At 38.4% G+C, this 135,200-nt stretch overlaps 7 protein-coding genes and 1 long non-coding RNA gene across 15 annotated transcripts; 1 reads left to right on the top strand and 7 right to left on the bottom strand.

The window, feature by feature from the left end:
- The first annotated feature begins 4,371 nt into the window (after positions 1-4,371).
- Positions 4,372-13,712, top strand: LOC131976273 (myeloid cell surface antigen CD33-like). 2 transcript variants are annotated; one of them, XM_059339224.1, is made up of 5 exons: positions 4,372-4,458; positions 5,240-5,653; positions 8,852-9,172; positions 12,728-12,830; positions 12,924-13,712. In XM_059339224.1, exons 1-5 carry the CDS (start codon positions 4,398-4,400, stop codon positions 13,030-13,032), a joined length of 1,008 nt encoding a protein of 335 aa, XP_059195207.1. In that variant the 5' UTR covers positions 4,372-4,397; the 3' UTR covers positions 13,033-13,712. The 2 variants fall into 2 exon arrangements, with proteins under 2 accessions (XP_059195207.1, XP_059195206.1); XM_059339223.1 differs by having other exon boundaries at positions 12,725-12,830.
- Positions 13,713-16,192: 2,480 nt separating this feature from the next.
- LOC131976157 (sialic acid-binding Ig-like lectin 10) lies at positions 16,193-24,067 on the bottom strand. Its single transcript, XM_059339078.1, has 10 exons — positions 23,732-24,067; positions 22,482-22,886; positions 21,650-21,970; positions 20,719-21,021; positions 19,861-20,142; positions 17,892-18,173; positions 17,624-17,744; positions 17,464-17,533; positions 16,545-16,803; positions 16,193-16,209 (listed from the first exon to the last, which is right to left on the bottom strand). The coding sequence occupies exons 1-10, from the start codon at positions 23,952-23,954 to the stop codon at positions 16,193-16,195; spliced, it is 2,283 nt and encodes a 760-aa protein (XP_059195061.1). The 5' UTR covers positions 23,955-24,067.
- A 3,488-nt stretch (positions 24,068-27,555) lies between these two features.
- Positions 27,556-34,395, bottom strand: LOC131976274 (sialic acid-binding Ig-like lectin 14). 2 transcript variants are annotated; one of them, XM_059339226.1, is made up of 6 exons: positions 33,491-34,395; positions 32,955-33,080; positions 31,856-32,263; positions 30,421-30,741; positions 29,110-29,212; positions 27,556-29,016 (listed from the first exon to the last, which is right to left on the bottom strand). In XM_059339226.1, exons 2-6 carry the CDS (start codon positions 33,013-33,015, stop codon positions 28,908-28,910), a joined length of 1,002 nt encoding a protein of 333 aa, XP_059195209.1. In that variant the 5' UTR covers positions 33,016-33,080; positions 33,491-34,395; the 3' UTR covers positions 27,556-28,907. The 2 variants fall into 2 exon arrangements, with proteins under 2 accessions (XP_059195209.1, XP_059195208.1); XM_059339225.1 differs by lacking the exon at positions 33,491-34,395 and having other exon boundaries at positions 32,955-33,243.
- An 806-nt stretch (positions 34,396-35,201) lies between these two features.
- LOC131976269 (myeloid cell surface antigen CD33-like) lies at positions 35,202-43,360 on the bottom strand. Of its 2 annotated transcripts, none has more exons than XM_059339216.1 (6): positions 43,172-43,360; positions 41,317-41,442; positions 40,528-40,917; positions 39,692-40,012; positions 37,919-38,012; positions 35,202-37,822 (listed from the first exon to the last, which is right to left on the bottom strand). In XM_059339216.1, the coding sequence occupies exons 1-6, from the start codon at positions 43,179-43,181 to the stop codon at positions 37,714-37,716; spliced, it is 1,050 nt and encodes a 349-aa protein (XP_059195199.1). In that variant the 5' UTR covers positions 43,182-43,360; the 3' UTR covers positions 35,202-37,713. The 2 variants fall into 2 exon arrangements, with proteins under 2 accessions (XP_059195199.1, XP_059195198.1); XM_059339215.1 differs by lacking the exon at positions 43,172-43,360 and adding an exon at positions 41,592-42,702.
- A 2,267-nt stretch (positions 43,361-45,627) lies between these two features.
- LOC131976156 (sialoadhesin-like) lies at positions 45,628-91,371 on the bottom strand. The gene is made up of 11 exons (XM_059339077.1): positions 91,213-91,371; positions 88,997-89,401; positions 87,996-88,316; positions 85,941-86,222; positions 77,529-77,870; positions 76,325-76,621; positions 74,502-74,759; positions 74,158-74,421; positions 71,520-71,801; positions 47,737-47,836; positions 45,628-47,644 (listed from the first exon to the last, which is right to left on the bottom strand). Exons 1-11 carry the CDS (start codon positions 91,271-91,273, stop codon positions 47,521-47,523), a joined length of 2,736 nt encoding a protein of 911 aa, XP_059195060.1. The 5' UTR covers positions 91,274-91,371; the 3' UTR covers positions 45,628-47,520.
- LOC131976270 (sialic acid-binding Ig-like lectin 12) lies at positions 49,764-56,190 on the bottom strand. The gene is made up of 5 exons (XM_059339217.1): positions 56,132-56,190; positions 53,046-53,120; positions 52,545-52,946; positions 50,576-50,866; positions 49,764-50,124 (listed from the first exon to the last, which is right to left on the bottom strand). Exons 2-5 carry the CDS (start codon positions 53,092-53,094, stop codon positions 49,820-49,822), a joined length of 1,047 nt encoding a protein of 348 aa, XP_059195200.1. The 5' UTR covers positions 53,095-53,120; positions 56,132-56,190; the 3' UTR covers positions 49,764-49,819.
- Positions 69,328-69,865, bottom strand: LOC131976284 (uncharacterized). Its single transcript, XR_009394785.1, has 3 exons — positions 69,770-69,865; positions 69,445-69,544; positions 69,328-69,351 (listed from the first exon to the last, which is right to left on the bottom strand). It is a non-coding gene; the product is annotated as an uncharacterized LOC131976284 (long non-coding RNA).
- A 5,136-nt stretch (positions 91,372-96,507) lies between the features above and the next one.
- On the bottom strand, positions 96,508-115,584 carry mag (myelin associated glycoprotein). Of its 5 annotated transcripts, XM_059339200.1 has the most exons (11): positions 115,362-115,583; positions 112,937-113,012; positions 112,491-112,859; positions 110,873-111,169; positions 109,149-109,406; positions 104,570-104,830; positions 103,386-103,694; positions 102,096-102,195; positions 101,373-101,469; positions 101,060-101,113; positions 96,508-99,220 (listed from the first exon to the last, which is right to left on the bottom strand). In XM_059339200.1, exons 2-11 carry the CDS (start codon positions 112,980-112,982, stop codon positions 99,062-99,064), a joined length of 1,950 nt encoding a protein of 649 aa, XP_059195183.1. In that variant the 5' UTR covers positions 112,983-113,012; positions 115,362-115,583; the 3' UTR covers positions 96,508-99,061. The 5 variants fall into 5 exon arrangements, with proteins under 5 accessions (XP_059195183.1, XP_059195184.1, XP_059195185.1 ...); XM_059339201.1 differs by lacking the exon at positions 101,060-101,113; XM_059339203.1 differs by lacking the exon at positions 101,373-101,469 and having other exon boundaries at positions 99,088-99,220; positions 115,362-115,579.
- Positions 115,585-135,200: the final 19,616 nt, after the last annotated feature.

Here is a 135,200-nt window from a genome sequence, read left to right as displayed (position 1 = left end):
TGAGACTATAACGGGGGGACTCAAACAAGGGGGTCCGGGGGCATGGTCCCCCGTAGAACATTTTTGCCCTAACAGCTTAAATTTGGTGCCTCTCACACATTCTAATGCCACTATTTCATCTGAATCATAACATATTTTAGAGAATTATTGTAAAGGAGAATAAGGGTTCTTCTATGTTTTATTTAATGCGTTATATTTTGACAGTCTTCTTGTAAATTCTGTTTATGTTTACGCCTCATGGTGTGTTTAATTTACACTCAGAGTCAGAACTTGAAAGTCAGAACTTCATCGAAAATTCTGACATTTGTGTAGACCTTGAACGCACCATTAGCCGATGGACTCTCTGTGTGCTGCAATGTAAATAGTCTAACTAACGGAACGTTAATCCTCTGTTTTACCAACGATGTTTGTCGATGAAAGTAGGGGGGACATATCCCCCCGTCCCTAGTGCCATCTGCACTCATGGCTGATTCAATCAGCTAAGAGTTGACTGGAAGTTGGGAAGAATTTTTTTTTTATTTAGGTGTTACTGTGCTTCAGTGTGTTGACAAAATTAAAAGTAAAAAAAATTCTAATTCACAATTACTTCATTTATCCCCGAGGGAAAATTCAGTTAGTCTGGTAACTCTTGGAGAATGAGACTGATGTCTGATGGCTGTAGGAGCGAAGGATCTTTTGAATCCCTCCGTACTTCTTTGTATCTCCAACTGTTTTTACTAATTGTTTTGCCTTTATAATTCACAACAGCCTTCTTTAAGCTGGGGCATTTAAGCTCAAGCCTCTTTGTGGCCATTGATGCTGAATAATTGGTTTAATGCAATCTGAAGAAACAGTTTTATGACAGATAGAAATGCATTGGGAAGCGTATTCTATTCTCTTGAGTGAGAAAATGAATCAAAGAGCACGTCAATGTTTGTTTTCTTTATTATCAGACATCAGAACACACTGCCTATCTACAGTGGGAGAACAATTTGTCAGATCTTAAGGGCTGCTAAAAAAAAAGCATCCCGTCTCCCATAAAGCCCTAAGTTCTCTGAGTTTCTCTCTCTCTGTGTCGGGGCGTATTTAACCTTTCTGCAAACCAGAATTGTGACGGCCTACAGCTCAATGTATGGGGCACGTGTTCGTACCCATGCAAGCTGCTAGGTCTACTTTTAAACCTTGCAAGGATACAACTCATACTGTTTGTATTATGCTCCCAAACGTCTCTCATATCTGTCATAACATCATAGTTCTCTATAGCAAGTTATTACCTTACAAGGAGTCTCTGGCTTGATGCTGGCTTTTATGCACTCAGTCAGAATGGGCCTAAACTTCAGCAAAAGTCTACACATACATATGGACTTTTGACCAATCAAATATCCTGAAGGAGCTATTTAAGAAGTTTTTGGACATTGAAACCTCCATTTCTTTACCATTTAAAAAACAATTTAATTCCATCACAACCTCTCCTGCAACAGAGAGAGAGGAACCGTCCACTGTTGTTTTTTTTGGTCCATAAAGGTTTTGTACAACAGATGATCCGGGTATTTCAAGATGGCCTCCAACATCTTGACAGTGCATCTCTCCACCACCTCCTCCAGTGTGTCCAACCTGGCTCCAACCACAGAAGCAGCTCTTTAGACCAGTCTGTCCAACCGCCTTCATCTCTGTGTGTGATGCTGCCTCCCCAGCAGACTGCAGCATAAAACAACACACTACCACCACAGACTGATAAAACATCTGCAGCATCTTACTACAGATGTCCAGAGATCTGAGCTTCCTTAAGAAAAAGAGGCGGCTCTGCCCCTTTTAGTAGAGAGCGTCTGTGTTTAGGGACCAGTCCAACGTATTATCTAGGTAAACACCTAGATACTTAGAACTTGGCACCACCTCCATGTCCACCCCACAGGTATTCACTGGCTGAAGGGGGCTTGAACCTGTGGAAATCTCTGATCATTTCCTTAGTCTTTGAGGTGTTCAGTAGGAGATAGTTCTTGGGACTCCAGTCACTGAAGGCTTTTATCATATCCCTATATTCAGATTCCTGTCCATTCCTGATACACGCCACAATAGCAGTGTCGTCTGAGTACTTCTGGATGAGGCCGGACTCAGAGTTGTGTTTGAAGTCCACTGTGTACATTGTGAACAGCAGTGGAGCCAGAACAGACCCTTGTGGAGCCCCTTTGCTGCTCATTAATGTCCCAGAAACACAGTTCCCCATTTTAAGCCCTAAGTGTCTCTGTGGTCGGACCAAAGCTCTTCAGAATTGACCACATTTCTCTGCCTTGAGCAGAATAAACCCTCACTTTCACCCTGAGCAGAGAAGAGGAATTGTCCCTTTTTCAGCGTGACTCTAAGGATGGAAATATTAGTCTTGTCTGTTGGTAGGTCTGTCGGACCGCTTTGGTTTGGACTGAAATACAGTCATGGAAAAAATTATTAGACCACCCTTGTTTTCTTCACTTTGTTTTTAAACGTAATTTTACGCATGGTTTAATGCATGGTACAACTAAAGGTACATTTGTTTGAACATTTTTTTGATAACAACAACAATATCTCATAAGAGTTTGATTTAAGAGCTGATATCTAGACATTTTCCATGGTTTTCTTCGTAATGATTTTGGTGGTTATCAAAAAACCCCATAGAAAATGTCTAGATATCAGCTCTTAAATTAAATTCTTATGAGCTATTTTTGTTGTTATCATTATATTTGTCCAAACAAATGTACCTTTAGTTGTACGAGGCATTAAAATGAACAAGAAACTGAAGTTAAAGGGGTGGTCTAATACATTTTTCCATGACTGTACTCAACAATTAGCTATAAACCCAATCAATGTTGATAATGACTTTGCTCATCAGGGATTGCCATATTAATTGGTGCAAGCATTGGTGCTTTTTTCAGCTCAGGATACTCTGCAATGACCTTTGATCTTTTGCCATCAAAAGATCAAAATTTCACTTTCAATGCTTTGATTAAATACCTCCAAAACCAATGAGATTCCAGTCAATTGTATGTAATGTTCAGTGCCAATTATCAACTGTTAGTATAGTAAAGATTGTGCATGCTAATTTAACATTTAGATCAAACCATCGCTGCAGTTTCACAGCTGCTGGCCGGGTTGTCACCTCAAAGTCTTGTTTCATTTTTAGTTGGTGTCTACAGCAAAAAAAATAATGCAATGATGAGGTGAATGAGATTTAAGTTGACCTCTGTTTGACTCTGTTTAATACTCACATGGACGAGAGATGGAAACTGTGTCACCCATCTCTTACTGTGGAACTGTTTTATTGTAATGGCTCTTTTCATGCATCTCCTGTTTTTACATTTTTATATAAAGTATGAATTTGCAGAAACAGTAAATGTCTGTTTTTAATGTTTGGCTCCTTTGTTAAACTCTCTCTGTTTCACAAGTCAAAGATAACTTGAGTGACAGTCTGTGGTCACAGTACAGTAAAGAGCAAGCGCTGTCTGCCACATGTTCTTTCTTTCTTTCTAACATGTTCTTTAGTGAGTGTTCAACATGCAGGCATATTGTAACTAAGGAGGGAAAGAGTTAACGCCAGTTAATAGCTCAACATATTTATAATCTTGCATTTCATGTCAAGTGTCCACAGGATGTTGTTCTACAGAACACATTTATGTTTAGAGAAACACTACTTGGGGACTTTTTTTCAAATACAAATACAAATAAAAGAAGTTGCACAATTGACCATAAAAACCGCCGTTACAAATATAGAAGTGAAGAGGCTGCATGCGGCTGAATAATGACGAAGCTTTCAACAAGCGGTTAATAACCGACACTGCAGAAATCAACCAGTAATACAGAACAATCACCTGCATGCATATATACATTATATTTTAGCCCTAAGTAACAGACTAATGAGAACCAGCAGTGTGAAAATAAACTTCCTGTGAACTTGTTGAAGCTCAAAGAGGGAAGAGGTACATAAGGCAAGAAGAGACAAAGAGACGCTCAGAGCTGAGACACTCAGCAGAGATCACTGTGGAGAGAAGACAGCAGCAGACACAAAGAGGTAAGACACAATATTTACCTCGTATTTCAAATATTCAGTCAAATTATCAACTGTAGAAGTTATTCCTCCCTGGCTAATGTCATAAATTATTTAAAGAATTCTTAGCTTTACTTATGAACTAAGGTGTGCATTTAGTCCGGGGTTTGTGAGGTTGTAGATAAAGCTGCTGCAGACAATTTGAAATTATATTTATTAAGCTGCTCTTTTTAAGATATATATTTCAAAGTGCATTGAAATGAAACATTTCTAGGGACTTGCTACTTGTGTTGATGCTTCTGGTTCTGTTTCCTCATTTTAATGTTCAAAATGTATTTTTATCTCTGAAAGGCAAACTTGTCCAGTAGGGGGAGAGATCGACTGTTCAAACCATCGAGTCAGGATGTTTCTCCTCATGTGGGCGACTCTGCTCTTCTCTGTGAAAGGCACCACGACCGGGCAAAGTACGCTCTTTTGTTATAATCTTGTTACAGCCAAAGCAGCTGATAAGAACCTCAATGTTATTTTAACATTATTTAAAATTTAAATGGCTTTTAAATGTTTTCCTTTCAAGATCCACAAGTACTTTGTAGCTTAATTAATTAATAAAATCCTTAACCTTAATTGAAGATCTCACTTTACCACATGGCAAAAAATATTAGACCACCATTGTTTTCTTCAATTTTTGTTCATTTTAATGCCTGGTACAACTAAAGGTACATTTGGACAAATATAATGAAAACAACAAAAATAGCTGATAAGAGTTTAATTTAAGAGCTGATATCCAGCCATTTCCATGGCTTTCTAGATAATGATTTTGGTTATTATCAAGAAAACCATGGAAAATGTCTAGATATCTGCTCTTAAATTAAAGTCTTTCCAGTTATTTTTGTTGTGATAATTATATATTTCCATATTTTTTGTACCAGGCATTAAAATGAACAAGAGAGAAAAAAAGGGTGGTATAATAGATTTTTCCATGACTGTATATGGAAAAACAAAAACTAAGTAATCATTGAATTTTTATTTTGTTAGATGCAGTTTAGTTTTTGAAAATATAAGAAAATCGATAAAAAAATAACTGGCAATAGAAAGACAATATTTAATATCAGCCTCATACATTTGCAAATATGTAATGGTGTAATGATGCAGAAAAACACAATTTTTATGTAGATACCTCTCAGTAAAAGTAAAATCTCTTTGTCGGTCATGTATCAATATTATTTTTTCTCTTTTCTCTCTCAGTGACAGGTGGCGATGCAGATAGAGGACTACAAAGCCAAAGTTATGACCAGACCACCCTCAGTCAACCAGTAATAAGATCAGAGGCTGGACTCTGTGTTGCGATACCGTGTTCTTTCACTACCAGTTCTGGCTTTAAACCTGACACCATGGTTTGGTCCAAATGTGAACAATCCAGACAAAATTGTCATTATTCAGACATCATATTGCAAACCACCAACTACAACTGGGTTCAGTCTGGGTTGAAAGGACGATTTTCACTGTTGGAGCCTGACGTGAATCAGAAGAACTGCAGCATCATCATCAATGACGTCACTGAGTCAGACTCTGGATCATATCAAATCAGAGTTAGTGGTCTCAGTAACCATTGGAAAAGGGAATACATATACACTGCAACAGCAACTGTCTCTGTTAAAGGTATGAATATAAGCTGAATATTTTCATTGCTCTGCCTAACGGTGTGTTCAGACCGGACGCGTAGCGAATATTTTGCGCGACAAGATTACATACAAAGTCAATGCAAACACGCGAATAGACACGAATTTTTGCCGGCGGCGCGAATCGCGGGTTTCGCGCGACGCGAATGCCGCGATTGACGCGAATGTCGCGGCGCGAATGAAACAACGCAAATTCAACTTTGGTGAAATATTTGCGTGACGCTGTGTTGGGACAGCCTATCAGCGTTGAGATTCTGGACGACAGTGTCCGAGATACATACACCGCGTTCCAAATTATTACGCAAATTGTATTTAAGTGTCATAAAGATTACATTTTTTGATTTTCAATTAAACTCATGGATGGTATTGTGTCTCAGGGCTCTTTGGATCACTGAAATCAATTTCAGACACCTGTGATAATTAGTTTGCCAGGTAAGCCCAATTAAGGAAAAACTACTTAAGAAGGGTGTTCCACATTATTAAGCAGATGACCATTTCCAAGCAATATGAGAAAGAATAAGGATCTCTCTGCTGCCGAAAAGCGTGAAATAGTTCAATGCCTTGGACAAGGTATGAAAACTTTAGATATTTCGCGAAAACTTAATCGTGATCATCGTACTGTTAAGAGATTTGTGGCCGATTCAGAGCACACACGGGTTTGTGCAGATAAAGGCACAATGAGGAAGGTTTCTGCCAGACAAAAACATCGGATTAAGAGAACAGCTGCTAAAATGCCATTACAAAGTAGCAAACAGATATTTGAAGCTGCTGGTGCCTCTGGAGTCCCACGAACATCAAGGTGTAGGATCCTCCAGAGGCTTGCAGTTATGCGTTATTCTATCAGTTATTCTATTGGGCCACCCCTAACCAATGCTCACAAGCAGAAACGGCTGCAGTGGGCCCAGAAATACATGAAGACTAATTGTCAAACAGTCTTGTTCACTGATGAGTGCCGTGCAACCCTGGATGGTCCAGATGGATGGAGTGGTGGATGGTTGGTGGACGGCCACCATGTCCCAACAAGGCTGCGACGTCAGCAAGGAGGTGGCGAGGCATGTTTCGGGCTGGAATCATGGGGAGAGAGCTGGTCGGCCCCTTTAGGGTCCCTGAAGGTGTGAAAATGACCTCTGAAAAGTATTTGGAGTTTCTGACTGACCACTTTCTCCCATGGTACAAAAAGAAGAACAGTGCTTTCAGTAACAAAATCATCTTCATGCATGACAATACACCATCTCATGCTGCAAGGAATACCTCTGCATCATTGGCTGCTATGGGCATAAAAGGAGAGAAACTCATGGTGTGGCCCCCATCCTCCCCTGACCTCAACCCTATTGAGAACCTTTGGAGCATCCTCAAGCGAAAGATCTATGAGGGTGGGAGGCATTTCACATCCAAACAGCAGCTCTGGGAGGCTATTCTGACATCCTGCAAAGAAATTCAAGCACAAACTCTCCAAACACTCACAAGGTCAATGGATGCAAGAATTGTGAAGCTGCTATCAAATAAGGGGTCCTATGTTAAAATGTAACTTGACTTGTTAAGATGATTTTGATTGAAATAGCTTTTGATTTCAGTAAATATGACCTCCGAATGCTGGAAAATCCAAAAATGAGCATTTTCAGTTCTTAAAAACCTATAAAATGTTATAAAACTCACAGTGGAACAGTGCATTTTAAGTTTTTTATTTAAAAAAAAATGCTGTTATCATTGAGAGGTTTGTCCAATCACATTACAATTCATTAAACTAATGGTTGATGACTTAAATTATGCTGACTGTCATTTGCACCGACTATTTAGGAAAATCGGAGAAAAAACTCAGTTGCATAATAATTTGGAACACAGTGTACATGAGAGAGAGGAGAAAAGAGGCAGGAAGGAGGAGTGGGTCGGCAGGAGGGACAGGAAAAAGGTGGAAGTACTCTGCGGTCCTCTCTCCGTGCTGAGTGCGCCTCCGGATGATGTCACTCACCCAGACACGACGGCGTGTTTTCCGACGTATCTCGGACTTCCAGAGCAGGTACAGGGACGCTATGCTTGTCATGGTTGATGACAGAATGAAATGGAGGGAATTATTTGGCGCTAAATAGTCTCTTGGGCGAAAATTCGCGAGTTATTTACTCGCGCGAGTGACGCGAGTAAATTCAACTACTCGCGCGATCAACTCTCGCGAGTAACGCGACGCGAAAATTCGCTACGCGTCCGGTCTGAACACACGGTAAGAACTGCACTGATATATTTTGGTGGATCATATAAACTCACAGTTAGTGGTCACAAAAATTTGAAAAAAAAAAAAAAAACTGTTTGTGTTACAGCTATAAATACCCACAGCAAATATTGAATGTACAGTGTTATTTGTTATGTTTGTCTCTATAGATGTGTAAGGGTGCTTTCACAACCCAAGTCTGTTTGGTTCGTCTGAATCAGAGTGAAACTGATACTTTTGGTTTGTTTTGTGTTTATTTGTAAAATAACAAGATCCGGGAGGGGTGTGTATGAAGGCAAAGGGCAGGAAATATTCTCGCAGTTTTATTTCTTATTGGTTGGAACGTTGGCAGTGGAAAATGTAAACGCAGAGATAAACAAAGCAACATGAAGCTGAACGCACCAAAAGTACCTTTGGTTCTACCGGCTGTAACCCTGCTCTGGTGTTCCTACCAAACAACATCGGTCTTAAGCAGAAGTCCAAGTCAGTCCTCTTCAGGTCATATTGCATCTGTCGCTCTGTGTACAGCTCACAAAATGCCTATACAGGTAGCCCACAATATGCTGCGTTTCGGTTCACTTCCTTTATTTGGGTCGGATTAGGTTCACTCCACTAGGGTTCATTTGGAAATGGACCAAGACCCCAAGTGGTCTTGAACCGGTTGCTTTGGTCCACACTAGAGTACGTTTAGAGGGTTCATAAGCAACCAAACAAACTGTAACAAGGGTTGAACTGCACCAGAGTTCAATTGTAAGGGACTAAACTTTGGGTTGTGAATGCGCCCAAAGAGTTGGTCCAAACATTCCCTTTGGGAGGAAATTGTGATGGAGCTTTTCCCCTACGAACTTCCCTGTCATACCTATTTCTTAATGCTGGTTATTTTTGTCTAGTTTGAAACCAATAATGATCTACAAGCTGATTCTACTCATTGACTAATTCCTCCTAATGCCCTTTCTGTATTTGCTGTTCCATCAGGTCTGACCCAGAAGCCCACAGTGATGGTTCCTCCTCTGACAGAGGGACAGCAGACCACACTGACCTGCACTGCTCCTGGTCTCTGCTCTGGATCTGTTCCTACAATCACCTGGACATGGAGAGGAGCAGGAGAGGACGACTCTCACATCTCAGGAAACATCACAGCCTTCAAGACTGAGAATCTGACTGCTGTCACTCAGAGACACAGCTCAACTTTGACCTTTAACTCTTCAGCTGAACACCACGGCAGCAATATCACCTGTAAGGTCGGCTTCACAAACGGCATCACCACAGAGGAGACGGTGACTCTGAATTTGACCTGTGAGTATAACAAATACTGCACTTTTTTCTTACCTTTGCTTTTTGTTCTCTAAAATGTTTGTGTTTAATTCTGTCTCATGAAGGATGTTAAAATCACTGGAAATACCTGTTTGTAGGAGAGCGTGACCTTTATTTGAGTGTGCTTGAAAGAGCACACTATATGTTATTCACCAGGCTTATTTTGTGTGCTTGTTTGCAAAAGCACACTCATTGTTATTCCGAGGACTTATTCTCATTCTTCTGTTTCTTCCATGTTTTTTTTCCGGTCGACTACTCCTCCTGGAGTTTTGGTCTCACATACACGAAAAAGGTATCAAATCGACCGGCTCGGCCATAACAAGTTTTTTATGACTTTTTCTATGGGATTCGGCAAACGTTTTTCAAATTATTTGGCAAAAACACGGCAAGAAATCCCCCCAATGTTACCCTATGGAGAGGCTAGAGTGGATGACATCATCGCTAGAGTGCAGAGGGAGAGAAACATTTGTGCTCCAGGCCGCAGATACCACTCTACAGAAATAATTTTTACATAGAAACGTAGGAAAATTTGTCTTCTCACTCACATTGGTGTGCTAAAGCTGTCAGAGTTATAGTTTGGGCGTAGGACGCACAGATGATCCACCAACACCATACACAGCCTCATAGACCGACATGGTAAAAAAGGAGGGAAAATTCCTGGAGTAAAGCAGAGGTACCCGTTTCTTCTGATCACTCTAAAAACACATTTTCTTCATTTTTCTTCACAAAACACATATGTAGACGTTCAGGAAGAACTCAGGATGCTTAAAGTGAAGTCGGTTCAATAATAAGAGCTACGGTTTGGACAAAAATTATTTCTGTTCGAGGGGAACTTTTCCAGACATGTTGAAAGCTTGATCTGTCACATACCTCAGCAACGGTAGAGATAATACACTGTAAACTACTTGGCAGTTTGAATAATGTATGGGTTAAAGTCACGGGCCAGAGTCAAGCACACTCAAAATTTTCTTTAGAAATGTTCTAGTTTTAGTAGGTACTAGGGTTGCACATCTCTCTCTGATAAACGATTCGATTCGCATCTAGATACACAGGTTACGATACGATGTGTAAGAACAGTTCGATTTGATTCCACGATTATAATAATGTAAAGAAAATCGTTCTAGAACCTTTTTTTCCTTTCATGATTTGTTATTTGCACCATTCAGATTTATTATGGATACTATTAAAATAAAATAAAATACATTAAAAAAAACAGTAGAGTCTGTCTGTCAGCAAGAAACATTCAGTCCCAAGTGAGGCTGATCATTCCTGAGTGTAGGTTTGATCTGAGTGACATCATTTACATTTTACCTTAATCATCTAACCTAATACTAAGAGACTAAGAGCGATTCAAAAGCTCCAGCAGCTAGCTCCAGCAGCTAGCTCTGGCAACGTGGAACATCACCTCGCTGGCGGGGAAGGAGCCCGAGCTTATGCGGGAGGTGGATCGTTACCAACTAGAAATAGTTGGGCTCACCTCCACACATAGCGTGGGCTCTGGAACCAAACTCCTGGAGAGAGGCTGGACTCTCTCCTTTTCCGGAGTTGCCCAGGGCGAGAGGCGCCGGGCGGGTGTGAGGATACTCACAAGCCCCTAGCTGAGCGCCGCTGTGTTGGAGTTCTCCCCGAGGAATGAGAGGGTCGCCTCCTTGCGGCTGCAAGTCGCGAGGGGAAGGTCTCTGATTGTTGTCTGTGCTTATGCACCGAATTGCAGTTCGGAGTACCCAGCCTTCTTGGAGTCCCTGCGTGGTGTCCTGGAAGGGGTACCGCCTGGAGACTCTATAGTTCTTCTGGGAGACTTCAACGCTCACGTGGGTATGAATGACGGTACCTGGAGGGGGGTGATAGGGAGGAACAGCCTGCCCGATCTGAACCCGAGCGGTGTTTTGTTATTGGACTTCTGTGCTAGTCACGGATTGTCCATAACAAACGCCATGTTCGAACATAGAGTTGGTCATAAGTGTACCTGGTACCAGAGCACTCTAGGCCAAAGATCGATGATCGATTTCATTATCATATCATCAGATCTGCGGCCGCATGTTCTGGACACTCGGGTGAAGAGAGGAGCAGAGCTGTCAACTGATCCATCTACGTTCCAACCCTCACCTATGGTCATGAGCTTTGGGTAATGACCGAAAGAGCAAGATCGCGGATGCAAGCGGCTGAAATGAGCTTTCTCCGTAGGGTGGCTGGGCTCAGCCTTAGAGATAGGGTGAGGAGCTCAGACATCCGGAGGGGGCTCGGAGTAGAGCCGCTGCTCCTTTGCGTTGAAAGGAGTCAGCTGAGGTGGTTTGGGCATCTGGTAAGGATCCTCCCGGGCGCCTCCCGTTAGAGGTGTTCCGGGCACGTCCAACCGGTAGGAGGCCCAAGGGAAGACCCAGAACACAGTGGAGGGGTTATATCTCTCTCCTGGCCTGGGAACGCCTCGGGGTCCCCCAGGAGGAGCTGGATGCTGTGGCTGGGGAGAGGAACGTCTGGAATGCCCTGCTTAGCCTGCTGCCCCTGCGACCCGGCCCCAGATAAGCGGAGGAAAATGGATGGATCTAACCTAATAAAACATTGGCCGGTGTTCAGCGGACACAATCATGTTCTGGGATATTAAATAATTAATTTATCACCACGGTAGTCTATATACAGATGCAAATAATGATTTTTTTTTTTAAAATGATATAAAGGCATTCCCGTGTCCCTGAGCAGGACACAGTTCACAGTATAAATACAGAATGCAGGTTGTTATTCATGTGCAGCTGTTTGTTAAACAGAGAAAACACTTTATTATTATGATTATTATTAGTGCATGTCTACAGCTGTTAAAGCCGACTGACAGCTGATCAGATCATGTGACACTTTGGAGGAAATAAACAATGTCTCTTAAAACATTTCCTCTCTCCTCGATTCGTTTCCTTGCGTCTCTCCATGCGTTCCCGGTGGGCGGGACTAAAACGCAAGTGAACGGCGCAAGTGAGGGAAGCAGGGATGCGAAATAGACAATACGGGACGCACCCCGTGTGAAGCCACCAACCAATTCCAAGTCTCGTGATACCCGATCCATGACTCTACAACAGATTAATCTAGGAATTCATGTTTGGTTTGTATCGATTGAGGTGGCTGCTACCGACGCAGCCGTATCTCTCACTTGTTAAACCGAATATCCGGTCCCATTGGTTTATCGTTCACAACCCTAGTAGATGAAAATGTTTAAAGTTTCATAATGAGGCACAACATTTGGGCCCTATCTTGGAAGTAGTTCACAACAATAGTTAGTCCTGAGATATTTACTTAGTCGTTTACAAAGTCAACAATTTTTTTGTTTTTATGCTCCCTGTTTAATATCTTGTGTCTTGATGTAGGTCACAATTTGTTTTCCCTCATTTTAATACATTAGATGTGTAAGTGCTGATTCCCTTTTCAAAGTTTCATGAAAAACGTCACTTTTAGTTACTAAAATAGTTAAACTGAGGTAGTATATTGTGGTTAACTGAGTGTAAAGCACTAATAAACACCTAATCTATAAATCTATGTTATTTCTAACAGCAGATCAACAGGCACCAGGTGCAGTGCTTCCCTGGGTCGTCGTCGTTGTCGCTGGTGTTTCTCTCATTGTGAATGTCATCTGCATCATCATCTTGATGTTCCTTTGGTATGTTTCTACTTCATCATTTTATTATTTGAAGGCTCTGTAAATGCAGTGGAGGCTCTTTGCATCATGTGTCACTCTTTCTTCTGTGCAAAGGAACACAAGAAATAAGGTGAAACCAAAGCAAGAGGACAGAACGTACATGTCACTGAAGAGAACCGACCCGTCACCAGAGTATGATGTCATCGCTCAACCTCTGCACTAACAAGCTGTTCAACATGTAGAAGGATGCCACTTTTCTTTTCTTTGCATTGTATTTCATTTAAATGCAAATTTTTCATTATCATTATTGAACTTTATTGATCCAGAGCAATATTTCCTGTTTACCTGCTTTGCATTCTGCATTTCTTCACCAGTCTGCACATCTGACAAAAAGCATTTTTAACTTAAACTGTTTTAAATTTGATTGTAATATGTTATTGCAACTTTATTATTTTTGAAAAGTAGACTGCTGCTGTGGACATACAGATGCATCTCAATGATTTAGAATACCATAGAAAAGTTTCTTTTTGTCAATAATTCAATTCAAAAAGTGGAAATCACGCATTATATAGATCCATTACACACAGAATGAAACATTGCATGTCTTAATTTATTTAATTTCTTCTAATTATAATTATTATGGCTTACATTTAACGAAGACCTAAAATTCAGTGTCAGTTTTTTTTATATATTACAAAAGACCAATTTAAAAAAAAGTATATTTAATATGGAAATGTTGGCCTCTGAAAAGTATGTCCATCTATGTGACTCAGTAGTTGGTTGGGGCTGTTTGACTTGAACTACTGGAAATTAACTTTTCATCATATTCTAATTTATTGAGATGCACCTGTAGTCATTAACGTAATGTGCAGAAGCAATAAAATCACTTTTAAAACAATAAAATCCATTTGAATCCAATATTTTTTTGTTAAATTATAGATTTCTTCAGTAAGCAGCAGTGTCATAAGCATGATAATGTACATTGAGCAGGTTATTATTGAGTAATAAAGTGCTTCAGTTGGCTGCATCACCCTGTCAGGGTTTATTTGTGATAATGACCCAGTCATGTACATTATTCCTTAGTAATGTATGTACTATGTAAAATCCTGCTGTAAAGTGTGGTGTATATCATTCTTTTTCAAAACTTTTTATTCGTAGATATAGAGATTTTCAAACAGATTCACAAGCAATCAAAAATCATTACATGATATGAATATTTGGCCCAAAATGAATGATGTAAGTGGTGTGGTGTTGTGCTACACCTGCAACATTGTTTCCATTCAGACTGATAATAATTCAGCACATTGTTTATAACTGTTGTCTTCTTTCATATATTACAAACGTTATGTCAATTTTACCATTATTACCCAACTGGCACTGGCAGTGGATAATAAACAGTGAGACTATTAGTCAGTATTTGCTTTGCGTTATTGAAGCAATATACAGTCATGGAAATAATTATTAGACCACCCTTTTTTTCTTAATTTTCTTGTTCATTTTAATGCCTGGTACAACTAAAGGTACATTTGTCTGGACAAATATAATGATGACAACAAAAATAGCTCATGAGAGTTTAATTTAAGAGCTGATATCTAGACATTTCCCATGATTTTCTTAATAATAACCAAAATAATTATCAAGAAAACCATGGAAAATGTCTAGATATCAGCTCTTAAATTAAACTCTCATGAGCTATTTTTGTTGTTATCATTATATTTGCCAAAAACAAATGTACCTTTAGTTGTACCAGGCATTACAATGAACAATAAAGTGAAGAAAACAAGGGTGGTCTAATAATTTTTTCTATGATTGTATTTCAGTCCAAACCAAAGCGGTCTGACAGACCCACCAACAGACAAGACTAATATTTCCATCCTTAGAGTCACGCTGAAAAAGGGACACTTCCTCTTCTCTGCTCAGGGTGAAAGTGAGGGTTTATTTCTGTCCCATGCAGAGAAATGTGGTCAATTTTGAAGAGCTTTGGTCCGACCACAGAGACATTTAGGGTTTAAAATGGGCAACTGTGTTTCTGGGACATTAATGAGCAGCACAGGGGCTCCACAAGGGACTGTTCTGGCTCCATTCCTGTTCACACTGTACACAACAGACTTCAAATACAACTCTGAGTCCTGCCTCATCCAGAAGTACTCTGACGACACTGCTATTGTGGACCACCAGTTACCAGAGGTCTAATTAGTCTAGTTACCAGACTAACTGAATTTTCCCTCGGGGATAAATAAAGTAATTGTGAATTTGAATTTTTTAATTTTGTCAACATACTAAAGCACAGTAGCACCTGAATAAAAAATAAAAATTCTGCCCAACTTCCAGTCAACTCTTAGCTGATTGAATCAGCCATGAGTGCAGATGGCACTAGGGACGGGGGGATATGTCCCCTACAGATTCATAGTGATCCTGATCCGTCCCCCCCACTTTCATCGACAAACATCTTCGGTAAGACAGAGGATTAATGTTCCATTAGTTAGAATATTTACATTGCAGCACATAGAGAGTCCGGTGGCTTATGGTGCGTTCAAGGTCTACAAGAATGTCAGAATTTTTGATGAAGTTCCGACTCTCAAGTTCTGACTTTGAGAGTAAATTATACACACCATAAGGCGTTACAGTAAGAACGTGTTAGACCCGCCTTCAAAATAAAAGCAAAAACATGTAGCTTTCAAAATAAGAGCACATGGATGTGTTAGCAGAGTTCACCACAGAATTTACAAGAAAACTGTCAAAATATGACGCCTTAAATAAAACATAGAAGAACCCTTATTCTCCTTTACAATAATTCATTAAAATATGCAATAATTAAGATGGAATAGTGGCGTTAGAATGTGTGAAAGGCACCAAATTTAGGCTTTTAGGGCAAAAATGTTCTCCGGGGGAGCATGCTCCCAGAACCCCCTACTTTGTTTGGGTCCCCCCGTTATAGTCTCAGAAAATCCTCTGGGAAACACTGATTCTAAAGTCTTGACAGACTGGACAGACAAGAAGTTCCCCAGCAGTATGTTCAGGGTGATGAAAGGAGGAGAGATGTGTTTGGGTCCTTCATTGAGTCAGCTTCAAGTCAGTAAATTTGTTTGGCTGCACTTGGAATTTCATGCACAAACTTCCATTTATTTATGTTAATATGTTGATTGTTGTTTACACTACAGTTTATTTAAATTAAATAAAACATATCCATCCTCCATCCACATATGGAGTGGAAAAATAACTTATTGCGTTGAAATCATTTGCTGACATCTTCGTCCCCCCAGTTCAAAAATCCCATCTGCGCCCCTGGAATCAGCGTGCAGAGTCCCTAACATGTAGCGGTGTCAAGCGTCTCGTTCCCTTCAGATTAAAACAGGCTGAAAGTGGCATCTGAAGGTCACAGCTCAGAAACTCAGCAGCTCTGAAACGGTTCACAGGAACTCCACAGGAATACAAATCCATCACCGGCCGGTTACATCGAGCCATCACGACTCAGAGCAAAGAAACAATGCAGCAGTCCTCAAATATCACCCATAATATCCTTCACATTGGAGTACACCGCCATGTCCTCCCCTCCCTCCTCCTCCCCTCCCTCCTCCTCCTTCTCTTCCTCCTCCTCCTCAGGAATACTCTGTTTTGTCTCCTCCTCCTCCTCCTCCTCCTCCTCCTCCTCCTCCTCCTCCTCCTCCTCCTCCTCCTCCTCCTCCTCCCAGATCACGGCCTCCTCCTCCTCCTCCTCTTCTCCCTCCACTTCACCTCCCTCTCCGCCATCCTCATCTCTTTCCTCTTGTACTTCTTTCTTAATTTCAGCGTACTCCGTCTCGGTGGTCTCTCGCTCCTTCGCTGCCTCCCTGGGTCTCTTCTTCAACACGGAGAAGTCGATGCTGGCGTACTCGACATCGTTTGGTCCTCCATCAGGATCAGGAGCAGCTCGCTCTGCTGCCACAGCTCCTTCTTCCTCCACTGTGTCCTGGTAGTAGGTCTGATCATATTCCACTTCTCCATCAGCACTGATCTGTCAGGGCCAATGGGAATGATACGAGTCAGTCAGCAGCTAATACATGCATCAATATTAGTTTCATTTCTTTCAAAATATGTGTGAACTCTGTATCTGGTACACATGGTCGCCCATAAAGTACAAATTCAATTTTTTTTTTTTCATGAAATGATTGTAACAATGTGATTTATTCTTGACATATAAAGTGTATCTGTTCTCAAAACTTTATTAATCAATCCCTTCCAAACATATCACAATGAAAATTAAACCACAATCAACATATTATTATTATATGATTCAAACTTTATGGGCGACCATGTACAGTCATGGAAAAAATGGTTTTATTGATAATAAACAAAATCATTATCAAGAAAACCATGGAAAATGTCTAGATATCAGCTCATAAATTAAACTCTTATCAGCTATTTTGGTTGTTATCATTATATTTGTCCAAACAAATGTACCTTTAGTTGTACCAGGCATTAAAATGAACAAGAAATTGAAGAAAACAGTGGTGGTCTAATCATTTTTTCCATGACTGTATACCCAGTTTGTCTGAATGTTAACAATAAAAGCCACATTCATATAACTAAAATATTACAGTTAACATTGGGTATGATTCTAAAGCAAAACATTTTTTAACTTTTAATTCTACTTTAGTTGAATGAATATAAATACCAGAGGTTCATCTTGACTGGTCACCATCTCCAGAGTGTCATTCAGGTTTACAGAGCTGCTCTGTTTCTTTCTGGGGGGGAAAAACAACATATTTAAAATATATTTATTCTGAATATCCCCAAACAAAACGTGGAATTATTTATTTCAGTTCATTGCGTACCTTTTATGACATTTTATTGCCAAACAGCAAAGGACTGCTGAAATCAGAATCCCGATCAGAAAGGCAATGATGACCTCCAGCCGGGAAACTATCTTTAATACTTCTTTGGATGGATCTGCAACTAAGAGGAACAAAAAGAAAACATGTCATTCTAACTGCAAACACACATGAAGTAGTTTTACCTTTAGACAGCTTGACCCGGTACAAAAGTGAAAGAAAACAAGGCCCTAAAGATATCATGGAGCAGTGGTTTACAGTAGCTGCTTACCCTTTGGTTCTGACGGGTTCATTTGGATGGTGAGGGGTTTCTTTGCTTCCCCATTCTGATGGCTGCTGATGCACTCAACAGAAGTGTTGCTGTGGTGGTTTATATTTAAGGTTACAGTGCTGCTGACTGTGTGGTTTGTCACTGTGGTAGTGACTGAGTACTCAGCCTGGTTCTTCAGCAGTGGCCATCTAACGGTGGGTAAAGGAAACCCTTCAGTGACACACACACAGGTCAGGACGTCTGACTGGAGCTCACAGCCGGAGCTTAGGATGTTTGAAAACCCTACGAAGACACAAGGAGAAAAATAATAATGATGGTGAAAAATATGGAATCATCTCCCAGTCTCAGTACGGGACGCAGACACCCTCTTTATTTAACCTTCCTCTTGTGTTTTAGGTTTTATATGCAAAAAAGTACCAAACAACTTTTGTTTATTGCCTCAAGGCTTTTTGACTTTGTCCGGAACTTCTATTTTAACAAAAAAAAAAAAACAATTGCACTAAAATATAAAATACCCTGGTGACAATTATAATATTTGTGTTGTCCAGGTCCAGTTAAAATACAAGTTTATAAAACAATATTTAGTGCCAAAACTAAAATCATTAACATACTATCAGCTCAATAAGACAACAGCTCCTCTTCAACCCCCAGAGCTTCAGTTAGGGGCTGAACAAACAAACAAACAAAGACGGACATGTTCAGATATGGAAGCCAAATAAAACAATTTATTTGCGAGATGTCTTCTTATAGCCCTCAGTAAGAGTCAGGTAACATAACATGTTCATAGTTGCATCCTATTTTTAAATTTTCAAGTTCCAAAACAGTTCATTGAGCAAATTTTTGTTTTTTATTGTAGAAAATAGCATAATTTTTCAAATCAGATTTCATGATTTTTGGGCTCAATATGTTGATCAAGTAGGTTAAAGTGAGAAAATTAATTGTCAGGTGAAGAAAAATGGATGGATACCAAATATGGGTATAGTAAACATTTTTTTAGTGATACATGAAGGGTAAAATCAAAAGTATTCAAAAACTGCCAAAATAGGCTCAGACCCCAGAGGGTTAAGAGTAAACCTAAAACTTTCCTCTTTGACAAAGCCATGTCATGGAAAAAACGATTAGACCAGGTTTCCTCTAATATCTTGGTCAGAGGACCTGCAGCATCATCATCAATGACCTCACTGAGTCAGACTCTGGATCATATCAGTTCAGAGTTAATGGTCTCTTTAACTGGCAGGAAAGTGGATTTAATTTCCCCACAAAAGCAACTTTCTCTGTTAAAGGTATGAAGAGCTACAACTAATTTACACTGAATATTGTCATTGCTGTTCCTATGGACTCCACTGACATATTTGGTGTATTTATAGTCTTAAAGTGATGAAGTAAAGTTTGGTCATTTGTTGACCTCTGTCCAGAGGGAACTGCAGCAGCAACTTTACATTTTCGCCACATTGAAATGTTCTTAATGCAGTCATGGAAAATATTATTAGACCATTGTTTTCTTCAATTTCACATTAATCACATTTAATATATTAATATGATATTTGTTTGGAGAAATATAATGATAAGAACAAAAATAGCTGATAAGAGTTTAATTTAAGAGCTGATATCTACTTTTCTGATATCTATCTCTAGCTGACATACTTTTCAGAGGCCACCATTTCCATATGAAACATACTTTTTAAAATTGGTCTTTTGTAATATTCACATGTTTTGAGACACAAAATTTTAGGTCTTCATTAAATGTAAGCCATAATCATTATAATTAGAATAAATTAAATAAATGAAGACATGAAATGTCTCATTCTGTGTGTAATGGATATATAATGTGTTATTTCCACTTTTTGAATTGAATTACTTACATAAACTTTTCTATCATATCCTAATTTATTGAGATGCGCCTGTAAAAAATTTTTACTTGACTTAAATATAAACATCTGTTTCAAAAAGACAAGTTGAGTCTACTTACAGGTCACAGTTACTTCAGCAGATGCAGTCACAGTGCGGTCCAGATGTTTGGCTGTACAGATGTACCGTCCAGAGTGTTGAACAGTCACATTAGGGAGAAAGAGTGCAGCAGAGCCCGAGTTGTTCTGCAGGTCAGCATCAAGTCCATCGTACAGGTTTGTGTTGGAGCCGAGTACAGTCCATGTGATAGGAGCCGGAGGAAAACTTTCAACACTGCACGTCAGATTCAGAGAATCTCCTTCCTTTACAGATGTGTCCCCGCTGATTATAGGTTCCCTCACATCTGTAAAACAAATTTGAAAGAAAATATTCAAGTTAAGATACTATAAAAAGGTCAAAAGAGTCAATATCACCATAAGGTGCCTTTGAGACTTCCCCATTTCCAAAAAAAGCTGAGATTTTTCATTGAATTTCATATTTATTGCAATAAGTCGATGTTTTGCTGTTAGAAATGCATGTTGGTCAAGCTCCCACACTTTTTTTAATAAATAACTTTTATGAGCTATTTTTATTGTTATTATATTTGTGCAAACAAATGTACTTTTAGTCGTACCAGGTATCAAAATGAAAAGAAATTGAAGAAAACGATGGTCTAATAATTTTTTCCATGACTGTATAAACATAGTTCATTCATGTATTGTCTGTCAGTTTTGTTCTAAAATATTGCCACTGGAGGGCGCCACAATGTAACGATTATCAAACTCTACACACACACTGGCTCCAACAGACATCTACAGTGATTATTATTGTAAGCATTTGGCTCCAGTGTTGAGAACCACCAACCTTTCCTGTTATTACCTAAAGGTTCAGAGCTGTGGGAGTTTTTCAGGATGACTTTCTCTGCTTTTAACATACTTACACGTCACTGCTACGTCAACTTCTTTCACCAGGGTGTCAGTCACATATTTGGCCGTGCAGATATACACTCCAGAATCTTTTGTAGTAACATTAGAGATGGAGAAAGTGCTGATTCCACTCTCTTCCTTTGGGAAGGTCTCAGTGTTGTTGTGTAGATTCATTTCGGTTCCATTTTGCATGTTTTCGTCTGAAAGTTTAGTCCACGTGATGAGAGCTGGAGGGAAACTTTCAACACTGCAGGTCAGATTCAGCGTCTCTCCCTCCTTCACTCTGATGTTCCCAGTGACTTTAACTTCCTTCACATCTGTAAAATAAAAAAAAATGATGCACTGTATGATATGCAAAGTTAAAGCACCCTTAAAAAAACAGGGAGACATGACAGCATATCTAAGTAAACATTTACATCACACAAGATTAACATTTTATAATTCTACAATTCTATGTAATTTAGCAGAAGCTTTTATCCAAAGCGACGTACAAATGAGAGTAATACAACACAAGCAAGGATGAAGTCAAGAAACATAGCAAGAGTAAGAGCCGTGGGTTCAGTTTGAGTCCATTAGGACACAAGTGCTTTTAGGGTTCTGAGCGGTCAGTGAGGTACTTGTCGTAGTCATCAGTGTAGATCAAGAGTGAAGGTGTTCAGTAAAGAGTTGGTCTTCAGTCTCTTCTTAAAGATTGAAAAAGACTCAGCAGAACAGATGGAGTTCTGGAGCTCTAAAGAGGAGAAGAGTCTGGTTTGAGACGTAGAGGAGCCAGACAGGAGAGTTACAGGAGTCAGTCTCAGTAGAGTGACCCTGCGTGAAGCCAGACTGATTTGAATCGTACAGGTTGTTCTCGGAAAGGGACCTGGAGACTTGGTTCAAGACTGTGCGCTCCAGAATTTTTGAGAGGAGCAAAAATGAGAATAAAGTACATTATGTTATACTCACAGGTCACATTCAGAGTCACCGTCTCCTCTGTGGTGATGCCGTTTGTGAAGCCGACCTTACAGGTGATAATGCTGCCGTGGTGTTCAGCTGAAGAGTTAAAGGTCAAAGTTGAGCTGTGTCTCTGAGTGACAGCAGTCAGATTCTCAGTCTTGAAGGCTGTGATGTTTCCTGAGATGTGAGAGTCGTCCTCTCCTGCTCCTCTCCACGTCCAGGTGATTGTAGGAACAGATCCAGAGCAGAGACCAGGAGCAGTGCAGGTCAGTGTGGTCTGCTGTCCCTCTGTCAGAGGAGGAACCATCACTGTGGGCTTCTGGGTCAGACCTGATGAGAGAGAGTGGAATCAGATGAGTCTGAAGGTCAACAATCACTTACATTTGTGCCAAAACAATCAGATATTAAGAAAAGCCCACAGAGGGCAACAAGTTACCAAACTTTACTTCATTACTTCAAGACTAAATACACCAAATACAGTCATGGATAGAATTATTAGGCCACCCTTTGTCTTCAATTTCTTGTTCATTTTAATACCTGGTATAACTAAAGGTACATTTGTTTGGACAAATATAATGATAATTGATATTAACCAAAATCATTATCAAGAAAACCATGGAAAATGTCTAGATATCAGCTCTTAAATCAAACTCTTATGAGCTATTTTTGTTGTTATCATTATATTTATCCAAACAAATGCACCTTTAGTTGTACTAGGCATTAAAATGAACAAGAAATTGAAGAACAATGGTCTAATAATTTTTCCATGACTGTATGTCAGTGAAGTCCGTAGGAACAGCAATGAAAATATTCAGTGTAAATTAATTGTAGCTCTACATACCTTTAACAGAGAAAGTTGCTTTTGTGGGGAAATTAAATCCACTTGTCTGCCGGTTAACGAGACCATTAGATCTGAACTGATATGATCCAGAGTCTGACTCAGTGAGGTCATTGATGATGATGCTGCAGGTCCTCTGATTCACGTCAGGCTCCAACAGTGAAACTCGTCCTTTGAACCCAGACTGAACCCTGTTGTTGTTGTTGGAGTCCAGTATGATGTCTTGATCTCTACATCTTCCTTCACATTTAGACCAAACCATATGTTGGGGTGTAAAGCGAGTATAGTAGTAAACAGTGAATGAACACGGTATCACAACACAGAGTCCAGCCTCTGCTGTTATAGCTCCTTCACTCAGTGTGATACAGTATCCATTTCTACAGTCTTGTCTTCCCCACACTGGTGCACCTGTTAACACAAACAGTGAGAAAAAAAACACCTGAGAGATCCAAAAGATGTTTAAATTTTGACAACACATGGCTTAATTTCAATTCAGTCAATAGATGCTGTGAGGAACGTTACAAATAAATGGGAACATCATTCAAGGTGGAACGAATACTTTGTTATGCTTTTTCAAAATATCATTATTTACGTAGGACGTGTTGCGGCATTGCACTGTTTCCAATCGGACCCCTTTTAGTGGAGCTCCGCCCCATTGTGTGATAGGCCTACACCTGGTCAGTAACACAATTCACTCTGGATTTCCACCCTGACTCATCTCATCTGGAAGTCTATTTAGCCTTTCGGAGTTTTAAATTGCGTGACAAGGTTCGATTTTCCAATCATTTTCAAATAGTTTCCAGCGAATATCAATGTTCAATGTGTATGTGCTGGATGGTGTGGTACCTTATGAAAAGTAAGTGTTTTATGGAGTTGCAGACGTTGTAGTGGTCTGCATGTAATGTGCAAATTATGTTATTCACATCCATCTGTTTGTGCTGCTTATTCCCTCCTATATCTGTGTCTGTATATATGTCTAACCATGTTGAATGATTAAGTTTCTTTTTCTTAAAATAACTATGTCTGCGTCTCTTTATATCTCAATGTACATCCATGTATTACCCAATATACACTTTGTATATAAACACAACGCATTAAGAGTATTACACCTCATTTTACATCCCACTTTCACACACAACCTCATGTGGCCAGAATTGAAAAATCGACTTAATCTCCCACTATACGAATACATACTTCCTACGGGCACTGCACTAGTTACATAAGTGAACAAGATTAGACTGACAGATGCTTACCTGCATCAGCACTGCTTCCTCTCAGGGAGGAGACCAGAGTCGCCCAGATGAGAAGGAACATCCTGATGTGGTGGTTGACAGTCACTCTCTCCCTCCACTGGACACAAACTTTACACTGTAAGTGCAACAAACACAGAGGAACTGAACCAGAGGAAGCACCGCCGCTGACTCTGCAAATCTTGAGATTAACACACTTCACCCAGGGGTGTGACTGCCCTGACATTTGTTGTCATAAACCACTTTGTGACATCGGTTCACAAACGGTTCTACATACCATAAGTGAACTTTTCTACAGTTATATGTACAAATTCAATGTAATCATTTACTGAACACAGACAATTTAACCCTCCACAGTCCATCTTCCTCCACAGTGCAAGCGTAAGTGTCCGAAAGCAATTTTTTATCATTTAAGTTACGTAAGAATTAATCAGCTCAATTACTTCCATTCGTAGTTGCATATAAGTGGTTTTAAATATTGATATAAATGTCGTGTTTTACCTCTTTCTGTCCCACTCTCGTCTCTTCAGTGTTTCTGCTGTCGACTGATTCTTCCTCTGGCTTTTTTATTTTTATTTCTTCCCTCTTTGTGCAACAACAAGGTTTCAGGAAGTTACCTCACACTGCTGAGCACCATTTCTCTTCTCCTGAGAGTGACCCGGTTTTTATATACTAAAGAATATGTGTATTATAAATCTAATATCTAAATAAAACAGATTTGACATTAAAACAGTGAATAATTTTGTTTTTTATGACTATAAAATAATGTTAAAGGTTTTAAAAGGGAAGTACTGTAAGTGTTGTTTTTTTAATTAAAGAAATCCGACACACCAGTACTGTTTTATGTTGACAGTTTATTTTTGAAGTGTTAACTTTGAACGATTATGTTAGATATAGCCAGTAAGTATTCTGATCCCTTACTGAAGTAAAAGTACTAATACCACACTGTGAAATTACTCCACTACAGTAAAAGTCATGCATTCAAAACTTTGCCGAAGTAAAAATACAAAAGTATCAGCATCATCAAAATGTACTCGTTATGCAGAATATTCCAATAATATTATTGGGTTATTATTATTGATGCATTTATGTAAGCAGTGTTTTACTGTTGTTAAGATAGAGCTAATGTTAACTACTAAATATATTGTTATGAGGTTAAATTCTTAAAAATGCTTAAATACTTTAAATTGATCATGTTTTTTATGTTAAATCTCAGAGTAAAAAGTACAATATTTGCCTCAAAATGTGGTGGAGTGGAAGTATAAAGTCATATAAAATGGAAATACTCAAGTAAAGTACATCAAATTTGTACTTAAGTAGAGTACTTAAGTAAATGTACTTAGTTACTTTCCACCACTGGATATAGCTTCTTAAATCCCTTCATGCACAACACATACAGCTGTAAATAGTCTGTAACAAGCTAAATTCAGTTGAGAGATGATGGTCAAATGAACAAAAAAAATAATAATAAAATGAATATAAAAATAAAAATAAAAATTTGACAGATGAAAGTACTGAAAGACTCAAAAAGAAAGCAGCTTTCTTTCAGCGTTTCCCCATTTCAACTGCGTGCAGTCTCTCAGGAAACACTTCTGCATATTTGTTTGTTTGGTTTTTATTTTGCAATTCCTGTTGGTCAAAGTCACTGTGGCGTTGATACATTTAAACACTGTTCTCATCACTGACAACGTCCTGTTTCACATTACGTGATAAACCTCGACTTGAACTGTCTTTACGAAAGAACTTGCAACAATTTGGTTGATTTACTGTCAGCCGGCATGTTTACCAATCACAGAAAAAACCTTACGAGAGGTTAGAAAGCCCGGCAGCAAATCAATACTGACAAAAATCTGCTGATATTTGTTCTGGCTGGGACAGTAATGAACTATAAAGATAATTTGGTGTTGATTCGATAAATATTGCGATTTGATATTAAGATTGTTTGCAATTTTTGTTTACGTCTTCAAAATTAGACCATAAATATATTAGTAGGAGGTCATTCCTAAAACAATGGACATCATATGTTTGTGGAAACATCAAGAAAAATCGGGGAGTAATGGTTCACAAAATTCACAGCTTAATTCATATCATTTTCTGGTTACAGAGAGGGGGCATCGGAACATAAGTGACACTGTCAAATCGCTTCTATGAGATGCAAAAATAGTAAACATATAGTCATTCTGAGTTGTACACAGCTCAAGAAGTGCAAAGCAAGGATGGAGAAAAAATTCACCAACTATCAGAAATCACACTCATGGCTGAAGATTTGACTTTATAAGTGGTGAGTAGTTTACTCCAGTACTGTATTTAAACACAATTTTAAGGTACCTGGACTCTACAGTTCAACGGCTTCTTCACTACATTACAGTGTAAAAGATTGTACGGTAACACTTTATTTGAAGGGGTATGAATAAGACTGACATGATAATCTGTCATTAAGATGGATGCTTAATGCATGCTAATGAATGTTGTCGTACACCTCTTTTCCACTGCCTCCGGGTTCCCTGCCGGTGCCCGGCCAGTGCCCAATTGTGAACTGTTCTTTGGTTTTCCACCGCCAAAGAAACGGCTCTTGGCCAGGAAAACGGGTTCCACAGTGGCATCAACTCTTTGTTGGTCTTGAACTGCAATCGCTACTTCAGGAGCTATCAGACCAACAAGACCAACACGGTGCCGTTCAGAGAGACCAACATGTGTATCATTCATTTATTTGATTTGTTTAACTGCAATGTGATTGTTACGGGCTAGCACTAGCCCACTACCGTTAGCTTACAACAAAGTCCAACATTAACATCTTACATTCAGTGATAATAAGAATGTATTTGGCGTCCATAGTGATCAAGATGAGCAGCACAGATGTGTTGAAGAGACATGTAGTCTGCTGTTATTATACTTGCTGAGAGGGCGGAGACATATACAGATGTTAAGAGTGATGTAATGATGTGGTTCTAGGGCCTGTGGAAAAGCAAACAGGTTCGGAGCTGGTTCACAAGTTGAACTAACTGCGAACCACACAAGCACCGGCTCTGAACCGGCCGGGCACCGGACCCTGGTGGAAAACCAGCATAAGTGTCATTCGGTCATTATGTCACCTTTAATGCAAAGTCAACATTGTTTGTGATGTCTCTGACAAGAACACAGGATTACTTCCTCAAACAGAGGGCCCTGACATATTCACATACATGTACATTTTGTATTTTTGTGGGTTAAACAAACAAACACAAAAGGATCTTGTTCTTTAAATAAAAGTGTCTTTTAACATTTGTGATCATGTATGTTCAATCAGGGAGTAAGGAAGTAGTTAAAGAGATTTTTATACTGAATTATAAATACCTTAACAACAACCTAAATGTAATCATACATTACTGGGAGGGATTTTCTACTTTTTGTCTTTGCTGTGGTCGATTCAGCCATCTCAGACAATGTCAACTTTGCATTATTATTGGTGACATAATTGACCTAATGACAGTTAGGCCCAATGACAACATTCATAATCATGCATGAAGCCTCCTTCATCTTAATAACAGATGTCATGTCAGTCGTATGCATACCCCTTCAAATAAAGAGTGACCGACTGTACTTTTCTCTCCACTTTATATCGTTACTAACATTTACTTTGTGATAAAAAATGTACATTAGTTTGTTTACTTTTTTAATACTAGACCAGATAAGAAAAAAAAGCTAAATCTAGAGACTGAGACATATTTCCAGATACAATGGACATCATATTGCCATATATGCTGCTTCTTCAGCAGTAAAATACATAAACTGCACAGAAAAGTGGTACTAAAAATGCACACGTACAAAAGAATGACCAACACTTATTTATTATATATTATTTCTACTTTTTCGTGATAAAAGATTAGTGGTGGAAGAAGTATTCAAATCCTTAAATAAACATTTCTAATACCACACTGTGAAATTATTCCACTTCAAGTAAAAGTTCTGCATTCAAAACCTACTACATAAAAGCACAAAAGTATCAGTATCAAAATGTACTTAAAGTATCAAAAGTAAAAGTACTCATACTTGTTGTCAAGGTAGGGCTAATTTTGACTACTTAATATATTATGTAGTTAAATTTATAAACATGTGTATCCTTTTAAATTGATAATGTTTTCCATGTTAGAGAACCATTCACGCTCTTATTCACTCCTACGGGCAGTTTAGAGTAACTGAGCTGTAGATGGATGAGTTTAAGAGAAAAGCAAAGATACGAGAGTCATTTCAGCTGGGAAATGATCGTAACAGCACTGGAGTGACACTTTCTACCTACAATCATTGAAAAAATTATTAGACCATTGTTTTCTTCAATTTCTTGTTCATTTAATGCCCGGTACAACTAAATGCACATTTGTTTGGACAAATATAATGATAACAAAAATAGCTGATAAGAGATTAACTTAAGAGCTCATATCTAGACATTTTCCATGGTTTTCTTGATAATGATTTTGATTTTTATCAATAAAACACAGTTCACAATAAAGTTCACAACCTTACACAGGTCCCAACAGGTTGTTTAAACTTTCACTTTCACATATTTATAGAGCAACTAGACCTTCTTTGTAATCAAAAATAGGATGAGATCAGAACAAACATGCTGCTATCATGATTGAGAAAGTCAGCCTCTCGCTCCACAGCACAAACTTCACACACAGAAAGTGCAGAAAACACAAAGAGGAAGTTCAGTTGATGAAACTGAAACAAAGGAAACTCCAAAGTTGACATCACAGATCCTAATACAGGATGTCGCACATTCACTTATTCCAGAGTTACTTCATTCAATTTGGTAACCACAACAGAGCGTGTTGCTGTTTGTGAAATCTGTTCAGGGACGACGGTACAAAGATAAACATAGTCACACCAGCTCAAAATATCTCAAATAAAAGCAATATTCCAGGTCCTTGTCCAGCTCTGATAGCCCGACTGTTTGAACCACCAACAGCAAAAATATCTGAAATTCTCCCATCCTCAACCAAATTCAAAACAGTTTGTTTAAGTTGAAAATGACTTTTTGTCAAAAGTGCAGCCTGGTGGAGAAATGCAGAATACAAAGCAGGTAATCAGGAAATATTGCTCTTGATCAATAACATTCAATAATAATGCTGAAAAATATACAATTAAATTAAATACAATGCAAAGAAAAGTGGCATCCTTCTACGTGTTGAACGGCTTGTTGTTAGTGCAGAGGTTGAGCGATGACATCATACTCTGGTGACAGGTCGGTTCTCTTCAGTGACATGTACGTTCTGTCCTCTTGCTTTGGTTTCACCTTATTTCTTGTGTTCCTTTGCACAGAAGAAAGAGTGACACATGATGCAAAGAGCCTCCACTGCATTTACAGAGCCTTTAAATAATAAAATGATGAAGTAGAAACATACCAAAGGAACATCAAGAGGATGATGCAGATGACATTCACAATGAGAGAAACACCAGCGACGACGACCCAGGGAAGAACTGCACCTGGTGCCTGTGCCTGCACGGCTATTAGAAATGACACAGCATAGATTGTATGAATGTTCATGTGTTATATTAATGCTTTACACTCAGACACTACACTAACTCAGTTTAACCATTTCAGTAACTAATAGTGACATTTTTCATGAAACTGTGAAAAAAGAATCAGCACTTTCACGTCTAATGGATAAAAATAAGGGAAAACAAATTGTGACAGAAGTTATTTGCTTTTTGAAGTTAAGGGAGAATTTAGCTAATGAGAAGTTACAGTTGACTGACTGATTATCTGTTGCACATGGGATATACAGTCATGGAAAAAAGTATTAGACCACCCTTGTTTTCTTCAATTTCTTGTTCATTTTAATGCCTGGTACAACTAAAGGTACATTTGTAAAGACAAATATAATTTTCTCTCTGGCTCTCAACGTAGGCGGTCGCACTTTTCTCTCCTCTCCCTCTCCTTATATTCCCTGCTTCGCTCCTCTCGTCTTGTCTACTGTCGTATACTTTTTAGAGACTCTCTCTGCACTGCAGAGCGCAATTGACACCATCTTCTCGACGAGAAGCCTGGGTTCGGGGGAGCCCACCTGTCCTGTTGGGACAATCCCAGCTGGCTACACGGGGACAAGTGGGATAGGTGGCGTGTCGTGTGCCTGGCCGCTATTTCTGTGGAGGACGTTGAAGATCTTTACCTATAAGGGAACCATGATAACAGGTCTTTTGCTGATTGGATTAGGCATTGCCCTGGCTTATCGAGATATACAGAAAACGGTGACAGCTGTCCAAAGCCCCATAAGGCTGCCCGAGATGATTGAAGCGATGGGCAGAGCTGTCGGTACTCAGACTGTGGTCACAAAACCGCAATATAGAAAAAAATCAATTCTTCAGCAATTGGATCAATCTGGAAACCAGTATGGACAAGACGGGGAGCCATGTCATAAGTCTGTTCATGTTGTGAAGTGTATTGTGTGTATTATGTGCTTATTTTGCAGAGGTTTTTTTCATTGTTGTTTTTCCTCCTTTCCTCTCCTCACAATGTGCAGTATTTCTTTTCTTTCATCTCTGTCTCCCTGTTCTGTCCACCTCTTTGTCATATTGTATGTGTGTTAAGTATACGTTCGGACAGGTTGATGGCTGATTTCGCTGTCCTAGTACTTGTTACTCTGTGCAATCACAATAAAGGCTTCTGATTCTGATTAAAACCGAGGATAAAGTGAAGAGTTTGTTATACTCACAGGTCACATTCAGAGTCACCGTCTCCTCTGTGGTGATGCCGTTTGTGAAGCCGACCTTACAGGTGATAATGCTGCCGTGGTGTTCAGCTGAAGGATTAAAGGTCAAAGTTGAGCTGTGTCTCTGAGTGACAGCAGTCAGATTCTCAGTCTTGAAGGCTGTGATGTTTCCTGAGATGTGAGAGTCGTCCTCTCCTGCTCCTCTCCACGTCCAGGTGATTGTAGGAACAGATCCAGAGCAGAGACCAGGAGCAGTGCAGGTCAGTGTGGTCTGCTGTCCCTCTGTCAGAGGAGGAACCATCACTGTGGGCTTCTGGGTCAGACCTGATGGAACAGCAAATACAGAAAGGACATTAGGAGGAATTTGTCGATGAGTGGAATCAGCTTGTAGATCATTATTGGTTTCAAATTAGACAAAAATAACCAACATTAAGAAAGAAGTACGACAGAGAGGTTCATAGGAGAACTGTTTGTGAATTTCCTCCCAAAGGGAACGGTTGGACGCATTCACAACCCAAAGTTTAGTAAAGTTTTATTTGGTTGCTTGTGAGGCTAATCATACTCTATTGTGGACTAGAACAACAGGTCTGAGACCACTTAGGGTGTTGGTCTATTTCCAAATGAACCCTAGTGCGGTGAACTTAGGGGGCAGAGCTAGCTATCGTCACAGTGGGGGCAGAGCGTTCTTGCGGGAAGGTGCCACTTTAACTGCTGCTGCCACAAGTGCCTGTAGGGCATCTAAACTGCTTGGGAAAACATTGTGGAAGAGGAACCATCACTGTGGGCTTCTGGGTCAGATCTACTTAAAAAGAGTGGAATCAGGTGGGCAGCCTGAAGGTCGTCGATCACTTATATTGGTGCCAAAACAATCAGATAATAAGAACATTTCAAAGTGGCAAAAATTAAAAGTTGCTACTGCAGTTCCCTCTGGTTGCCCAGAGAGGGCAACAAGTTACCAAACATTACTTCATTACTTTAAGACTAAACACACCAAATACAGTCATGGATAGAATTATTAGACCACCCTTGGACCACCCTGTCTTCAATTTCTTGTTCATTTTAATGCCTGGTACAACTAAAGGTACATTTGTTTGGACAAATATGATGATAATTGATATTAACCAAAATCATTATCAAGAAACCATGGAAAATGTCTAGATATCAGCTCTTAAATCAAACTCTTATGAGCTATTTTTGTTATCATAATATTTGTCCAAACAAATGCACCCTTAGTTGTACCAGGCATTAAAATGAACAAGAAATTGAAGAACAATGGTTTAATAATTTTTCCATGACTGTATGTCAGTGAAGTCCAAATTAACACAAATTACCAAACTTTACTTCATTACTTTAAGACTAAATACACCAAATATTTCGGTTCAGTTCATAGACACAGCAATGAAAATATTCAGTGTATATGAGTTGTAGCTCTTCGTACCTTTAACAGAGACTATTGCTTTTGGAGAGAATGTAAATCCATTTGGCATCCCAAATATGAGACCACTAACTCTGAACTGATATGATCCAGAGTCTGACTCAGTGAGGTCATTGATGATGATGCTGCAGGTCCTCTGATTCACGTCAGGCTCCAACAGTGAAACTTGTCCTTTGAACCCAGACTGAACCCTGTTGTTCTTGTTTTGGGGCAATATGATGTCTGAATCAGCACATCTTTGTTTAGATGGTTCACATTTGTACCAAACCATGTTTTTAGTTGTAAAGCTATAACCAGTGGTGAATAAACAGGGAATCACAACACAGAGTCCAGCCTCTGCTGTTATAGCTCCTTCACTCAGTGTGATACAGTATCCATTTTGACAGTCTGGTCTCCCCAGCACTGGTGCACCTGTTAATGCAAACAGTGAGAGAAAAAAGGGGATTAAACATGTTTATATTATGAAAATACATCATTATATTAAAAAAATTATTCAAAAAAGTTCCCCCTTCCGACAGACACGGTACATTGAGCAGCGTTGAACAAACAACATGACAGAATATCACATTTCCCTATAATATATATTATTCTTTGGTAAACAAATTAAATACCATTATACAGTCATGAAAAAAAAAATATTAGACCATCAATTTCTTGATCATTTTAATGCCTGGTACAACTAAAGGTACATTTGTTTGGAAAAATATAATGAAAACAACAAAAATAGTTGTTAAGAGTTTAATTTAAGAGCTGATATCTAGATATTTTCCATGGTTTTATTGATAATGATTTTGGTTATTATAAAAAAAAAAACATGAAAAATGTCTAGATATCATTATATTTGTCCAAACAAATGTACCTTCAGTTGTACCAGAACAAATGCAATGTAGAAAACAAGGGTGATTTAATAATTTTTTCCATGACTGTATAATTGATTTTCCATGTTAAAATGTGTTTTGAGTCCTCCAGTTAAAGTACTGCTAAATTCAATAAGCATTTCAGTAAAACATTGAAAAATGTATGGTGGCTGATTATCTCAGATTTATAATTTAAAATACTGTTTGAAAAATAAGAAGTATAATGTCAGAATAAAGTTGCGTACCTGTGTCAGCAGTGCTGCATCCCAAAGAGAAAAGCAGAGTCGCACACATGAGAACAAACATCCTGATTTGATGGTTGAGACAGTCAGTCTCTCCGTCCGCAGGAAAAACTCTTCTTTGCACAAATTCTTTGTACAAAAAGGGTAAACGAGAAACAGGAAGTTCAGATCAGTGATGAAACTAGTTTAAAAACAGCTCCACAGCTGCCAGCACAAATATAAATCCATCTGTGATGAAATATTATAAACCTACCAGCTATAATACAGTACTAAGGTTCAGCTTTGTGTGTATATATATATATATATATATATATATATATATATATATATATATATATATATATACACACACACTCACGTTTCACAGAGCTTCTGCTACCTTGATATTTTTTAACTTATTCATTGCAAAACAACGATTGCAATAGGAATAAACTTTACTACAAATATCTAACAACAGCACTGACAAGTATTTGTATATTATTTAAGGAGAAATTAATCACTCAAAGATATTAAAATAATATAAAAGTGTCATATTTTACCTTTCTGCTTTGATTTCTTCTCCACAGCACGTGACTTAGACTGACTCTCATTTCCTTCTCCATTTCTATTTGTAATCTTGAGAAATCAGTCTTACATAACTTATATAACTGGGTTTTTTTCTAGTGACTGTTTTGTGATTAAGTTTGTGTCAGGGAATTTAATAAGTTTAGCTCAAATTGAAGCACAACACCTACTTTAGTTTGCACAGTATGGTGTGCTTATGATTATTATTACAAATGACAGTTTTGTTATAAATGAAGTGCATCAAATACCTGCAGAAGAGAGATTTAATTAGTATTCATTCTAGTTCTCCCTGTAGACGATGCAGCAGACATGTGAGTCAAATCATTTGGTCCAAGTAATTTTATCTGTCAAGTCAGGTCTAATCACAGGAAATTTCGTGTCATCACAACATAAGACATAATTGTTCCACTGATAATAGCCATTTAATGCAGCATGAAATGAGATATTTTTAAATATGACAAACATTGAAACTAAACTTAACTAAGAGATTACGATTGAATTGTAATGCCAATGTTTTCTTCTATTGATTGGGTTGATTAGGGACTATGCATTACTTGGAGCATGAAAACATGGATTTGGGAACCGGTGAACCCATGACTCTTGCATGGTCTTGTGAAAGTGCAAGAATCCAGCAGCTGTGCTAGGTAACTGATTTCTCAGCCACCTTAGCCATTGAATATCAGCAACAGGAGGTTGATAAAAAAGCAGAGTAAAGGTCTGTATGACCTTTCGGTCTTGGCTGGCCGAGGGGTCTCCGGAAGCAGCGGGTAGGTACCGCTCGGTCAGAAGGGCTGCAGCTACGGCAGTCGCTGAAGCAAAAGCTCGGGTATGGGAGGAATTCGGGGAGGCCATGGAGGAGGACTTTTGCTCGGCCTCAAAAAGGTTCTGGAAAACCGTAAGGCGACTCAGGAAGGTAAGGCAGGGCTTGGCCCAAGCTGTGTTCAGCGGGGGAGGAGACCTGCAGACCTGACCTGGGTATGTCGTCAGACGGTGGAAAGAACACTTTGAGGAACTCCTTAATCCAGCCAAAACGTCCTCCGCAGAGGAAGACTCATCAGTATCCCTGGCAGAAGTCGCCTAGGTAGTTAAAAAGCTGCCCGGCGGCAAGGCGCCAGGGTTAGATGAGATTCGCCCTGAGATGCTGAAGGCTCTGGACACTGTTGGGCTGTAATGGCTGGCACGCCTCTTCAGTGTTGCATGGAGGTCTGTGACAGTGGCAGTGGATTGGCAGACCGAGGCGGTGGTTCCCATTTTCAAAAAGGGGGACCGGAGAGTGTGTTCCAATTACCGTGGAATCACACTGCTCAGCCTCCCTGGGAAAGTCTACTTCAGGGTACTGGAAAGGAGGCTCCGGCCGATTGTCGAACTACAGATTCAGGAGGAACAATGCGGCTTCCTTCCTGGCTGTGGAACAACGGACCAGCTCTTTACCCTTGCAAGACTTTTGGAGGGGTCATGGGAGTTTGCTCATCCAGTCTACATGTGTTTTGTGGACTTGGAGAAGGCTTACGACCGTGTCCCTCGTGGAGTCTTGTGGGGGGTTCTGCGGGAATATGGGGTACCGGGCTCATTTCTACGAGCTATCTGGTCTCTATACAACCGAAATGAGAGCTGTATCCGCATACTCGGCACAATGTCAAACACGTTCCCAGTGGATGTTGGCCTCCGCCAGGGTTGCCCCTTGTCTCCGATTCTGTTCGTGGTTTTCATGGACAGGATCTCAAGGCGCAGCCGGGGGGAGGAAGGGATCCGGTTTGGTGACCTTAGAATTGCATCTCTGCTGTTTGCAGATGATGTGGTTCTTTTGGTTTCGTCAGACTGGGACCTCCAGCACTCACTGGGCCGCTTTGCAGCCGAGTGCGAAGCAGTTAGGATGAGAGTCAGTACCTCCAAGTCTGAGGCCATGGTTCTCTGCCGGAAAACGGTAGATTGCCCCCTCTGGGTGGGGAGAGAGGTACTGCCTCAAGCGAAGGAGTTCACGAGTAAGGGTAGAACAGAGTGTCAGGCGGTTTGGTGCGGCGTCAGCAGTGATGCGGGCGCTGTACCGGACTGTTGTGGTGAAGAAGGAGCTGAGCCTGAAGGCAAAGCTTTCAATTTACTGGTCCATCTACGTTCCAACCCTCACCTATGGTCATGAGCTTTGGGTAGTGACCGAAAGAACAAGATCGCGGATACAAGCGGCCGAAATGAGCTTCCTCCGTAGGGTGGCTGGGCTCAGCCTTAGAGATAGGCTGAGGAGCTCAGACATCCGGAGGGAGCTCGGAGTAGAGAAGCTGCTCCTTCACATCGAAAGGAGCCAGTTGAGGTGGTTTGGGCATCTGGTAAGGATGCCTCCCGGGCGCCTCCCGTTAAAAGAGTTCCAGGCACGTCCAACTGGTAGGAGGCCCCGGGGAAGACCCAGAACACGGTGGAGGGATTATATCTCTAACCTGGCCTGGGAACGCCTCGGGGTCCCCCAGGAGGAGCTGGACGTTGTGGCTGGGGAGAGGAACGTCTGGAATGCCCTGCTTAGCCTGCTGCCCATGCCTCAGATAAGCGGACGAGAATGGATGGATGGACAAATGTATTTTATTGATTTAAAGGTGATTTTATTGTTTCTGCACATTATGTTCATGACTATATCCACAGCAGCAGTCTGCTTTTCAAAATAATAAGTAATAATAATAATAATAAAAGTATTCATCAAAGTTGTGTAATAACTGCAGATAATCACAATAACATGTTGCTATCAATCTAAAACAGTTTGTTTAAGTTGAAAATGACTTTAGTCAGATGTAGAGACTGGTGGAGAAATGAAGAATGAAAATATTGTTCAATAAAGTTCAACTAGAAAATTTGCTCTGGGGAAATTTTGAAAGGGCCACGGGGGCTACTGCCGGTGTGTGTACACTATGATGAGATTCTTCAGAGATTTCAAACTATGCCCTTTAACCTCAAAATGTGTGTGTGTGTGTGTGTGTGTGTAATTAAAATCACATAAAGTTACTGTGTGTGTGTGTGTGCGCGTGTGCGTGCGTGCGTGCGTTTGAAGCATGTGTATGCATGTGTGAGGAGTGTGCGTGCTTACGCGCATGTGTGTGTGTGTGTATCTGTAACTGTAATCACATCAAAGATCAAAGGCAATCAGATCAAAGCAATCAACAAAATGAATTGACATCTGTTCTGGCTCAGTGACAGCAGAGGTGGACAGACTGAAATTTCTGGCCTCGAACAGAAAGCATTCTTGGCAAAACCATAATACCTATCATTGATCCGACTTCACTTTGAGCGTCCTGAGTTGTTCCTGAACGTCTACATATGTTTTTTTTTTAAGAAAAGTGAAAAAATAGCTTCGTTAGAGCGATCTAAAAAAACGTTTAAATCTCCCTTGTTAAGAAATCTTCCTGCGTTTTTAATATGGGAGCCAATGAGGCTGTTGATGCATGTTGTTGGTGCATCTGTACGTCTTACGCCCAAACTATAACTCTGACAGCTCTACCAGAGGATTGTGAGTGAGAAGACAAATTTTCCTACATTTCTATGTATAAATTATTTCTGTAGAGTGGAATTTGCGGCCTGGAGCGCAGTTTTCAAAAAAAAATTTGACAGATTTTTCTCTCCCTCTACACTCTGGCGATGATGTCACACACTGTGACACGAACATTCCGTGCAATACACACCCATTATAATCTCAGAATTTCTCCAAAAATGATCATGGTCATTGAACAGGGATTGATAAAAAACTATATGACTTATCGAAATGTGGATTAATACACCCATACACAAGACTTGTGTCTACTGTTTAAAGTTTAAATGGAGTCTCTAGGTGAAATTATGCCGGAGAAGTAGATGTTTAAAGATCTCCAATTATTGTTCTTTTTCGCTCATTTTTTTTCGGCCGTCCCATTCATTTCAATGCAAAATTTTTCGTGACTTACGTCGCGAAAAATTCATATTCTATAGAGAAAAGTAATAGCACACCGATCCCGATCGAACCGCACGTTTTGATATATAATATGTCCTGCAACTCTTCAAGTTGTAGGACTAGTAGCGGGACGAAATTGCGTCCGGAGCACTGGTCCCTACAGCTATTGCTGTATGGGACCAGTGCTCGGTGCGATTGCCCCGAGGCCCTAATAATACTACTAAAAAAATTGCATTTAAATGAAATACAATGCAAAGAAAAGTGGCATCCTTCTACGTGTTGAACGGCTTGTTGTTAGTGCAAAGGTTGAGCGATGACATCATACTCTGGTGACAGGTCGGTTCTCTTCAGTGACATGTACGTTCTGTCCTCTTGCTTTGGTTTCACCTTATTTCTTGTGTTGCTTTGCACAGAAGAAAGAGTGACACATGATGCAAAGAGCCTCCACTGCATTTACAGAGCCTTCAAATAATAAAATGATGAAGAAGAAGAAACATACCAAAGGTACATCAAGAGGATGATGCAGATGACATTCACAATGAGAGAAACACCAGCAACGACCCAGGGAAGAACTGCACATGGTGCCTGTTGATCTGCCATTAGAAATAACATAGATTTAAGATTAGGTGTTTTATTTGTGCTTTACACTCACTTGCTATTGTCTTAACTACATTCCCTCATTCACAAAGTGTCACCTGTAAATTATTGATATCAGACATTACATAAATATTTAAATTCAATCATTTTTAAATGACAGCTGAAAGTTTATACTGCAGAGAAACAAGTACAACTACATCTACTGTATTGGATCACATAGCATGCTAACGTTAGCCGGCAATCGATATCGTGCTAACGTTAGTGGGCTAGCAAGACCAAGACCAACTCGGTGCTGTTGAAAGAGACTAATTAAAACGTGTATCATTCATATATTTTATTTGTTTAATTGCAATGTGATTGATACGGGCTAGCGGGGTAACGCTTCACGTTATAACATGAAAATATCATTATCATGAAATAATGTGATGATAGCTGTGTTTCATTTAGGGGGAAGAGTGGCCGCTAGGAAAGTCTCAATCCACACCTTCTCAAATGTCCGCTCACTCAGCGTGTCTCCATCACAAAAAAAGGCCCCAGAGGGCTTTACTAGACTCCGGAGTTGACGTATTGTTTTCGATCATTGCGTAATCGCTTAGCGACAGTTGCGACCGTGATCCGTGATCACATTCGTGACGGATTAAACACGGGAGACGCAACTGTGACCGCCATCGCTATCTGTGCACAATGTCCGCTGCTGATAATGAACAAACCAGCATGGCTAACTATGCACAGCGTCTCTGTGCACAGAGTATCTGGTGCTTGTTGTAAACAAACAGAGATCGATAAGTAAACACCTCCTGCAGCAGCAGCACATACACACTGTACTGCTACAGAGCTAACTGTTAGCCTATTAGCACTGTACACCTCGTTATGTGAAGCCGGGCTGCACTATGAAAGGGCAGAAAATCACGCCTTTGCTGGATCACTATGAACGCTCTAAGGCGAAGAGCTGGCACAGATTTTTCCAGCAATATAGCTGGGATTTGCAGGACCGCACTATGAAAGGGGCTTGTGTTTCTTGTCACTTGTGACTACTCGCTACTTCGCCGGCTTTTAGAAATGGAGCGTGTTGTTGTGGCGTCGAGTACTACGTCACATCCTGCTTAGCGTTCTATCCAATCAGTAACCAGGCTTTTTTCAGGGGAGAAAAAAATATTAAAAGATCGCTCAGGAGGGCTCATATTCAAATTAGGGGCATTCCGACGAGGGAGACCCGCCTCATTCTGGGTATTGGACTGTAATGGAAACACCCCTAAAATCACAAGCATGTCCAGACTTGTGCATCGTTTTTAAGTGTCCTCTAGAAACACTTCTGTTGTGTTGTGGTATTTTTAGTGCATTTTCTAAATGCTGCACTTGTGTTGTCGAATTGGTGAAGAGGTTTCCTCAGTTTGCTTGTGTTTTGTGTATTTGCATGTGTTTTCTTAAGTTGCAGTGCTGTGAGCTCTCAGGGCCACTGTAATATACCCATGCGGGTTAGGTTTATGATGTTTTGACAGCCATTATTCAGGCTTCTGATCAAATCAAGATGTCAAGGGGGTGAAGGGCCTCAGATATTCTGAGATTGTAGAAAAAGGTGAAGATAATACTGTCCTGGAAGTTGCAAAACTTCCCACTTGTCTTACAAGGATTAAAAGTAAAACCAAGCATGAAGTGCAGTGTCTGTTATACTCACAGGTCACATTCAGAGTCATCGTCTCCTCTGTGGTGATGCCGTTTGTGAAGCCGACCTTACAGGTGATAATGCTGCCGTGGTGTTCAGCTGAAGAGTTAAAGGTCAAAGTTGAGCTGTGTCTCTGAGTGACAGCAGTCAGATTCTCAGTCTTGAAGGCTGTGATGTTTCCTGAGATGTGAGAGTCGTCCTCTCCTGCACCTCTCCACGTCCAGGTGATTGTAGGAACAGATCCAGAGCAGAGACCAGGAGCAGTGCAGGTCAGTGTGGTCTGCTGTCCCTCTGTCAGAGGAGGAACCATCACTGTGGGCTTCTGGGTCAGACCTGATGAGAGAGAGTGAAATTTGTGCCAAAACAATCAGATATTAACATTTCAATTTGGCAAAAAGTAGATGTTGCTGCTGCAATTCCCTCTGGTTGCCCACAGAGGGCGACAAATTCCCAAACATTACTTCATTACTTTAAGACTAAATACACCAAATACAGTCATGGAAAAAAAAACTTAAGACAACCCTTTTTCTTCAATTTCTTGTTCATTTTAATACCTGGTACAACTCAAGGTACATTTGTTTGGACAAGTATAATAACAACAGAAACATGATTTCTTGATAATGACTTTGGTTATTATCAAGAAAACATAGAAAATGTCTAGATATCAGCTCTTAAGTTAAACTCTTATCAGCTATTTTTGTTGTTATCATAATATTTGTCCAAACAAATGTACCTTGAGTTGTACCAGGCATTAGGGTTGGGGTTTTTAGGATTTTCCTGTATGTCAGTGAAGTCCATAGGAACAGCAATGAAAATATTCAGTGTAAATTAGTTGGAGCACTTCATACCTTTAACAGAGAAAGTTGCTTTTGTGGGGAAAATAAATCCACTTGCCGCCCCGTTAACGAGACCATTAACTCTGAACTGATATGATCCAGAGTCTGACTCAGTGAGGTCATTGATGATGATGCTGCATTTCTTCTGATTCATGTCAGGCTTCAACAGGAAAACTCGTCCTTTGAACCCAGACTGAACCCTGTTGTTGTTGTCAGAGTCCAGTATGATGTCTTGATCAACACATGTTCCTTCACATTTATACCAAACCATATGTTGGGGTGTCAAGCCAGTATAGTAGTGAACAGTGAATGAACACGGTATCACAACACAGAGTCCAGCCTGTGCTGTTATATCTCCTTCACTCAGTGTGATACAGAATCCATGTTCACACACTGGTGCATCTGTTAACACAAACAGTGAGAGAAAAAAGGGGATTAAACATGTTTACATTTTGAAAATACACCATTATATTTAGTAAACTATTCAGAAAAGTTCCCCCTTCTGACAGACACGGTACATTGAGCAGCACTGAGCAAACAACATGACATATTTCCTTAAAAATATATAAAAATACATATTTCCCCTAAAATATATATCATTCTTTGGTAAACAAGAGTTGTTTAAATACCATTAAATCTTTGATTTTACATGTTAAAATGTGTTCTGAGTCCTCCACTGAAATTCAAAGTAGAAAATACATCTCTAAGCATTTCAGTAAAAAAAAAATTAAAAGGACATTTATGGTCGCAGATTATCTGTTTGAAAAATACAAAGTATAATGTTAGAATAAAGCTTTGTACCTGTATCAGCAGTGCTGCATCCCAAAGAGAAAAGCAGAGTCGCACACATGAGAACAAACATCCTGATTTGATGGTTGAGACAGTCAGTCTCTCCGTCCGCAGGAAAAACTCTTCTTTGCACAAATTCTTTATACAAAAAGGGTTAACGAGAAACAGGAAGTTTAAACTTTTCTACAAATGTCTTACAACAGCACTGACAAGCATTTGTATATTATTTCAGGAGAAATGAATCATTCAAAGAGATATTACATCAATATAAAAGCGTCATATTTTACCTCTTTCTTTGCCTTGATCTCTTCTCCATAGCATGTGACTGAGACTGACTCTCTCGTTTCCTTCTCCATTTCTACTTGTAATCTTGAGAAATCAGTCTTATATAACTGTTTGTTTTTTTTAATCTAGTGACGGTTTTGTGATTTAGTTTGTGTCAGGGAATTAATAAGTTTAGCTCAAGTTAAAGCACAACACATACTGTAGTCTGCGCAGTGTGGTGTGCTTATTATTATTATTACAAATGACAGTTTTGTTGCTAATGAAGTGCATTAAATACCTGCAGAAGAGAGATTTAATTAGTATTCATTCTAGTTCTCCCTGTAAACGATGCAGCATACATGTGAGTCAAGTCATTTGGTCTAAGTCATTTTATCTGTCAAGTCAGGTCTAATCACAGGAAATTTCGTGTCAAGTCACAACAAAAAACATAATTGTTCCACTGATAATAGCCATTTACTGTAGCGTGAAATGAGACATTTTTAAATATGACAAACACTGAAACGTAACTTAACTAATGCTGGGCTTACACCAAACGATTTCCACAGTCCCAGAGAAAAACTGAAAGTCTTTAGTAAATCTAGGAGTTTTACTGGAGTCACGGCGCTCCCGTCATCTCCATCGTTAAGTTTAAGGTAGTAATCTGCACGGTTTCATGTCAGTCTTTTCCTAGTGTAGCGCCTTTACCCTCAATGGAAGAAAGCAACCCACATTTCCTCGAGGTTCAGAAAGCTGAACATTGACTGGAAGTTGAACAATGATTGTTTTATTGCCGAACAACAATTATTATTTTGATTAGATGGGGTTTAATCCTATGTTGCCTGAAATAGTCTGTTCATTCTACTACCCAGGTAGGTTTTGTGGTGAACGTTCTTATCTGTATCAACACTTAATGCGTTTAATGTCTAACATGTAATCTTGCGTCTGTTTATTTTATTATTCATTTGTTTTTGTTTCATTCTTTTCTATTTAATTATTCTTCTATTTGACATTTGGGGGCATTTGGTTGGACCGACATGTTTTTGTGTACATTTCCTTTTTATGTTAATGATTAAGTGGTGGCTGGCTGGCTGTTGCTTCTGTTTTATCTGTTTGTTTACTTATATATTTTTTTTTTCTGTGTCTGTATATATATATATATATATATATATATATATATATATATATATTTTTTTGTAAATTTAATTCATGCAAAGTTTTGGCATATATATGTATATATATATATATATATATATGCCAAAACTTTGCATGAATACATTTAAAAAAAAAAAAATCTTCTATTTCATTTTTTAAAATATTATTTACTTCTATTTGATTTTATGCATTGTTTATCCTTCTGTAACTCGTTTCTTCTTCTTTGTAACTGTGCATTGTATTGCTGTTTGATATAAATTAAGAAAAAAAAGGGTAGCTAGTGATCTTTCTAAAGTCATTTTTCCACATATCACAATGATACAATAGTACCACAGTGAGTTAAAACATTGGAATACATATCTGCAACTCCGATTGTTTTTCTGGAAAGTATCTCAGTTAGCAGCATGTTCACATGAGCTAACATCAACCAGCTAATAACGTGTAGCCTAGCCTGTTAGCATGTAGCACTGCTCTTATCGGAGTCCAACAGAGGGCTGATACTGTTGAAGCAGCTCCTCTCTTTCTCTCAGCAACTCCCAGGCTCTCTCCTAATAAACAACAGATTCATCAAAACACTATGAAATGATTAATCATTCATTTATGAGGTTTATATCACGTTTCATACCTACATTCGTCAGCTCACTCAACTAACGGCTCTCACGGTCAATATCTCTGGTGAGTCTCAGGACGAGCAGCACTGCGTGGTTGTAACCATGGATACAGGGCTGGTGCGCCACCTTGTGGTGGGGCATGGTAAGCTCTCTTAAATAACACAAATGGGTTTGTGGGTTACACTAGTCTTGGGTTTGGATCATATCAAACATGTTTTGTTTGTTTCCAAGATAAAACTCCCTTTAACCCTATAAAGCCAAGTGTATCATATTAGATACAGTTATTTTTGAGACCTCTACATCATCAAAAACCTGATGTATACATGTGTTGAAGATAAACAAACTGAGCAACAAATTGCACAAAAATACCAGATGTAGCAAAAATGATATGCAGGTTCCACGAGTGGATCAGTCATTGCTGCATTAAAAAACTTCATATCAGCAGATGTATGATGTTGTGTTATATGGAAAAAATATGTATTTTGCATGTTTGAGGAAAAAGGAAAAGTTAAAAATGTTGTTGTTTGATGTTTTTGTTAGTTCAAGAAAAACAAACTGTGAGCAACAAATTGCACAAAAAGACCTGATGTATCAAATATGATACAAATTAGAATTCATATATGCGATTAATTTATTTTTTAAAATTCGTCAGCAAGTTAATAAGCACTCAGTTTTAAAAAAAATTGAATTTTCTGGCAATTATTTCATGGTTCAGGCTTTATAGGGTTAATATGCAATAAATCATTTTCAAGTAACGTTTTTTTTCTAATGTCTGTTGGTAACAAAACAATACTGTACACAAACACAAAATTGCTACATTAATGCAGACAAGATATAAAAATGATCCTTATGGTAATAAAACAAGTATTTGGTACAGAATTCCCCCTTTTATGTGCATTTTTTTTCTTCTTAGACCAACCTCCACCAAGCTTCAAAAATATTCAAAAACAATATGGCAACGTGACATTCAAACACCAATTTTATTTTCTTTTTGCTGTTTTAGTCATAACACTCAGATGCTAAAGTTCAGTGGTTTTGATGTTTCAGTTTACTGGTGGAGTCTCATGTACACATCAGCCATGCATTTTTGATATTGCATTAATTTACTTAATACACCATTATATATTAATGTGTTCATATCAAACGTGTTTGATATTATCTCCAGTCTCAGTGACGTAACATAATCACCAACCAATAGATGAGCGGGGGAACGGTCCCCGGTTCCAGACCGGCCAGTAAAACCACTTCCACAGGAAAAAGTAAATGTCAAAATAATGCTAGTAAGCTCAGTCCTCAACAAAAATATAGTGATGTCATATATTTAGATGTTTCTTAGTAAAGAGAACAGTAAGGAGACCCAGTTAAAATGTATAAATAAATGTATACATAAATAAGTAATAAATAATGGATGATTAATGTATGATTAACTAAATGAAAATTGATAGAGCTGATGAATATAATTATTCAATTAAACACAATATAATTAAATAGGACATAAATGAATATCATGAATTCATTTATAAGTGTTCCTTTCCTTTATTCTTCCTTATATCTATTTTTACTGTAAAATAGTCAACTTTTCATGTGATAAAAACAGAAACCCCTTTCAGTTAGTGAGGAGACATTTTGTGGCGTCTTCTTCTCTTCTTTTTTGTTTTCTTTATTTCAACACAAACCACTAGAGCAGCTGGAGCCAAAAGCTGCTTCTCCTCCATTTGTAAGTTTTTACTAAGAGCATGATGGGGGAAAAAATGCATGGTAGGAAAACATGCTAAAAGAATCTAGTTGTAGTCTTGTAAATAGTGACCCTGCGAGATTGACAGTCCGTCTAAAATCTCAGTGTGAGACTAAAAACTCTTAACACTTGTCTTTAGATGTGAGCAGGTGTGAGCTGATAGTTTTCCGGCAGTCTTTTCCAAATCTTTTCAAAGTCTTCTGGTTTAAAGGTAGCATAAGAGATTAAGGTTGAATGTTACAATGCCAATGTTTTCTTTTATTGATTAGGTTGATTCCCTTTACAAACTCTTGTTTTCTTACCTGTCAACAAGCAGATGAATTTGCTTGAGGCGTGAAAGACTTGTTTAAAATGAAAGAGCTTCTACAGATAATATCTACAAATGAAAACGTTTTGAAAAAGAATGATATACACACTACACTACAGGATTTTACACAGTACATACATTACTCAAGGATAATGTACAGGACCAGGTCATTATCACAAATAAACCCTGGCAGGATGATGCAGCCAACTGAAGCACTTTATTAAGCAATAATAACCTGCTGACTGTACATTATCATGCTTGTTACACTGCTACTTACTGAAGAAATCTATAATTTAACAGAAAAATATTGGATTCAAATGTATTTTATTGATTAAAAAGAGATTTTATCTGCACATTATGTTCATGACTATGTCCACAGCAGCAGTCTGCTTTTAAAAAATAATAAGTGTTGGGAATTAAGGATGCCTCTTTTATGAATAAAAAATACTTTGCACAGGGCGTCAATTATGTTAATAAAAGGGCATTATCATGAATGCTATCCCTCCCATAAGGATACCAAATATGTAAGGATGAACCTGAGTAACACTTGTGTTGATCTCACAGATCAAAAGTGTGGTTAGATGGCTATCAGAATTATTAATAATTATCATAATTATTAATTATAACAAATGATATGACTTGATCTGCTCTAAGTCATAGCTCATTGAGGGCACCATCTGTAAAACAGAAAAGTATAGCCAATTCACCTAAATCAGTCTCATATAGTTACTAAACTATCAATTTGGAACACTGATTAATAATTATGAGTATAATTGTAATCAAATGACCATATTAATATTTAGTAGTGGTAACGGTATTTATTCTAAAAAACAAGTAAAGCAAATTAAAGCACACATCTATGGAGTATAGAGAACTACATTATAAAAGAGAGAAAAAGGTGTGTGTGTGTGTGTGTGTGTGTGTGTGTGTGTGTGAGGCTCGTCACACAAAGGGTCATAAACTCAAGCTGTGAAGCTATGCCTGCCCTTATGGCCAGTGTGAGTTGTTACAAAACTGTGTCTTTGTTACAGCTAATTTAAAGTATATTATGTGTAAATCAGTGTGTGAGCAGGTCAACGGATAGTAAGTTAGTTACATACAAGACTGACTGTCTGTATAAAACAAGATTAACATACAACTTTGAATGATATTGCTACACGAATATCACAACAAATATACTTAAACACATATAAACCAAAAGATTAATTACAGGTCAAGTCCTTTCTACTACAAGTCTTTGCTGATTGCTTATTTGAGCTCAGTTACATTACTCACAGTCCAGTTGGAAAAGGGGGGGGGGGGGGTCCTTTTCGATGGAGGGCGTGGAAAGAAATTGATTTCAGGTTGAGTTTCAATAATTGGCTTCCTTGCAAATTAAGTTGCTGGTTCGTCCTTGTTGTTGAGGTGAAGCTTTTTCTGGCAGTTGCAATGAACTTTGCTTTCATTAATGCAACTTTGGTGCACAGAGAAGGTCAGAGTTGCAGTTTTTCAGGATTCCTTGTGGAATCCCTCAGAAGGAAGAAGGCCTCACCTCAGGAATCCAGGCCTCTCCTGGATGGAGGTGTTGCTGCTTCAGCAAGCAGTAAAGAAAGAGAAAGATGAGGGGTCTCTGATCTTTTTTATCAGGGGCCCATCTGCGGTGTCAAAGGTCCCTTGACCAATGAGGTTGGCTTGTAGATGTCGTAAACGCCGAGCATTCTGGGAGAGAATTCACGATGGAAGGGAGATCTCTGGTTGTTCCTTATCAGAGAGCTCAAAATGGAGGTGAAATGCCATTTTGTGAGTTGACTCAGAATGCTTTTGCATTTTAGTCCACAAATGTTAAAGTCCACAAATGAACCCAAGATTCAACTGTGGTTTGATCACAAAATAAGTAATAATAATAATAATAAAAGTATTCGTCAAAGTTGTGTAATAATAAAAGATAAACTTGCAATCACAATAACATGTTGAAATCAAATTTAAAACAGTTCATGTTGAAAATGCCTTTTGTCAGATGTGCAGACTGGCGGAGAAATGCAGAATGCAAAGCAGGTAAATCTGACTGTGATTACATTGAAATATTGCTCTGAGTCAATAATGTTCAAAAATAATACTGAAAAATTTGCATTTAAATGAAATACAATGCAAAGAAAAGTGGCATCCTTCTACATGTTGAACGGCTTGTTGTTAGTGCAGAGGTTGAGCGATGACATCATACTCTGGTCGGTTCTCTTTAGTGACATGTACGTTCTGTCCTCTTGCTTTGGTTTCACCTTATTTCTTGTGTTCCTTTGCACAGAAGAAAGAGTGACACATGATGCAAAGAGCCTCCATGCATTTACAGAGCCTTCAAATAATAAAATGATGAAGTAGAAACATACCAAAGGAACACCAAGAGGATGATGCAGATGACATTCACAACGAGAGAAACACCAGCGACGACGACCCAGGGAAGCACTGCACATGGTGCCTGTTGATCTGCTATTAGAAATAATATAGATTTATAGATTAGGTGTTTTATTAGTGCTTTACACTCAGTTTCTACTGTCTTAACTACTCTCTTAACTACACTCAATGTTATAACGATCATAGTATGCTAACGTTAGCCGGCGATCATAGCGTGCTAGCGTTAGCCGGCTAGCAAGACCAAGACCAACTCGGTGCCGTTGAGAGAGACCAACTAAAACGTGTATCATTCATTTACTTGATTTGTTTAACTGCAATGTGATTGATATGAGCTAGCTGGCTAACGCTATATGTCACATTCTATCATGAAATAACATGATAATTTCATGTTAGAATGTGAAATTATCATTATCATAAAAAATAACATGATAATATCACAATTGTGTCCAGACATGTGCATCACTTTTAAGTGTCCTCTGGAAACACTTCTGTTGTGTTGTGGTCTTTGCAGCACTTTTTCTTATTGTGTTGTGTTAATATTAGACCACCCTTTGACTTCAATTTCTTGTTCATTTTAATGTCTGGTACAACTAAAGGTACATTTGTTTGGACAAATATAATGACAACAACAAAAATGGCTCCTAAGAGTTTAATTTAAGAGCTGATATCTAGACATTTTCCATGTCTTTCTTGATAATAACCAAAATCATTCTAAAGAAAACTCACCGTCAAACAGATGGACTGGGACAGATTATATATCAAATTATAACATGAAAATATCATCATGAAAATATCATCATGAAATATCGTGATAATTTCAGGTTATAACGTAATAACCTGAAATGATCATTATTTTGAAATAACGTGATAATATCACAAGCGTGTCCAGATGTGTGCATCACTTTTAAGTGTCCTCTGGAAACACTTCTGTTGTGTCGTGGTCTTTGCAGCGTTTTATAAATGCTGAGCTTGTGTTGTCAAATTGATGAAGATGTTTTCTCAATTTGCTTGTGTTTTGAGTATTTGCATGTGTTTTCTTAAGTTACAGTGCTGTGAGCTCTCAGGGCCAAAAAAATGTACAACATCTTTATTTATATTAGGTTAATTAATAACTGTAAAACAGCTGTTGGCTGCAGAATCATATTAGCCATTTATTGATATTTTCATCTAGTTAACTCTCCTCCAGAGAGCAAACAGATATTTTTCCCAATCAGGTTTAAATACTGACTTTCATGTAAAAGTTTAAAGAAAATTAAACAACCCAAGGAAACAACATAATTACTTACAGAGGACTTCTATGCACAGCGGCTCACTGTCTTCCCCTCCATTGATGTTGTTGGTTGCGTTGCATGTGTAACATGCTTCATCTCCTCTTTGTACTGATTCCAAATATTGATTATTTACAGTAGAAGTTGTGTTGAACTGCCACTGTGACGTCTGTTTACTGTTGTCCTTGTATTGGCGGGACCAGAAGTACGTATGTGGGGCAGGATTGGCATCAGTGTTGCAGGTGAATGTCAGAGAGGCACCAACTTTCACTTTATTATCATGTTGACTGATGGATATTTTCGTCGTCCTTGGGCCGTCTGGAAGGAAGAAATCACTTTTAGTATGCTTTCTATGCTGATGCAGTTAGTGGATTTGTCTCATTTTCTCTGTCAGTACAACTCTCTGACATATATGCAGAAGAAGGAGCTGCAGAACTTACATTTAACTTTAATTTGACATTCATATGATGTTCCAGTACCGGCATCATTAGTGGCTTGACATCTGTATCTGCCTCTTTGCTCAGGCTCGATTCTTTCGATGACATACAGGTACGTCCGCCCCTGAACAATAGTTGTACCATTCAGAAGCCAAGTAAAGCTGTAAGGAGCTGGGTTTGGGTTTGCTCTCCTCACTTCACATGTTAAAGTCACTTTATCTCCTTGTGTTACTTCAAAAGCAGAGGACGTCAACCTGACTTCAGGCTTATCTGAAACAAAAGATTGACTCACAATCATATCTCAAATCATGATGTTACTAGAAAATAAATCAAACTAAAAATATATATACTTCTCAAACCCACCACATGAAATTGATTAAAGAAAAAAAAAACAAGTACTCACATTTAACATCTATGGAGACTGGGTTGGACTTTTCTGTTTTATATTTGTTTGTAGCTTCACAATGATATTCTCCATTCTCTGACTCCGTAATTGATCTAATCGTCCATTCTGCCCCTTGTCCAAGTTTTGCATTTTTATTTTTAAACCAGGTAAAGGTGGGAGCAGGATTTCCTTTGGCAGAGCAAGTTAAAGTCACAGTTTGTCCTTCCACAACGTTTTCATTGCTTTTTTTAGCCGATGTGTCTTTGGGGGGATCTGTGTCAACAAATGTAATACCAATCAGAAGAAATCAGACAAATCAACACACAGCATATGTGGACTTTTACCAAAATGAAATATGCAGAATAGAGCCATACTGTAATAAACATGCAGTTTCTCTACTGTAGGTATCTAAAGTGGTCTAACATATAACCACAGTAGTATCTCAAAATTATGACTTTATATCTCATAATTATGACTTTTTACCATTAATTTAATGTGGGAAATATTTAGCAAATATTTAGCTGTGATATTATTGATCATATAAATTAGAGACATACAGATATAGTTTGTATTACATAAAAAAAAATAATATTAAGAAAAACTAGTTTCCCAGTATTAGTTACTGTATATATGTATAAAAAATAAATTTGAGAGGGTCCCAAACTTGTGTTGTATTTTTTAGATAAATAATAAGTATGGCCAAAAATAAACTTCATGAACTTACATTCCACAGTTGTACTGATTTTCCGGATCAAATGTTTGTCGGTGTTGTCTTGTGTTTGGCATGAAAACTCCTTCCCATCATCCTGCCAGTTTGCTCTAAAACTGACGGTAGTGGTTTTCCGATTTCTGCTGTCCTTTTGTTGAGGCCCTGAGATCAGAGATGGATCAAGTTGTTCCAAACCTCCAATTTGTAGGTTTGAAGAACATGAACTCAAAGTTGAGCATTTGAGTGTCACAGGGGCATTTTCAACTACGACGGGCAGTTTGTCAAAAGCGATGAGGCATGGATTTGCTGAAAATATGAAAAGGAGAATATATTAGGAGTTATTTAAAGGGCAAAATTAGTATAAACACAGTATCACAATTAATCTAATTTTAATAATACAATACAATATAATACAATACAATTTATACTGTTTCTGCATTAAAAACTCCACGTCTGTAGTTACATATTGACCTACAAGTTACTGAGGTGAATACTGAATTAATTCCTGACTGCTCTGGAGCATCGTGATGAGTTAAAATTCATGGAGCCAATGGACAAACGTTCAAGTTCAAGTCTAAAACACACTAAGTTATATTCTTATTCTTTCCTAATGTTTGTCTGAAAAACTAAATTTGCAGTATTGACTCTTAAAAACTGCATACTCAATTTAACAGATATAGCCCAGTGTTATTAGCATTCAGTTTTATATCTAATTTGTATTAACTAATTCTAGCATATTCCTATGATCTTTGATACTATGCTCTGGTTTTTAACTGTGGGTAAACACTGATATTGATATTGTCAGTAAAATGAATCAAAAGTAAGTTAGTAAGTTCAGGAGTATTTCAGGTTTAGTCCAGATGATATACAGTCATGGAAAACATATTAGACCACCCATTTTCTTCAATTCCTTGTTCATTTTAATGCCTGGCACAACTAAAAGTGCATTTTGGACAAATATAATGATAACAACAAAAATAGCTGATAAGAGTTTAATTTAAGAGCTGATATCTAGACATTTTCCATGGTTTTATTGATAATAACCAAAATCATTGTAAAGAAAACCATGTTAAATGTCTAGATATCAGCTCTTAAATTAAACTCTTATCAGCTATTTTTGTTGTTATCATTATATTTGTCCAAACAAATGTACCTTTAGTTGTACCAGGCATTAAAATGAACAAGAAATTGAAGAAAAAGGTGGTCGAATCATTTTCTCCATGACTGTAGGTGAACGGCCAACACGGACAGTCTGTTTTGGGATGTTTTTTGTCATTTTATTTTAAAAATGTCCACAAAAAAATATAATACAATCATGTACTGTATACTCCGGTGAAATGTCAGAAATGTAAAAAGTTAAGATTAATAATAATAATAATAATGCATCAGTTTTATATAGCGCTTTTCAAAATACACAAAGACGCAAAAAAAAAAAAAAAAAAAAAACTGGGTTCAGCTGCCTTTCATTTTTAATGTCAATTTGTGGGCTGTGACGGAGCTGTTAAACTCAACACCGCCACAATATTTCCATCCACTCCACTGATGCTGTTGGGTAATCTCAAAATCTCTAAAGGAACTAATAATCTTTGTCTCTTTATCAATACGGCATCAGAAGTGCATTGACTCACAAAGGAGGGAGAGCTGTCCCTGTTCGGTATAAAATTCATGCCTCATAATGTAACTGTTTTAATATACCATTAAAACCTCCACTTTCCAAAACACTGACTATCATAAATGTAGAACTTTACCCTTTAAAATACGTTTTTTCATCAACAACTGAATTCTGATAATCCTATTTCTTTTTCTGGAAATATAAAACAAAATATCCTGTAAATGTTATTATGTTATTATATTATTATATTCATGTTATTTAATGTCAACTCAACCAATCAGATCATTTCTGCCTCCAGACCAGCATATCTCTCAATATATTTTCTATGCATTTTCCTTAAATATATTTCAGCATTCAAATGTTTGAACTTACCTGTAACAGTGAGGGTCAACGTATGAGTCATGAATGTATAAGGTCTCAATTCATCTACAAATCTAAAAGCATAGTCTCCACTGTCACTTTTCTTCAGGTTGCAAATTGAGATACTGCAGGACTTTGGTGGGTCATAACTGTTCCAAGTTGAAGTTGAAGAGCCGGTATAATTCACTCTGTCTGCAAAGTCTTGACTGACAGGACGTTCTTCATCATTTGTGCTGTAAATGACAGTGCCACTTAGCACTCCTCCATTCCAAGTTGGATTCATTATCCAAAACCAGTATGCATTAGCAGTGTCAACTCTATCATTGATGCTGCATTTCATTTCGACGCAGGACCCCTCTGTAGCTCTCAAGCTAGTGTCTGCTAGTCTGAAGGGGTTTGGTTGGCCACAGATATCTGTGGAGGTGAAAACACAATTGGAAAAAGTCAAGTAATGTATGTGACTTGAGAGAAGCAAACATTATGGTCATAGTGGCGTAATAAAACTCCTCCTACTTGTTATTAGGGCCAGAAGTACCAGCCAGCCGGCAGTCGGGGGATTCATCTTAATGTGGCACTAAAGGTTGATACCTGAAACAACACAAATAAAAGATGAAAACCACAGGGAACAGCTTTTAAAAAAGACTTTACTGTATGAACTCACCATGTGACCAGATGGGTCTTTAGTCATTTATTCAATGCAAATCAGATTTTTCTACTTCCTCTTTTTTTCCCCTGACACTTTGAGAGGTCTGCCTTTTCCTCCACAGCTCAAGATCGCTGGGAATCCTCCAAAATTGCGTAAATGTGGGTTACTGGAAAGTCCTTACTCTAAAATTTAAGCAGTGTTGATAGTACAGTTTGTGTGCTGAGGTGAAGTTAGCTAGTAGCTGTAGCCTGTCACTGGTTGAGTAGGCTTAAATGCTGGAGTATTTTGTGGCCAGTTAACCAGGGAAAACGTCTTGGCAAGCTAACGTAATTAGCCACCGCTGCAGTTAGCATGTAGGCTAGCTTGGTTTATAAACTACACATAGCTACCTCATTTACTTTCGCTAGCTGACTACCAAACTAGCGCACAAATAGGTTGCGTGTTAGCGTTAAGTATTTGTTCTTATCTGAATCATAGTCTAATCATGTCTAGCTAACGTTGCTAACTGGTTCCGGTAATAGCCACTGCTTGCTGAGAGGCTAGGCCTCCATTTTGGCTTGTTAATTTGACGTGTTGCAAACCAGTCGGAGTTATGTAGGGGCCGTTTTATTTTTTCCTAAATTTCGGTTTTTTTTTTTTTTTCCAAATTCCGTTTTTTGAACCTCTTCAAACTCAAACATGAAGCACCAGTCCTGACATGAAGGACCAGTCCATACATGAAGCACCAATCCTAACATGAAGCACACCAAAATGTTGGGGAGAAACTCAGCTAAAAACCTCTACCAAGCATTGCCACCCAAACGAAACACAGTTCAATCAACAAACAATTATATGGGCATGTAACAAAAATTCGAAAACAGGGCATGTCTTAATGGGTTTGATGCTTCTTTCCCCGGTTTTAGGATTGGAACTATGATTGATTGTTTCCATGTTGACGGAATTATTCCTGCATCCCATATTAAACAAATTAAGCATTAAACAAAGTTAATATAATTTCTAGAGTGCAGTCTTTCATATGTCCTAACATGCTGTAGCAAACTCCATCTTTCCCTGGTGAGGTTTGCCGAGAATTTGAAAAGGCCCTCCTGAGTTAAAAAATAATGAAAGGAAAGTCTAGATCTTCCCCTGTTGTGGACTGTCTTTCAGTTTTTCCTAGATTTTGTGTGTTGTTTTGTGTTTTATCTCTGCATTTCTTAGCTGTTGATGATAAGTTTCCTGAGCTAGGAATGTTTACAAATGATTATGCTAGGAGTTCTGCTTTTTCTGCACTACTGGTTGCACTTTCATTATCATTGTGTAGCACTGGTATACTGAAGTTTCTCTTTAAACCACTCATTCTCCTGATCATTCCCCATACGTCAGACAGTTGGGTTTCTCTCCCAATTTTATTACAGTACTGTTTCCAGTATGTCCTCTTTGCTGACCTTATTGTTTTTCTAACTGATGCTTGTGTTCTTTTATATTGTATTAGTTTTTCTTGTGGGTGGTGGGCTTTAAGCTGTCTAAATGCTCTGTTTCTGTCTTTAATGGCTACACTGCATTTCTCATTCCACCATGGCATGCTTTGTGGTATGGTTTCTTGTACCGTTTGAATTATAGCCGCAACCACCTTTTTGTTAGCTTCCTCCACATTTGTTGTATTTCCCTGCAGTAGGTCTATCTCTGCACATTTTATTTCAGATATCCCTTGAAATGCATCCCATTTAGCTCTATCCAGCCTCCATCTTGTGGTTTTCGTTTCTATCTATTTGTAGATATATTCCAATCTTGGTTATTATCGGGTAGTGGTCACTGCCAACGGTTGACTTGTTCAAAACTTCCCAAGTGCTAAAGCTTTATATTTCAGTGGACGTGAGTGTAAGATCAAGTGTACTTTCTGTATTCTGCCTGCTATTATACCTTTTCCCCTTCCATTATTTAAACATACTAGTCCCTTATCCTCTAGGAACTCCTCTATAGTACTATAGTCCCATTTCCATCTGTGTTTTTACACCCCCACAACGTGCTATGTGCATTAAAATCTCCGCTCCATATCACCTTCCCTTGTACCCCTCCACTTGCACCACTCAATATTTCTAAACTTAATTTATTGCAGGGATTATAGCTATTTACGATAAGAATGCTGTCACTTTTGATGACAATTGAGTCGTGCTCCTTCGCCATACTGACTATGTTGTATCTCATTCCATTCATCACAAATGTTGCCACCCCTCCACCATTTCCTGTTTTCCTGTCATTCCTAATTGCAGTGTAACCATAAAGAACAAAATCCCATTGTGTTTTTAACCATGTTTCCTGTAGGCATATTACCTGGGGCTTATCTGCTAATTTTGAGATATATTTTTTGAATTCTTGCCCATTAGCAATTAGGCTTCTTGCGTTCCACTGCAAGATAGCTAGGACCATGAGGAGCCAGTATCCCATGCTTGACTCAACTTTTCTTCCACTGTCTCCCAGCTTAGTCCTTTCACACCAAGGTATTTTTCTGCTGACCTTACTATGATTTTAATCTTTTCAGTTTTCCTTTCAGTTTCACTATGAGCGTATCTTCATTTATTACCACCTTATCACTTCCCTCAGATTGTTCACTGCTTCTCTCTCTGTCCATTGATTTGAATGTCTCTGCCTGCTTAGACACTTTCTTAACTGCCTCGGAATATGTAACTCCTTGGCACACTTTAACTCGCTGCACCTCAGCCACAATAAGATTAACAGCGACCCAGCAGGATTTTGGCATTCACCTAGCAGCTTTTGTAGTATTCTGTTCAGGAAAATAGGATTACACTCACCAAACAAGGCACATTCCCAAGTAAGTTTAATGATCACTTTATATTTATTGTCCCTGTCTTTTGGTGATCCCACACTGCAAGTTTCACTTTCTGTTTCCTCTAAACTTTGCGTTTCTTATTCATTCTTTGGTTTACAATACTCCAGTCATCATCCTTCCCTCTACCTGGATCAATTCCTCTCATGTCACTTCCTTCTGCCATCTCCTGCCCATTCACAGTCCAGCCGTCTACCCGCTCCAAGCCAGAGACTCCCCTGATTACAAAGATTATCACTGTGGGCGAGCAACTCCACAAAGAGTAGCAAAAAAAAAAAAAAAAAAAAAAGATCCACAAAACGAAACAGTATGTCTTATCTTTGCTGTTTTGTGGTCAAAAGTTCTATTCCAGCGCGAAAAACCCGCTGCTAATGTCTATTCCTATGTCTCTGCTTTAGTTTGAGATCAATCACGAGGGAACTGGTTGTTTACATTAAGACAAAGAGGCTTTGAAAGTGAAGTGGAGTGTGAAGTCTTCGTGCAATAAACCACCTTTGGGTTTACTTATTCTGTATCGTCATTGGTGTGTAAAAGGTGAAAGTGGGTGGTACCAATCGATTCTCCTGACTCTGACTGGTCGATAGAAGTGTCAATCATCAAAATCCGCCAATCGGTTGCTAAGACACCGATCTGCGTAATCCCTTGAGTTTCTACCCTGTGCGCTCTCAAGGGGCTGAATGTGAGAATGTACAGAGGCCTCAAAAACAGTTTTATTTGGATGGAATGAATAATCATAGTGAAAAATAAGTGAAATGTTATTAGTTTTCCAGTCTGGTACCTGAAAAAGGTCAAATGGCACATATGGTGCCAAAATGTGCCCAAGCGGCACATGGTATCCACCTGGACATACCTGTTAAAACTTCTGTAAAACTGCTCTAGGATTTACTTTTTTAGCATCTACATGTGTGTGTTTTAAATGTGGCTTTCCCTCTAAGTAATGTGGGTTTTTTAGGCAAAAGCAAAAAAACACGATGCCTGTGTTTCCCAGGAGGCAACTTTGCTGAAAACTCTAACCTTGTCTGCTTTGTGGGCATGTTACTTAGAAATGTGTTTTATTGTGGCCAAAAAGTTTCTTCACCTTACTTCAAACATTGTGTTGGATCAACTTAAATACTTGCATTTATATCGACAATTATTAAGTTCATGTTGCTTAGAAAAGGTAATTCGCCATACTCAAAACATTGCTATGAATCAATGTAATAGCCAGCAGTTGGCTTAACTTAAAAATTAGAGTGCACTCTACATCGTGCATTTATTATACAGATTCAGATCTATCTCCTCAAAATGTAAACATTATTTTCTCAAGAGTTAATCATTTTAAGCTCCATACTGCATATACTTCACTTACAAATGCCAGTGATTATAATTATTTAAATAAATAAAAAATCAACTTTTTTTTGGACACTGTACCACCATATTGAATGAGCTAAATCTTTACAAACAAAGATGATGTTTCCTTTATATGAGGCAGTCAAATAGAGGAAACATTTCAGATTGAAAGAGGATCCACTTATAACAGTCACACATCATCCCTCCTTAACCAAGATTAAGGGTTTTTAAAAAAAGTTTTTCCACAGTTTATCTTAAATTTAAAGTCAAATTTGCATGCCCAAGCATGCAAGCCAGTGAACAAAATCTTTTATAGTTACATTACTGAAGGAGATATAGTATTCTCTGCATCAACTATGCATGCAGCCTCCTCCCTGACTCCAACAGTTCACACTTTTTGACATCTATGAGCAGAATGAATGCTTACAAAGTCTTTACAGCGTCATTTAGTACTTCAAGATCATTGCAAAGACTGAAAACGTATCAAAAACATGTAGTGTTTTATATGCAAAAACATAAAAGATGAACCACACATAAACAGGAAATCATACATAAACAAATAAAAAAACCTTCCCCTCCCCAAGTGCGGCAGAGCCTCTAGATAGATAGATGATAGATAGATAAATAGAGACCGATAGCTGCAATATGAAAAAAAATACATTATATTCACAACAGCACTGACACGCATTTGTAAACTATTTAGTGAAAAATGAATCACTTAAAAAGAAGTTCTAATATAAAAGTGTCGTGTTTTACCTCCGTCTGCCTTGTTCTCTTCTCCACAGAATGTGACTCAGACTGACTCTTTATTTGCTTGTCCTTTTCTACTTCTTATCTTGAGAAAGCAGCCTGACTTAACTTATCTGAACTTATATACAAATTCTTTTATTTTAATAAATTTGAAATATGTTATTTAAAAATATTTAAACATTGACTAATTCTATTAAAGATTAAAATTTGCAAAGCCTTGTTTGTAAGGGTTTGTGCTTTATATAAAACTCCATTTGAAGAAGTCCATTTCTTTTGGTTTGTCTTTTAAAGAAAGAAGAAGTAGAAGTAGCACATGGTTTCATTGGTGACACTGCTTTCCAAAAACAATCTATTAATATTCACCTAGTTCCAGTTATTTTATTGATGTTTGTGTGGAAGTGAAGACACATAAATTTGCTTGAGGTGTGAAAGATTTGTTTAAAATGAAAGAGCATCTACAAATTACATCTACAAATAGAAAAAGTTTTGAAAAGGAATTATATACACACTACACTGCAGGATTTTACACAGTACATACATTACTAAGGGATAATGTACAGGACCAGGTCATTATCACAAATAAACCCTGACAGGGTGATGCAGCCAACTGAAGCACTTTATTACTCAATAATAACCTGCTCACTGTACATTATCATGTAATGACACTGCTACTTACTGAAAAAATCTATAATTTACCAGAAAAATATTGGATTCAAATGTATTTTATTGATTTAAAGTGTTTTTATTGCTTTTGCACATTATGTTCATGACTATGTCCCCAGCAGCAGTCTACTTTTCAAAAGATAATAAGTAATAATAATAATGAAAGTATTTGTCAAAGTTCTGTCATAATTAAAGATAAAGTTCCAATAACAGTAACATGTTGCAATCAAATTTAAAAAAGTTTGTTTAAGTTGAAAATGCCTTTTGTCAGATGTGCAGACTGGTGGATTAATGAAGAATACAAAGCAGGTAAATCTGACTGTGATTACATCGAAATATTGCTCTGGGTCAATAAAGTTCAAAAATTTGCATTTAAATGAAATACAATGCAAAGAAAAGTGGCGTCTTCTACATGTTGAACAGCTTGTTAGTGCAGAGGTTAGGTGATGACATCATACTCTGGTGACGGGTCGGTTCTCTTCAGTGACATGTACGTTCTGTCCTGTTGCTTTGGTTTCATCTTATTTCTTGTGTTCCTTTGCACAGAAGAAAGAGTGACACATGATGCAAAGAGCCTCCACTGCATTTACAGATGATGCAAAATGATGAAGTAGAAACATACCAAAGGAACACCAAGAGGATGATGCAGATGACATTCACAACGAGAGAAACACCAGCGATGACCCAGGGAAGCACTGCACATGGTGCCTGTTGATCTGTCATTAGAAATAATATAGATTTATAGATTAGGTGTTTTATTAGTGCTTTACACTCAGTTGCTATTGTCTTAACTACACTCCCTCATTCACAAAGTGTCACCTGTAAATTATTGATATCAGAAATTACATAAATCTTTAAATTCAATCATTTTTAAATGATAGCTAAAAGTTTAAATACTTAAGAGAAACAAGTACAACTACATCTACTGTATTGGATCACATAGCATGCTAATGTTAGCTGGTGATCGATATTGTGCTAACGTTAGCGGCGATCAATAGCATGCTAACGATAGCTGGCGATCGATAGCGTGCTAGCGTTAGCCGGCGATCGATAGCGTGCCAGCGTTAGCCGGCGATCGATAGCGTGCTAGCGTTAGCCGGCGATCGATAGCGTGCTAGCGTTATCGGGCTAGCAAGACCAACTCGGTGCCGTTGAAAGAGACCAACTAAAACGTGTACTACGTCGCACCCTGCTTTATCCAATCAGCAACCAGGCTTTTTTCAGTGGAGAGAAACGGCCCTGCTCTTCCACAGGGCCAAAAAAAGTCCCGACAAAAGACCGGCTCAGGACGGCTCATATTCAAATTAGGAGCGTTTCGACGAGGGAGACCCGCCTCATTCTGGGTATTGGGCTGTAATGGAAACACCCCTAAAATCACAAGCGTGTCCAGACTTGTGCATCGCTTTTAAGTGTCCTCTGGAAACACTTCTGTTGTGTTGTGGTCTTTGCAGCGTTTTCTAAATGCTGCGCTTGTGTTGTCAAATTGATGAAGATGTTTTCTCAATTTCCTTGTGTTTTGTGTATTTGCATGTGTCTTCTTCAGTTGCAACGCTGTGAGCTCTCATGGCCACCACAGGAGTAGGCCATTTTAACCCCTTAATATAATGAAGTATAAAGTTACATAAAATAGAAGTACAAGCACCTCAAAATTTTACAGTGCAGTACTTGAGTGAATGTACTTAGTTACATTCCACCACTGGGTATATAAGTAGTTTCTGTGTGAAATAAACTTACACTGAACGTCCAGCTGAATCGATGCTGATGTTTCCTCCCCCAGCTCATTTGTTGCTGCACAGTGGTAGGCACCACTGTAGCTCGGGTCGACACGGTTTATAACCCAGCTCTCTCCAGACTCGTCCTCTTCGTCATCTTTGTACCAGGTGTAGTTGGACACAGGTGGGTTGGCACGGCTCCTGCAGAGCAGAGTAACAGAGCTGCCCTCCAGTATTGGACCTTCAGGCTGGATGACTACTGTGACTTCCTTGGGAGGAACTGGAAAAACAAAACAAAAGCATGGGTTCGGTCAGTGGTGGTCCTCACGTTTATTCATCCATGGTTCTGTTTTACTCTCACTTACATTGTACGTCCATATCAGTAACAGAGGAGTTCTGGGTTCCATATTTGTCAGCGACTTTGCAGTAAAATTGTTCGTCTGCTTCTGAGACCGTAGTTAAAACCTGGTTATTTGAACCCACTTCTGTCTCCTGATCTCCATCCACTTTGTACCAGGTGTAGTTGTTCACAGCTGGATTTGCGTTGGCGCTGCAGGTCAGGGTCACCGAGCTTCCCTCTCTTACAGGACTAGGGTAGCTGACTGATGTGTTTTTAGGAGGATCTGGAAAGGAAGTTTTGAAAATATAGTAAGCTTTAGAGATGATGGGAGGCAGATATTTCTTCTTTTAACCTTGAGATACAGAAGAAAATGTGTTAATGTACATTTATTAATGCCTGGTACAACTAAAGGTACATTTGTTTGGACAAATATAATGATAACAACAAGAATAGCTCATAAGAGTTTAATTTGAGAGCTGATATCTAGACGTTTTCCATGGTTTATGATGAGATGAGATTCAACTTGATTGTCATTGAACAGAGTAACAAGTACCAGGACAACGAAATGACCATCAACCCGTCCATACATATACATAAACATACATACAATATGACAAAGGGTGGACAGGACAGGAAGACAGAAATGGAAGAAATACAGCATAAAAATGAAGTATGAATGTATGCTATTAATAAAAAACATGGAAAATGTCTAGATATCAGCTCTTAAAATAAACTCTTATGAGCTATTTTTGTTGTTATCATTCTATTTGTCCAAACAAATGTACCTCTAGTTCTACCACGCATTAAAATGAACAATAAATTGAAGAATACAATGGTGGTCTAATGATTTTTTCCATGACTGTAGTCCTTGCAAAATGCGATGATGGAAGTTTTGAATAAGACACATGCCACAGTGCACAAGAAAGCCAAAAGTTGGCAGCAAGGGCTGATCAACATTACACAAACAGCATGTCTTATATAAGTATATTCTTTTTGCACTCATTAATAACTTTGCGATTAGAAACAGATCATTTGATTTTACTTTTATACTCTCAGTCGGCGTTAATATTTTGAAATTCTTATAAACAGCATCCACCTCTAAAAACTTGATAAAGTTAAGTCAATACATCTTTAAAATTGGATGACATATTTCTCTTAATGCCATTTAACATGTTGAGGCTTGAATAGACTGCATGGATTATGTTATAAATAAAGGCCTCAGTGTCATGTCACCCACAGAGGACATAAGGCATACTAAGAACAACTTTTGGTTTGCCAGTTTGGGAAAAAAGTCATTTGGTGCCAATATTTTCATCAACTGTGCAGCAGAATAGTATAATAATAAGCTTATTATGACAGTGCACTGATGGAGGATTTCCAAAATGTCACAAAATCACATTATACAGGTGCATCTCAATGAATTAGAATATCATAGAAAAGTTTATTTATGTCAGAATTTAATTAAAAAAGTGGAAATAACACATTATATAGATCCATTACACACAGAATGAAACATTTCATGTCTTAATTTATTTACTTTCTTCTAAATATAATGAGTATGGCTTGCATTTAATGAAGACTTAAAATTCAGTATCTCAAAAAATTTCAATATTACAAAGACCAATTTCAAAAAGTATGTTTAATATGTAAATGTTGGCCTCTGAAAAGTATGTTCATCTATATGATTCAATACTTGGTTGGGGCTTGACTTGAACTACTGGAAATTGACTTTTCCACCATATTGTAATGTATTGAGATGCACCTGTATGAAATGAGGTGACATGATATGATGAGATCTGAAACAAGACATAAAAAATGTACTCACAAAGAACTTGGAGGGTTAAATTTGTATCAGTCTCAAAGGGACTGCCGGCACTTTGTCGGCTGTAGAGAGCAGCACACACGAGTCTCTGTCCGTTGTGGAGTTCAGAAGCAGTCAAGCTGATAGCAGAGGTCATGAATTTAGTTTCCGGGTTCTCCTCAACTTCACCTATAGTTGGGGTCCAAGTCAGAGCCGGGGGAAGAATGGGACAGGGAGCTACAGCGGAGCAGTTTAACCTCACTGGAGTCCCTTCTTCCACCTCCAGACTGGAGGGAGTTATTGAAGGACTGGGCAAGGAATCTGAGGAGTAGAAACAACAAGGAAATGGTAAGAGAGACACCAAAAGATGAAGAAGTGTACAGTGTGAACAGCAGTGGAGCCAGAACAGTGCCTTGTGGAACCCCTGTGCTGCTCATTAATGTCCCAGAAACACAGTTCCCCATTTTAAACCCTAAATGTCTCTGTGGTCTGACCAAAGTTCTTCAGAATTGACCACATTTCTCTGCATGGGGCATTAATAAACCCTCACTTTCAACCTGAGCAGAGAAGAGGAAGTGTCCCTTTTTCAGCGTGACTCTAAGGATGGAAATATTAGTCTTGTCTGTTGGTGGGTCTGTCAGACCGCTTTGGTTTGGACTGAAATACAGTCATTGAAAAAATTATTAGACCATCCATGTTTTCTCCTTGCTTCATTTTATTGCCTGGTACAAATAAACTATTTGTTATCTTGACATTTTCCATGGTTTTATTGATCATAACCAAAATCATTATCAAGAAAATCATGGAAAATGTCTAGATATCAGCTCTTTAATTAAACTCTTATCAGCTATTTTTGTTGTTATCATTATATTTGTCCAAACAAATGTACATCTAGTTGTACCAGGCATTAAAATGAATAAGAAATTGAAGAAAACAAGGGTGGTCTAATCATTATTTCCATGACTGTAGGTACATTTTGCATATTTTGTAACACAACATATTAATAACATAAATCAGGTTTGATTTATGTCGAAAACCATCCATTATATCAGTTAAATCAGAAAATAAAGTCATGGAAAAAAATTATTAGACCACCCTTTTTCTTCATTTTCTTGTTCATTTTAATGCCTTGTACAACAAAAGGAACATTTGTTTGGACAACACAGGGTGGTCTAATAATTTTTTCCATGATTGTATATGTGTAAGAGTGACAGGAAATAACACAAACCTGTAATGGTGATTTGGGTCGTCGTATTCCAAAAGTTGAACCTCAGACCGTTGTTACAGTCCAGTCTGAAGTCATAGGTTCCAGAATCGGCCAATTTCAGGTTTTTTAAGGTGGTTGTGCAGTCCTTCTGAAGCAGGTCCCCCGTCAGTTCTGCTCTTCCTCCAGTGTTGCTAGTATCAAACATCTCTGTCCCGCCTCTCTTCCAAATGGCTCTACACGAAGGATTCAAGCTTGATTCCCATCCTGAGGGAATGGTGAACCTGCAGGGGACTCTCACACAAGATCCACTTAGTCCCTGGACTGACTGAGGCAGGAAGCTGGCCCATTGTTGGCAAAAGCTACCTGAGGTGAGACGTTAACACAAAAACACAAAATAGGTATTCCAACAAGTTATAAATGTCACAAACAAGGGAAACTACACCAGCCAAAGATAACACACACAGAAATTAATTTAGCAATATTTGTGAGTGATTTTTTAAACATTTGTAAGACATCAAATGTGAGAATGCATACCTTGAAGCAGACAGCATACGAGGAAAACCTTTACAGCAGCCGTCATGTTTTTCTGTCAGGTTGGAGATCCGACAGTGAGGTGCTGGACACACACAGAAGAATATATTCATTTTTATGTCCTGGTTAACTATTAACTGGGGTAATGTCTAATAAATTAGTTTTTAGAGTGAAAGTATGTTTCCTTTTGTTACATAACAGCTCCTCCCAAACATATAACGCAGGGGTCTCAAACTGAAATTACCTGGGGGCCGCTGGAGGCAGTATCAAAATGACCAAAAAGAGACACAAAATGACTAAAAAAAGACACAAATTGACAGAAAAAAACTTAAATTACCTAAAAAACCATGTTTACCATTTATAAATGAGGGTTATTGTAAAGTGTTATCAAATTATATTATGAAAAAATATAGTGTTAATGTAGCGGCCTTACATGGGGCTTTCTCAGTGAAATATGATCATAAATAAATAAATAATAATTAAACTTCTTGAGTGCTGGCACCAACTGATGCCAATTATCTTAAAAAAACATTTATCAGCTGATTTATCTGTCTGCCAGTAATATAAAGCATCCAGAAATATATTCAGAAAACTTGTTTTGCAGTAAAATTTAACTCAATGTGAAAAGTTGTCATTGCACAGAATTCACCTATGGCTAAGCCCCGCCCCCTCCACTCACTCGGACAAACTGTCAACATTCGGTGACGGGCGCTATGGCAGCTGTGACAGTCGGAGAAATTTCACAGGAGGCAATTAATCATTTTTGGAGACAGAAAAATGAAATATCATCTCGAAGTCACCAAAAGGGCCTTCATTAACAGGTTAGAGGTTTTCACTCGTCTTTTCACCCCACTGACACCGCTCACTCCGGTGCTTGTTGTAAACAAACAGAGATCGCTAAGTGAACACCTCCTGCAGCAGCAGCACATACACACTGTACTGCTACAGAGCTAACTGTTAGCCTGTTAGCACATACACACTGTACTGCTACAGAGCTAACTGTTAGCCTGTTAGCACATACACACTGTACTGCTACAGAGCTAACTGTTAGCCTGTTAGCACATACACACTGTACTGCTACAGAGCTAACTGTTAGCCTGTTAGCACATACACACTGTACTGCTACAGAGCTAACTGTTAGCCTGTTAGCACATCCACACTGTACTGCTACAGAGCTAACTGTAGCTAACTGCCGAGCCGGCCGACCTCGTTAGCGCTCGTTAAGACGGAGTCGCTGGATTTGTCTCCAGTCATTAATGAGGAGATATTGATTTTGATATTGATAGATACTGATTTCTTACGGCACACTTGTGTGCCACGGAACAGCGGTTGGGAATCACTGCCATAGGGAATCAGGTTACTGCTCCCATATTATTGGGTTATACCTTGTGTCAGAGTTGCATGTACCCCATGCACACCGTTTGACCATTTTAAACTTAAAATCTCAAGAAAAAACACATAAAAACGACTGAAAACGGACTAACTCCAATGCATTTCAATAGATGTGGAAGCAGAGAATGTCCGAGTGTATTGAGTTAGCTAAGCGCACTGTGATTGGCTCATCGCGTTTGGGGGTGTGGCTTAGCCATAGGTGAATTGCTCTTGTGACATTGCATGAACTTGTTCTGTATGAGGAAGCAAACATGAAGATGGTGGCAGTGATAACCACCCACCGAGCATGTTGAAATGTTTTGCATAAGTTTTGCAAAACTGTATTCTGGAAAGCAATATGCAGCTACTAATGTCAGGAGAGACACAAAAGGTGACATTTAAAAGTGCACAAGTCATACAAATGATGCAGACTTCACTAATGTACCGGAATTTTAAAACTGTTTATGTAAACTGCTAAAGTTCATCTACTTAAATCTGTGAAAAATACATTTATTTCTGCAAAAAAAACCTGCTGAAGTAATGACATACAGTCATGGATAATATTATTAGACCCTTGTTTTCTTCAGTTTCTTGTTTATTTTAATACCTGGTACAACTAAAGGTACATTTGTTTGGACAAATATAATGATAACAACAAAAATAGCTGATAAAAGTTTAATTTAAGAGCTGATATCTAGACATTTAACATGGTTTTATTCATACATTGTAAAAAAAAAAAATTGTTTAATTTATGGAAAAATACCAGCAGCTGTGGTTTTTGACAGAATTTCACTGTAAAAAATACAATGAGTGGGTTTTCTATTGTAACTTTTAATGTAAATATCAGCAAAAAACTATAATTTGGACTGAATAATCCTGATATTTTAAGGGTAAATGTGTCTTTGTGACATTATGGTATTTATCCATTAATTTTACATACATTTTTTTTTTACAGTTTTAGTTTTGTACTATTCCTTTATTTACAGTAAGTAAGTGTCTACTACGGTGATAAACATTTTTTTTAATTTTACGTCCTATTTCTGATGCTATTTGACAGTGTTTTATTGTTATTTCTACAAACATTTTTTCACAGTGTAATAACCACAATCATTATCAAGAAAATTATGGAAAATGTCTAGATATCAGCTCTTAAATTGAGTTGTTATCATTATATTTGTCCAAACAAATGCCCCATTAGTTGCACCAGGCATTAAAATGAACAAGAAATTAAAGCTCTAATGTTTTTTTTCCATGACTGTATTTCATTAAAGTATCAATTAGCTTTTGGAGCTTGCAATAATTCAAATTTTTTCAGAAAATTCAGTCTTACCTTACAGCCAACAACGAAGTTCAGCATGCAATATCTGTAAGTTCTGAAAAATAAATTAAAATAATTGAGATTTAAATACACAAATTCTGCCTCATGAAGTAAAAACTCTACTTGTAGCAGATTAAATGTTTCTGAAATTGTTTGAAAAGAAAAAAGGAGCAAATGAAGGTTTTACCAGCATTGACGGGTGAGTGGTAATAACCCAACTGACATGAAAAGGATTAAATATGGACAAAGTAGCCCTATAAGAGTCCATAGAGTTAACAGTGAGCTCTTGATTTGCATATTTTACACACACAATAAAAACCTTAATTACTTCTTGTTTTTCCTCACACAAGTACTCACTGTTTGATCGTAAAGTACAGAGGAAGTGAAGAGATTAAAAGTTAACATTCATACAATATGAGGAAATAAACTACCTACGTGTATTTACTTCTACATACAAGACAAGCCTGATACACAGAGTTTTTTTTTTTATCTGTTTCAGTAGAGAGCAGGGAGTTCTCCATGACAAAGACATGTATTTGGTGTCAGTTTTATCATATTAAAAACTCACAATCTTTCAAATGAACACCAAAAAGCCAACTGTTCACTGCAAAAAAGGTGTGTCTAAAAACAAGATAAAAACACTAAATCTGAGGGAAATGATCTTGCTGCATTGACAGATAATTTCACTTGACAAGATTTCTTAAATTAAGATTGTTAAATCTAGAAATAACTGTTCAAATTCCCTGGAGTTCAAAGTCTACTCCAGGGTGCTGGAAAGGAGGCTCCGGCCAATTGTCTAACCTCAGATTCAGGTACTGCGGGAATATGGGGTACCGGGCTCGTTGCTACGAGCTATCTGGTCCCTATATAACCAAAGTGAGAGCTGTGTCCGCATACTCTGCACAATGTCAAACACGTTCCCGGTGGGTGTTGGCCTCCGCCAGGGTTGCCCCTTGTCTCTGATTCTGTTCGTGGTCTTCATGGACAGGATCTCAAGGTGCAGCCGGGGGGAGGAAGGGATTCGGTTTGGTAACCTAAGAATTGCATCTCTGCTTTTTGCAGATGATGTTGTTCTTTTTGCTTCATCCGACCTGGACGTCCAGCACTCACTGGGGAAGTTTGCAGCCGAGTGCGAAGCGGTAGGGATGAGAGTCAGCACCTCCAAGTCTGAGGCCATGGTTCTCTGCCGGAAAACGGTGGACTGGCCCCTCTGGGTGGAGAGAGAGGTACTGCCTCAAGCGAAGGAGTTCAAGTATCTCGGGGTCTTGTTCACGAGTGAGGGTAGAACAGAGCGTGAGATGGACAGGCGGTTTGGTGCGGCGTCAGCAATGTTGCGGTCGTTGTACCGGACCGTTGTGGTGAAGAAGGAGCTGAGCCTCAAGGCAAAGCTCTCGATTTACTGGTCCATCTACGTTCCAACCCTCACCTATGGTCATGAGCTTTGGGTAGTGACCGAAAGAACAAGATTGCAGATACAAGCGGCTGAAATGAGCTTCCTCCGTAGGGTGGCTGGGCTCAGCCTTAGAGATAGGGTGAGGAGCTCAGACATCTGGAGGGAGCTCGGAGTAGAGCCGCTGCTCCTTCGCGTTGAAAGGAGCCAGCTGAGGTGGTTTGGGCATCTGGTAAGGATCCTCCCGGGCGCCTCCTGTTAGAGGTGTTCCGGGCACGTCCAACTGGTAGGAGGCCCCGGGGAAGACCCAGAACACGGTGGAAGGATTATATCTCTCTCCTGGCCTGGGAACGCCTCAGGGTCCCCCAAGAGGAGCTGGACGTTGTGGCTGGGGAGAGGGACACCTGGAATGCCCTGCTTAGTCTGCTGCCCCTGCGACCCGGCCCCGGATAAGCGGACGAGAATGAATGGATGGACAAATGTATTTTATTGATTTAAAAGTGAGTTTATTGCTTGTGCACATTATGTTCATGACTTTATCCACAGCAGCAGTCTGCTTTTCGAAATAAAAAGTAATAATAATAACAATAAAAGTATTCATCAAAGTTGTGTAATAATTGCAGATAATCACAATAACATGTTGCTATCAATTTTAAAACAGTTTGTTAAAGTTGAAAATGACTTTAGTCAGATGTGCAGACTAGTGGAGAAATGCAGATGAAAATATTGATCAATAAAGTTCAATAATAATACATTAAAAAAATTGCATTTAAATGAAATACAATGCAAAGAAATGTGGCATCCTTCTACGTGTTGAACGGCTTGTTGTTAGTGCAGAGGTTAGGTGATGACATCATACTCTGGTGACAGGTTGGTTCTCTTCAGTGACATGTACGTTCTGTCCTCTTGCTTTGGTTTCACCTTATTTCTTGTGTTCCTTTGCACAGAAGAAAGAGTGACACATGATGCAAAGAGTCTCCACTGCATTTACAGAGCCTTCAAATAATAAAATGATGAAGTAGAAACATACCAAAGGAACACCAAGAGGATGATGCAGATGACATTCACAACGAGAGAAACACCAGCGACGACGACCCAGGGAAGCACTGCACCTGGTGCCTGTTGATCTGCTATAAGAAATAATATAGATTTATAGATTAGGTTTTATTAGTGCTTTACACTCAGTTGCTACTGTCTTAACTACACTCCCTCATTCACAAAGTGTCACCTGTAAATTATTGATATCAGTAATTACACTTTAAATTCAATAATTTTGAATGACAGCTAAAAGTTTAAATACTTAAGAGAAACAAGTACAACTACATCTACTGTATTGGATCACATAGGATGCTCACGTTAGCTGGTGATCGATATTGTGCTAGCATTAGCGACGATCAATCGCATGCTAACGTTAGCCGGCGATCAATAGCTTGCTAGCATTAGCGGGCTAGCAAGACAACTCTGTGACGTTGAGAGAGACCAATTAAAACGTGTAACATTCATATATATTTATTTATTAATTAATTTATTAATTTATTTATTAATTTATTTGTTTAATTGCAATGTGATTGATACGGGCTAGCGGGGTAACGCTTCAAGTTATAACATGAAAATATCATTATCATGAAATAACGTGACAATAGCTGTGTTTCCTTTGGGAGGAAGAGTGGCTGCTGGGAAAGTCTCAGGCCACGCCCTCTCAAATGTCCGCTCACTCAGCGTGTCTCCATTACAAAAAAAGGCCCCAGAGGGCTTTACTAGACTCCGGAGGTGATGCATGGTTTTTGATCATTGCGTAATCGCTTAGCGACAGTTTTTTTCAGGCTTTTTTCACTGGAGAAAACTGGCTCTGCTCTTCCACAGGACCAAAAAAAGTCCCGACAAAAGACCGGCTCAGGATGGCTCATATTCAAATTAGGGGCGTTTCGACGAGGGAGACCCGCCTCATTGTGGGTATTGGACTGTAATGGAAACACACCTAAAATCACAAGCATGTCCAGACTTGTGCATCGCTTTTAAGTGTCCTCTGGAAACACTTCTGTTGTGTTGTGGTATTTTTAACGCATTTTCTAAATGCTGTGCTTGTGTTGTCAAATTGAGAAAGATGTTTTCTCAGTTTGCTTGTGTTTTGTGTATTTGCATGTGTTTTCTTAAGTTGCAGTGCTGTGAGCTCTCAGGGCCACCGTAATATACCCATTAGAGTTAGGTTTATGATGTTTTGACAGCCATTATTCAGGCTTCTGATCGGAACAAGATGTCAAGGGGGCGAAGGGCCTCAGAAATTCTAAAAAGATTGTAGAAAAAGGTGAAGATAATACTGTCCCAAAAGTTGCAAAACTTCCCACTTCTCTTACAAGGATTAAAAGTGAAACAGAGGATAAAAAGTGCAGTGTTTGTTACACTTATATGTCACATTCAGAGTCACCATCTTTTCTGTGATGATGTTGTTTGTGAAGTCGACCTTACAAGTGATAATGCTGCCCTGGTGTTCAGATGAAGGGTTATTATTAGACATTATTAGACATATCTAGATATTTTCAATGGTTGTCTTGATAATGATTTTGGTTATAATCAATAAAACCATGGAAAATGTATAGATACCAGCTCTTAAATTAAACTCTGATGAGCTATTTCTGTTGTTATCATTATATTTGTCCAAACAAATGTACCTTTAGTTGTACCAGGCATTAAAAGGAACAAGAAATTGAAGAAAACAAGGGTGATCTAATAATTTTTTCCATGACTGTAGATGGACATACTTTTCAGAGGCCAACATTTTCAAATTAAACACTGTTTAAAATTGGTATTTTGTAATATTCAATTTTTTTTTTTGAGACAATGAGTTTTAGGTCTTCATTAAATGTAAACCATAATCAATATAATAAGAAGAAATTAAATAAATTAAGACATGAAATGTCTCATTCTGTGTGTAATGGATCTATATAATGAGTTATTTTCTACTTTTTGAATTGAATTACTGACATAAGTAAACTTTTCTGTCATATTCTTATTTATTGAGATGCACCTGTAAATAAAATTGACTTGAATTGACTTAAAACATGAACATAAACATCTGTTTCAAAAAGACAAGTTGAGTCTACTTACAAGTCACAGTTACTTCAGCAGATGCAGTCACAGTGCGGTCCAGATGTTTGGCTGTACAGATGTACCGTCCAGAGTGTTGAACAGTCACATTAGGGAGAAAGAGTGCAGCCGAGCCTGAGTTGTTCTGCAGGTCAGCATGAAGTCCATCGTACAGGTTTGTGTTGGAGCCGAGTACAGTCCATGTGATAGGAGCCGGAGGAAAACTTTCAACGCTGCACGTCAGACTCAGAGAATCTCCTTCCCTTACATGTGTGTCCCCGGTGATAATAGGTTCCCTCACATCTGTAAAGCAAGTTTTAAAGAAAGTATTCAAGTTAAGATACAATAAAAAGGTGACATTTTTGGCTAATTTCAGCATTTAATTAAGCATGGATGGAGCTTCAGTTAGCAACTTGACTGTGTACTGTTTAGCAAATATATTTAAAATTTCAGAAAGGTTTTTATATTAATTGATATTTTGCTTTTACTGTGCTTTTGCAAGCAAGCACACAAAATAAGCCTGCGGAATAACAATTAGTGTGTTTTGCGAATGTAGCAGCATAGAGGTGCTGGCTGTTTAGTGCCACTGGTGGCGGTAATGAGGTGGGCCGTATAAAAGCCGCCGTCCTCTCCTCGCGATTCCTTTTGCATCCGCGTCATTGGTGCGTCACTTCCGGGTCCCCGGTTGTTTAGCCGACAGGTATGGCTGCCCGCTGTTTCGACTCATTGATCGCTTGGTTCTTTCTGCGTGCCCACGGCATTTGTGTTTGCAGGGTGATTGTTTGCATGCTGCTCTGGGCAACTCATGTGCGGCGGTGCCTTCTGTTTGGTGAGTGTCCCCTCTTTCTCGGCGTGTTAATTGATACTGTCTGACGGCTAACGCTAGTGTGGTCACAGGTGAATGCCAGCAGCGGCCGGTGTCCTCTCTCCCTCTCTCCTCCTTGAGAGTATGTGTGTGTCCCTAACAGGTATGTGTGTATTAGTATGGTCAACTACAGTATTATAATATCAAGCCGTAATGCTAACAGTATCTCTTTCTAATTAGGAGTGTGCAATTAGCTGGTGGTCGCTGCTGCTTTGTCTCCGCGGCTGTCTCCGCGGCCGCTCTGTCTTTATTAAAGACTGTCCATACTAAAGACGTTGTCTCCACTAAAACTGTCATCTGTAATCACCCTGCTGGAGCTCGTTCCTGGGCTGCTAAATGCGCAACCGCGCTCAATAGATCTGGTGTATTGCAGCCGAGCTGCTGCCCGCTGTTGACGGCCCCCACCGTGCCCCCAGAACACTGATTCGGACTTTGATCCAGACCCGGAATGAGTGTTTTATTATTAGTGTTTATTTTAGGATTATTTTGTACACCATGTTATTTTAGGATTAAAATGGGCAGTCACTGATTTTGTTAACATTTGATTTTGTGTTTGTTTTTGTTGATTTGCCCACTAATTTGTTTATCCCTTTTTCTTTAGTTGCTGGAGACTGGTGGTGGTGGTGCTCGGGTGGTGGTGTCCTCCCCTTTTCCGTCGTTTGCTGTGTCCTGGGAGTGGTCTTCACTAGAGTGTATCACGTATGTCGGGTGTTTTAAGTTGATTTCTTTATTGTTGGTGGATCTCCTCCCCCCTCTGCACTAGCCCTTGTCCATCCAGTCAGCTCCAGCTCTCCCCCCCAGTTTGCTTTTCTTGCTTTTATATTTGAAGGACTGTTTTTAAGATTATTGTGAAAAAATATAATAAAACTATTTCTATTTTCATAACCACGTCTCCTGCCTTTGAGTAAACCTTACCTGTGTGCTGCTCCCAAATTAATTCCCTGGGTGAAATTCCCAGGGTGGCGTTGTCGGTTTCTTTTCTTAATTTGGCTGTTTAAATTATAAGGTTTAATTTCTTTAGTTCACTTTACACTCGCCACAAAAGCAAGCACACAAAATAAGCCCACGTAATAATAAGTAGTGTGCTTTTGCAGCCCCACTCAGATTGTGTTATATATTTTAAATATCTTTTTCAGATTATTATAATTATTATTGATGCATTTAAGTAAGCAGCATTTTAATTTTCTCAAGCCAGGTGGCCCTGAGAGCTCACAGTGCTGCAACTTAAGAAAACACATGCAAATACACAAAACACCGGCAAATTGAGAAAACATCTTCATTAATTTGACAACACAAGCGCAGCATTTAGAAAAGACGCTGCAAAGACCACACCACAACAGAAGTGTTTCCAGGGGAAACTTAAAAGTGATGCACACGTCTGGAAACGCTTGTGATATTATCAAGTTATTTCAAGATAATGATAATTTCAATGTCATAACATTCATAGCATGCTAACGTTAGCGGCCGATCGATAGTGTGCTAACGTTAGCTAGCAAGACCAAGACCACCTCGGTGTCATTGAGAGAGACTAACTATTTGCCTCAAAATGTAGTGGAATAGAAGTATAAAGTTAATTTCCTTGTGTTTTGTGTATTTGCATGTGTCTTCTTCAGTTGCAACGCTGTGAGCACCATAGGGGTAGGCCATTTTAACCCCTTAATATAATGAAGTATAAAGTTACATAAAATAGAAGTACAAGCACCTCAAAATTGTACAGTGCAGTACTTGAGTGAAAGTACTTAGTTACATTCCACCACTGGGTATATAAGTAGTTTCTGTGTGAAATAAACTTACACTGAACGTCCAGCTGAATCGATGCTGATGTTTCCTCCCCCAGCTCATTTCTTGCTGCACAGTGGTAGGCACCACTGTAGCTCGGGTCGACATGGTTTATAACCCAGCTCTCTCCAGACTCGTCCTCTTCGTCATCTTTGTACCAGGTGTAGTTGGACACAGCCACAGGTGGGTTGGCACGGCTCCTGCAGAACAGAGTAACAGAGCTGCCCTCCAGTATTGGACCTTCAGGCTCGACGACTACTGTGACTTCCTTGGGAGGAACTGGAAAAACAAAACAAAAGCTTTGGTCAATGGTGGTCCTCACGTTTATTCATCCATGGTTCTGTTTTACTCTCACTTACATTGTACGTCCATATCAGTAACAGAGGAGTTCTGGGTTCCATATTTGTTAGCGACTTTGCAGTAAAATTGTTCGTCCGCTTCTGAGACCGTAGTTAAAACCTGTTTATTTGAACCCACTTCTGTCTCCTGACCTCCATCCACTTTGTACCAGGTGTAGCTGTTCACAGCTGGATTTGCGTTGGCGCTGCAGGTCAGGGTCACCGAGGTTCCCTCTCTTACAGGACTAGGGTAGCTGACTGATGTGTTTTTAGGAGGATCTGGAAAGGAAGTTTTGAAAATCTAGTAAGCTTTAGAGATGATGGGAGGCAGATATTTCTTCTTTTAACCTTGAGATACAGAAGAAAATGTGTTAATATACAGTTATTAATGCCTGGTACAACTAAAGGTACATTTGTTTGGACAAATATAATGATAACAACAAAAATAGCTCATAAGAGTTTAATTTGAGAGCTGATATCTAGACGTTTTCCATGGTTTATGATGAGATGAGATTCAACTTGATTGTCATTGAACAGAGTAACAAGTACCAGGACAACGAAATGACCATCAACCCGTCCATACATATACATAAACATACATACAATATGACAAAGGGTGGACAGGACAGGAAGACAGAAATGGAAGAAATACAGCATAAAAATGAAGTATGAATGTATGCTATTAATAAAAAAACATAGAAAATGTCTAGATATCAGCTCTTAAAATAAACTCTTATGAGCTATTTTTGTTGTTATCATTCTATTTGTCCAAACAAATGTACCTTTAGTTCTACCAGGCATTAAAATGAACAATAAATTGAAGAATACAATGGTGGTCTAATGATTTTTTCCATGACTGTAGTCCTTGCAAAATGCAATGATGGAAGTTTTGAATAAGACACATGCCACAGTACACAAGAAAGCCAAAAGTTGGCAGCAAGGGCTGATCAACATTATACAAACAGCATGTCTTATATAAGTATATTCTTTTTGCACTCATTAATAACTTTGCGATTAGAAACAGATCATTTGATTTTACTTTTATACTCTCAGTCGGTGTTTTATGATGTATTATTAGTATTAGTATTTTGAAATTCTTATAAACAGCATCCACCTCTAAAAACTTGATAGAGTCAAGTCAATACATCTTTAAAATTGGATGACTTATTTCTCTTAATGCCATTTAACATGTCCAGGCTTGAATAGACTGCATGGATTATGTTATAAATAAAAGCCTCAGTGTCATGTCCCCCACAGAGGACATAAGACATACTAAGAACAACTTTTGGTTTGCCAGTTTGGGGAAAAAAGTCATTTGGTGCCAATATTTTCATCAACTGTGTAGCTGTTAGAATAGTATAATAATAAGCTTATTATGGCAGACAGTGCACTGATGGAGGATTTCCAAAATGTCACAAAATCACATTATACAGGTGCATCTCAATGAATTAGAATATCATAGAAAAGTTTATTTATGTCAGAATTTAATTCAAAAAGTGGAAATAACACATATAGATCCATTACACATAGAATGACATGTCTTAATTTATTTAATTTCTTCTAATTAAAATGATTATGGCTTACATTTAATGAAGACCTAAAATTCAGTATCTCAAAAAATTTCAGTATTACAAAGACCAATTTCAAAAAGTATGTTTAATATGTAAATGTTGGCCTCTGAAAAGTATGTCCATCTATATGACTCAATACTTGGTTGGGGCTATTTGACTTGAACTACTGGAAATGGACTTTTCCATCATATTCTAATGTGTTGAGATGCACCTGTATGAAATGAGATGACATGATATGACAAGATCTGAAACAAGACATAAAAATGTACTCACAAAGAACTTGGAGGGTCAAATTTGTATCAGTCTCAAAGGGACTGCTGGCACTTTGTCGACTGTAGAGAGCAGCACACACGAGTCTCTGTCCGTTGTGGAGTTCAGAAGCAGTGAAGCTGATAGCAGAGGTCATGAATTCAGTTTCCGGGTTCTCCTCAACGTCACCTATAGTTGGGGTCCAAGTCAGAGCCGGGGGAAGAATGGGACAGGGAGCTACAGCGGAGCAGTTTAACCTCACTGGAGTCCCTTCTTCCACCTCCAGACTGGAGGGAGTTATTGAAGGACTGGGCAAAGAATCTGAGGAGTAGAAACAACAAGGAAATGGTAAGAGAGACACCAAAAGATGAAGAAGTGTACAGTGTGAACAGCAGTGGAGCCAGAACAGTGCCTTGTGGAACCCCTGTGCTGCTCATTAATGTCCCAGAAACACAGTTCCCCATTTTAAACCCTAAATGTCTCTGTGGTCGGACCAAAGTTCTTCAGAATGGACCACATTTCTCTGCATGGAGCAGAAATAAACCCTCACTTTCACCCTGAGCAGAGAAGAGGAAGTGTCCCTTTTTCAGCGTGACTCTAGGGATGGAAATATTAGTCTTGTCTGTTGGTGGGTCCGTCAGACCGCTTTGGTTTAGACTGAAATACAGTCATGGAAAAAATTATTAGAACATCTGTGTTTTCTCCTTGCTTCATTTTATTGCCTGGTCCAACTAAACTATTTGTTATCTTGACATTTTCCATGGTTTTATTGATCATAACCAAAATCATTATCAAGAAAACCATGGAAAATGTCTCAATATCAGCTCTTAAATTAAACTCCTATCAGCTATTTTTGTTGTTATCATTATATTTGTGCAAACAAATGTACCTTTAGTTGTACCAGGCATTAAAATGAACAAGAAATTGAAGAAAACAAGGGTGGTCTAATCATTATTTCCATGACTGTAGGTGCATTTTGCATATTTTGTAACACAACATATTAATAACATAAATCAGGTTTGATTTATGTCGAAAACCATCCGTTATATCAGTTAAATCAGTAAATAAACTCATGGAAAAAAATTATTAGACCACACTTTTTCTTCATTTTCTTGTTCATTTTAATGCCTGGTACAACAAAAGGAACATTTGTTTGGACAACACAGGGTGGTCTAATCACTTTTTCCATGATTGTATATGTGTAAGAGTGACAGGAAATAACACAAACCTGTAATGGTGATTTGGGTCACCGTATTCCAAAAGTTGAACTTCAGACCGTTGTTACACTCCAGTCTGAAGTCATAGGTTCCAGAATCGGTTAATTTCAGGTTTTTTAAGATGGTGCTGCAGTCCTTCTGAAGCAGGTCCCCCGTCAGGTCTGCTCTTCCTCCAGTGTTGCTAGTATTAAACATCGCTATGTAGCCTCTCTTCCAAATGGCTCTACACAAAGGATTCAAGCTTGAATCCCATCCTGAGGGAATGGTGAACCTGCAGGAGACTCTCACACAAGATCCACTTAGTCCCTGGACTGACTGAGGCAGGAAGCTGGCCCATTGTTGGCAAAAGCTACCTGAGGTGAGACGTTAACACAAAAACACAAAATAGGTATTCCAACAAGTTATAAATGTCACAAACGAGGGAAACTACACCAGCCAAAAATAACTCACACAGAAATTAATTTTGCAATATTTGTGAGTAATTTTTTAAACATTTGTAAGACATTAAATGTGAGAATGCATACCTTGAAGCAGACAGCATACGAGGAAAACGTTTACAGCAGCTGTCATGATTTTCTGTCAGGTTGGAGATCCAACAGTGAGGTACTGGACACACACGGAAGAATATATTCATTTTTATATCCTGGTTAACTATTAACTGGGGTAATGTCTAATAAATTAGTTTTTTAGGGTGAGAGTATGTTTCTTTTTGTTACATAACAGCTCCTCCCAAACATATAACGCAGGAGTCTCAAACTCAAATTACCTGGGGGCCGCTGGAGGCAGTATCAAAATGACCAAAAAAAGACACAAAATTACTAAAAAAAGACACAAATTGACAGAAAAAAACCTAAATTACCTAAAAAGACCCAGAGACCCATGATATAACGCCAATATCATGTTGTTTTTGTTGTTTCCATATGATAAAATATATTTATTTTCTTTATTGTCTCTATTGTTTGCTTAATCCTCTGGAGTCTATGATAACGTGGCTTTTTTCAAATTGCGTAACAAAAAACGAGGTCACGTGGAGCGCTGCTGTCAACTTCACTCTAAATTACAGATTTGAAACTTTCTCCAGTTTTTTATTTGACGTGCCGAGGTCATGTAAAACCAAAGACATGATCGTTTTAATTTGATAGTACAAAAATATTTATTCAAGTGTAGAAGTAGGATGGGACGAGGCAGGCGTCTAATCATCTAACACTGTTCCTATAAATAAACATGTTTTTATGGTAATTTTTTGTGTATAGTTGTATTATATTTGAATTTTACCTTTATATGTTCATATTTGCAACCTATGGTTTACATTTTTCAGGTCTTAAACAGTTCATTGAACATATTTGTGTTTTATATTGTCATAAATAGTATAATCAGATTCAGATTTCATGATTTTTGGTACTTTTGGGCTCAATATGTTAATAAAGTGGGTTAAAGTGAAAAAATAGTTGTCAGATCATGTTGAAGTTTTGCTGAGAGAAAAACAAATACTAAACATGGGTATAATAAATATTATGTATTATACAAAGAGCAAATAGGCTCAGACCCCAGAGGGTTAATTAAGTAACTGCTTTCTGCAGTGCAAAAATTTAAATTTAAAAAATGCATTAACTAAAAACATTTGCAGAGGTGAAACTAAACTAAACAGAAAATAACAACTTGTGAATAAAAAATAAATAGTTAAATTGGTCTTAACTGCTGCATTTATCAGCAGGCAGCAATTTGTAAAATAACATTAATAAAAAATTATAGGTAACACTTTACAATAACCAACTAAGTGATGTTTATAGATGGTTTATTAATCATTTACAAAGTGCTATACATATTTAATCTTTAAATGTTTTCAACCAATTTCTTAAAGGAATATGAATCATTTCAAAATACTTAATTTGGTGTTAAAAATGTTAAAATGAGTGCAACTAAAACTATGAATAAACTATGAATTAAAATGTTATTGTTCGTTAATGGTAAATTAACTATAAACTTAATATTAATATACCATCTATTTGTCATTTATAAATGATGTCGTTTCTTAAACATAATAAATTAAATTAAAATTAAAATTAAAATTAAATTAAATTAAAAATAAATAAATGATGTATTTACCATTCTAAATGGCCTATATATGGTTTATAAATGATGATTAAACATTAATAAACTATCTGTTTACCATTTATAAATGAGGGTTATTGTAAAGTGTTACCAAATTATATTATGAAAAAATATAGTGTTAATGTAGCGGCTTTCTCAGTGAAATATGATCATAAATAAATAAATAATAATTAAACTTCTTGAGTGCTGGCACCAACTGATGCCAATTATCTTAAAAAGACATTTATCAGCTGATTTATCTGTCTGCCAGTAATATAAAGTATCCAGAAATATATTCAGAAAACTTGTTTTGCAGTAAAATTTAACTAAATGTGAAAAGTTGTCATTGCACAGAATTCACCTATGGCTAAGCCCCGCCCCCTCCACTCACTCCGACAAACTGTCAATATTCGGTGACGGGCGCTATGGCAGCTGTGACAGTCGGAGAAATTTCACAGGAGGCAATTAATCATTTTTGGAGACAGAAAAATGAAATATCATCTCGAAGTCACCAAAAGGGCCTTCATTAACAGGTTAGAGGTTTTCACTCGTCTTTTCACCCCACTGACACCGCTCACTACGGTGCTTGTTGTAAACAAACAGAGATCGCTAAGTGAACACCTCCTGCAGCAGCAGCACATACACACTGTACTGCTACTGAGCTAACTGTTAGCCTGTTAGCACATACACACTGTACTGCTACAGAGCTAACTGTTAGCCTATTAGCACATACACACCGTACTGCTACAGAGCTAACTGTTAGCCTGTTAGCACATACACACTGTACTGCTACAGAGCTAACTGTTAGCCTGTTAGCACATACACACTGTACTGCTACAGAGCTAACTGTTAGCCTATTAGCACATACACACTATACTGCTACAGAGCTAACTGTTAGCCTGTTAGCACATACACACTGTACTGCTACAGAGCTAACTGTAGCTAACTGCCGCTAACGAGGTCGACCGGCTTGTTAACGAGCTGGCCGACCTCGTTAGCGCTCGTTAAGACGGAGTCGCTGGATTTGTTTCCAGTCATTAATGAGGAGATATTGATTTTGATATTGATAGATATTGATTTCTTACGGCACACTTGTGTGCCGCGGAACAGCGGTTGGGAATCACTGCCATAGGGAACCGGGTTACTGCTCCCATATTATTGGGTTATACCTTGTGTCAGAGTTGCATGTACCCCATGCACACCGTTTGACCATTTTAAACTTAAAATCTCAAGAAAAAACACATAAAAACGACTGAAAACGGACTAACTCCAATGCATTTCAATAGATGTGGAAGCAGAGAATGTCCGAGTGTATTGAGTTAGCTAAGCGCACTGTGATTGGATCGCGTTTGGGGGTGTGGCTTAGCCATAGGTGAATTGCTCTTGTGACATTGCATGAACTTGTTCTGCATGAGGAAGCAAACATGAAGATGGTGGCAGTGATAACCACCCACAGAGCATGTTGAAATGTTTTGCATATGTTTTGCAAAACTGTATTCTGGAAAGCAATAAGCAGCTACTAATGTCAGGAGAGACACAAAAGGTGACATTTAAAAGTGCACAAGTCATGCAAATGATGCAGACTTCACTAATGTACCGGAATTTTAAAACTGTTTATGTAAACTGCTAAAGTTCATCAACTTAAATTTGTGAAAAATACATTTATTTCTGCAAAAAATCCTGCTGAAGTAATGACATACAGTCATGGATATTATTATTAGACCCTTGTTTTCTTCAGTTTCTTGTTTATTTTAATACCTGGTACAACTAAAGGTACATTTGTTTGGACAAATATAATGATAACAACAAAAAAAGCTGATAAGAGTTTAATTTAAGAGCTGATATCTAGACATTTAACATGATTTTATTCATACATTAAAAAAAAAAAAATCTGTTTAATTTATGGAAAAAAAAACAGCAGCTGTGGTTTTTGACAGAATTTCACTGTAAAAAATACAATGAGTGGGTTTTCTATTGTAACTTTTAATGTAAATATCAGCAAAAAACTGTAATTTGGACTGAATAATCCTGATATTTTAAGGGTAAATGTGTCTTTGTGACATTATGGTATTTATCCATTAATTTTACATAAACATTTTTTTTACAGTTTTAGTTTTGTACTATTCCTTTATTTACGGTAAGTAAGTGTCGACTACGGTGATAAACATTTTTTTAAATTTTACGTCCTATTTCTGATGCTATTTGACAGTGTTTTATTGTTATTTCTACAAACATTTTTTCACAGTGTAATAACCAAAATCATTATCAAGAAAATTATGGAAAATGTCTAGATATCAGCTCTTAAATTGAGTTGTTATCACTATATTTGTCCAAACAAATGCCCCATTAGTTGCACCAGGCATTAAAATGAACAAGAAATTAAAGCTCTAATATATTTTTTCCATAACTGTATTTGATAAAAGTATCAATTAGATTTTGCAGCTTGCAATAATTCGAATTTTTTCAGAAAATTCAGTCTTACCTTAGAGCCAACAACGAAGTTCAGCATGCAATATCTGTAAGTTCTGAAAAATAAATACAAATAATTGAGATTTAAATACAGAACGTCTGCCTCATGAAGTAAAAACTGTATTTGTAGCAGATTAAATGTTTCTGAAATTGTTTAAAAAGAAAAAAGGAGCATATGAAGGTTTTACCAGCATTGACGGGTGAGTGGTAATAACCCAACTGAGTCATGTCAAACTGGTTACATGTCTAGATTTGTGCGGGGACGTGGCTTTTAGCAAAACAAACAGAAGTTTTGATGCGCTCTCTCTCTCTCTCTCTCTCTCTCTCTCTCTCTCTCTCTCTGTGCTGCAGCAACACAATTAGTCTCCTCACTTGTTTTCCACGTGTGTAAAATATGCAATATTCTCTCACCAGCATTTTATAATAAAACATAAATGTGATTTTAACCCTCTGGAGTCTCCAAAAGCACCAAATCCAGACTTCTTCATGACATCCAGACTAGAAAACAAAGCAGTGTGGAGCCCTACTGTAAATTTACCTCTAAAGTTCTGGCTGTAAACTCCATGAGGCCAGTTTCAGTTTGATGATGATATACCAAGTAAAACTGGAGACAAGCTCAAATATATTTAGTATAAAATGATAGAACTGGATGTAACCTGTAACTGTTATATTTGCAACCTTTGTTCACATCTGCAAAATTTTAAATTCTTTATTGAACATGATAGTGTTTTAAAAGTAAAAAAAAAGATTCAAAATCACATTTTATGTTGGACTAAAGGACAAAAAAAGACACAAAATGACCAAAAAAAGGCACAAAATGACTTAAATAGACATAAAAAGACACAAAATGACTACAAAAAGACACAAAATGACCAAAAAAGACATAAAATGACTAAAAAAAGACAATATGACTACAAAAAGACACAAAATGACCAAAAAAGTCACAAAATTACTCACAAAGACACGAAAAGGATTAAAAAATGGACAAAATAGCCATATAAGACTCCATAGAGTTAACAGTGAGCTCTTGATCTGCATATTTTACACACACGCATATTTTGTTTTCCTCACACAAGTACTCACTGTTTGATCGGAACAGAGGAAGTGAAGATATTAAAAGTTAACATTCATACAATGTGGGGAAATAAACTATGTGTATCAACTTCTCCATAAAAGAAAAGTTAGTTTGTCTCTCTTGAGTTGAGGTGGCGGATGGTGGAGAGTTCATCCAATGAAAACACATTATGCAGTTAAAATGCTTTAACAAGAATAAGGGACATTTTTTGAAAAACCTAGATTTTAAAACATGTTGAAAGCCAACAACAAAAGTAAGCAAATTTTTTAAAAAACCCTCTAAATTTCCCTTCTTATTATGAAAAAAGCATGCCGTTTGACTGCTGTACGCAAGCAGGAAACGTTTCAACATGCAGCTGATTATCAAACAGCCCTCTAGTGAGCTGAGCTGGTTACATGAGGAAAAGAAAAAGTGTAAGAAGTTAATTCCTGAAAAAGAGAGATTTTTTTATCTGTTTCAGTAGAGAGCAGGGAGTTCTCCATGACAAAGACATGTATTTGGAGTTTTATCATATTAAAAACTCACAATCTTTCAAATGAACACCAAAAAGCCAACTGTTCACTGCAAAAAAGGTGTCTAAAAACAAGATAAAAACACTAAATCTGAGGGAAATTATCTTGCTGCATTGACAGATAATTTCACTTGACAAGATTTCTTAAATTAAGATTGTGAAATCTAGAAATAACTGTTCAGCCTCCCCGAGAAAGTCTACTCCAGGGTGCTGGAAAGGAGGCTCCGGCCGATTGTCTAACCTCAGATTCAGGAGGAACAACGCGGCTTTCGTCCTGGTCGTGGAACAACGGACCAGCTCTTTACTCTTGCGAGACTTCTGGAGGGGTCATGGGAGTTTGCTCATCCGGTCTATATGTGTTTTGTGGACTTGGAGAAGGCTTATGACCGTGTCCCTCGAGGAGTCTTGTGGGGGGTACTGCGGGAATATGGGGTACCGGGCTCGTTGCTACGAGCTATCTGGTCCCTATATAACCAAAGTGAGAGCTGTGTCCGCATACTCGGCACAACATCAAACACGTTCCCAGTGGGTGTTGGCCTCCGCCAGGGTTGCCCCTTGTCTCTGATTCTGTTTGTGGTTTTCACGGACAGGATCTCAAGGCGCGGGGGAGGAAGGGATTCCGTTTGGTGGCCTTAGAATTGCATCTCGGCTTTTTGCAGATGATGTGGTTCTTTTTGCTTCATCAGACCTGGACCTCCAGCACTCGTTGGGGCGGTTTGCAGCCGAGTGCGAAGCGGTAGGGATGAGAGTCAGCACCTCCAAGTCTGACTCCATGGTTCAAGTATCTCGGGGGTCTTGTTCAGCAGTGAGGGTAGAACGGAGCGTGAGATGGACAAGGCGGTTTGGTGCGGCGTCAGCAATGTTGCGGGCGTTGTACCGGACCTTCATGGTGAAGAAGAAGCAGAGCCGGAAGCAGAGCCTGAAGGCAAAGCTCTCGATTTACTGGTCCATCTATGTTCCAACCCTCACCTATGGTCAGGAGCTTTGGGTAGTGACCGAAAGAACGAGATCGCGGATACAAGCGGCCGAAATGAGCTTCCTCCGTAGGGTGGCTGGGCTCAGCCTTAGAGATCGGGGGAGGAGCTCAGACATCCGGAGGGACTGAAAGGAGCTAGTTGAGGTGGTTTGGGCATCTGGTAAGGATCCTCCCGGGCGCCTCCCGTTAGAGGTGTTCCGGGCACGTCCAACTGGTAGGAGGCCCCGGGGAAGACCCAGAACATGGTGGAGGGATTATATCTCTCTCCTGGCCTGGGAACGCCTCGGGGTCCCCCAAGAGGAGCTGGACGTTGTGGCTGGGGAGAGGGACACCTGGAATGCCCTGCTTAGCCTGCTGCCCCTGCGACCCGGCCCCGGACAAGCGGACGAGAATGGATGGATGGACAAATGTATTTTATTGATTTAAAAGTGATTTTATTGCTTCTGCACATTATGTTCATGACTTTATCCACAGCAGCAGTCTGCTTTTCAAAGTAATAAGTTATAATAATACTAATAAAAATATTCATCAGAGTTGTGTAATAATTGCAGATTATCACAATAACATGTTGCTATCAATCTAAAACAGTTTGTTTAAGTTGAAAATGACTTTAGTCAGATGTGCAGACTGGTGGAGAAATGCAGAATGAAAATATTGGTCAATAAAGTTAAATAATATTACTAAAAAAAATTGCATTTAAATGAAATACAATGCAAAGAAAAGTGGCATCCTTCTACATGTTGAACGTCTTGTTGTTAGTGCAGAGGTTGAGCGATGACATCATACTCTGGTGACGGGTCGGTTCTCTTCAGTGACATGTACGTTCTGTCCTCTTGCTTTGGTTTCACCTTATTTCTTGTGTTCCTTTGCACAGAAGAAAGAGTGACACATGATGCAAAGAGCCTCCACTGCATTTACAGAGCCTTCAAATAATAAAATGATGAAGTAGAAACATACCAAAGGAACACCAAGAGGATGATGCAGATGACATTCACAACGAGAGAAACACCAGCGACGACCCAGGGAAGAACTGCACCTGGTGCCTGTTGATCTGCTATTAGAAATAACATAGATTTATAGATTAGGTGTTTATTAGTGCTTTACACTCAGTTGCTATTGTCTTAACTACACTCCCTCATTCAAATTCAAATTATGGATATCATAAATTACATAAATCTTTAAATTCAATCATTTTTAAATGATAGCTAAAAGTTTTTACTGCAGAGAAACAAGTACGCCTACATCTACTGTATTTGATCATATGGTTTATTAATATCAGTAAATATTATGTGTATATTTACCTTCTCGGCTCTCTGAAGTCGTGATGGGGATGTTCCATTGTATTTCTCCAGCTTCATTGCTACTGATACACTCAACAACAGTGTTGCTGTGGTCTTTTACAGTCAGGGTGACAGTGCTGCTGACTGTGTGTTTTGACACAGAGGTCATAACTGAGAACTCAGTGTGGTTCTGCAACAGCGGCCATTGGACAGTGGGTGAAGGAAACCCCTCACTGATACACACACAGGTCAGGACATCTGACTGATGCTCACACTGAGAGTGGTTCAGGATCTTTGGATAGGCTGTGGGCACAAGAGAGCAGAGCTGGAAAGTTATGTCCTAAATAAATGTTTTCACTTTTAGTCACTCACAGTGCTGCAACTTAAGAAGACACATGCAGATAAACAAAACACAAGTAAATTGAGAAAGAATCTTCATCAATTTGACAACACAAGCTCAGCATTTAGAAAACGTGCAGCAAAGACCAGAACACAACAGAAGTGTTTCCAGAGGACACTTTAAATTGATGCACACGTCTGGACAGGATTGTGATATTATCACGTTATTTCAAGATCATGATCAATCTTATAACAATCATAGTATGCTAATGTTAGCAGCCGATCATAGCATGCTAACGTTAGCGGCCGATCAATAGCGTGCTTGCGTTAGCGGGATAGCAAGACCAAGACCAACTCGGTGCCATTGAGAGAGACCAATTAAAACGTGTATCATTCATATATTTTATTTGTTTAATTGCAATGTGATTGATACGGGCTAGCGGGGGAACGCTTCACGTTATAACAAGAAAATATCATTATCATGAAATAACGTGATGATAGCTGTGTTTCATTTAGGGGGAAGAGTGGCCGCTAGGAAAGTCTCAGGCCACGCCCTCTCAAATGTCCGCTCACTCAGCATGTCTCCATTACAAAAAAAAGGCCCCAGAGGGCTTTACTAGACTCCGGAGGTGACGTATGGTTTTCAATCATTGCGTAATTGCTTAGCGACAGTGTCAATCGTGATCCGTGATCACATACGCGACGGATTAAACACGGGAGACGCAACTGTGGCCGCCATCGCTAACTGTGCACAATGTGCGCCGCTGATAATGAACAAACCAGCATTGCTAATTATGCACAGAGTCTCTCTGCACAGAGTATCTGGTGCTTGTAGTAAACAAACAGAGATCGCTAAGTGAACACCTCCTGCAGCAGCACATACACACTGTACTGCTACAGAGCTAACTGTTAGCCTGTTAGCACATACACACTGTACTGCTACAGAGCTAACTGTTAGCCTGTTAGCACATACAAACTGTACTGCTACAGAGCTAACTGTTAGCGTGTTAGCACCTTGTTACGTGAAGCCGGACTGCACTATGAAAGGGGCTTGTGTTTCTTGTCGCCTGTGACGATTTGCTACTTTGCAGGCTTTTACAAATGGCGCGTGTTGGTGTGCCGTTGAGTACTACGTCACATCCTGCTTAGCGTTCTATCCAATCAGCAACCAGGCTTTTTTTCAGTGGAGAAAACTGGCTCTGCTCTTCCACAGGACCAAAAAAAGTCCAGACAAAAGACGTTAGGGGCGTTTCGACGAGGGAGACCCGCCTCATTCTGGGTATTGGACTGTAATGGAAACAACCCTAAAATCACAAGCATGTCCAGAGTTGTGCATCGTTTTTAAGTGTCCTCTGGAAACACTTCTGTTGTATTGTGGTATTTTTAGAGCATTTTCTAAATGCTGCACTTTTGCACCAATTTGTTTTCAAATTGGTGGAGAGGTTTTCTCAGTTTGCTTGTGTTTTGTGTATTTGCATGTGTTTTCTTAAGTTGCAGTGCTGTGAGCTCTCAGGGCCACCGTAATATACCCATGAGGGTTATGTTTATGATGTTTTGACAGCCATTATTCAGGCTTCTGATCAGATCAAGATGTCAAGGGGGTGAAGGGCCTCAGATATTCTGAGATTGTAGAAAAAGGTGAAGATAGTACTGTCCCGGAAGTTGCAAAACTTCCCACTTGTCTTACAAGGATTAAAAGTAAAACCAAGCATGAAGTGCAGTGTCTGTTATACTCACAGGTCACATTCAGAGTCATCGTCTCCTCTGTGGTGGTGCCGTTTGTGAAGCGGACCTTACAGGTGATAATGCTGCCGTGGTGTTCAGCTGAAGAGTTAAAGGTCAAAGTTGAGCTGTGTCTCTGAGTGACAGCAGTCAGATTCTCAGTCTTGAAAGCTGTGATGTTTCCTGAGATGTGAGAGTCGTCCTCTCCTGCTCCTCTCCACGTCCAGGTGATTGTAGGAACAGATCCAGAGCAGAGACCAGGAGCAGTGCAGGTCAGTGTGGTCTGCTGTCCCTCTGTCAGAGGAGGAACCATCACTGTGGGCTTCTGGGTCAGACCTGATGAGAGAGAGTGGAATCAGATGAGTCTGAAGGTCAACAATCACTTACATTTGTGACAAAACAATCAGATATCAACAACATTATTGTCACATTCAATGTGGCAGTAATTGAAAGTTGCTGTTGCAGTTCCGTCTGGTTGCCCACAGAGGGCGACAAATTACCAAACTTTACTTCATTACTTTAAGACTATAAATACACCAAATACATTCATGGAAAAAAATATTATTCCACCCCTTTTCTTCAATTTCTTGTTATTTTTAATGCATGTTTCATGTAGGTCATTAGTGTATGTTTCATATGGAAATGCTGGCCTCTGAAAAGTATGTCAGCTAGAGATAGATATCAGAAAAGTAGACATCATCTTAAATTAAACTCTTATGAGCTATTTTTGTTGTTATCATTATATTTGTCCAAACAAATGTACCTTTAGTTGTACCAGGCATTAAAATGAACATGACATTGAAGAAAACAAGGGTGGTCTAACAATATTTTCCATAACTGTATTAAGAACATTTCAATGAAGTTGCTGCTGCAGTTCCCCATGGTTACATACAGAGGGCGACAAATTACCAAACTGTACCTCATTACTTTAAGACTATAAATACACCAAATATCAGTGAAGTAAATAAGCAGAGCAATGAAAATATTCAGTGTAAATAAGTTGTAGCTCTTCATACCTTTAACAGAGAAAGTTGCTTTTGTGGGGAAATTAAATCCACTTCGATACCCATATGAGAAACCATTGACTCTGAGCTGATATGATCCAGAGTCTGACTCAGTGAGGTCATTGATGATGATGCTGCATTTCTTCTGATTCACGTCAGGCTCCAACAGTGAAACTCGTCCTTTGAACCCAGACTGAACCATGTTGTTGTTGTCAGAGTCCAGTATGATGTCTTGATCTCTACATCTTCCTTCACATTTATACCAAACCATATGTTGGGATGTAAAGCGAGTATAGTAGTCAACAGTGAATGAACACGGTATCACAACACAGAGTCCAGCCTCTGCTGTTATATCTCCTTCACTCAGTGTGATACAGAATCCATTTCTACAGTCTGGTCTTCCCCACACTGGTGCACCTGTTAATACAAACAGTGAGAGGAAAAACACCTGAGAGATCCAAAAGATGTTTAAATTTTGACAACACTTGGTTTAATTTCAATTCAGTCAATAGATGCTGTGAGGAACGTTACAAATAAATGGGTACATCATTCAGGGTGGAACAAATACTTTGTTATGATTTTTCAAAATATCATTATTTACATAGGAGGTGTTGCGGCATTGCACTGATTCTGATCGGATGCCTTTAGGCCTTTTATACACTAAAGAATATGTGTAACAACAGATTTTTCCTTAATAAAACAGTGAATTATTTCTGTTTCTATGACTATAAAATAATGTTAAAGGTTTTGAAAAGGAAGTACTGCAAGTGTGGTGTTGTTAATTAAAGAAATCTACAGAAGAAATACACACCAGTACTGTTTTATGTTGACAGTTTATTTTTGAAGTGTTGACTTTGAACGATTATGTTAGATATAGCCAGTGGTGGAAAAAGTATTCTGATCCCTTACTGAAGTAAAAGTACTAATACCACACTGTGAAATTACTCCACTACAGTAAAAGTCCTGCATTCAAAACTTTACCGAAGTAAAAGTACAAAAGTATCAGCATCATAATATACTTAAAGTATCAAAAGTAAAAGTACTTGTTATGCAGAATATTCCAATAATATTATTTATGTGAGCAGTGTTTTACTGTTGTTAAGGTAGAGCTAATGTTAACTACTAAATATGAGGTCAAATTATTAAAAATGCTTAAATACTTTAAATTGATCATGTTTTCTTATGTTAAATCTCGACCTGAAAAGTAACTAAAGCTTGCAGCTAAATGTAGTGCAGTAAAAAGTACAATATTTGAGGAGAATAAATTCACATAAAATGGAAATACTAAAGTAAAGTACAAGTACCTAAAAATAATACTTAATTACAGTACTTAAGTAAATGTACTTAGTTACTTTCCACCACTGGATATAGCTTCTTAAATCCCTTCATGCACAACACATACAGCTGTAAATAGTCTGTAACAAGCTGAATTCAGTTGAGAGATGATGGTCAAATGAACATAAAAATAATAATAAAATGAATATAAAAATAAAAATAAAAATTTGACAGATGAAAGTACTGAAAGACTCAAAAAGAAAGCAGCTTTCTTTCAGCGTTTCCCCATTTCAACTGCGTACTGTCTCTGAGTCTCTGAGTTTGTGTGGTTTTTATTTTGCAGTTCCTGTTGATCAAAGTCACTGTGGCGTTTATACATTTAAACACTGTTCTCATCTCTGACAACTGACAAGCGGCTTTGGTGCATTTCTCACATCACCTAACATTTAATGCATTTCTGAAAAATAATTAGTCGAAACTGCAAAACCTAGTCGATAACCTGTAAAAGCGTGTAACTTGCTGAAAATGGAGTCATAGATCATTCCTCAAAAGCAAGTATTCATGTCAATGAAAGTGTCATCAAGAAGAAAAGTCCTGACACCATTTTTATGAACAAGATAGTCAAATGGCTCTATTATGTTTTCATTTCATTAACATATTTTTCTTATCAGCTATATTTGTTGTCATCATTATATTTGTCCAAACAAATGTACCTTTAGTTGTACCAGGCATTAAAATGAACAAGAAATTGAAGAAAAAGGGTGGTCCAATCATTTTTCCATGACTGTATAATTGATTTTCCATGTTAAAATGTGTTCACATTTCCACTGAAATTCAAAGTAGAAAAAAAATTCTCTAAACATTTCGGTGAAAGAAAATAAAAGGACATTTATGGTCGCAGATTATCTCTATAATAAAAATACGAAGTATAATGTTAGAATAAAGTTTTGTACCTGTGTCAGCAGTGCTGCATCCCAAAGAGAAAAGCAGAGTCGCACACATGAGAACAAACATCCTGATTTGATGGTTGAGACAGTCAGTCTCTCCGTCCGCAGGACAAACTCTTCTTGGCACAAATTCTTTGTACAAAAAGGGTAAACGAGAAACAGGAAGTTCAGATCAGTGATGAAACTAGTTTAAAAACAGCTCCACAGCTGACAGCACAAATATAAATCCATCTGTGATCAACTATTATAAACCTACCAGCTTTAATACAGTACTAAGGTTCAGCTTTGAAGAGGAAGAAGAAAAAATCCACAGTATAACAGTAGTGCTCAGTGCAATTGCCCCGTGGCCCTAATAAACTTTACATCAGGGGTCTCAAACTCGCGGCCTGCGGGCCAACTGCGGCCCTCGTGATGATATTTTGTGGCCCCCACCTTGATATGAAAGTTTAATGTGAGTTTTATATGAATGGCACTTTACCGTGTTGTGTGTGGAAGGTCCCTTTAATTACTTTTTTTTTGGTAACTTTGTGTCTTTTTTGGTAATTTTGTGTCTTTTTAAAAAAAAAAAAATGTTGTTTCTTTTTTAAGTAATTTAGTTTTTTTTCTGTCATTTTGTGTCTTTTTTTTTTTAGTAATTTTGTCTCTTTTTTTTTTTTTTTAGTAATTTTGTGTCTTTTTTTGGTCATTTTGATACTGCCTCCAGCTGCCCCCAGGTAATTTGAGTTTGAGACCCCTGCTTTACATTATCTAGTACACAACAGCACTGACACGCATTTGTATATTATTTAATGAAAAATTAATCACTTAAAATTATGTTATAATAATATAAAAGTGTTGTGTTTTACCTGCGTCTGTCTTGTTCTCTTCTTCAGACTCAGACTGACTTTTTCTTTTACTTCTCCTTTTCTACTTGTAATTTTGAGAAAGCAGTCTGAACTAACTAATCTAACCTATAAACAAATTCATTTTTTAAAAATATATTAATGAAATATGTTATTTTCAAATATTTTAACACTGGTTAATTAAATTAAAGATTACATTTTGCAAAGCCTTGTTTTTAAGGGTGTGTGCTTTATATAAAACTGCAGTTTAGGAGGAAGTCCATTTTTTTGTGTTTGTCACTTCTACAAAAGTAGAAGTAGAAGTAGCACAGAGGAATAAAAAAAACACACACACAAAACACACACAGTTTCACTATGATGCAGTGCTTTTCAAAAGAAACAAAAGAGACAGCATGAGAAACAATCTATCAATAATCAACTGTTTCCAGTCATTTTATTTATGTTTGCATGGAACCGAAGACAGATGAATTTGCTCGAGGCGTGAAAGTTTAAAACAAAAGAGCAAGCAAACTACATCAATGCAGAGAAATCCTACTGTCATTAAGTAACAGCGCTAATTTGCACAGAGATTTCAAAACCCTGATCTGAATTATTGTGTCAATCATATATGTAGAAAAAAACAAAAAAAAAGTCTCCATAATGATAATTATGATCACCACAAAGTATAGGGCATACAGATTTGCTTTACAACACACTGTGACAAAAGATTAGGTAAGACATATTTGATATTTCTACTTAAAAAATAAAAAATAAAATACAAAATAACTCCCCCTGCGAGGCATTCAAAGACAGGAAATGGTTATTGACTTTGTCCATTCAAGCAGTTTAAGAATGCTAGCCAGCTATCCATCATTAACTCAACAGAACAATGTCTTAATAAAAGCCGAATGTGAGTCAGATAAAAGTTTACATGCACAGAGAACTGCTTTTTAAAAAAAAAAAAAAAATAGTTTTGGCTTTGAGTGTGGAAATGACACTCTAAACCGCTGGAACCTTTTTCTGCATAACATACCAACACATTTTATACACTTATCCAGGCTTAAAAGTGCTTAATTCTGACTTTTTCAGTCAACATTAACACACAGTTGTCTCATGTTTCCGTATTTGCATGTTTAATTTTAACACTGGAGGTGAATGGAAGGGAATGAGTTACAGACATTATACGTCATTTGACATTGGAGAAAATGTTTCTGTAAGAGGCTCTGCTCACAAATGTGATGCTACACAGGAACTGTTTCTAACCTGGAGAGAAAATGTGGATGCCACGGATATTTTATTGTAGTTTTGTCCTACTGAACCCACATTATAAAGATTATATATTTTATGTGACTTTCAGATTTTTTGTATTTTTTTCCAAGCATTTATTTATTCACATATTCATTTATTTATTTTAAATTATTAGTCTTGTATTTCTAAATATAATTGTATTTAATTTTATTCAGTTTAATTTAATTTAATCTTATTAAATTAAATTAAATTAAATCAAACTGTATTTGAATAAATTAATTAATGCTACATGGGTAGCATTTTTTCCCCCAAGCATTTATTTATTTCTTCTTCTTTTTTTTTTTTAATGATTAGTCTTGTATTTCTAAATATATTTTTATTCAGTTTAATTTAATTTTATCTCATTCAATTATATTTTATTAAATTAAATTAAATTATACTGTATTTGAATTAATTTATTCATGGGGTCATCTTACTTGTGATTTCTATCACATTGGATTTATTTAATTTCATTAGTGTTTATGGAACATATAGTGCTTTAATAGGGATCCATCTCTGTTGTAAGAGAAACCTGTAATTTTTTGCATTTTATATGACTTTAATTACCAATAATAATAATAAAAAGACCTTGAGCCAAACAACAACAACAACAACATGACTTTAGGCAGAATAAGACTAGGAAGGAATTATTATAGAAGATATTAATAAAATAAAGAATTAAAGAAGTTTTTAGAGTGGAAAACCTTCTTTCTTGTGCAGCTTAGACCTGTGCTGAACAGCATTATGAGTATAAATAATGATCCTTATCATCTTTCTTCTCCCTGTGTCATAGAGAACCTGAGGCTTCATCAACACGCTTATTAAAACTGAGAGTTATTGGCAGAGATATTTATTTGTGTTCGTGTGAAGAGCTCTAAGCGAAGTGCTCCTCGTAGTGTAATATTGTTTTCATATTGACGCTGCTGCACACGAACAGTCAACCCATTTATGGAGTTACCACAGTGAGAGGCCTTTGCTGTATTTTGTGCTCTTACTGATTGTAAAACCAATTAGAAACAGCTCTCAGAGACACTTGATGAACTCAATCCATCATTTTAAATGAGACTGCCACAGTGCGGCGTTGTTTCATAACGTATATTTATAAAGCTTCAGTCAGAGCGCGGGAACCAAAAGCACTTTTAGTGTTCAAGAAGAGTTCAGAGCACATCACTGGCTGGATTTTACTTTCCACTTGAGCTTTTCTAACATCAACGTTACATACAGTCATGGAAAATATATATATATATTTTCAATTTCTTGTTCATTTTAATGCCTGGTGCAACTAAAGGTAACTAAACGCATGTGCGCATGCTTCACCCCCGCGTTGGCGTATGACCCCGGAACAAAAACATCCAAGAAAGCTGGTCGCATTAGCCGCTTGCACATTAGCCGGTCGCATTAGCTGGTCATTCGTTAGCTGGTCACATTAGCCGCTCGCACATTAGCCGCTCGCATTAGCTGGTCATTCGTTAGCCGGTCACATTAGCCGGTCGTTCATTAGCCGGTCGCACATTAGCCGGTCGCATTAGCTGGTCGTTCGTTAGCCAGTCACATTAGCTGGTCATTCGTTAGCCGGTCGCACATTAGCCGGTCACATTAGCTGGTCATTCGTTAGCCGGTCACATTAGCCGGTCGCACATTAGCCGGTCACATTAGCCAGTCACATTAGCCGGTCATACTAGCCAGTCACATTAGCCGGTCATATTAGCCGGTCAGTAGTGACGGCACAAAGTGTCTAACTGAGGTCAACAGAAAGGCGCCATATTAACCCGCTGAAACGAAGCATATCGCCACCCAGTGTTGAGGAGGAGGACACGTTCCCGTCAGTTATTCAGTTTTCTCAGTTGCATGTAAACTGGAACAAGGACAAGTCTTTTTAGACGGCAACATCGATTTTTATGCATAGCTCGATTAAACTGTGCATGTAAACGCACTGGCTATCACATGTCCAGCAGTAGTTACTTCACTCCAAACTATCTTTTTTTCCAAAGTCTTACCATGTCATTTTGTTTCCTGAACCTAAACAAGAAGTTTTGGAGCCAAAACTCTGACCAAACTTCAACTGTTTCGTAACATTAACCACGTGTTAAATGTATGTATCAGGACGTGTTGATCTTCTGCTACCAGTAGGAAACACTCATATTAGAACAAGAAAATCTTTCACTCTCCTTCTTCTTCTAGGGCTTTTATTGTGAAAGGTAAGAACAAAAGGATTGAAGCTGAACAAAGAGTTTGTGGTTCAGACTACAGAGCCTCCGTGTTATTATTTCATTAACTTTATAAGTACAGGTGCAACTCGAGTGCTATCCTCTCCTGTTTTGTGCTGCAAATGGAGCCTTCAGATTCCCAGACGATCACACACAGTGGGAGACAGAGTTGCATAGTGAAATTGAGGCATATAGGCAACCAATCGGAACGCAGAATGGCCATTATACTGAGCAATAAATATTTACTTCATAAAGCAGAAAAAAAAACCTGTCTATTGTCCCTTTGATGGCAGAACAATAGTACTTTGCTGGAGTTCTCTTTTAACTGTTAATAGGGAATATACAGGTGCATCTCAATACATTAGAATTTAATTGAAAAAGTTAATTTCCAGTAGTTCAAATACTTAGTCATATAGATGGACATACTTTTCAGAGGCCAACATTTCCATATTAAACATACTTTTTAAAATTGGTCTTTTGTAATATTTACATTTTTTGAGACACTGAACTTCATTAAATGTAAGCCATAATATTTATATAAGAAGAAATTAAATAAATGAAGACATGAAATGTTTCATTCTGTGTGTAATGGATCTACAGTCATGGAAAAAATTATTAGACCACCAATTTTCTTCAATTTCTTGTTCATTTTAATGTCTGGTACAACTAAAGTTAGATTTGTTTGGACAAATATAATAACAAAAAAAATAGCTCATAAGAGTTTAATTTAAGAGACTGATATCTAGACATTTTCCATGGTTTTCTTGATAATAACCAAAATCATTAGCAAGAAAACCATGGAAAATGGCTAGATATTGAACCCTTATGAGCTATTTTCGTTGTTATCATTATATTTGTCCAAACAAATGTACCTTTAGTTGTACCAGGCATTAAAATTAACAAAAAAACAATGGTCTAATAATTTGTTCCATGACTCTATATAATGTGTTATTTCCACTTTTTTAAATACATTACTCACATCAATCAATGTTTCTATGATATTCTAATTTATTGAGATGCACCTGTATATAAACACAACAGATATTACACTTTAAATCAACCACAAGCATAAGAAAGTCATTTCCTGCATGTAAACGCAGCCTCTTGACCTTAGTGCTCACTAGCTAGGAGGCTGGTTCTGCTCACTGAGCTCATATTAAGACAATGTTCGGTCAAAAAGTATTTGAATAACGTGTGACAAGACTGTTTTTCACATCTCACACTGGCTTTTATCCATAACTTTTAGTGGCTGCTGTACATACTGGCATCCTTTTCCCTCTCAATATACATCTTATTAATATATATATATTATTGACACCATCGTTATCGAGTTAGACTATTAGTGCACTTACATCACAGGCTCATCAAATGTCGTTGAATAGCTCAACCAGCTGGCTAGTCAGCATCACTTTCTGTCATTCAAACATCTGATGCAGCCCTGTGAGAGAAAAGCGTCGACTTCTCAAGTGAAGCGACGCTCGAAACTTCCCAAAGAACTTCCTCAGTGATCAGTGATCAGTGTCCTGTGATCTCTCAGCACGATTTCAAAACACGTACGCATACACACCTACACACACACACACACACACACACACATTGTCTAAAAGAGATAACACTTTGGCCACTCACGCTCAAATATGTTGTGCTTTGTTTTCCAGATCAATCAGAGAGCTAGAACCCGGGAGAAGAAGAGGAGACAGACATTGTGTGTTGGCCACAGTGCAGAAAAAACCCTAAAATCTCATCACAAAGAAACTTTTTTTATATATAGAATTAGGCCTGTCACGATAACATAACTTTTAGGATGATATATTTTCCCGTAAACTGTCACGATAAACGATAGTATCGTTGTATCGATGTCGTTTTAGTTTTATAACTATATTAAAGGATAATAAGTTCATCGTTTTCCACAGCAATGCATTTTTAAATCTCGAGAATATTAAACATTGGAATTGAAATGTGGAAAAGAAATATTAAAATATCCTAGATCAATAAAACATCAATAAATAAATATGGGCTGAAATATGCGCCACCAGAAACTGAATTTGAATTGTTTATATTTGAATTGCTTTACTTTAATAATTGCATTAAAAAAACTGAATTTGAATCACATAATTTGAATTTGTATTGTATAATTTGAATCGTTGCATTGGAAAACTGAAACATTTGTTGCCACTCGGTTGCCATAGCGCCTCTTCGGCCAATCAGCATCTCCGTTTTCTGCGCTCGATTGCTCTGCCTCAACTACCTGGATGTTCGTCGCAGAACATTGAAATTGAACTGAATGTACAGTTCCAAACTAATAAATTCAATTTCAAATTACAATTCAGATTCAGTTTTTCAATGCAATGATTCAAACTGAACAATACAAATTCAAATTATGTGATTCAAATTCAGTTTTTTAATGCAATTATTCAAGTTAAGCAATTCAAATTCTAATAGAAATAATTTAAATTCAGTTTCTGGTGGCACATATTTCAGCCCATAAATAAACTACAAGCAAAACAAATAAAATAGACTTTCAGGCTCTGTTAGCAAAACGTTGCACTGAGATAAACTTTATGTATTTTATTATTTTATTATTAAAATAACATATAAACAGCTGGAGTGGCTGCTTGGGAAATGTAGGGTTTTGTCCCGGTAATTCGTACTGCCTGTCAAACATTTGCAGCATTACTTTAAACACAAAAAAACACAAAAAGGAACGCATGTAAACAACAAATATTGAGTCCAGAAAAAACTATCGTGTCCATTTTTATATATCGAACGATAAGTCGATATAGTAATTATCGTGACAGGCCTATGTAGAACTAGACAAGGTAACACTTGAATTTTACACAACCTCCTCAATTATTATCAAAAGTGACGGTGACTTTTTTTTTTCATTTATTATGAGAGGCTACCGAGTCACAGCACACATTAAATACAATTATGTGGAAAATGCTGAGATGTGTTTTCATCTCTCGCCTCAGTCGGTTATGTTCTTGGGGTGTAATTAACCAAAGAGAGAAGAGAGTTTTTCCTCTCTGCTGATAGACACACATAGATATAGGAGGACACAAAGCGCCGTTACTCCTTGCCCTGATGCTTCGACTGGCAGCAGACACAGTGACAGTTATGAGACGCATGTAGAGCAAATAGTGACAGTCACAACGAAGAACATGGAGAAAGCAACAAAAACATGGACACTGGTTAACACTGCATGGTTTAGAGCCAATGTACTACAACTGAGGCTAGAAATGTAAATTATTTCTTTTACATTGTCCACAGTGGGTCATGCTCCGACCCAAAACAGTACCAGTTTTCCCAAATGATGACATGTGAAAGGGGGCGTCCAGTGGAGGAGGGGCAGCATGAGAGGGGGTGTGGGGGATTGGCATTGTGTAAATTATATGTGAAGAAATGGGAACCAAGGAGTCATCATGTGATGGGTGAGATCCGGTAGAGAAAGGGGAGTTATTACACAGTTTATGGGCCAGGAGATGTGCTGGGGCTGCCACTGCGTCTCGCATAGCCGAGGGATCAGGGAAGGATTGCGATTCATTTGGCTTTGATTTCCGTGTAGTTGCTGCCATCATCCCCCCTCCCTGAGGCCCCCTCCCTGGGCCTGGCCCCGATAAACTCCAGTGCAGCGTAATTCAGCTCTTGCTTCTCCAGTCCTGCCATAGAGCCCACAGGTTGATAATCCCCGTCTTCTCCCTGCGGACAGAAGGACCGATCAGCGGTGCAGATCACTGGCAGGGTGCCGGTGACACCGGATGACAGAAGAGCGCGACAGACCACATAAAGAAAAGTTGGCCCTGTTGAGATCTGGCATTAACATGCGTCTTGGGTGATCTGATGCCAAGTGGACAGCTCTAAGTACAGGGGGACGCATTGAAGGACCATCTAATCACCTAATCACTGACAAGTACTGACTCATTTGTGCGCCAACAGTGCCAAGTTTGAAAGAAAAGTGTTGGTTTGCCTGTTATTCTCTCTCTTCATACTCTGTCTTCCTGTCCTGTTTACCTCTGTCATACTGTTTGTGGGTGTTTTATACGTTTGGACGGGTTGATGGCTTAATCTCGTTGTACTTGTACTTGTTACTCTGTGCAATGACAATAAAGGCTTTCTGATTCTGTTTCTGAACACGTCATGCTATAGAACCATGGTCTGTGTAAACTGGCAGACTTCTACATTTACACTTGCTATTTTGAGTGCATGAAGTGTGTTCACATTAGGTCTTTTTCCATTAGATACTTTTCCCTTTAGTGAGCCACTTTAGGTGTGACTTGGGAGAGAGGATCCGCCCAACTTCACCGGTTAGCGGCTCAGGTAGCGGCTCAGAAAGTACCTACATCGGGTAGGTACTTTCTGAGCTGCGATTTCGCGCATGCGTGATCCAATTGCAGACTGGTGCAAACTGGACACTGAGGGGTTAACATCTCCTGCTCTGACTGCAGCTGGGAGAGACTGCTGCAGGAGGACTGGGCCGCGTGAGGATCCGCCCAACTCAACTGGTTAGCGACTCAGAAAGAACCTGCCTCAGGATATATACTTCTTCTCTGGCTCTGTAAGGAGGCGGTCGCACTTTTCTTTCCTCTCTCCCGCCCCTGTTTTTCCTGCTTCGCTCCTCTTGTCTCGTCTTGTCTTCTGTCTTATACTTTGGAAGACTCTCTCTACACTGCTCTCCAAACTAAAAAATCATGGATTTGATCAACCGGTCTCAACGCAATTGACACCATCTTCTCGACGAGAAGCCTGGGTTCGGGGGAGCCCACCAGTCCTGCTGGCTACATGATGGACACGTGGGAGAGGTGGCGTGTCGTGTGCCTGGCGGGTCTTTCAGTGGAGGATATCGAAGATCTCTATCTATTCGGAACCTTGATAAGAGGTCTTTTGCTGATTGGATTAGGCATTGCTCTGGTTTATCGAGATACACAGGAAACGGTGACAGTTGTCCAATGCCCCATAAGGCTGCCCGAGATGATTGATGCAGTGGGCAGAGCTGTCGGACTGTGGTCACAAACCGCACTTTGGATAAAATCATGGAGCGACTGGCGGGTTACCTTATCTGTCTCATAATAAATGGCTATGTAAAATGTACAAACTTTCTTTTAATTTTTAATTTCTAGGAAACTATGCATGCGAAATTCCTCCCGCCAGCTAAAAACAACAACCCTTTTTAACTGAAATGGAAACGATGTATATGTTTAATTGTAAATATTGTGAAGACGCACTCGTAAAATGCGTATAATGCCGGTCAGGTGTCCGCTGACATACTCAGAGCTGTCCACTTGTGATCAGATCACCCAAGACGCGTGTTAATACCAGATGAGAACAGGGCCGCTAGTTAGTGGTTAGTGGTCGACAACTGACAAGGAGACTGAGATGTTTCCTGTTAGTTTGGCGTTTTGTGTTAGTGATGAGGCAGCCATGCAGAAGGCAGTTTTCGGAAACAAACGGCAGTGTACAGAACACAGAAGCTGATATGCGAGGAGATGCATCTGTCACTGAGGCTTGTGTTTTTAATGGGGATTTGTTTGGGAACCTTACCGTAGTCTCCTCTAGAATGGAGTTAAACTTTGAGCCCAACAGCTCTGTCTTAAGCTGTGCAAGAGTTAGGGGAGAGAAAAACAGACAGAAAAAACGCAGAGAAGCGATGAAAGCAAGAGAAAACAGTGTTTGGAAAGGTCATGGTTGGAGCTACTGGACAGCTGGTGGGAGATACTCCTTCTTTTGCCTCGTTTTCAGAGGTCAAAATGGGGTCTCACAATTTACAACTTGTTGCATTACACAAACCATCTGAGAATGGTCATCCAACCCATCCTCCATCATAATCATAATCATTGACATCAGCATGTCTCACCACTTTCTTCCTCAGATTTTGTTTGTCCTTCTTGACTGCGCTGTAGTACAAAGCTGGGTTCTCCAGGACCACGTCCTGCCTAGGGTTGCCATTCTCTCTGGGGGACGGAGTCACATAATCAGACTCGGTCTCGACTGCCACTAACGCAGGGCGACACGCCAAGCCTGGGCATCCATTTTAAAACAACAAGCTCTGTAAGGTTATGCTGGAGGCCAACTGTGGGTGTGAGTGACGTGGTTATTTCATGGGTTTAGTCGCTGAGCTCACACCCACTTCAGGGGTGTTTTGTCAGAGAAAGCTTGCAAATTTGGGGGTCCAAATATGCCTTGAGGCTAAAATAAAGCACCTTGGTTAAAGAGGGCTACCTGGTTTTATTTAGCGTAGCAGGTCAAGGATACAGAAGCAGTGTCAGAGCAGGGAATCGAGCCTGCAAAATATAAGATTAGTCCAGCTTGCTAACCCACTCCACAAGGCAGCCAATGTGGATCTCCAAGGATTTCAACAGGGACTTGTTGTGGCAAAGAAACTGCTAAATTGCTCTGGAAAAATGATTCTTACGTCCACATCAATCCCACATTCACTCATATACAATGTGCATCAATGTGTTTTAGAATGGATGACTAGGCTTAAGTGTTTCCTTGGATTTCAGAAAATGCTTAGTGAGGAAAAATGGCTACTTCTGCTTGGTGTCGGCCTCACCATTAGTTTGTCGTTTATACTCACTTCTTGTTGTTGTGGCCAACGTATCTCACTGCTGCAATGATGAAGGCTATGACCGCCACTCCTCCAATGGTGCCAACTATTACTGCCATCATGTACTTTTCTGAGAACAAACAGGATTAAAATTAAAAGAAAATTAGAACATATGAGTTAATTCTTTATCAGAATAACTGTGCATCTAGCCAACAAGAAGACAGCATATAAAATAAATAAGGGCACAGCATCTTAAATCTCCAATATGTAGCCTACCAAGAATAAAAGTTTGTTTACTTTATTACAGCATGCTTGCATCAATGTAGGGAAAGAGAGAATGTCTTAACCCAGGGATATACTTGCTTTTAACTATAGTCATGGAAAAAATTATGAGACCATTGTTTTCTTCAATTTATTGTTCATTTTAGAGAGAGCTGATATCTAGCCATTTTCCATGGTTTTCTTGATAATGATTTTGGTTATTATCAAGTAAACCAAGCGAAATGTCTAGATATCAGCTCTTAAATTAAACTCTTATCAGCTATTTTTGTTGTTATCATTATGTTTGTCCAAACAAATGTCCCTTTAGTTGTACCAGGCATTAAAATGAACAAGAAATTGAAGAAAATTGGTGGTCTAATAATTTTTTCCATGACTGTGTACTGCAGTGCCCATGTTCTTGGCAATGCAGAAACATGTCACCCAGTCTCTGAAGTCTTTTTTATTCATTTTTGGACAACAATGGAGCTCTGTGGCGCAGAGGAATTAAATATATCAAGCTTTGGCCACAGAGATAACACTTGATACTTAATTAATTCCATCAATTTGTTGCTGGTTTTGGTCTTTTTATGGGATTTGTTGATAATCAGAAAAGCCTAGAATGAGACTTAACCTTTAAATTTTGCAATTGTTTCATGTTGGGTTAAAAAAGGATGGACTGCATAGCACATAAGAATGTGATTAGGAAAATGACGAAGAATGGCAAGTAAACTAGAAAAATTGGTGACGGCCACCAATCAGGGCAGAGCAGTCAGCTACTCGTCCTGTGATATTTCACGCCACTGAGACAGAAAAACAGGGGTGTTTTTGCTGTATAATTTGAAAACCGTTTGCCGAAACCCTTAGACAACGTGATTGCACACTTGTCATGGCCGAGCTGGTCGATTTGATACCTTTTTAGTGTATGTGCGACCAAAACTCTGGGAGGAGTAGTCGACGAAAATAACAGTCGGAAGAAACGGAAGAAGAATAAGCCCGGTGAATAGTATATCGTGTGCTCTTTCAAGCACACTCAATAATCTGGTTTTGGTCTCCACTCACTCTCCTGCTGCAGCTCCAGGAGGATGCTCTCTCTCCCGTACATGTTGTAGAAGTTGCAGTGAACGTTGACGGCGGGGCCGCCGTTGTCGACCCGCTCGCCTTTCTCCCTCAGCTTGATCATCCCCGTGGAGGTGTGTCCGTCTGTGTGCGTGTAGAAGTTGTACCGGCCGTCTGTCTCGTTGATGGTGACGTTCTGGTCGGGCAGGTAGAACTCGATGGTGGGTTCAGGGTTCCCTGTGGCCATGCAGACACACTGGACCCCCTCCCTCACCACCGTGCACTTCGACTCCTCCAGGAGGACCGGGGCGTCTGTTGGAGGAGGCAGCAGAGTAAAGAGCCACAATAACAGAGATGAATATAAGTGTGCTGCTTTTTTTCAATCCTATTTACTTAATGGAAGTAATTGTGAATATTCAAGAGCATCACTTTGTATTAAAAAGTGGTGGGGATGAAAAGGCATTGTTAATTGCCTTCAACCAGTGGCGGTTCTATAAAGGGGGCCTACAGGGGGCCACTGCCCCTGTGAAGAAGCCCTGCTGTGGCCCCCTGTGTCAAATTAATAATGAAATGATCAATTTATAATGAATGATGGAACAATTCTTACCTATTTTTTGTTCAAACAATATCTCACTGTACACAAAAGGAACCCAGAATGTTTACATTGGATAATAGTTTACTTGTGCAATAAAAGCTTGTGTACATACGGTTATTGACAAAAATGATTAGACCATTGTTTTCTTCAATTCCTACTTAATTTTAGTGCCTGGTATGACTAAAGGTACATTTGTTTGGACAAATATAATGGTAACAACAATAATAGCTCGTAAGAGTTTAATTTAAGAGCTGATATCTAGACGTTTTCCATGGTTTTCCTGATAATAACCAAAATAATGATCAATAAAACCATGTTAAATGTCTAGATATCAGCTCTTAAATTAAACTCTTATCAGCTATTTTTGTTGTTATCATTATATTTGTCCAAACAAATGTACCTTTAGTTGCACCAACAACAAATTGAAGAAAACAATGGTCTAATAATTTTTTCCATGACTGTTTGAGCAGAATATTGTACTTCAAAATGTGTAGTAAGTTGCTTTGATGATCCAAGTATTGCTCTGATTCCTTTGACCTGCATACTACGTCCTTTAGTGTCGGACCTTTTTACAGGACAGTGAAGCACTCACACTCGACAGTGATGTTGAAGGAGCTGCTGGCTCTCCCGTGCTCGTTCTCGGCCAGGCAGCGGTACTGCCCGTCTCCCTGCGGCGTGATCTCTACGATCTCCAGCACCGACAGCTCGTCGGCGGTGATGGTGCCCACCAGCTCCCCGTCCTTCAGCCAGGTGAGGGTCGGGGCCGGGCTGCCCTGGGTGCTGCAGTGCAGGGCCAGCGTAGATCCCTCCAGCACCGTCATGGAGTCGTTGACCTGGGGCTCGCGGGGAGGGTCTGCAAAAGATATATAACATTTTAACACTTCAACTCAATCACAGGGCATTTTAGAGAAAGGGCAAAGACGCACATACACGTCCATTCTGGTCCGAGCAGGGAGGCAAACCAGGAAGTGCCTTAAAATTCCAGCAGGGGGCGCTAAGTTTAGCTGCAAAAAATCTGCCCATTCATTTGAATGGAAAAATTTGAAAACTTGTCACTTGATTTATTACCTCAGACATTTTTTTCAGGACAACACTATGGTCTCAATCACTAGTAAAAAATCTTCAAGACAATCTGATGTTAATAGTGTAAATAATGGCCCCATTTAGAAGAAAATAGAAGATAAAGAATCGTATGATTTGGGGCGGGGCTACCTTTGATTGACAGGTCACTAACAAGGCGAGACGTCATCAGGAGAGAAGCAGAACAATGCGTATCCACGGCAACCTGTCAATAAAGTTTACCGGTTTGGTCTCATAACTTTGACCCTTTCACTGTATTTTCACTTAATGACAGTTATTTGAACGTTTTGTTCATTAAATGTCTTGTTCAGTGTTTGGTTGGACTAACAGACACTCCAAGGAGTCGCTGCTCAGTTTTCTGAAGTCAGTAACGTACATTTTGTTTTTGTTGTTGCAGAGATTTTTTCGAATTTTGCAGCGTGCATTCAGCATTTCGATGCATTTTTAATGCAATCTTTTGTGTTTAATGTTTTTTGTGTTTTTATGTGTGTTTTTTGTAATTTTTGTGTGTTTTTGTGTATTTTTATGTGTGTTTTTTGTAATTTTTTGTGTGTTTTTGGTAATTTTATTGTATTTTTTATGGGGTTTTGTGTGTGTTTTTGTGCTCAAAATGTTGATCCAGTAAGTCAAAATGAAAAAATAATAATCAGGTCATATAGATGAGGTTGTGCTGAAAACAATGGCATGGTGAACACTTTTTAAGTGGTTTATTCAGGCAGAATTAAAGGAGTCAAAAACCAACAGAATAGCCCCAAACTCCAAAGGGTTAAAGTGGCAAATTTATGAGAAAAAAGTAGCAGATTTATGAGAAAAAAAGTCGGAAAAATTGTGTTTTGTCTTTGTCAAGTTTTCAGTCTCTATGAACTGAAGGAAATATCTGACTCCTTAGCTGCTGGATGCCCCGCTCTGTTCACCAGATCGTCTGTAACTTTGCCTATCGACTGTTTCTTGCTGAGGAGTTTGTGTATTTAGTGTCTAATGGGCTTTTTTTTTGCTGAAAACAGTTGCCAGCTGTGGCCAAAATCAATGTGAACTAACACAGTAAGAATGAGAATGTAACTCAATGAAGCTTTGTGGGGAGTTGGAGATTCGGGTTTATAATGCATAAAAATGGTTCCACCTTTTCATCTGGTGCATTGTTATTATAAAAACATGGATAATGGATGTGTTAATTGAGCAGCTTTTAACAGAGCGAGCATGAAATACGTCTCAGCCTGAAACCAAAGTGCCTTTTAACGAATGCAAATACTCAATGATTAGTTTGAGCAGAGGTTTCTGGCTCTAAAATCTCCTCCAACCTACTCACAGTTTTAACTGTTCAAGAGGAAACACTCAGGAGTTTTCTGTGTCCCAGTTTCATACTAGATACTAATGATCAGCAGGTCCACAGACGAAAAAAGGAAACGCAATCATGCCAGAATGCATCGCAAATTATTTACATTACCGCTCAAAAGTTTGGGGTCACTTAGAAACGTCCTTATTTTTGAAAGAAAAGCACATTTTTTTAAAATTAAAATGACAGAGATACAGTCTAGACATTGTTAATGTTGAAAATGACAATTAAAGCTGGAAACGGCTGATTTTCCTATGAAATATCTATTATACAGTCATGAAAAAAAATGATTAGACCACCCTTGTTTTACTTGTTAATTATTTGGTTAATAATTTTGTGGCTTTTTAAAATAATTTTGTGTCTTTTTTTTATTTTTTTAAGCAATTTAGTGTCTTTTTGTTGGTCATTTTGTGTCTTTTTTGGGGTCATTTTGTTTGTTTTTTAAGTATTTATTTTCTGTCATTGTGTGTCCTTTTTGGTCATTTTGAGTCTTTTTTGGTAATTCTGTGTATTTTTTTGTCATTTTGTGGCTTTTTTTTTTTGGTCATTTTGTCTTTTTTGGTCATTTTGTGTCTTTTTTCTGTCAATTTTGTCTTTTTTGGTCATTTTGTGTCTTTTTTCTGTCAATTTGTGTCTTTTTTTGGTCATTTTGAGTCTTTTTTGGTAATTCTGTGTATTTTTTAGTCATTTTGTGTCTTTTTTTTAGTCATTTTGTCTTTTTTGATCATTTTGTGTCTTTTTTCTGTCATTTTTGGTCATTTTGATACTGCCTCCAGCGGCCCCCAGGTAATTTGAGTTTGAGACCCTGATCTAGAGGTAAAGTTGGAGATTTGTACAGGTTAAAATTATTATTTCTACCCTTGTCAATGTCTTTACTGTATTTTCGATTCATTTTGTGACTCATTTCATGAATAAAACAATTTGTTTTCATGAGGAAACAACACAGACATTTCCTAAGTGACCCCACACTTGTGTCTGTGGTATTGAATGGCATAACTTTTTCCTTGTTGTGAAGTTAAATTGCAGCGGTACTCTGAGGTCACAGTCTGATCGTGTCTTGTGTCACTCTGTGTTTGTACAAAACAAAAACAGTACATTGATTTATGATGCTACTAATGTGTTGTATGGATTTGGGACACAGCTCTGGGTTTTTTCCACAATATCGCCCAATACGCCTCTTTATTCTTCACAGCTTTGCCTCCTCGTGGCTCCAAAGCTCTGCAGTGCATATTGATTTATTGATAAAGCAAAGACAGTTTGGAAAATACTGGGCATCCGTATCAACAGCAGACACATTAGAGGGCTGGCTTTTTATTTCTAGTTTCTGTCCTCCCTATAAAGCCTGAACCATGAAATTATTGCCAAAAAATCTAATTTTTTTTAAAAACTTGAGTGTTTATTGAACCTGCTGACAAATTAAAAAATAAATAAATATCAATTTGCAAATATGAATTCTAATTTTTATCATATTTGATGCATCAGGTCTTTTTGTGCAATTTGTTGCACACAGTTTTGTTTTTCTTGAACTAACAAAAACATATAAAACCTAATATTTTTAACCTATTAAGACTTTGACTTTCCTTTTAACATTTTACATATCACAACATCATATATCCACCAGTGGAATCAGCGAATTACTTTTGCTAAATCTGGTATTTTTGTGCAATTTGTTGCTCAGTTTGTTTATCTTCAACACATTTGCAATGCTCAGTTTTTTTTGCCATCTAAAAATACACAAAATTATATATTTCTGTGAATTGTTCGAAAGATATCGAGAGAGGTATAATTGATTTATACATATTTAACAAGTTATATGTGAAATTTAATTTGTTTACATGGAGATTTACATGACTAATTACAATATGAAAGTAACTTTGATGAGAGAAAGCAGTAAGAACACTTGGTCGACGATCTTAAAAGTACATTTGTATTTTTACTGTACTGTATTTTATTGTGAAGGACAGAAGTGCGGTCCAGGTGTGTTGATAACGATGATTGATAACGGTGTTATTTATTTGGCTTACCCAGAAACATCCAATTTCCCCTGAAAAACTCAGCAGCTCATTGTTTTACAGCGAGGAGATGAAAGTGGCTGATTTGGGATACAGTTAGCATACGGCTAATTCAATGGCGTTAGCGTCCTTTAGCCAACTCTGGTAAACCCGAGGCTAACGTACACGGTTAAAACAATATACGGTTCAAAAGATAAGAAGTTAGACTTTAGTTTCACACCATTTAATCACAAGGAAGCAAAACAAGATCATTTATATTAGAAGATAATGTGAAATTTTGATAGAATCTTTGTGTCCAATGTGGGATACAGTTAGCTCACGGCTTATTCACTGGCGTTAGCGTCCGTTAGCCGACTCTGGTAAACCCGAGGCTAACGTACACGGTTAAAAAAATATACGATTCGAAAGATAAGAAGTTAGACTTTAGTTTCACACCATTTAATTAATTTGAAGTATAACATGATCATTTATATTACTATTAATGTGAAATTTTGATAGAATCTTAGCCAAACGTCCGATTTGGGATACAGTTACGTTAGATGTAGAAGATTACATTTTAATGTAAGAGTAATTATAATAATAAGACTTACACCTTTTAAGTCTTTTCCATGCTTACAATATTTACGTTGCTTTACCTTGTCATCAAACAGCCCTTTCTGACGGGGACTGAACCTGTTTTATCCATTTAAACTCTCTTAAAAGCCACCAGACTCCCTTTACAAAAAACAGATTTGTTGGAGACTTACACTTGACAGCCAGGTACAGCGAGGTGTTCATGATGCCGTAGCCGTTGTCTCCGACGCAGGTGTAGATTCCCTCGTGCGTGGGCGTCACGTCGTCCAGGGAGAGGGTGAGGTTGGACGCCGTGTCCCACAGCAGCTCCTCGTCTCCAAACATCCAGGAGATCCTGGCAGGAGGGTTGCTGTCCACCTCGCAGTGCAGCATCACAGAGCTGCCCTCCATCACCTCCGAGGACACGTTCACCCACACAGAGCGTGGAGCGTCTGTCACGGAAAGGAAAGAGAAGGAGTTAATGCTTTTGTGTAATGCAAGGTTCATCAGATTCATCACTATTGCATAGAAGAAGAATGAGAAAAACTCAATGCAAATATGATGTTTCTGTTCGTTTTTTATCATCCCTACCCTGCTCTCTCGCTTTCTGTTTATCAGATCAAATGACACAAGAGTTTGCTGGCAAGTGCAGCAGCTCCGGAAACAGATTTTCAAATAGTAGCTGGAGCAACTTAACTCTAACCTTGTGTGAGAAACACTGAATATGCATGTGTACATCATTAACTTATTCTATCTCAGCAAAGCGTAAAAAGTTTTTTGTGAGATTTCTATGGCATTTTCAATGTTTTTTGGGCTATTTAATTTAGTTTTTTTAATTGCACAAATTGAAAATGAACTTAAAAACAGGTGCCTGGAAATGCACCAGTTGAACGAATGCTGGGTTAACATCTCCTGCTCTGACTGCAGCTGGGAGAGACTGCTGCAGGAGGACTGGGCCACTTGTGAGTGCTTTGGGACGGCGCCTGCTACTCGTTATGAAGAGTAGGAACGAGTCTCCAAAAGTCTCCAATAACACCAGAAAAAGTTGCTACATTTGTCGCTAGTCACTTTAAAAAAAAAAAGAGTTGCTAGAGGGGTCTGAATAGTCACTAAATATAAGGCGTGTTCGACTGAGTACTTTTTGGAAGGAGACTGAGTGTTTTGGCTCCGCCTACTAGTTAGTTCCCCTCGGCCTCTGTTCCCATGCAGGTACTTTTGTAGCGGCTAATCAACGGAGTTAATGACAACAGACCGATGGGGCAAGCAGTGTTGCCAATTTAGCAACTTTGTTGCTATATTTAGTGACTATTCAGACCCTCTAGAGACTCTTTTTTACAAAAAAGCGACTAGCGACAAATCTAGCTTTTTCAAAAAAGCGACTAGCGACAAATCTAGCGACTTTTTTTGGTTTTATTGGAGACTTTTGGAGACTCGTTCCTACTCTTCTTAACGAGTAGCAGGCGCCGTCCCAAAGCACTCACAAGTGGCCCAGTCCTCCCGCTGCAGTCTCTCCCAGCTGCAGTCAGAAGAGCAGGAGATGTTAACCCCTCAGTTTCCAGTCTGCGCCAGTCTGACAATGAATCACGCATGCTTGAAATCGGCACTCAGTAGCGGCTCAGAAAGTACCGACCCGAGGCAGGAACTTTATGAGCTGCTAACCGGTGAAGTTGGGTGGATCCTCTCTCCCAAGTTAAACCCATAGCGGCTCACTAGAGGGAAAAGTACCTAATGGGAACATGCCTATTGGAACTCCGTTGGTTAGCCGCTACAAAAGTAACTGTATGGGAACAGAGGCCGAGGGAAACTAACTAGTGGGCGGAGCCAAAACACTCAGCTGTTTTCCAAAAAGTACTCAGTGGAAACACGCCTATACATTATTACTTGTTGGCCTTATAGAGTGAAGTGTTTTCTAACTTACACTTGATGTCCAGAGAGATGAGTCTCTCATAGACCAGTGTGGTGTTGGGGTAGTAGACCCTGCAGCCCAGGAGCTGCCCGTTGTGCATGGGTCTGGGCGTGAAGGTGAGGGTGCTGGAGAGTACTGCTGTGTTGCTCTCCTCCAGATAGTCAGAGCTGAACTCTGGGTCGGGCAGGTAGTCGGTGTACATCCACTGGATCTCTGGAGTCATGTCGGGGCAGTTGTCTGGAGCGTAGCATGTCAGCTCCAGACTCTCATCGCTGACGATCTCCTCAGGGACGTCGATGTTGGGTTGATCTGGTGGGCAGCAATACAAAGACTTATAATTACTTAATTTGTAAAGCAGCATTTTATCTTGATGCAGAGATTGTGCTCAAAGTTAAGCAGAAAATTAAACAAATAAATAGTACACCGATGTGCGGAAGCTAAGAAAGGCCCTTTCTTAACTTAACTTTACTACCGTGGCCCTGAAAGCACACAGCACTGCAAGTTAAGAAAACACATGCAAATTGAGAAAACATTTAGGAAACACAACAGAAGTGTTTCCGGAGGACACTTAAAAGTGATCGTCTGGACACGCTTGTCATATTATCACGTAATTTCATGATAATGATAATTTCCCGTTATAACGATCATAGTGTGCTAACGTTAGCGGCCGATCATAGCATGCTAACGTTAGCGGCCGATCATAGCGTGCTAACGTTAGCCGGCGATCGATAGCGTCGTAACGTTAGTCGGCTAGCTAGACCAAGACTGACTCGATGCTGTTGAGAGGGAGCAACTAAAACGTGTATCATGATTTATTTGATTTGTTTAACTGCAATGTGAATGATATGGGTTAGTGGGCTAACGCTATATATCACGTTATAACATGAAAATATAATTATCATGAAATAACTTCATAATATCACAAGTGTGTCCAGAAGTGTGCATCACTTTTAAGTGTCCTCTGGAAACACTTCTGTTGTGTTGTGGTCTTTGCAGCTCATTTTCTAAATGCTGCACTTGTGTTGTCAGATTGATGAAGATGTTTTCTCAATTTGCTTGTGTTTTGTGTATTTGCTTGTGTTTTCTTAAGTTGCACCTACTAGCCAGGCGCCTTATTTTGTGTAATTGGAAATCGGTTTAGCCTCCCACGCACAGACGCTGGGTTCTGGATGTTATGGCGCATTTGAAACTTGAGAAGTTGAAACACTCAATCAGGGGATCAACCCAGAGGTTTTACAATGTTTGCCAGCCATTTTTGAACTACTTCAATTTGGAATTCCCGGCTTGGGACACTGAGACTACTACTTAATTGACTCACAATCTCTGTAATGGGTTAGAATTTGTACTCTTTGTTTTTATTTTTTGTTATTGTTGTTTTTATTATTGTTGTTATTATCATTATTATACATTTTCTGTTTTATATGTATATGTTTATGTTATTGTTGTGGCTTTATTTTACATATATTTTGTGACTGCTGTTTGCGGTCTTGTTGATTGTGTTGTATGTCTTTTCAGCATAAAAAGCCAATAAAAATATTTGAATAAATTTCTTAAGTTGCAGCGCTGTGAGCTCTCAAGGCCACCGTACTTCATGGACACCCTGTATATTCCACTCTGATCAGTGACTTACCCAGAACTTTGAGCTCAGAGAAGTCTGGGTACGTGTACATGTTGGCTCCACCGAGGTCGGCACGAAAGTAGTATCTCCCTGAGTGCTCGGCGCCGATGTTGTTGATGAGCAGAGTGCAGTTCCTCTGGCCCAGGTCGCCCAGCAGCTTGGTGCGCCCCTTGTAGCTCTCGTGCACGACGTCCGTGCGTGATTTGAAGACGACGGGAGGGAAGAGTTGAGGGTACGGCTGGCCGAAGTACCAGATACCGTGAGTGCCGCGGTACGGCCTGATACCAGACGGATACATGAAGGTGCACGGGATGACCACGCAGGAGTTCGTCATGGCCGAGATGTCCCGAGGTACCCAGACGTTCCACTGGCAGCTGGCATCTGAGACGAGAGAGGGAAGTGTGAGTCATAGAGAACATACTATGAAACAAGGAAAGGAAGAGAGATTTATTTATTACCATTGATGAGCAACAGCAGTGGTAAGAGCAGCTCCAAACACCACATGGTCTCTGCTCAGCGTTGGACCATAGACCTCTGCAACACACAACATCCTGTCAGTCACAGCACATGCATCATCAAGAGGCCAAAAAACCGCCGGAAATGTCTTGTTTACAGCTCCGGTGCTGCTGCCTGACTCAGATATCTATCTATAGAATCACACAAACATTTGAAATGATTCTGAGATTCAACAATTCAGTTGCTGGATTTTGAGGATAGCATGGTACCCAAATCTACATCAAACTTTTTTAACCCTTTATCTGACGAATAACTATATTTGGTCATTTCAATATATATCAAAACTGGGTCCCCATGTCTCTCTGTGAAGTTGTAGACCCACATGGATTTTTCTTCCAGCTAATCAGCAAAGATCAGGCTACGTCACAGACAGTGACACCATGACATCTGACCAATCAGCATGATAATAACAACTATTTTCTTGCAGATACACCACTTTAAATCTCATAAAGCTGCACATTTTTTTTCTCGTAGATTTGCCACATTAATCTCGTAAACTTTTTTTCTCAAAATATTACCCCCCTCCCCCAGGTCCGTATGTTTTTTTTACACATTCTGGCTGTATGTAATATTCTCCAATATTCTCTAGGGTTGAAATTTGGAATTCGCAAGTATTTCAATGAGTGCCCTATTAAGGGTTAAGAATAATCTTTGCGAGACAACTTTTCAAAACCACAAAGCAGTTTTGAGAGTACTTTTTTTTTTATCCCGAAGTGTGTATTTATATATGTATCTTTGTGAGTATGAGTGTATTTTTTGTAATTTTTGTGTGTTTTTAGAAGTCGTGCTCCGGTGAAGCAAATTACACCTAATTTTTGTACTTTTTTTCCTTGTTTTTGAGAGCCTGTACAAATTGTTCAGCCCTCACAGTATAAATCTCCTCTTTTTATGGAATAATCGATCACTAAAATTGGAGTGAGGCTGTTTGCATGTCAACATGATCCTCTGCAAAATGAAACTTCTGCCAAAAATCAATTCAAACTTTTTATAACTTATCACAGATGGCCCCGTATCAGTATTCGTCTTAGCACAACAGCTCGTTTCACGCCGCACAACTGATTTAGCACAGCAGCCGTGACTCAAAGACACATTTATCCACAAAAACATAATGATGCACTAATTTTCTCCCAGAAATAACACTAACAACAGGAAGAACAACAGCAGATGCTTCATCTTAAACCAGTTTGAGAAGTTTAAAATCCATTTCTCTTACTTTGTCATTTTTAAGAGGAAAGAAAAGATAAATTACATAAATGTCAGCTAAACATTACAGCACGTTATGGACAAACATATACACTAAGTAACTGCATCCCCTTATTATGGATGGTGAAAATAATTAATTTCTTAAAGATCATAAGCTCTTTACTGAGAGGAAATAGTGAGTATTCACAGATGAAAGCAACTTTAAGCAATCTTGTGAAATAGTCTCAATTCAATAAGGATCTACAGCAAACAAGATAATTAATGAGAAGATTGGCATTTTCTATGTAGTTATTCTTTATGGTCCGATTCCCTGCAAAATCAGGCAAATCAAAGGTACATTTGTTTTGGACAAATAGAATAATACCAATAAAAAAAGCTGATAAGAGTTTAATTTAAGAGCTGATATCTAGACATTTTCCATGTTTTGTTTTTTTAAATCAATAAAACCATGTTAAATGTCTAGATATCAGCTCTTAAATTAAACTCTTATGAGCTGTTTTTGTTGTTATCATTATATATATATATATATATATATATATATATATATATATATATATATACCTTTAGTTGTACCAGGCATCAACTCTTTTTCAGCAAAGGCAATAATCACCACAACCAAGTGTAACATGATTTTACTTTTTTTGCAGAGATTTTTCAGATTTTGCAGTGTGCGTTTCAACATTTTTAAGGCAATCTTTTTTTTGTTTACTGTTTTTTTGTGGGATTTTGGGCTCATTTATCTGTGTTTTTTGTAATTTTTGTGTGTTTCTTGTATGTTTTTTGTACGTTTTTTTATTTGTGTTTTTTGTCATTTTATGTGCGTTTTTTTAACATGTTTTTTGTATTTTTTTCCTGTGTTTTTATGTGATTTTTTTGTTTCAAAATGTTAATACAGGAAGTTAAAATGACAAAATATTAATCAGGTGGGGTTGAGCTGAAAAAGATAATAGCAGCATGGCATGGTGATCATTATTTAAGTTGCATTAAAATGAACAAGAAAGTGAAGAAAACAAGGGTCTAATATTTTTTTTCCATGACTGTATGTGTGTAAATGTTTGGCCATTTATAACAACATTTATTTTGTTGATGATGACTGAGCAATTCTGATGAGGACACCAAAAGTCACCAAATTTTTTTATGAAATTGACTCAACTGTGCTTTTACCTTGAAATGCTGTAGGTAAGAAACAGACAGAAGCTGTGCAGGACGGCTGGTCAGCAGCTCCACTAGAGGGCGTTCACTCACACCCAGACAGATCCACAGCCTCCTCTCTGTGCAAGGGAAAGAAAGAAAGAGTGACATCAGCATCATCAGGCCGTGACATCATCCCCCTCGCTCTCACAGAGACGTAGTAAATGACACAACCACACAAACTGAGCGTCAGCCGGCACCTGGAGTCCCTCATCACTGTCCAGCCGTCCCATCAATGACTCTCACTGTCGACTCTGACACAACACCAAACCCAGAGACACACATCACGTCATCAGCATATTACTGATACTGTCTGTGGTCCAAATACAACAGAAGGGTCATAACAAACTGATATTCACTGATGACTACAACAAAATGTAAAGTTATTAACTCCATGGAGTCTTGGGCTGTTTTGTCCATGTTTGAATCCTCTTTTTAAGTCATTTTGTGTCTATTCTATGTCTTTTTTAGTCATTTTGTGTCTTCTTCTGTTTTTTGTTTTTTTTTGGTAATTTTGTATCTTTTTGGTCATTTTGTCTTTTTTTTTTTGTCATTTTGTGTCTTTTTTTGGTCATTTTGTCTTTCTTTGTCTTTTTTTAAGTCATTTTTCTCTTTTTGTGTCTTTTTTAAATAATTTTGTCTTTTTTAGTCATTTTGTGTCTTTTTTTTGGTCATTTTGTGTCTTTTTGTGGTCATTTTGTGTCTTTTTTGGTCAATTTGTGTCTTTTTAGTCATTTCGTGTCTTTTTTTGTCATTTTGTGTATTTTTTTAGTCATTTTGTGTATTTTTTTAGTCATTTTGTATCTTTTTTTAGTCATGTTGTGTCTTTTTGGTCATCTGTGGTATCTAGAGCTGATATCTAGATATTTTCCATGATTTCTTGGTAATTATTTTGGTTATTATCAATAAAACCATGTTAAATGTCTAGATATCAGCTCTTAAATTAAATTCTTATGAGCTATTTTTGTTGTTATCATTATATTTGTCCAAACAAATGTACCTTTATTACTTGTATTAATGCACTTAGCATTAACTGCTCACACAGTAATATCTCAGGTTGCTTCGATTGTTTGACAGATTTTGACAGACAATGATTTTTGCTGTGGTGTGTATTTAAAACATCTGTTGGCTGAAAACAATGTGAACTTGCAACAGTCTGCAGTCTGAGGCAGGTAAAGGTAACGCAACACTGGAAAATATTGTTTTTAGTGTTGTTTTAATGTCACTGCATTATCTAATATTCTTGATTGTTTGGTTTTTTAATGTTTAATCGTGTTTTCATGTTTTTTTCCCAGACATTTACAACTGGTTTAATGCAATATAAATGTATACTGTGATCATGATGACTGTTACTTGTGCAGTGAGTGTTGAATTTTTAAATGCAGAAGTCGAAGCAGAGGACTGAGCCTCATGCTGCAGCAGCCGGTGTGTGCAGATGGCAGGCCTAAGAGAGGATTGTGTATTAGAGCTTCGTGATTAACACGTCCCAACATCCCCCGGAGAATCCACGGCCAATATTAGCCTTGTTGGTGGAAAGAAGTGGAAAATGCTGTTGTTTTCAACATTGCAAGCAGCCATGGATTTGTCATGCACCTCATCATGCACCATACAGTCACAAATGCATAGATACTTAAACACTTAAAGTATTTTCACTTGGCAAATAGCTGCCTTCTACTTTCCCATCTGCCATTCTTCTTTAAACTTGCAAGCTATTTTTTTGGCCACTAGGGGGCAGCAGAAAAAAAAGTTTAACAAAGACATACAGCCATGGGGAAAAAAGTATTAGACCACCCTTGTTTTCTTTAGTTTCTTGTTCATTTTAATGCCTGGTACAACTAAAGGTACATTTGTTTGGACAAATATAATGATAATAACAATAATAGCTGATAAGAGTTTAATTTAAGAACTGATATCTAGACATTTTCCATGGTTTTCTTGATAATGATTTAGTTTTTTATCAAGAAAACCATGTTAAATGTCTAGATATCAGCTCTTAAATTAAACTCCTACGAGCTATTTTTGTTGTTATCATTATATTTGTCCAAACAAATGTACCTTTAGTTGTACCAGGCATTAAAATCAACAAGAAATTGAAGAAAACAATGGTCTAATAATTTTTCCATGACTGTACCATCACCTTTTAGCTTGACATGGTGAAATTGTTGATTATTTAAACATCCAGCACTTATGGAGCAATATAAGCTATCATTTGTGTTTGTTTCCAGCCACTTGATCAACATGAATGGTTCATATGATATCTTATGAAATATAACAGTTCTGTTTATGTTGTAAACAATTGCATGTTGATACTGTGGACCAGTACTACTGTTTTAAAACGTCATAATTCAAAATGTGACCGGCTAATGTGACCGACCGGCTACTGCGACTGGCTAATGTGACTGGCTAATGTTTCTGGCTAATGTGACTGGCTAATGCAAACAGCTAATGTGACTGGCTATTGTGACCAGCTGATGTGACCGACTACTGCAATTGGCTAATGCAACCAGCTAATGTGACCGACCGGCTAATGTGACCGGCTTCTGTGACCGGCCAATGTGACCGATGGGCTAATGTGACCTGCTACTCGACCGGCTAATGTGATCGACGGGCTAATGTGATCGACAAATGTTACTGACCGGCTAATGTTACCTACCGGCTTCTGCGACCGGCTAAAGTGACCGTTGGGCTAATGTGACCAGCTAATATTACCGACCGGCTAATGTGACCGGCTAATGTGATCGACAAGCTAATGTGACTGACTATAAGATCTTTGAGAGAGAACCAAAACAACTCGAAAGCTTCACAATAAGTTAAAACTTGTTGTAAAGCTCCGTAAAGCTGCAGATTTAGGGGGTAAATAGGAGTTAGGAGTAGGATTGTCACTAAGAGTGACCCCTTCCACATATGACACATCGGTTGCATTACAGTATTGCTTACAGCTGTTTCAAAAACAAACATCTCGCACAGAAAGATGTCACATTTCAAGACGTCTTGGCCCCATAATGACCCAACTGTTGGCGATGACAATCCCAACTTTTCTCCAATGTTTGCGTCAAGCTCCACCATCTGCACTGCAACAAAAGACCAAGAGAAGAGTCGGGCGAGCGTGTCCAGGCAGCGAGGCCGTGCATCAGCAACAACGGCAGCAGAGAATGGAGCCGAGCCGCCAGGCCGGGCCACTGACACCACCACCAACCCCCAACCAACAACGGCCTCATTGATGGGGCAGACTAACGGCTGGCACGGACCACACGGCATACGTGTGCACACTTGGACACGCACACTTGGACACGCACACACAGAAAACACTTGCCTCATACCAGCCTCAGCACCAGGCTCCTGCTCCCTCTCAGTCCCGACTTCTTCGTCTTCACGTTGGGCTCGTTCTCCCCGAGTTGGTCGTCTTTGCTCTGATGTCAGATTCTGTGGGAAACGACAGACAAGAAAAGATAAAGAGAGATGTTAGAATGAGACAAGGGGAAGGGGAAGAGAGGGAGTCTGTGCGAGCTCTGGTTTACATGTGTCGTGGGCAGCTCTGAATATGCGTTCAGGCATTTCTGGAGCTGTCCTTTGGCCCACTCAGCATTCCTCTCTTCTGGTCCTCCGATTCCCTGATCTGTCCCGTGTGTCTTGGTGCCTTGAACTCTGGGCCTTAATCATACCTCATTCTCTGAGGTTAAAGAAAAGTAGGTTGACATCAGTTGAACTGTTTTGTGTTAGTGGTGCCCAGGACACAAGCACAAACACTGCACGGTGACGGAGCGATGACTCAACATCTCTTTGCATTGGAGCAACATACGGAGAGTAGGAGGAACATGAAACTTGTGAGATGAATGTGTGTCTTATGTAAATTACAGATCTACATCACAGATTTTGATCTTAGAAACATTCATTTGTTCAAACTCGAGACTGTCTTCAAGGAAAAAAACATACCAGAAGCTTATTACGACACATATTTGCATTTGTTGTTCAGTTGAAACTTTAGGTACAATGGTAGGGTTATACCCTGTTTACTCCTGTTTTTTTCCCTTTGCTGAGGGTTTCTCTGCACAGCAGGTTCTCTGAATGAGGCAGGTCTCAAACCTACATTTGTAAACTTGATTTGTACTGTGGTGTGCTTTTATGGAATTTTGTACCTGAATGGGTGATGTGTGAAGTACAGTTCTTGCTGTAGGCTATTTTATATCCTTGAAATATTTTTTTCTTTATTGTTTTACTTGTTCATGGTGAAACCAAAGAGGAATTTCCACTCAGTGGATAATAAAGTTTTCGTATTTGTATTCGTATGGTCGTAGTAATTATGACGGAAAGAAAAAGGTAATTTGATAGTATAAAGAGCGACAAAGTCCGTAGATGGAGGAGGTCGTAGTGGATGGTTGAGTCAAACAAAAACAAGACTTTAATGTTCGAGACTATCTTGTTTAGTGAACTTTAGTGGCTTTGTGATGTCACATAATGTACCAATTCACGTAACGATATCACACAGATATTTTAACCCAGAACCATACTGTTTTCCTCAACCTAAACAAGCAGTATTGTTGCCTTAATTCAACAAAATACAGTCATGGAAAAAAATATTAGACCGCTATTATTTTTTTCTTCAATTTCTTGTTCATTTTAATGCCTGGTACAACTAAAGGTACATTTGTTTAGACAAATATTATGATAACAACAAAAAATAGCTGATAAGAGATTAATTTAAGAGCTGATGGAAAACATCGAAACAAAAACATCGAAAATGTTGAGATATCAGCTCTTAAATTAAACTCTTATCAGCTATTGTTGTTGTTATCATTATATCTGTCCAAACAAATGTACCTTTAGTTGTACCAGGCATTAAAATGAACAAGAAATTAGAGAAAACAAGGGTGGTCTAATCATTTTTTCAATGACTGTAGTTACACAACGTTAAAGGCACACTATGCAGGATTCCCCTTAGTGTTTGTAAACACAAAACTCAAACGTGGCCCCTCCTCCCCGGCTCAATGAAAGTAAAAAAACAAAAAAAAAGTTTTTGGTGCTGTGTCTGCTGATTTGGTGGATATCTCCAGAACACAGCATAATGAAAATGAAAAGAGAGAATAGAGGAAGAAGGCAGAGCTTCTGCAGATATAAACTCACTTCTTGTGCATCACAAGGGATGATAGAGAGGGGTAATTTTTGTATTGTAGTGTATATCTTGTTTTGTTTTTTTAGGGAAATCCTGCATACTATACCTTTAAAGACATACAGGTGCATCTCAATACATTAGAATATGGTGGAAAAGTCCATTTCCAGTAGTTAAAGTCAAACAGCCCCAACAAAGTATTGAGTCATATAGATTTCAGAGGCCAACATTTCCATATTAAACATGCTTTTTAAAATTGGTCTTTTGTAATATTCAAATTGTTTTAGACACTGAATTTGAGGTCTTCATTAAATGTAAGGCATAATTGGAAGAAATTAAATAAATTAGGACACAAAATGTTTCATTCTGTGTGTAATGGATCTATATCATGTGTTTTTTTTCAAATTTTTGAATTGAATTGCTGACATAAATAAACGTTTCTATCATATTCTAATTTATTGAGATGCACCTGTAAATCATAAAACAAGAAAAAATGTTAGATGAATTTCTCTGATAAATTATTTTTTTTTAAATTTGAACAATTTGGAATTTATATATACAACACATGTGTCATGAATATTAGAAAAATCCACATGCTAAACATATTGAACTATTTGCATTTTTACAACCTCTACATGCAGCCTCTCCTGTCCTCTCCCCTCGGCTCTGTGTAATAATCCTGCAGTTCTGTTGGATTTTCAGTGAATATTTGTCACGTGACAAATCCAGTTATCCTAAATGGTTTGTTTTTCGGCTACCTTTTTAAATTATATTAAACATATGAAACATACTTTTTATAACTGGTCTTTTGTAATATTATTATTTTTTTGAGACACTGAATTTTAGGGTCTTCATTAAATGTAAGCCATAATCATTATAATGAGAAGAAATTAAATATGTTGAGACATGAAATGTTTCATTCTGTGTGTAATGGATCTATATAAAGTGTTTTTTTTTCTAATTTTTGAACTGAATTGCTGACATAAATAAACTTTTCTATCATAATCTAATATATTGAAATGCACCTGTACAGTATATGTCATTCTAAGAGTCATCAACCTGTTGTTTTAGTATGATATGTTGTTAAAACCACCACCTAAACAAACCTTATTAATGCAGTTCTGTGTTCTGAAGCCAAATCTAGATACATTTGAATTTCATAAATGAAAAAAAAAAAAAAAAAAGGCTTCAGGGCATGATCATTGATCTTTCCAGCCATATGCAAATCAAATATTTTCCCTTGTGAGGAATGTCTGTAGGCGGTTGTGCACAAGCACGGATCCACTCAGAGCTCCACCTCGTTTACATGTAAGAGCAACAAAGGCAACTTGTCTTTTCCAAGTGCCACTTTCTCCTCTCTCATTGTTACATGTCGGGTGAGTCACTGTGTCCAAAAGGCTTCAGGCCAAGTGATGGCATTGAGCGAGCCGTGGATAACCTCAAGGGAATCCCTCCGTAAACAGCGTGGAGAGGAGCTGAGGAGGAGAATGCTGCATTGACGCTCCGGAGACACGTACAAACGAATACCCGGCATGCCATAACCCCCCCTACACACACACACACACACACACACACACACACACGGTGCATAAGGCAGGCCAACACACTCCTCAGTGTGGGGGGGTGCAGATATGTGACCTTCCTCTGCATCTCCTATGTTCTACTCTTTTATAAGCCTGCTCCTTTGTCCTTTACCATAGAGGCAGCATGTATACATTAAATGTGCATCCAGTTGAACAGAACAGTGTCATGTTTTAAACACCAAGAAAGAAGCAAGAAGTACAAAAGAAAAGACAAGAAATAACAGAAACGTAGTAATAATAAGACAAAGATTACATTACAGCAATGGAAACAAATATTAGACCACCCTTTTCTTTTTTCCTGCCCATAATTTATGCTGTATTTTAGTGTTTAATGATACTTTTTATCTACCAGTCATGGAAAAAAATGATTAGACTACCCCTTGTTTTCTTCAATTTCTTGTTCATTTTAATGCCAAGGTACATTTTATTGGAAAAATATAATGATAACAACAAAAATATCGTAATGAGTTATTTTCTTTACGCTGTGTTTACGACATATCTACGAAAATAGCGGACGCAGCACCAAAAAACCTCCAAAAAACGCAACTATAGCAAGCTTCCAAACGGACAGAGCTCGTCCCAAAATCAGAGTGAATCTGTTTTTATTTTTTATTTTTTACTTTCATTGAGCCGGGGAGGAGGGGCCACGTTTGAGTTTTGTATTTACAAACAGTAAGGGAAATCCTGCATAGTGTGCCTTTAACGTTGTGTAACTACAGTCATTGAAAAAATGATTTCATTTTAATGCCTGGTACAACTAAAGGTACATTTGTTTGGACAAATATATGATAAAATGGCTTATAAGAGTTTAATTTAAGAGCTGATATCTAGACATTTAACATGGTTCTATTGATGATGATTTTGGTTATTATCAAGAAAACCATGGAAAATGTCTAGACGCTGTTCTGCTGGGTAACAGTTTACCTTAGATTATTTGGTCTTTTTGTGTCTTATGTTGGTAATATTGTACTTTTTTAGTGTCTTTTCTTTTGGTAATTGTGTGTCTTCTTGGTAATTTTGTGTCATTTTTACATCTATGTTTGGTCAGTTTGTTTCTATTTCCATAAATTTGTGTATTTTTTGGTATTTTTTTTACATCTATTTTTGGTCATTTTGTGTCTTCTTTGTCATTTTTACATCTACAGTCATGGAGAGATTCTTGATAATAACCAAAATCAGTATCAATAAAACCATGTTAAATGTCTAGATATCAGCTCTTAAATTAAACTCTTATCAGCTATTTTTGTTGTTATCATTATATTTGTCCAAACAAATGTACCTTTAGTTGCACCAGTCATTAAAATGAACAACAAACTGAAGAAACAAGGGTGATCTAATCATTTTTTTCATGAATGTAGTTGTTTAGCCACTTTTTTTATTGTTATTTTTGCTCCATTTTTTAAGTCATTTTTCCTCCTTGTAGTTACTTTGTGTCTCTTTTCCACCCGCTTTGCATCTCTGTGTACTTGTTTGGTCTCTTTGCCCTATTTTTGCTTCTTGTGGTCATTTTGCATGTCTCTGTAATAGATACAGCCATTTTCCATGGTTTTCTTTATACTATTATATTTTGGTTATTACCAAGAAAAACATGTAAAATGTCTCGATATCAGCTCTTAAATTAAACTCTATGAGTTATTTTTGTTGTTATCTTGATATTTGTGCAAACAAATGTACCTTTAGATGTACCAGACATTAAAATGAACAATAAACTGAAGAAAACAAGGGTGGTCTAATCACTTTTTCCATGACTGTATATTTGAAAATGTAATCTTAAAGTAAATCTGTGCTTGTTTGTCTTCATCTAATGCTTTTCTTTTCTTTTTTGCTGCCTTCTAAAAACTCTCTCTTCCTCCTAATATCTAAGGTAATCAAACCTCAACATAATTACTTATTCCTCATCACGCTTCAGGGATCCAGATGCAGATCTGAACAATCAGCTCTGCCAAATCAGGCCACGACACCTTTTTATGAGTCATTTTACATTATTGAAATTGCTCACACAAACCAAACGGCTCACACAAACACTCAACTGTGCCAAGAAGAACATTTTCATTGTGAATATCGTCTTGCGGCCCGTGTACAAGAGGCTTCGCCGTGGCTCCTGGAAAGAATGGGAACCTTGTAAGCAGAACAGTGGCCATTGTGCGAAGCAGAAACTGGAGGAATTTTTCCGGAACAGGCCCGCTCACAGCTTGAGCTTTGCTGTTTGCCTGTGACGCGCGCTGGTCCACCACAAGCTAAGGCCCCCACTAAAACACTCAGAGGAGCAGATGGTCTTAAAACATGACTGCTCCCACTCCCACACATGCCGCGCTGAGCACAGCACACACACACACACACACACAAGACACAAACATAAACAGGGAGAAATGCCAACATCCAGTCACACAGTCTGTCCAAGGTGCTGCAGAGAGCGCTGGCAGAAAGAAAAGATTCAGACTGGACTTTGAGCTAAACGAAGGAAATAAAAAAACATCGCTGCTTTCCTCTTACAGTAAATACCTTTAAGTGGATGTTTCCTGCCCATAATTTATGCTGTATTTAAGTGTTTAACTAGAAAATTTCCTCTGGGGAAATTGTGAAAGGGCCACGGGGGCTACTGCCGGTGTGTGTACACTATGATGAGATTCTTCAAGAGATTTCAAACAATTAATACTAGTAATGTTATGATACTATATTATATACAAGGAGCACACCTACAACAAGCATTCTTTTTCAAGTATTTATTTATACAGCAACCTATGACCTTTAACCTTAAAATGTGTGTGCGTGAAACATGTGTATCTGTAACTGTAATCACATCAAAGGATCAAAGGCAATCAGAGCAGAGCAATCAACAGAATTAACTGCCACCTGTCGAATGTCCCGGAACAGTGACAGCAGCCAGAGGTGGACAGACTGGAATTTCTGGCCTCGAACAGAAAGCATTTTTGGCAAAACCATAATACCTATCATTGATCTGACTTCACTTTGAGCGTCCTGAGTTCTTCCTGAACGTCTACATATGGTTTTTGTGAAGAAAACTGAAGAAATAGCTTTGGAAGAGCGATCTGAAAAACTGTTAAATATGCTTTTCTACAGAAATCTTCCTGCGTTTTTTAATATGGGAGCCAATGAGGCTGTTGGTGCGTGTTGGTGGCGCATCTGTGCGTCCTACGCCCAAACTATAACTGACCTATCGAAAGGTGGATTAATACACCAATACACAAGACTTGTGTCTACTGTTTAAAGGTTAAATGGAGTCTCTAGGTGAAATTATGCCGGAGAAGTAGACATTTGAAAATCTCCAATTATTGTTCTTTTTCGCTCATTTTTTTTCGGCAGTCCCATTCACTTCAATGACTTACGTCGCGAGAAATTCGTATTCCATAGAGAAAAGTAATAGCACACCGATCCCGATCATACCACACGTTTTGATATATAATTTGTCCCACAACTCGAAGCGGGACGAAATTGCATCCGGACGAGGAAGAAGAAAAAATCCACAGTATAACAATAGTGCTCGTGGCTTTTCTAGAAAAACATGAAAAATGTTGAGATATCAGCTCTTAAATTAAACTCTTATCAGCTATTTTTGTTGTTATCATTATATTTGTCCAATCAAATGTACCTTTAGTTGTACCAGGCATTAAAATGAACAAGAAATTAGAGAAAAAGGGTGGTCTAGGGTTTGATTTTTCCATGACTGTATATTATGCACTACTTCTGCTGCTGTGACAATTACGTTTTTTGAGATACACACCCACACAGTATCGGTGTGTGGGTGTGTATCTCATCACCTCTGAGTGAATTTTCCCTTTTAAACTCAGCTTTTTTTTCTCTCATTTGAACTCCGAATCAGCATGCATTTTTCTATTTCAAAATAAAAAACTTCCAGAAATAGCTTTCAGTAGTAGGAGTCTTTTACCCGGAGCACATGAAGCGAACATGACAGCAGAGTGAGCTTCCGTTGGCGGATCACCAACTAACAAGTGACCACCAGCACCAATAAGCTTATTTCCATCTTTTCTACCTGGCAAAACCCCAGTGACTCTGGCAATCCCCAGCCCCGTGGGCAGATGGCGAGCCCCAGGCCTCCTCTCTCATTAGAGCACTCTCCCTTCCGCTCCCAACAAAAGGGGGCGACAAACAGAGCCGTCACCTGTTCCGCCACCCAGGCCCCCACCCAGGCCCCCACACAGGCCTCCACCCAGGCCCCCACACAGGCCCCCATCCAGGCCCCCACTCAGGCCCCCACTCAGGCCCCCACCCAGGCCCCCACACAGGCCTCCACCCAGGCCCCCACTCAGGCCTCCACCCAGGCCCCCACCCAGGCCCCCACACAGGCCTCCACCCAGGCCCCCACACAGGGCCCCACTCAGGCCCCCACCCAGGCCCCCACTCAGGCCTCCACCCAGGCCCCCACACAGGCCTCCACCCAGGCCCCCACTCAGGCCCCCACTCAGGCCTCCACCCAGGCCCCCACACAGGCCTCCACCCAGGCCCCCACACAGGCCTCCACCCAGGCCCCCATACAGGCCCCCAGACAGGCCTGGGTGGGGGCCTATTATTATTATTATTATTATTATTATTAATAATAATAATAATAATAATAATAAAATGATAAATAGGTTAATTCAGTTTCAGTAACAATGAAACACCGTAAATGTATATATCAGCCAAAACAGTATATATATATATATATATATATATATATATATTTTTTTTTTTTTTTTTTTTTTTTTTTTTTTACATTTTTTGTATTTAAAAAAAATACTTTATGCCACTGTAAAATACACTGGCACTGTGTTTGTAGCAACATCATTTTTGCATTTTTTTTTTTTTTTTTTTCTAGCTGTCAAATGTACTAAACACTACATCTCTGACAGAAATATACTGTAATATTTAATGGTAAAATCTTTATTTTTAATGGTAAAATTTAGGGTCAAAATCCGTAAAAATTCACCAATTAGTAGTATAATGCTCCCTTTAGAACCTGCAAGTGTGGAAGCTTTTCTCTGTGCTGCCCTACAAAGCCTATAACTGCAGTAAATAAATGTTTTGGTCAAAATTGAGTTATAACTAAAAATAATGATGTCTGTTTTATCTTGTGACAAAGTTTTAGATTTCAATTTTGCTTTATTTCAGAGAAATAATTATATGAAAACAACTAAATCCAACTCAAAACCAATTAGTAATTGCACTATATATACTAATTTAAACATAAAACATAAAAATAATTGAAATTATAAGTTTATTTGAAAGGGAAATTATTATCTAGATAGTGATGGAGTAAAAAAGTGAGAGAAAATGATATCAAGACTAAAATATAACATTACTTTATAATATTAAGTCTAAAATACACAAATCTTTGAATAGAGTTGTTAAACTCTTTTAAATACACTCATGAGCTATTTTTGTTGTTATCATTATATTTGTCCAAAGGCATTAAAATTAACAAGAAATTGAAGAAAACAATGGTCTAATATTTTTTTGGTTCATTTTCTAGCTTTTTAAATATTGTTTTGGTCATTTCACATCTTTTTGGGTTATTTTACATCTTTTCTTGATCATTTGGTGTCTTTTTTTCCACGTCTCCTGGTGAAAGTTTAACAAAGTTTAACAAAATCAATTTGAAAATGTTTATTCACTGAAAACAAAATATAAAAGCTGAAAAAAGACAACAACATTCTAGTTACTGCACTGTGTTTATCATCACTATTAGAACCTTTTACAGCAAAACCAGAGTGCAATAACTACGTTTTTGGGGGTCAAAGGTCAAATAAATCATCATTATTTTTTAGCATAAAAATGACATCATCAATACATGTAGAAATAAGTCTCATATCACTTATCGACATACAACCCATTTGGCCGGCCGGTTAACACACATAAAAAAACGTTTAAAGCAGTTTTTCTCAGTTTCACCCTTTACTAGTTACTGCAGTTAGACTTTATAGGGCAGAATGAACCTTCTGTTGTAGATGCAGTGAAACGGCAGCTTATCTTTCAGTCATTCTCATAATGCAGAATGTTAAATGACTTGTAAAAAGTGTTTTGGTGTATAATCAGAGGCTCTTCTACCTGGCATCAGAAGTCTGTTTGGATGTGGTAATAATCTCTGGTAATTACAGGAACGGCTCGTCACTAATGGCACCGCCAGCCAAATCTGTCCAGTAATGATTGGCTGGGCTTTTAGCAGCCCCCGCTAACACAAAACACACTCACTCACTCATGCGTCCACTCACAGATCATCACAAAACACGTTCACTCATGCACACATTCATTACCACACACACACACACACACACACACACACACACACACACACACACACAATTCATAACCAAACTGGGTCTAACTTCTGACTCATCCAGCGCTCAAACGTCTTTTCACTCTTTCACTCATCACCTCATCTACGAACGCTCACGCAAACAAGCACACCCTGACTGGAGGTGTTTGCCCTTAAAGAACAAAAATAGCAAGATTCTCAAGGATGTTAATTTATAAAAGAAAATGCATCATAAACGTCTCAGTGTTGCTGCTCACTTGTGCAGGAAAAGGACAGAACCTGATTAGAAGTTTTCACCTTTTATGACTGGTTTCCAATTACAGAATCATCAAAATACATTAGAATATGATGGAAAAGTCCATTTCCAGTAGTTCAAGTCAACCAAGTACTGAGTCATATAGATGGACATTTTTTTCAGAAGCCAACATTTCCATATTAAACATACTTTATAAAATTGGTCTTTTGTAATATCCAAATTTTGAGATTTAAATTGAAATTATGAGATAAAAAAGTTGAAATTATGAGATACAAGGTCATAATTTTGAGATTAAAAAATGTTGAAAAAATTAGATAAAAAGTCATAATTATGAGATAAAAAGTTGAAATTTTGAGATAAAAAAGTCACAATTATCAGATAAAAATTGAGATTATAAGATAAAAAGTCATAATTTCGAGATAAAAAGTCATTATTAGATGGACATACTTTTCAGAGGCCAACATTACCATATTAAACATACTTTTCAAAATTGTTGCTAATTTTTTTTTTTTTGAGACTCTGAATTTTAGGTCTTCATTAAATGTAAGCCATAATCATTATAATTAGAAGAAATATACTAAATAAACTAGAACATTTCTAAAGACATTTTGAGTGTGCTTGACTCTCATCCATACATTATTGACACTGCCGAGTAGTTTACAGGATATTATCTCTACCATTGCTGAGGTATTTGACATATCAAGCTTTCAACATGTCTGTCTGTTGACAGCTGTTCTGGTGACATTTGACGCCAATGAGAGAGAGAGAAAAACGGCATAAAGTTCCTCTCGAACAGAAAGCATTTTTGTCCAAACCGTAGCTCCTATCATTGAACCAACTTCACTTTGAGCATCCTGAGTTCTTCCTGAACTGTTTTGTGAAGAAAAATGAAGAGCAATTAGAAGAAACTGGCCTCTGCTTCCCTCCAGAAATGTTTCTCTCCCTCTGCACTCTAGTGATGATGTCATCCACTCTAGCCTCTCTATAGGGTAACGTTCGGGGGATTTTTTGGCGTGTTTCTGCCGAAAAATTTGAAAACCGTCTGCTGAAACCCTTAGAAAAGTCATAGCACACTTGTCATGGCTGAGCCGGTCGATTTGATACCTTTTTAGTGTATGTGAGACCAAAACTCTGGGAGGAGTAGTCGAATTAAAAAAAACACGGAAGAAACGGAAGAATAAGAATTTGCAAGCAAGCACACTAAATGAGCTCGGTGAATAACAAATAGTGTGCTTTTGCAAGCAAGCACACTAAATAAGCTCGGTGAATAACAAATAGTGTGCTTTTGCAAGCAAGCACACTAAATAAGCTCGGTGAATAACAAATAGTGTGCTTTTGCAAGCAAGCACACTAAATAAGCTCGGTAGAATAACAAATAGTGTGCTTCTTCAAGCACACTCAATTAAGGCATGAAATGTTTCATTCTGTGTGTAATGGATCTATATATTGTGATATTTCCACTTTTAGAATTGAATTACTGACCTAAATAAACTTTTCTAAGATATTCTAATTTATTGAGGTGCACCTGTAGATTCCTTCCTTCATTTTGTCCTGACCTTTTCTGCACAAATCCACATCCCCGTCCTTCTTTCTTACTAAAAATAAAATATCCAATCCGAAAAAGCTCCCAAGGGCGTTACAAAAAAATGAAATCAGAATAAACCGCAGCTGCTCACCTGTGTAGGTGACGGTGGCCGACCTCCTGTACGAGCAGCCTTCCCTCTGACTCTCACATGCGAAGCGACGCAGCAGCCTGTTGCCAGCAAGACCTCTCGCCACTCTCTGTACCAAGCCCCAACAGTGGGGAATAAACTGCCCGCCCCACCACCACCACCATCACCATGGCCATCACCATCACCCCTCCCATATGAAAATCAGTCCTTCAGTGTAGCAGCATTGTTCTGAAGCTTCGCCCCGAGGCTCAGCCATTCATAAATATACACACGGGGCCACAAAGGGCCACAGTGTTCCCCCTCGCCCCAACAAATACGGGCGAGGCTTTGAGCTCCGAGGCCGTTTTCCATCCAACTGTACGCTGCATGGAACTGAGCATATTTGATTGTTTCGGATTGATGGAGAGCACATCCACATCTTTTTTTTTTTTGAGCTATTTCTAACAAAAGGCAGGAAGTGAGTTTGGGAGGGGGTGATGAATGGTAATGAATGGTAAAAAAAAAAAAAAAGATTCAAGATTCAATACTTTAATTGCCATACAACAGAAGTTGTTAGGGATTTGCTGCAGTGTGCTCTACAATACAACAGACAAGACAAACACCACACAAAATAGGAAGCCCCAGACATAGACGTAGACATAAGACATAAGACATAGTACATACATGATTCACTCGTTCATTCATGGCTCGTCCCCACATAGGCAAGAGTCTAAAGTGTTAAGTGACTTTAGTGGAAGTTCACCCAAAGTGCAGGTTTTAAGTTCACTTCCAAAAGTGCAAATGTAAAAATTTTTTTTTTTTAAAAAAGGTAAATGGACTGCATTTATATAATGCTTTTATCCAAAGCAGTTTACACGACAGACTGCACTCATTCACCCGTTCACACACACATTCATACTGGTGGCCGAGGTAGGGCTGGGCGATATGGACCAAAAGTCATATCCCGATATATTTAGGCTGAATAAGGTAAATGGACCTGCACTTATATAGCGATTTTCTAGTCACTTTGCGACCACTCAAAGCTCTTCACACTACAGACTGACTCATTCACCCGTTCACACACACATTCATACTGGTTGCAGAGGCTACCCTAAACGGTGCCACCTGCCACCATTGGGAATTCACTCACACACTGATGAACGCAGCATCAGGAGCAATTTGGGGTTCAGTTTCTTGCTCAAGGATACTTGGACATGTAGACTGCCATGGTCGGGGATCGAACCACCAACCTTCCGATCAGTTGGCGACCCACTCTACCAACTGAATCACAGCTGCCCATCGATATACAATATATATCCCGATATTTTTATCACAAAATGAGAGCAAATGTTCAGTCAAAGTAAAAGCCAAATATGACATGTCACTAGTAGTTTTATTAAAACCGTTTATTTAACCCATTTAGGCCTAAAACGCCTGTAAAAAAATGCCTGTAAAACCTCTGAGCGATTTTAAAATAAGCCCCTAAAACCTGAAGTTTTTCTGGAAATTTTCTGGAAAGTGTCAACGCTTCCTACTAAATAAACAATTTTTCAGCCTCTGTAGCAGAAAGAAATTATGTATTATATATATTTTTATATCGATATATCGCCCAGCCCTAGGCCGAGGCTATCCTAAATGGAGCCAAATGCCATTTGATGCAGATGATGAGGACCAAATTTGAGTAAAAAAGTAGCCAGGAAGCCTTCAAGAAGTCAAACCTGTCACTGTTCTGAGACTAAACACAATAGAAACCACAACGGTGTTTTACATAAACACAAGATATTGTGGTTGATTTTTTTTTTTTAGGTGTTTCCCCACTTTTCATGCAGCCGCAGGTTTCAAACCATGATACGAGAAAAAAAACAACTTGCAAAAACTTAACTTGCCTTAATTGCTGGTAAATACATGACCTGGTACTCCAATAACATTTTTAATAAAAGTATTAGACCATTGTTTTCTTCAATTTTTTGTTCATTTCAGCCATTTTCCATGGTTTTCTTGATAATACCCAAAATCATTATCAATAAAGCCATGTTAAATGTCTAGATATCAGCTCTTAAATTAAACTCTTATCAGCTATTTTTGTTGTCATCATTATATTTGTCCAAACAAATGTACCTTTAGTTGTACCAGACATTAAAATGAACAAGAAACTGAAGAAAAAGGGTGGTCTAATAATTTTTCCATGACTGTATATGATGCAGAAAATGCTGCTTGGTGTTGTTTTTCTTTTTTAATGACATTTAAGTAGCTATTTATTTGATTCTAATTTATTCTTTATTTTCTCAGTTATCATTCATAGTTTTGGCTGACAATGTAATACATTGTTTGTACAAATGTATGATGTTAAATAGGATTTCTTACAGTTTCATTTAGCAAGTCTGTGTGTGTGTGTGTGTGTGTGTGTGTGTGTGTTCTTGTACTTCCTACATAGTGAGGACCACAACACATTTCTAACCAACAGAGTGAGGACATTTTTGCAAAGTGAGGACATTTCGGCCGGTCCTCACGTCTTTAAAGGCTTTTTTGATATTTCAGACTTTGTTTTAAGGGTTAAAGGTTACATGATAATGATAACTAACTGACACTGTATTGTGCGGTTACAAAACTAACTACAATTATAGTGAAAATGTCTTTCGTTTTCATCTTTGTCAACTTTTTTCATACATAATGAAGATGGATCAGACAAAGGAAATGAAGGCAAAATTCACTGTGACCTCTTTTAATCTCCCACCCAACAAATACCCATTACAAAAAACTACAACTAATAAAAACTAAACTAAAACTAGCAAACTCACTCTAAAAACGAATTCAAACTAACTGAATTTGAAAACAAAAATTCACAACAAAATTAAAACTAAAACTAATGAAAAATCAAAACTATTATAACCTTGTTTATGACACTGTTGTTAACAACACAAGACACCTTCAGAGCTCGTTTCTTGGCATCAGCTGTCTGCTCTCTCTCTCTCTCTCTCTCTCTCTCTCTCAGTCTCTCTCTCTCTCTCTCTCTCCATCACACACTCACAAAGCCCAGAACATGCTTTTTTAACACCAACATGAAATGGAAACATGTTGAATGCACTTAAACCAGGCCTGCACCATGAGAAAGTAGCTCACTGGGTTCATTTGAGTGGTGAAAAATCGGTCCACCATAGAAATAAAAAAGGTCAATTTTCATTCCAGCTAAAAAAAAACCCAACCCAATATCGGTCATTTTCCGCATCGGTCTCAAAAATCCCATATCGGTCGGGCTCCAATTCCAATAACTCTGATAAGACTTGAATGCAGCACGAGTGCTAATGTGGCTTTGATGTCGTCTTTATTTAAAAGTCATAATTAGAACAGATGAGTACAAACTTACTGAACTAGACTAAAAAAAGGAAAAGGCTTTATCTTCCTGATAGCTCTGACTTTTACAGTGATATTACTGGGCTTCTGGGCTTCACGCCACCTTCCTATAAAGCTGGAGCCGTCTGATCGAAGACACTACTGACTTCTCCTTCATGTCCTTTGATTGAACCGCACAGTGAGCTGAGGTCACTCTGAAGCTGCTTTTTAAACACGTTCATTAGGTTTATTGCAATAGTTCCACTTGGCAGCCCTCCTGATATTCAACACGTTAGTTAACTCTATGGAGTCTTGGGCTATTTTGTCTGTTTTTGAATCCTTTTCATGCGTTTTCGTGTCTTTTTTTAGTAATTTGTGCCTTTTTTTGGTCATATTGTGTCTTTTTTAGTCATTTTGTCTTTTTTTTTGGCAATTTTGTGTCTTTTTTTGTCATTTTGTGTCTTTTTTGTCATTTTGTGTCTTTTTCGTCATTTTTTGTGTCTTTTATGGTCATTTTGTTTCTTTTTTTTTTGGTCATTTTGTGTCTTTTTGTGTCTTATTTGGACTTTCAGTGTAAATTGAACTCACCATGAGGCGTTAAGGTAAGAAGACCCGCCTTCAAAATTAAAAGCAAACACATGTAGCTTTCAAAATAAGAGCATATGGATATGTTAGCAGAATCCATCACAGAATTTACAAGAAAACTGTCAAAATAAGATGTCTTAAATAAAACAGAATCCTTATTTCTCCTTTACAATAATTAATTTAAAATATGCAATGATTAAGATGGAATAGTGGCATTAGAATGTGTGAGAGGCCCCAAATTTAGGCTTTTAGGGCAAAAATGTCCTCCAGGGGAGCATGCTCCCAGACCCCCCTACTCTGTTTGGGTCCCCGATCATAGTCTCAGAAAATCCTCTGGGAATCACTGGTTCTAAAGTCTTGACAGACTGGACGGACAAGAAATTTCCCAGCAGTATGTTCAGGGTTATAAAGGAGGAGAGATGTGTTTGGGTCCTTCATTGAGTCAGCTTCAAGTCAGTAAATTTGTTTGGCTGCACTGGGAATTTCATGTTCAAACTAATTTTTATTTATCTTAATATGTCGGTTGTTGTTTACACTACAGTTCGTTAAAAATGTTTAAATAAAACAAATTTGTTTAAGGCATGGAGTGGAAAAATAACTGAGTTGAAATCATTTGTTCATTAGTTCAAGAATCCCATCTGCGCCCCTGCTACTGATATGAAACACGTTATTGAAGAAGCAGCAGGAATGCAAAGATAATCAAGATAACTTCATTTAAATTATGATACTGTGATTTTTATTCTGTTTAGGTTCGCCTAAAGCCTTATTTTCTCCAGTCAATTACACATCAAATTTGGCAAAAGCCTGCATCAACCCTGCCAAGTCATCCTTCCTACCATAATAAAAACACAACACATTGTGGAGCCGAGATGTGGCATTAGGAGCCGTCCAACAGTAGCATGGTGCTGTGACAGTGTCATGAAACCCCAGGACTTGTTATAACCCCCCTCCTCCTCCTGACACAGTAGCCATTGTCTCCCGAGGCCTTCTGGGACAGAACAGCTCAGCTCGAGCCTGACACCGCACAA

This window comes from Centropristis striata, chromosome 8 (assembly GCF_030273125.1).
Source record: "Centropristis striata isolate RG_2023a ecotype Rhode Island chromosome 8, C.striata_1.0, whole genome shotgun sequence".
Classification (NCBI taxonomy): Eukaryota; Metazoa; Chordata; class Actinopteri; order Perciformes; family Serranidae; genus Centropristis; species Centropristis striata.
Note: the sequence above shows the minus strand (reverse complement) of the source record. Positions and strands in the feature narration are given on the sequence as shown.

Excerpts from the sequence above, each read along its gene's own strand:
- LOC131976273 (XM_059339223.1), top strand. The coding sequence starts at position 4,398 with ATGTTTCTCCTCATGTGGGCGACTCTGCTCTTCTCTGTGAAAGGCACC. Across the intron at positions 4,459-5,239 it reads AGGCACCACGACCGGGCAAA|TGACAGGTGGCGATGCAGAT; the intron begins GTACGCTCTTTT and ends TTTCTCTCTCAG. Across the intron at positions 9,173-12,724 it reads GGTGACTCTGAATTTGACCT|CAGATCAACAGGCACCAGGT; the intron begins GTGAGTATAACA and ends TATTTCTAACAG.
- LOC131976269 (XM_059339215.1), bottom strand. The coding sequence starts at position 41,625 with ATGCTATGGAGAAGAGATCAAGGCAAAGAAAGAG. Across the intron at positions 40,013-40,527 it reads AGCAACTTTCTCTGTTAAAG|GTCTGACCCAGAAGCCCACA; the intron begins GTATGAAGTGCT and ends CTCTCTCATCAG. Across the intron at positions 38,013-39,691 it reads GATGACTCTGAATGTGACCT|ATCAACAGGCACCATGTGCA; the intron begins GTGAGTATAACA and ends TTCTAATGGCAG.
- LOC131976274 (XM_059339226.1), bottom strand. The coding sequence starts at position 33,015 with ATGTTTGTTCTCATGTGTGCGACTCTGCTTTTCTCTTTGGGATGCAGC. Across the intron at positions 32,264-32,954 it reads ATGCAGCACTGCTGACACAG|GTGCACCAGTGCTGGGGAGA; the intron begins GTACGCAACTTT and ends TTGCATTAACAG. Across the intron at positions 30,742-31,855 it reads AGCAATAGTCTCTGTTAAAG|GTCTGACCCAGAAGCCCACA; the intron begins GTACGAAGAGCT and ends CTGTTCCATCAG.
- mag (XM_059339199.1), bottom strand. The coding sequence starts at position 112,982 with ATGTGGTGTTTGGAGCTGCTCTTACCACTGCTGTTGCTCATCAATG. Across the intron at positions 111,170-112,490 it reads CTCTGAGCTCAAAGTTCTGG|ATCAACCCAACATCGACGTC; the intron begins GTAAGTCACTGA and ends GCTGCCCACCAG. Across the intron at positions 101,470-102,095 it reads GTTGGCCACAACAACAAGAA|AGAGAATGGCAACCCTAGGC; the intron begins GTGAGTATAAAC and ends TCCGTCCCCCAG.
- LOC131976156 (XM_059339077.1), bottom strand. The coding sequence starts at position 91,273 with ATGTTTGTTCTCATGTGTGCGACTCTGCTTTTCTCTTTGGGATGCAGC. Across the intron at positions 76,622-77,528 it reads GACCCAAATCACCATTACAG|ATTCTTTGCCCAGTCCTTCA; the intron begins GTTTGTGTTATT and ends TCTACTCCTCAG. Across the intron at positions 47,837-71,519 it reads TGCTGAAGTAACTGTGACTT|CAGATCAACAGGCACCATGT; the intron begins GTAAGTAGACTC and ends TATTTCTAATAG.
- LOC131976157 (XM_059339078.1), bottom strand. The coding sequence starts at position 23,954 with ATGTCAGGGCAGTCACACCCCTGGGTGAAGTGTGTTAATCTCAAGATT. Across the intron at positions 17,534-17,623 it reads GCAATAAAATGTCATAAAAG|AAAGAAACAGAGCAGCTCTG; the intron begins GTACGCAATGAA and ends TTTCCCCCCCAG. Across the intron at positions 16,804-17,463 it reads CCAGTCAAGATGAACCTCTG|ATCAGTGCTGATGGAGAAGT; the intron begins GTATTTATATTC and ends TGGCCCTGACAG.
- LOC131976270 (XM_059339217.1), bottom strand. The coding sequence starts at position 53,094 with ATGAATCCCCCGACTGCCGGCTGGCTGGTACTTCTGGCCCTAATAACA. Across the intron at positions 52,947-53,045 it reads ACTTCTGGCCCTAATAACAA|ATATCTGTGGCCAACCAAAC; the intron begins GTAGGAGGAGTT and ends TCACCTCCACAG. Across the intron at positions 50,867-52,544 it reads GTTGACCCTCACTGTTACAG|CAAATCCATGCCTCATCGCT; the intron begins GTAAGTTCAAAC and ends TCATATTTTCAG.